The following is a 144,179-nucleotide window of genomic DNA, read 5'->3' as shown; positions in this document are numbered from 1 at the left end:
GCTACTCCCTCCCTTCCTCATGCTACTCCCTCCCTTCCTCATGCTACTCCCTCCCTGTCTCTCCTTCTGTCCATCATGCTACTCCCTCCCTTCATCATGCTACTCCCTCCCTTCCTCAGGCTACTCCCTCCCTGTCTCTCCTTCTGTCCATCATGCTACTCCCTCCCTTCCTCATGCTACTCCCTCCCTTCCTCATGCTACTCCCTCCCTTCCTCATGCTACTCCCTCCCTTCCTCATGCTACTCCCTCCCTGTCTGTCCTTCTGTCCGTCATGCTACTCCCTCCCTTCCTCATGCTACTCCCTCCCTGTCTCTCCTTCTGTCCATCATGCTACTCCCTCCCTTCATCATGCTACTCCCTCCCTTCCTCATGCTACTCCCTCCCTTCATCATGCTACAACCCTCCTTTCCTCATGCTACTCCCTCCCTGTCTCTCCTTCTGTCCATCATGCTACTCCCTCCCTTCCTCATGCTACTCCCTCCCTTCCTCATGCTACTCCCTCCCTTCATCATGCTACTCCCTCCCTTCCTCATGCTACTCCCTCCCTTCCTCATGCTACTCCCTCCCTGTCTCTCCTTCTGTCCATCAGGCTACTCCCTCCCTTCCTCATGCTACTCCCTCCCTGTCTCTCCTTCTGTCCATCATGATACTCCCTCCCTTCCTCATGCTACTCCCTCCCTGTCTCTCCTTCTGTCCGTCATGCTACCCTCTCCCTTCCTCATGCTACTCCATCCCTGTCTCTCCTTCTGTCCGTCATGCTACTCCCTCCCTGTCTCTCCTTCTGTCCATCATGCTACTCCCTCCCTTCCTCATGCTACTCCCTCCCTGTCTCTCCTTCTGTCCGTCATGCTACTCCCTCCCTTCCTCATGCTACTCCCTCCCTGTCTCTCCTTCTGTCCATCATGCTACTCCCTCCCTTGCTCATGCTACTCCCTCCCTGTCACTCCTCCTGTCCATCATTATCCTCCCTCCCTGTCTCCCCTTCTGTCCATCATGCTACTCCCTCCTTTCCTCAGGCTACTCCCTCCCTGTCTCTCCTTCTGTCCATCATGCTACTCCCTCCCTTCCTCATGCTACTCCCTCCCTTCCTCATGCTACTCCCTCCCTTCCTCATGCTACTCCCTCCCTTCCTCATGCTACTCCCTCCCTGTCTGTCCTTCTGTCCGTCATGCTACTCCCTCCCTTCCTCATGCTACTCCCTCCCTGTCTCTCCTTCTGTCCATCATGCTACTCCCTCCCTTCATCATGCTACTCCCTCCCTTCCTCAGGCTACTCCCTCCCTGTCTCTCCTTCTGTCCATCATGCTACTCCCTCCCTTCCTCATGCTACTCCCTCCCTTCCTCATGCTACTCCCTCCCTTCCTCATGCTACTCCCTCCCTTCCTCATGCTACTCCCTCCCTGTCTGTCCTTCTGTCCATCATGCTACTCCCTCCCTTCCTCATGCTACTCCCTCCCTGTCTCTCCTTCTGTCCATCATGCTACTCCCTCCCTTCATCATGCTACTCCCTCCCTTCCTCATGCTACTCCCTCCCTTCATCATGCTACAACCCTCCTTTCCTCATGCTACTCCCTCCCTGTCTCTCCTTCTGTCCATCATGCTACTCCCTCCCTTCCTCATGCTACTCCCTCCCTTCCTCATGCTACTCCCTCCCTTCATCATGCTACTCCCTCCCTTCCTCATGCTACTCCCTCCCTTCCTCATGCTTCTCCCTCCCTGTCTCTCCTTCTGTCCATCAGGCTACTCCCTCCCTTCCTCATGCTACTCCCTCCCTGTCTCTCCTTCTGTCCATCATGATACTCCCTCCCTTCCTCATGCTACTCCCTCCCTGTCTCTCCTTCTGTCCGTCATGCTACCCTCTCCCTTCCTCATGCTACTCCATCCCTGTCTCTCCTTCTGTCCGTCATGCTACTCCATCCCTGTCTCTCCTTCTGTCCATCATGCTACTCCCTCCCTTCCTCATGCTACTCCCTCCCTGTCTCTCCTTCTGTCCGTCATGCTACTCCCTCCCTTCCTCATGCTACTCCCTCCCTGTCTCTCCTTCTGTCCATCATGCTACTCCCTCCCTTGCTCATGCTACTCCCTCCCTGTCACTCCTCCTGTCCATCATTATCCTCCCTCCCTGTCTCCCCTTCTGTCCATCATGCTTCTCCCTCCTTTCCTCATGCTACTCCCTCCCTGTCTCTCCTTCTGTCCGTCATGCTAGTCCCTCCCTTCCTCATGCTACTCCTTCCCTGTCTCTCCTTCTGTCCGTCATGCTACTCCCTCCCTTCCTCATGCTACTCCCACCCTGTCGCTCCTTCTGTCCATCATGCTACTCCCTCCCTTCCTCATGCTACTCCCACCCTGTCTCTCCTTCTGTCCGTCATGCTAGTCCCTCCCTTCCTCATGCTACTCCTTCCCTGTCTCTCCTTCTGTCCATCATGCTACTCCCTCCCTTCCTCATGCTACTCCCACCCTGTCGCTCCTTCTGTCCTTCATGCTACTCCCTCCCTTCCTCATGCTACTCCCTCCCTGTCTCTCCTTCTGTCAATCATGCTACTCCCTCCCTGTCTCTCCTTCTATCCGTCATGCTACTCCCTCCCTTCCTCATGCTACTCCCTCCCCGTCTCTTTCTGTCCGTCATGCTACTCCCTCCCTTCCTCATGCAACTCCCTCCCTTCCTCATGCTACTCCCTCCCTTTCTCATGCTACTCCCTCCCTGTCTCTCCTTCTGTCCATCATGCTACTCCCTCCCTTCCTCATGCTACTCCCTCCCTTCCTCATGCTACTCCCTCCCTTCCTCATGCTACTCCCTCCCTTCCTCATGCTACTCCCTCCCTTCCTCATGCAACTCCCTCCCTTCCTCATGCTACTCCCTCCCTTTCTCATGCTACTCCCTCCCTGTCTCTCCTTCTGTCCGTCATGGTTCTCCCTCCCTGTCTCTCCTTCTGTCCACCATGCTACTCCCTCCCTTCTTCTTGCTACTCCCTCCCTGTCTCTCCTTCTGTCCATCATGCTACTCCCTCCCTGTCTCTCCTTCTGTCCGTCATGCTACTCTCTCCCTTCCTCATGCTACTCCCTCACTTCCTCATGCTACTCCCTACCTGTCTCTCCTTCTGTCCATCATGCTACTCCCTCCCTTCCTCATGCTACTCCCTCCCTGTCTCTCCTTCTGTCCATCATGCTACTCCCTCCCTTCCTCATGCTACTCCCTCCCTGTCTCTCCTTCTGTCCGTCATGCAACGCCCTCCCTTCCTCATGCTACTCCCTCCCTGTCTCTCCTTCTGTCCGTCATGCTACTCACTCCCTGTCTCTCCTTCTGTCCATCATGCTACTCCCTCCCGTCCTCATGCTACTCCCTCCCTGTCTCTCCTTCTGTCCGTCATGCTACTCCCTCCCTTCCTCATGCTACTCCCTCCCTTCCTCATGGTACTCCCTCCCTGTCTCTCCTTCTGTCCGTCATGCTACACCCTCCCTTCCTCATGCTACTCCCTCCCTGTCTCTCCTTCTGTCCACCATGCTACTCCCTCCCTGTCTCTCCTTCTGTCCGTCATGCTACTCCCTCCCTGTTCCTCATGCTACTCCCTGCCTGTCTCTCCTTCTGTCCGTCATGCTACTCCCTCCCTTCCTCAGGCTACTCCCTCCCCGTCTCTTTCTGTCCGTCATGCTACTCCCTCCCTTCCTCATGCTACTCCCTCCCTTCCTCATGCTACTCCCTCCCTTCCTCATGCTACTCCTTCCCTGTCTCTCCGTCTGTCCGTCATGCTACTCCCTCCCTTCCTTTTGCTAATCCCTCCCTTCTTCATGCTACTCCCTCCCTGTCTCTCCTTCTGTCCATCATGCTACACCCTCCCTGTCTCTCCTTCTGTCCATCATGCCCTCCCTTCCTCATGCTACTCCCTCCCTGTCTCTCCTTCTGTCCGTCATGCTACTCCCTCCCTGTCTCTCCTTCTGTCCGTCTTCCTACTCCCTCCCTTCTTCATGCTACTCCCTCCCTTCCTCATGCTACTCCCTCCCTGTCTCTCCTTCTGTCCATCATGCTACTCCCTCCCTTCCTCATGCTACTCCCTCCCTTCCTCATGCTACTCCCTCCCTTCCTCATGCTACTCCCTCCCTTCCTCATGCTACTCCCTCCCTGTCTGTCCTTCTGTCCGTCATGCTACTCCCTCCCTTCCTCATGCTACTCCCTCCCTTCCTCATGCTACTCCCTCCCTTCATCATGCTACTCCCTCCCTTCCTCATGCTACTCCCTCCCTTCCTCATGCTACTCCCTCCCTGTCTCTCCTTCTGTCCATCAGGCTACTCCCTCCCTTCCTCATGCTACTCCCTCCCTGTCTCTCCTTCTGTCCATCATGATACTCCCTCCCTTCCTCATGCTACTCCCTCCCTGTCTCTCCTTCTGTCCGTCATGCTACCCTCTCCCTTCCTCATGCTACTCCATCCCTGTCTCTCCTTCTGTCCGTCATGCTACTCCCTCCCTGTCTCTCCTTCTGTCCATCATGCTACTCCCTCCCTTCCTCATGCTACTCCCTCCCTGTCTCTCCTTCTGTCCGTCATGCTACTCCCTCCCTTCCTCATGCTACTCCCTCCCTGTCTCTCCTTCTGTCCATCATGCTACTCCCTCCCTTGCTCATGCTACTCCCTCCCTGTCACTCCTCCTGTCCATCATTATCCTCCCTCCCTGTCTCCCCTTCTGTCCATCATGCTACTCCCTCCTTTCCTCATGCTACTCCCTCCCTGTCTCTCCTTCTGTCCGTCATGCTAGTCCCTCCCTTCCTCATGCTACTCCTTCCCTGTCTCTCCTTCTGTCCGTCATGCTACTCCCTCCCTGTCTCTCCTTCTGTCCATCATGCTACTCCCTCCCTTCCTCATGCTACTCCCACCCTGTCGCTCCTTCTGTCCTTCATGCTACTCCCTCCCTTCCTCATGCTACTCCCTCCCTGTCTCTCCTTCTGTCAATCATGCTACTCCCTCCCTGTCTCTCCTTCTATCCGTCATGCTACTCCCTCCCTTCCTCATGCTACTCCCTCCCCGTCTCTTTCTGTCCGTCATGCTACTCCCTCCCTTCCTCATGCAACTCCCTCCCTTCCTCATGCTACTCCCTCCCTTTCTCATGCTACTCCCTCCCTGTCTCTCCTTCTGTCCGTCATGGTTCTCCCTCCCTGTCTCTCCTTCTGTCCACCATGCTACTCCCTCCCTTCTTCTTGCTACTCCCTCCCTGTCTCTCCTTCTGTCCATCATGCTACTCCCTCCCTGTCTCTCCTTCTGTCCGTCATGCTACTCTCTCCCTTCCTCATGCTACTCCCTCACTTCCTCATGCTACTCCCTACCTGTCTCTCCTTCTGTCCATCATGCTACTCCCTCCCTTCCTCATGCTACTCCCTCCCTGTCTCTCCTTCTGTCCATCATGCTACTCCCTCCCTTCCTCATGCTACTCCCTCCCTGTCTCTCCTTCTGTCCGTCATGCAACGCCCTCCCTTCCTCATGCTACTCCCTCCCTGTCTCTCCTTCTGTCCGTCATGCTACTCACTCCCTGTCTCTCCTTCTGTCCATCATGCTACTCCCTCCCGTCCTCATGCTACTCCCTCCCTGTCTCTCCTTCTGTCCGTCATGCTACTCCCTCCCTTCCTCATGCTACTCCCTCCCTTCCTCATGGTACTCCCTCCCTGTCTCTCCTTCTGTCCGTCATGCTACACCCTCCCTTCCTCATGCTACTCCCTCCCTGTCTCTCCTTCTGTCCACCATGCTACTCCCTCCCTGTCTCTCCTTCTGTCCGTCATGCTACTCCCTCCCTGTTCCTCATGCTACTCCCTGCCTGTCTCTCCTTCTGTCCGTCATGCTACTCCCTCCCTTCCTCAGGCTACTCCCTCCCCGTCTCTTTCTGTCCGTCATGCTACTCCCTCCCTTCCTCATGCTACTCCCTCCCTTCCTCATGCTACTCCCTCCCTTCCTCATGCTACTCCTTCCCTGTCTCTCCGTCTGTCCGTCATGCTACTCCCTCCCTTCCTTTTGCTAATCCCTCCCTTCTTCATGCTACTCCCTCCCTGTCTCTCCTTCTGTCCATCATGCTACACCCTCCCTGTCTCTCCTTCTGTCCATCATGCCCTCCCTTCCTCATGCTACTCCCTCCCTGTCTCTCCTTCTGTCCGTCATGCTACTCCCTCCCTGTCTCTCCTTCTGTCCGTCATCCTACTCCCTCCCTTCCTCATGCTACTCCCTCCCTTCCTCATGCTACACCCTCCCTTCCTCATGCTACTCCCTCCCTTCCTCATGCTACTCCCTCCCTTCCTCATGCTACTCCCTCCCTGTCTGTCCTTCTGTCCGTCATGCTACTCCCTCCCTTCCTCATGCTACTCCCTCCCTGTCTCTCCTTCTGTCCATCATGCTACTCCCTCCCTTCCTCATGCTACTCCCTCCCTTCCTCATGCTACTCCCTCCCTGTCTCTCCTTCTGTCCATCATGCTACTCCCTCCCTTCCTCATGCTACTCCCTCCCTGTCTCTCCTTCTGTCCGTCATGCAACGCCCTCCCTTCCTCATGCTACTCCCTCCCTGTCTCTCCTTCTGTCCGTCATGCTACTCACTCCCTGTCTCTCCTTCTGTCCATCATGCTACTCCCTCCCGTCCTCATGCTACTCCCTCCCTGTCTCTCCTTCTGTCCGTCATGCTACTCCCTCCCTTCCTCATGCTACTCCCTCCCTTCCTCATGGTACTCCCTCCCTGTCTCTCCTTCTGTCCGTCATGCTACACCCTCCCTTCCTCATGCTACTCCCTCCCTGTCTCTCCTTCTGTCCACCATGCTACTCCCTCCCTGTCTCTCCTTCTGTCCGTCATGCTACTCCCTCCCTGTTCCTCATGCTACTCCCTGCCTGTCTCTCCTTCTGTCCGTCATGCTACTCCCTCCCTTCCTCAGGCTACTCCCTCCCCGTCTCTTTCTGTCCGTCATGCTACTCCCTCCCTTCCTCATGCTACTCCCTCCCTTCCTCATGCTACTCCCTCCCTTCCTCATGCTAATCCTTCCCTGTCTCTCCGTCTGTCCGTCATGCTACTCCCTCCCTTCCTTTTGCTAATCCCTCCCTTCTTCATGCTACTCCCTCCCTGTCTCTCCTTCTGTCCATCATGCTACACCCTCCCTGTCTCTCCTTCTGTCCATCATGCCCTCCCTTCCTCATGCTACTCCCTCCCTGTCTCTCCTTCTGTCCACCATGCATCTCCCTCCCTTCCTCATGCTACTCCCTCCCTGTCTCTCCTTCTGTCCGTCATGCTACTCCCTCCCTGTCTCTCCTTCTTTCCGTCATCCTACTCCCTCCCTTCCTCATGCTACTCCCTCCCTTCCTCATGCTACTCCCTCCCTGTCTCTCCTTCTGTCCATCATGCTACTCCCTCCCTTCCTCATGCTACTCCCTCCCTTCCTCATGCTACTCCCTCCCTTCCTCATGCTACTCCCTCCCTGTCTGTCCTACTGTCCGTCATGCTACTCCCTCCCTTCCTCATGCTACTCCCTCCCTGTCTCTCCTTCTGTCCATCATGCTACTCCCTCCCTTCCTCATGCTACTCCCTCCCTTCATCATGCTACAACCCTCCTTTCCTCATGCTACTCCCTCCCTGTCTCTCCTTCTGTCCATCATGCTACTCCCTCCCTGTCTCTCCTTCTGTCCATCATGCTACTCCCTCCCTTCCTCATGCTACTCCCTCCCTTCCTCATGCTACTCCCTCCCTTCATCATGCTACTCCCTCCCTTCCTCATGCTACTCCCTCCCTGTCTCTCCTTCTGTCCATCATGCTACTCCCTCCCTTCCTCATGCTACTCCCTCCCTGTCTCTCCTTCTGTCCATCATGATACTCCCTCCCTTCCTCATGCTACTCCCTCCCTGTCTCTCCTTCTGTCCGTCATGCTACCCCCTCCCTTCCTCATGCTACTCCATCCCTGTCTCTCCTTCTGTCCGTCATGCTACTCCCTCCCTGTCTCTCCTTCTGTCCATCATGCTACTCCCTCCCTTCCTCATGCTACTCCCTCCCTGTCTCTCCTTCTGTCCGTCTTGCTACTCCCTCCTTTCCTCATGCTACTCCCTCCCTGTCTCTCCTTCTGTCCGTCATGCTACTCCCTCCCTTCCTCATGCTACTCCTTCCCTGTCTCTCCTTCTGTCCGTCATGCTACTCCCTCCCTGTCTCTCCTTCTGTCCATCATGCTACTCCCTCCCTTCCTCATGCTACTCCCACCCTGTCTCTCCTTCTGTCCTTCATGCTACTCCCTCCCTTCCTCATGCTACTCCCTCCCTGTCTCTCCTTCTGTCAATCATGCTACTCCCTCCCTGTCTCTCCTTCTATCCGTCATGCTACTCCCTCCCTTCCTCATGCTACTCCCTCCCCGTCTCTTTCTGTCCGTCATGCTACTCCCTCCCTTCCTCATGCAACTCCCTCCCTTCCTCATGCTACTCCCTCCCTTTCTCATGCTACTCCCTCCCTGTCTCTCCTTCTGTCCGTCATGGTTCTCCCTCCCTGTCTCTCCTTCTGTCCACCATGCTACTCCCTCCCTTCCTCATGCTACTCCCTCCCTGTCTCTCCTTCTGTCCATCATGCTACTCCTTCCCTGTCTCTCCTTCTGTCCATCATGCCCTCCCTTCCTCATGCTACTCCCTCCCTGTCTCTCCTTCTGTCCGTCATGCTACTCCCTCCCTGTCTCTCCTTCTGTCCGTCATCCTACTCCCTCCCTTCCTCATGCTACTCCCTCCCTTCCTCATGCTACTCCCTCCCTGTCTCTCCTTCTGTCCATCATGCTACTCCCTCCCTTCCTCATGCTACTCCCTCCCTTCCTCATGCTACTCCCTCCCTTCCTCATGCTACTCCCTCCCTGTCTCTCCTTCTGTCCATCATGCTACTCCCTCCCTTCCTCATGCTACTCCCTCCCTTCCTCATGCTACTCCCTCCCTGTCTCTCCTTCTGTCCATCATGCTACTCCCTCCCTTCCTCATGCTACTCCCTCCCTGTCTCTCCTTCTGTCCGTCATGCAACGCCCTCCCTTCCTCATGCTACTCCCTCCCTGTCTCTCCTTCTGTCCGTCATGCTACTCACTCCCTGTCTCTCCTTCTGTCCATCATGCTACTCCCTCCCGTCCTCATGCTACTCCCTCCCTGTCTCTCCTTCTGTCCGTCATGCTACTCCCTCCCTTCCTCATGCTACTCCCTCCCTTCCTCATGGTACTCCCTCCCTGTCTCTCCTTCTGTCCGTCATGCTACACCCTCCCTTCCTCATGCTACTCCCTCCCTGTCTCTCCTTCTGTCCACCATGCTACTCCCTCCCTGTCTCTCCTTCTGTCCGTCATGCTACTCCCTCCCTTCCTCATGCTACTCCCTCCCTGTCTCTCATTCTGTCCATCATGCTACTCCCTCCCTCATGCTACTCCCTCCCTGTCTCTCCTTCTGTCCGTCATGTTACTCCCTCCCTTCCTCATGCTACTCCCTCCCTGTCTCTCCTTCTGTCCGTCATGCTACTCCCTCCCTTCCTCATGCTACTCCCTCCCTATCTCTCCTTCTGTCCGTCATGCTACCCCCTCCCTTCCTCATGCTACTCCCTCCCTGTCTCTCCTTCTGTCCATCATGCTACTCCCTCCCTTCCTCATGCTACTCCATGCCTGTCTCTCCTTCTGTCCGTCATGCTACTCCCTCCCTTCCTCATGCTACTCCCTCCCTGTCTCTCCTTCTGTCTATCATGCTACTCCCTCCCTTCCTCATGCTACTCCCTCCCTTCCTCATGCTACTCCCTCCCTTCCTCATGCTACTCCTTCCCTGTCTCTCCGTCTGTCCGTCATGCTACTCCCTCCCTGTCTCTCCTTCTGTCCATCATGCTACTCCTTCCCTCATGCTACTCCCTCCCTGTCTCTCCTTCTGTCCATCATGCTACTCCCTCCCTTCCTCATGCTACTCCCTCCCTTCCTCATGCTACTCCCTCCCTGTCTCTCCTTCTGTCCATCATGCTACTCCCTCCCTTCCTCATGCTACTCCCTCCCTGTCTCTCCTTCTGTCCGTCATGCTACTCCCTCCCTTCCTCATGCTACTCCCTCCCTTCCTCATGCTCCTTCCTCCCTAAGATGCAATCCGTAATTTCGATTAATATATTGATGAGCAAGCTAGGACGGAACGTAGTCAATATAACTATTTGTTCAGCACTTTTGAAATGTACAGCGACAGAATTCAGAACATGGGCCGTTCTTACAGTATTCTCTCTGTACACCATGTCAGAACTGTGGGATAAATAAAGGGTGCATATAAACAGACTATAAATATTTGAATATTTGAGGACATTTCTCTAAAACAGGCTATAGGCTACATGTACACCACCAAGTCAGAACAGTAGGCTAAGTTATGAGGGAAAAGGGACCAAATTATTAGGGTGAGGTAGATGGGCTACTACACTACTAACTTATTACACAACATACACGTGGTATTACTTTCTTAACTACAATATACATATCTCCCTGGCATATTACATAATTTATGCAGCAGCATACAATACATTTTTTGACTCAACTTGTTGTGCTATGTTCACTTGAACAGGAAGGTGGCGTGGGGGTCCTTCGTGGGCAAATTTTCTGGCATTCTCTGGGAACTCAGAAAAAACAAGGTCGAATCATTTCGTCAGTGATCTTCAGGTCGGAGCTCTGGAAAGAAGCCCGAGTTCCCAACTTGAAATTCTTAGTTAGATGACCGTTCAAAACTTATTTTCCCAGTCCGAGCTCATTTATTTCAAAGTTCCCCGTTGTCTTGAATTCACTGAAGTCTGAGATTTCCCAGTTCCGAGTTTCCAATTGTTTTGAACGGGGCAGAAGTCATTCTGGATAGACAGCTTGGCCAATGTTGAATGTTTATAATTTTAAGCTTGGAAAAGAGACCTTTAAACCCAGACTTGGACCACACACCCACTCCACTGAGTAGCAGGCTAGTGATTGATTTGCAATGCTTGTAGTTAATCACGGATTCCTTCCAAACACTCATTGTTGAATATGCGATTTCCAACTTGTTGTGTAATGTATAATCTATAATTTTTCTTCATCATTTCTCTTCATATGACAAAGATTGAAAAGGATTTGCCAGTAGATTGTCACGCCCTGACCTTAGAGAGACGTTTTATGTCTCTATTTGGTTAGGTCGGGGTGTGATGTGGGGTGGGCATCCTATTTTTTGTTTTCTAGGTTTCTTTATTTCTATGTTTTGGCCGGGTATGGTTCTCAATCAGGGACAGCTGTCTATCGTTGTCTCTGATTTAGAATCATACTTAGGTAGCCCTTTTTCCCTCCTTTCAGTGTGGGTAGTTAACTTTGTTTGTGGCACCTAGCCCTGTAAGCTTCACGGTAGTTTCTGTCGTTTGTTGTTTTGTTGGCGACATTTTTAAATAAAAGTAAATGTACGCTCACCACGCTGCACTTTGGTCTACTTCCAACGACACCCGTGACATAGATTGTTGACTTGATTCATGATGATGACTTCTAGCTTGCTAGCTAAGATTTTGATAGTATGATGTTGACATGATCATTCCAATCAAAACTACGGTAGATATAACGTGATTTGACTTAATTTTATCTGTGGCCAATGACCTTGAGCCTTCTTGGATGGGCACTTCATATGTAACTATGGCAGCACCCAAGGCGCTTGAATTTTCGAGCTCTCCCAGTAGATTGTGTCCCCATGAGTGACACAATACTGAGACAATCACGGCACTAGAGAACATTACCAAACCTTTCCAGACATATTCAATCTCTCCCTATCCCAGTCTGCTGTCCCCACATGCTTTAAGATGGCTTCCAGTGTTACTGTACCAAAGAATGCAAAGGTAACTGAACTAAATGACTATTGCCCCGTAGCACTCACCTCTGTCATCATGAAGTGCTTTGAGAGACTAGTCAAGAATCATATCACCTTCATCTTACCTGTCACCCTAGACCCAATTCAATTTGCTTACCGCCCCAATAGGTCCACAGACGATGCAATCGCCCCCTCCTGTACTCCCTGTTCACCCATGACTGTGTGGCCATGCACACCACCAACTCAATCATCAAGTTTTCAAATGACAGTAGTAGGCTTGATTACCAACAATGATGAGACAGCCTACAGGGAGGAGGTGAGGGCTCTGGGAGTGTGGTGCCAGGAAAATAACCTCTCACGCCACGTCAACAAAACAAAGGAGATGATTGTGAATTTCAGGAAACAGCAGAGGGAGCACCCCCCCATCAACATCGACAGGACAGCAGTGGAGAAGGTGAAAAGTTTTAAGTTCCTCGACATACCCATCACTGACAAACTGAAATGGTCCACCCACACAGACTACGTGGTGAAGAAGGCGCAACAGTCCCTCTTCAACCTCAAGAGGCTAAATCAATTTGACTTGTCACCTAAAACCCTCACAAACTTTTAAAGATGCACAATCTAGAGCATCCTGTCGGGCTGTTTCACCGCCTGGCATGGCAACTGCAGCGCCCACAATCGCAGAGCAAACTACCTGCCCTCCAAGATACATACAGCACCAGATGTCACAGGAAAGCCAAAAAGATCATCATCCAGAAGGCGAGGTCAGTACAGGTGCATCAATGCTGGGACCGAACAACTGAAAAACATCTTCTATCTCAAAGCCATTGGACTGTTAAATAGCCATCACTAGCACAAAGAGGCTACTGCCTATATACACAAACTTGAAATCATTGGTTACTTTAATATATGGAACACTAGTCACTTTAATAATGTCACTTTAATAATGTTTACATATCTTGCATTACTCATCTCATATGTATATACAGTGCCTTGCGAAAGTATTCGGCCCCCTTGAACTTTGCGACCTTTTGCCATATTTCAGGCTTCAAACATAAAGATATAAAACTGTATTTTTTGTGAAGAATCAACAACAAGTGGGACACAATCATGAAGTGGAACGACATTTATTGGATATTTCAAACTTTTTTAACAAATCAAAAACGGAAAAATTGGGCGTGCAAAATTATTCAGCCCCCTTAAGTTAATACTTTGTAGCGCCACCTTTTGCTGCGATTACAGCTGTAAGTCGCTTGGGGTATGTCTCTATCAGTTTTGCACATCGAGAGACTGAAATCTTTTCCCATTCCTCCTTGCAAAACAGCTCGAGCTCAGTGAGGTTGGATGGAGAGCATTTGTGAACAGCAGTTTTCAGTTCTTTCCACAGATTCTCGATTGGATTCAGGTCTGGACTTTGACTTGGCCATTCTAACACCTGGATATGTTTATTTTTGAACCATTCCATTGTAGATTTTGCTTTATGTTTTGGATCATTGTCTTGTTGGAAGACAAATCTCCGTCCCAGTCTCAGGTCTTTTGCAGACTCCATCAGGTTTTCTTCCAGAATGGTCCTGTATTTGGCTCCATCCATCTTCCCATCAATTTTAACCATCTTCCCTATCCCTGCTGAAGAAAAGCAGGCCCAAACCATGATGCTGCCACCACCATGTTTGACAGTGGGGATGGTGTGTTCAGCTGTGTTGCTTTTACGCCAAACATAACATTTTGCATTGTTGCCAAAAAGTTCAATTTTGGTTTCATCTGACCAGAGCACCTTCTTCCACATGTTTGGTGTGTCTCCCAGGTGGCTTGTGGCAAACTTTAAACAACACTTTTTATGGATATCTTTAAGAAATGGCTTTCTTCTTGCCACTCTTCCATAAAGGCCAGATTTGTGCAATATACGACTTATTGTTGCCCTATGGACAGAGTCTCCCACCTCAGCTGTAGATCTCTGCAGTTCATCCAGAGTGATCATGGGCCTCTTGGCTGCATCTCTGATCAGTCTTCTCCTTGTATGAGCTGAAAGTTTAGAGGGACGGCCAGGTCTTGGTAGATTTGCAGTGGTCTGGTACTCCTTCCATTTCAATATTATCGCTTGCACAGTGCTTCTTGGGATGTTTAAAGCTTGGGAAATCTTTTTGTATCCAAATCCGGCTTTAAACTTCTTCACAACAGTATCTCGGACCTGCCTGGTGTGTTCCTTGTTCTTCATGATGCTCTCTGCGCTTTTAACGGACCTCTGAGACTATCACAGTGCAGGTGCATTTATACGGAGACCTGATTACACACAGGTGGATTGTATTTATCATCATTAGTCATTTAGGTCAACATTGGATCATTCAGAGATCCTCACTGAACTTCTGGAGAGAGTTTGCTGCACTGAAAGTAAAGGGGCTGAATAATTTTGCACGCCCAATTTTTCAGTTTTTGATTTGTTAAAAAAGTTTGAAATATCCAATAAATGTTGTTTCACTTCATGATTGTGTCCCACTTGTTGTTGATTCTTCACAAAAAAAATACAGTTTTATATCTTTATGTTTGAAGCCTGAAATGTCGCAAAGTTCAAGGGGGCCGAATACTTTCGCAAGGCACTGTATTGTAATCTATACTATTCTTCTGTATCGTAGTCCATGCCACTCTGACATTACTCCTCCGTATATTTATATATTCTTAATTCCATTCCATACTTATACACTGCTCAAAAAAGATAAAGGGAACACTAAAATAACACATACTAGATCTGAAGGAATGAAATATTCTTATTAAATACTTTTTACATAGTTGAATGTGCTGACAACAAAATCACAGAAAAATTATCAATGGAAATCAAATTTATCAACCCATGGAGGTCTGGATTTGGAGTCACACTCAACATGAAAGTGGAAAACCACACTACAGGCTGATCCAACTTTGATGTAATGTCCTTAAAACAAGTCAAAATGAGGCTCAGTAGTGTGTGTGGCCTCCACGTGCCTGTATGACCTCCCTACAATGCCTGGGCATGCTCCCGATGAGGTGGCGGATGATCTCCTCAGGGATCTCCTCCCAGACATGGACTAAAGCATCCGCCAACTCCTGGACAGTCTGTGGTGCAACGTGGCGTTGGTGGATGGAGCGAGACATGATGTCCCAGATGTGCTCAATTGGATTCAGGTCTGGGGAACGGGCGGTCCAGTCCATAGCATCAATGTATTCCTCTTGCAGGAACTGCTGACACACTCCAGCCACATGAGGTCTAGCATTGTCTTGCATTAGGAGGAACCCAGGGCCAACCGCACCAGCATATGGTCTCACAAGGGGTCTGAGGATCTCATCTCGGTACCTAATGGCAGTCAGGCTACCTCTGGCGAGCACATGGAGGGCTGTGTGGTCCCCCAAAGAAATGCTACCCCACACCATGACTGACCCACCGCCAAACCGGTCATGCTGGAGGATGTTGCAGGCAGCAGAACGTTCTCCACGGCGTCTCCAGACTCTGTCACGTCTGTCATGTGCTCAGTGTGAACTTGCTTTCATCTGTGAAGAGCACAGGGCGCCAGTGGCGAATTTGCCAATCTTGGTGTTCTCTGGCAAATGCCAAGCGTCCTGCACGGTGTTGGGCTGTGGACGCCGGGCCCTCATACCACCCTCATGGAGTTTGTTTCTGACCGTTTGAGCAGACACATTCACATTTGTGGTCTGCTGGAGGTCATTTTGCAGGGCTCTGGCAGTGCTCCTCCTGCTCCTCCTTGCACAAAGGCGGAGGTAGCGGTCCTGCTGCTGGGTTGTTGCCCTCCTACGGCCTCCTCCACATCTCCTGATGTACTGGCCTGTCTCCTGGTAGCGCCTCCATGCTCTGGACATTACGCTGACAGACACAGCAAACCTTCTGGTCAGACTCCGGAGACGGGCACACCGTGCACCACTCCCTAGCATTCTTCTTGCCAATGTCCAGTCTCTTGACAACAAGGTTGATGAAATCCGAGCAAGGGTAGCATTCCAGAGGGACATCAGAGACTGTAACGTTCTGTGCTTCACGGAAACGTGGCTCACTGGAGAGACGCTATCCGAGGCAGTGCAGCCAACGGGTTTCTCCACGCATCGCGCAGACAAAAACAAACATCTTTCTGGTAAGAAGAGGGGCGGGGGCTAGCCTTATGGCTAACGTGACATGGTGTGATGAAAGAAACATACAGGAACTCAAATCCTTCTGTTCACCTGATTTAGAATTCCTCACAATCAAATGTAGACCGCATTATCTACCAAGAGAATTCTCTTCGATTATAATCACAGCCGTATATATCCCCCCCAAGCAGACACATCGATGGCTCTGAATGAACTTTATTTGACTCTTTGCAAACTGGAAACCATTTATCCGGAGGCTGCATTCATTGTAGCTGGGGATTTTAACAAGGCTAATCTGAAAACAAGACTCCCTAAATTTTATCAGCATATCGATTGCGCAACCAGGGGTGGAAAGACCTTGGATCATTGTTACTCTAACTTCCGCGACGCATATAAGGCCCTGCCCCGCCCCCCTTTCGGAAAAGCTGACCACGACTCCATTTTGTTGATCCCTGCCTACAGACAGAAACTAAAACAAGAGGCTCCCACGCTGAGGTCTGTCCAACGCTGGTCCGACCATCACGTGGACTGGGACATGTTTCGTATTGCGTCAGACAACAACATTGACGAATACGCTGATTCGGTGTGCGAGTTCATTAGAACGTGCGTTGAAGATGTCGTTCCCATAGCAACAATTAAAACATTCCCTAACCAGAAACCGTGGATTGATGGCAGCATTCGCGTGAAACTGAAAGCGCGAACCACTGCTTTTAATCAGGGCAAGGTGTCTGGTAACATGACCGAATACAAACAGTGCAGCTATTCCCTCCGCAAGGCTATCAAACAAGCTAAGAGTCAGTACAGAGACAAAGTAGAATCTCAATTCAACGGCTCAGACACAAGAGGCATGTGGCAGGGTCTACAGTCAATCACGGACTACAGGAAGAAATCCAGCCCAGTCACGGACCAGGATGTCCTGCTCCCAGGAAGACTAAATAACTTTTTTGCCCGCTTTGAGGACAATACAGTGCCACTGACACGGCCTGCAACGAAAACATGCGGCCTCTCATTCGCTGCAGCCGAGGTGAGTAAGACATTTAAACGTGTTAACCCTCGCAAGGCTGCAGGCCCAGACGGCATCCCCAGCCTCGCCCTCAGAGCATGCGCAGACCAGCTGGCCGGTGTGTTTACGGACATATTCAATCAATCCCTATACCAGTCTGCTGATCCCACATGCTTCAAGAGGGCCACCATTGTTCCTGTTCCCAAGAAAGCTAAGGTAACTGAGCTAAACGACTACCGCCCCGTAGCACTCACTTCCGTCATCATGAAGTGCTTTGAGAGACTAGTCAAGGACCATATCACCTCCACCCTACCTGACACCCTAGACCCACTCCAATTTGCTTACCGCCCAAATAGGTCCACAGACGATGCAATCTCAACCACACTGCAAACTGCCCTAACCCATCTGGACAAGAGGAATACCTATGTGAGAATGCTGTTCATCGACTACAGCTCGGCATTCAACACCATAGTACCCTCCAAGCTCGTCATCAAGCTCGAGACCCTGGGTCTCGACCCCGCCCTGTGCAACTGGGTACTGGACTTCCTGATGGGCCGCCCCCAGGTGGTGAGGGTAGGCAACAACATCTCCTCCCCGCTGATCCTCAACACTGGGGCCCCACAAGGGTGCGTTCTGAGCCCTCTCCTGTACTCCCTGTTCACCCACGACTGCGTGGCCACGCACGCCTCCAACTCAATCATCAAGTTTGCGGACGACACAACAGAGGTAGGCTTGATTACCAACAACGACGAGACGGCCTACAGGGAGGAGGTGAGGGCCCTCGGAGTGTGGTGTCAGGAAAATAACCTCACACTCAACGTCAACAAAACTAAGGAGATGATTGTGGACTTCAGGAAACAGCAGAGGGAACACCCCCCTATCCACATCGATGGAACAGTAGTGGAGAGGGTAGCAAGTTTTAAGTTCCTCGGCATACACATCACAGACAAACTGAATTGGTCCACTCACACAGACAGCATTGTGAAGAAGGCGCAGCAGCGCCTCTTCAACCTCAGGAGGCTGAAGAAATTCGGCTTGTCACCAAAAGCACTCACAAACTTCTACAGATGCACAATCGAGAGCATCCTGGCGGGCTGTATCACCGCCTGGTACGGCAACTGCTCCGCCCTCAACCGTAAGGCTCTCCAGAGGGTAGTGAGGTCTGCACAACGCATCACCGGGGGCAAACTACCTGCCCTCCAGGACACCTACACCACCTGATGTCACAGGAAGGCCATAAAGATCATCAAGGACATCAAGCACCCGAGCCACTGCCTGTTCACCCCGCTATCATCCAGAAGGCGAGGTCAGTACAGGTGCATCAAAGCTGGGACCGAGAGACTGAAAAACAGCTTCTATCTCAAGGCCATCAGACTGTTAAACAGCCACCACTAACATTGAGTGGCTGCTGCCAACACACTGACACTGACTCAACTCCAGCCACTTTAATAATGGGAATTGATGGGAAATGATGTAAAATATATCACTAGCCACTTTAAACAATGCTACCTTATATAATGTTACTTACCCTACATTATTCATCTCATATGCATACGTATATACTGTACTCTATATCATCGACTGTATCCTTATGTAATACATGTATCACTAGCCACTTTAACTATGCCACTTTGTTTACATACTCATCTCATTTGTATATACTGTACTCGATACCATCTACTGTATCTTGCCTATGCTGCTCTGTACCATCACTCATTCATATATCCTTATGTACATATTCTTTATCCCCTTACACTGTGTACAAGACAGTAGTTTTGGAATTGTTAGTTAGATTACTTGTTATTACTGCATTGTTGGAACTAGAAGCACAAGCATTTCGCTACACTCGCATTAACATCTGCTAACCATGAGTATGTGACAAATAAAATTTGATTTGATTTGATTTGATTTGATTTGCCATAGCTCGCATTGATGTGCCATCCTGGATGAGCTGCACTACCTGAGCCACTTGTGTGGGTTGTAGACTCTGTCTCATGCTACCACTAGAGTGAAAGCACTGCCAGCATTCAAAAGTGACCAAAACATCAGCCAGGAAGCATAGGAACTGAGAAGTGGTCTGTGGTCACCACCTGCAGAACCACTCCTTTATTGGGGGTGTCTTGCTAATTGCCTATAATTTCCACCTGTTGTCTATTCCATTTGCACAACAGCATGTGAAATGTATTGTCAATCAGTGTTGCTTCCTAAGTGGACAGTTTGATTTCACAGAAGTGTGATTGACTTGGAGTTACATTGTGTTGTTTAAGTGTTCCCTTTATTTTTTTGAGCAGTGTATTTGTTTGTATTGGATATTTGTTGTGAAATTGTTAGATATTACTTATTAGATATTACTTATTAGATATTGCTCCACTGTCGGAATTAGAAACTCAAGCATTTCACTACATCCGCAATAACATATGCTAAACACGTGTATGTAACCAATACAATTGGATTTGATTTGATTTTATCATGCTGACATCAATGCAAATGCAATCGAAAATTCAATTGAACACTCAATGAGAGCTCATGTTGCGCAACATTTCTATAGGTTGTACAATGGAGTAAGTTTTCACGGCCTCTGTTAAAAATAGGATCCCATCAGCTTTCTACAGACTAGGCCTACTATATTTATTTCTAACCTTTCCTAATATTTAGCACACATTGCTTCACTTCACAACCAGAGTAGCCTACCTGCCATGAAAATAAACAGAAGAAAAAGCATTCTCCATTCGCTATTTAATTGCCTATGGATTACATATGTTTTTCCCCTGCCCCTGTTCCAACAGGGGCATGATAATGGCCCATTCTAAATAAAACACGCATTTTATGCATATATTATTTAGTATATCGTATGTAAAGACAATATTAAATTGTAGAATAGTCTGATCGGTGACAATATTATCACCTGTGAATGATGTATTATCACTTTTGAATGACGCCCAGCATGGGTAGTGTGACTTTTTCAAATTATAGTCGCAAACATCATGTAGCCTAACCCATAAGCTTATATGTTTTGATAAGGTTTGTATCACAACTAAAGTGTCCAAAAAACTCCAAAAGTAGTATTTATGGCCTAGCACCCCTGGAACACGGTTGGATAGCACATAGCCAACAGAGTGTAGTGAAACATGTGTTCTAATAAGCCCAGTCATATGAAAACAGTTTTGACTGGCCATTATTTCTAAGATGATCCCAGCTTTCTCGTGCTGCTATATTTAGTAGGCGGCGCATGAGTTTCAAGTTTGGGAAAGCTAATTTTCACCTTTATAATAAATTGTTCCATGCATTTGCAGACTTATGTGAGACAGCCTATTATTTGTAATGTGATGAGTAGATTGGATAGTCATAATTTAGGCCAATAATGTAACTGAATTACTGTTTGCAAAAAAGACAGTTCAATGCATGGCTGAGTGTGTATAGTGTAGAGTAGCCAGCCTATGCGCATAGGCATTGGCAGATTTAAGTATAGGCCATAAAGTATAGATTTAAGTATAGGCCATATAATAGGCCTAAGAGAAGGGGGGACTCAAATACAATATGACTTCCATCTAAACTGGACGAGAAAATGATTGTCTATTATAACACATTTTTTAGTAGCACTCACCCAACAATGATAAATAGTGAATGTGAACAGTGCTCACTCACCGGGGATATTGCATGGAGATATTGCAGATGCTCTCCGCTGATGTCAATAAAATAGGCTATACTGTTGAGCACTCAATTTAGTTGAGAATTTTGATAACAAAAATGCATTTTTTTCATTGTATTTTCTTTATAGCAATAACTATTTGCTTTCCAAACTATGTTTCCTGCTATTGTATTTTGAAATATTGTGATATGCCTGGTTTGGCATCTTTACTTTTCACAGACAGTTGCAACTCAACAATAATCTGCCCAAATTGCACGTTTTGCATTTCCTTCCACTGTAGGCAATGCATATAAAAAGTGTTTAAAAGTGTTTAAAAGCTAATGACCCTCTATGGCCAAATTATGCTTTAGTAGACTATTTTGAATGATTTTAGGTATTTCTATACAGACAGGAGTAGGCTTATTTGGCTATATCATTTTGCCACTTTAATTGAATTTACTTTAGGGAAAGCTTCCTCTAGCCTTATAGGCATGCCACACATAACCTCCATTCGGTATTTGAGTGCAGGCTACAGATTACGTTTCATTTTGCGGGCCATTCTAAATAAAAAATAATGCCACACATATATTACCAGGCTATACTGCATTTGTAGGCTATATTAAATAGATTTATTCTAATGTTTAAAATGTGGATATTCTAAAGGTCTGTATCAGTGGCTTGTAGGCTGTTGGAGGAAGTCAGGAGAAGCTAAACATGTTTATGTTAATTCATTGTTAATTACCTTAAGACCGGCAGTTATTTGCATGACAATCACCTGCTGACAAATTTAATGATGCCATAGCCCTAGGTGTCACTGGTGCCACTAACTATTGGTGGCACCATCCAATCATGTGGTCAGATCCAAATCATGAGTAATCATTTTGTAAAATAGCCTAATTCCCAGTTTAATAAATAGACTGCTGAGGTATTCAAGAAATAAGTTGTTTAATTTAACATCCAAGCAGGAATGAATGCATGATTCAGGATATTTTGATGTGCATCCTAATCCAGTGATTGTCATGAATTTTGGGTTGACTATATAGCATCTGAAACGTTTGGGCTACAAACAGTGGTGAGAAGGTGACAACGGTTGGTGTGATTATTCGCAAATGGAAGAAACACAAAAGAACTGTCAATCTCCCTCTGCCTGGGGCTCCATGCAAGATCTCACCTCGTGGAGTTGCAATGATCATGAGAATGGTGAGGAATCAGCCCAGAACTACACGGGAGGATCTTGTCAATAATCTCAAGGCAGCTGGGACCATAGTCACCAAGAAAACAATTGGTAACACACTAAGCTGTGAGGGACTGAAATCCTGCAGTGCCCACAAGGTCCCCCTGCTCAGGAAAGCACATATACAGTGTGGCAAAAAAGTATTTAGAGAGGCCTCTCTCATCTTTTTAAGTGGGAGAACTTGCACAATTGGTGGCTGACTAAATACTTTTTTGCCCCACTGTACATGCCCGTCTGAAGTTTGCCAATGAACATCTGAAGGATTCAGAGGACAACTGGGTGAAAGTGTTATGGTCAGATGAGACCAAAATTGAGCTCTTTGGCATCAACTCAACTCGCCGTGTTTGGAGGAGAAGGAATGCTGCCTATGACCCAAGAACACTATTCCCACCGTCAAACATGGAGGTGGAAACATTATGCTTTGGGGGTGTTTTTCTGCTAAGGGGACAGGACAACTTCACCTCATCAAAGGGACGATGGACGAGGCCATGTACCATCAAATCTTGGGTGAGAACCTCCCCTCAGCCAGGGCATTGAAAATGGGTCGTGGATGGATATTCCAGCATGACAATGACCCAAAACACACGGCCAAGGCAAAAAAGGAGTGGCTCAAGAAAAAGCACATTAAGGTCCTGGAGTGGCCTAGCATTGGCAAACATTATATTAAGTAGCATTGTTTAAAGTGGCTAGTGTTATATTTTACATCGATTCCCATTATTAAAGTGGCTGGAGTTGAGTCAGTGTGTTGGCAGCAGCCACTCAATGTTAGTGGTGGCTGTTAAACAGTCTGATGGCCTTGAGATAGAAGCTGTTTTTCAGTCTCTCGGTCCCAGCTTTGATGCACCTGTACTGACCTCGCCTTCTGGATGATAGCGGGGTGAACAGGCAGTGGCTCGGGTGGTTGTTGTCCTTGATGATCTTTATGGCCTTCCTGTGACATCAGGTGGTGTAGGTGTCCTGGAGGGCAGGTAGTTTGCCTCCGGTGATGCGTTGTGCAGACTTTACTACCCTTTGGAGAGCCTTACGGTTGTGGGCGGAGCAGTTGCCGTACCAGGCGGTGATACAGCCCGCCAGGATGCTCTCGATTGTGCATCTGTAGAAGTTTGTGAGTGCTTTTGGTGACAAGCCAAATTTCTTCAGCCTCCTGAGGTTCAAGAGGCGCTGCTGCGCCTTCTTCACGATGCTGTCTGTGTGGATAGACCAATTCAGTTTGTCTGTGATGTGTACGCCGAGGAACTTAAAACTTACTACCCTCTCCACTACTGTTCCATAGATGTGGATAGGGGGGTGTTCCCTCTGCTGTTTCCTGAAGTCCACAATCATCTCCTTAGTTTTGCTGACGTTGAGTGTGAGGTTATTTTCCTGACACCACACTCCGAGGGCCCTCACCTCCTCCCTGTAGGCCGTCTCGTCGTTGTTGGTAATCAAGCCTACCTCTGTTGTGTCGTCCGCAAACTTGATGATTGAGATGGAGGCGTGCGTGGCCACGCAGTCGTGGGTGAACAGGGAGTACAGGAGAGGGCTCAGAACGCACCCTTGTGGGGCCCCAGTGTTGAGGATCAGCGGGGTGGAGATGTTGTTACCTACCCTCACCACCTGGGGGCGGCCCGTCAGGAAGTCCAGTACCCAGCTGCACAGGGCGGGGTCGAGACCCAGGGTCTCGAGCTAGATGACGAGTTTGGAGGGTACTATGGTGTTAAATGCTGAGCTGTAGTCGATGAACAGCATTCTCACATAGGTATTCCTCTTGTCCAGATGGGTTAGGGCAGTGTGCAGTGTGGTTGAGATTGCATCGTCTGTGGACCTATTTGGGCGGTAAGCAAATTGGAGTGGGTCTAGGGTGTCAGGTAGGGTGAAGGTGATATGGTCCTTGACTAGTCTCTCAAAGCACTTCATGATGATGGAAGTGAGTGCTACGGGGCGGTAGTCGTTTAGCTCAGTTACCTTAGCTTTCTTGGGAACAGGAACAATGGTGGCCCTCTTGAAGCATGTGGGAACAGCAGACTGGGATAGGGATTGATTGAATATGTCCGTAAACACACCAGCCAGCTGGTCTGCGCATGCTCTGAGGGCGCGGCTGGGGATGCCGAGGAGAGTCCGCGTGGCACTGTATTGTCCTCAAAGCGGGCAAAAAAGTTATTTAGTCTGCCTGGGAGCAAGGCATCCTGGCATCCTGACTGGGCTGGTTTTCTTTTTGTAATCCGTGATTGACTGTAGACCCTGCCACATACCTCTTCTGTCTGAGCCGTTGAATTGCGATTCTACTTTGTCTCTATATTGACGCTTAGCTTGTTTGATTGCCTTGCGGAGGGAATAGCTACACTGTTTGTATTCGGTCATGTTTCCGGTCACCTTGCCCTGATTAAAAGCAGTGGTTCGAGCTTTCAGTTTCACGTGAATGCTGCCATCAATCCACGGTTTCTGGTGTGGGAATGTTTTAATCGTTGCTATGGGAACGACATCAACGCATGTTCTAATGAACTCCCAGTCCACGTGATGGAAGCAGTCTTGGAGTATGGAATCAGATTGGTCGGACCAGCGTTGAACAGACCTCAGCGTGGGAGCTTCTTGTTTTAGTTTCTGTTTGTAGGCAGGGAGCAACAAAATTGAGTAAAATACGCAATGAAAAAAAAAACAGTAAACATTACACTCACAAAAGTTCTAGAAAAAGACATTTCAAATGTCATATGATGTCTATATACAGTGTTATAAGGATGTGCAAATAGTTATAAATAAATAAACAGAAATATAGGATGTGTCACGTTCTGACCATCGTTCGTGTGTGTTTTCCTTGTTTTAGTGTTGGTCAGGACGTGAGCTGGGTGGGCATTCTATGTTGTGTGTCTGGTTTGTCTATTTCTATGTTTGGCCTGATATGGTTCTCAATCAGAGGCAGGTGTTAGTCATTGTCTCTGATTGGGAACCATATTTGGTAGCTCCCCACATCAGGCTTCCTGTACGTGTCCTCGGCCCAGTACCACCAGTGCCAACACCTCGCATCAGGCCTACAGTGCGCCCCGCCTGTCCAGCGCTGCCGGAGCTTTCCTCCTCTCCAGCGCTGCCGGAGTCTCCCGCCTGTCCGGCACTGTCAGAGCTTCAGCCCCTCATTCCAGAGGCGCCAGAGCCCCTCATTCCAGAGGCGCCAGAGCCCCTCATTCCAGAGGCGCCAGAGCCCCTCATTCAAGAGGCGCCAGAGCCCCTCAGTCCAGCGCTGCCAGAGCCTTCCTCTCCAGCGTTGCCGGAGCTACCTGTCTGCACAGCGCCCCCTGAGCTACCCGTCTGCCCAGCGCCGCCTGAACTACCCGTCTGCCCAGCGCCATGTCTGCCCAGCGCCGCCAGTACCGCCAGTCTGCCCAGCGCCGCCAGTGCCGCCAGTCTGCCCAGCGCCGCCAGTGCCGCCAGTCTGCCCAGCGCCGCCAGTGCCGCCAGTCTGCCCAGCGCCGCCTGAACTACCCGTCTGCCCAGCGCCATGTCTGCCCAGCGCCGCCATTACCGCCAGTCTGCCCAGCGCCGCCAGTGCCGCCAGTCTGCCCAGCGCCGCCAGTGCCGCCAGTCTGCCCAGCGCCGCCAGTGCCGCCAGTCTGCCCAGCGCCGCCAGTGCCGCCAGTCTGCCCAGCGCCGCCAGTCTGCCTAGCGCCGCCAGTGCCGGCAGCCTGCCCAGCGCCGCCAGTGCCGCCAGTCTGCCCAGCGCCGCCAGTGCCGCCAGTCTGCAAGGAGCCGCCAGTGCCGCCAGTCAGCCAGGAGCCGCCAGTCAGCCAGGAGCCGCCAGTGCCGCCAGTCAGCCAGGAGCCGCCAGTGCCGCCAGTCTGCAAGGAGCCGCCAGTCAGCCAGGATCCGCCAGAGCCGCCAGTCTGCCAGGATCAGTTCGATCTGCCAGTCAGCCAGGATCCGCCAGTCTGCCAGGATCCGCCAGTCAGCCAGGATCCGCCAGTCTGCCAGGATCCGTCAGTCTGCCAGGATCCGCCATTCAGCCAGGATCCGCCATTCAGCCAGGATCCGCCACAGCTGTCAGTCAGCCAGGATCCGCCAGTCTGCCAGGATCTGCCGGAACCACCAGCCAGCCAGGATCTGCTAGATCCATCAACCTGCCTGAGCTTCCTCTCAGTCCCGAGCTTCCTCTCAGTCCCGAGCTTCCCCTCAGTCCCGAGCTTCCCCTCAGGCCCGAGCTACCCCTCAGTCCCGAGCTACCCCTCAGTCCCGAGCTACCCCTCAGCCCTGCACAGCGCCCCCTGAGCTACCCGTCTGCCCAGCGCTATCAGAGTCGCCAGTCTGCCCAGCGCCGCCTGAACTACCCGTCTGCCCAGCGCCATGTCTGCCCAGCGCCGCCAGTACCGCCAGTCTGCCCAGCGCCGCCAGTGCCGCCAGTCTGCCCAGCGCCGCCAGTGCCGCCAGTCTGCCCAGCGCCGCCAGTGCCGCCAGTCTGCCCAGCGCCGCCTGAACTACCCGTCTGCCCAGCGCCATGTCTGCCCAGCGCCGCCAGTACCGCCAGTCTGCCCAGCGCCGCCAGTGCCGCCAGTCTGCCCAGCGCCGCCAGTGCCGCCAGTCTGCCCAGCGCCGCCAGTGCCGCCAGTCTGCCCAGCGCCGCCAGTGCCGGCAGTCTGCCCAGCGCCGCCAGTCTGCCCAGCGCCGCCAGTGCCGCCAGTCTGCAAGGAGCCGCCAGTGCCGCCAGTCAGCCAGGAGCCGCCAGTCAGCCAGGAGCCGCCAGTGCCACCAGTCAGCCAGGAGCCGCCAGTGCCGCCAGTCTGCAAGGAGCCGCCAGTCAGCCAGGATCCGCCAGAGCCGCCAGTCTGCCAGGATCAGTTCGATCTGCCAGTCAGCCAGGATCCGCCAGTCTGCCAGGATCCGCCAGTCAGCCAGGATCCGCCAGTCTGCCAGGATCCGTCAGTCTGCCAGGATCCGCCATTCAGCCAGGATCCGCCATTCAGCCAGGATCCACCAGAGCCGTCAGTCAGCCAGGATCCGCCAGTCTGCCAGGATCTGCCGGAACCACCAGCCAGCCAGGATCTGCTAGATCCATCAACCTGCCTGAGCTTCCTCTCAGTCCCGAGCTTCCTCTCAGTCCCGAGCTTCCCCTCAGTCCCGAGCTTCCCCTCAGGCCCGAGCTACCCCTCAGTCCCGAGCTACCCCTCAGTCCCGAGCTACCCCTCAGTCCGGAGCTGCCCCTCAGTCCAGTGGGGCCCGTTGTTAGGTTTCCTAGGCCAAGGTTAGCGGTGAGGGTCGCCACTCAAGGGACGCTAAGGAGGTGGACTAAGACAATTATGGAGTGGGGTCCACGTCCAGCGCCAGAGCCGCCACCGCGGAGAGATGCCCACCCAGACCCTCCCCTATAGGTTTAGGTTGTGCGTTCGGAGTCCGCACCTTGGGGGGGGGGGGGTGGGGGGGGTACTGTCACGTTCTGACCATCGTTCATGTGTGTTTTCCTTGTTTTAGTGTTGGTCAGGACGTGAGCTGGGTGGGCATTCTATGTTGTGTGTCTGGTTTGTCTATTTCTATGTTTGGCCTGATATGGTTCTCAATCAGAGGCAGGTGTTAGTCATTGTCTCTGATTGGGAACCATATTTAGGTAGCCTGTTTTGTGTTGGGTTTTGTGGGTGATTGTTCCTGTCTCTGTGTTTGCACCAGAAAGGACTGTTTAGGTTTTCGCACATTTATTGTTTTGTTAGTTATTTAATGTATTAAAGAACATGAATAACCACCACGCTGCATTTTGGGCCGCCTCTCTTTCCCCAGAAGAAAACCGTTACAGGATGTATTTACAATGGTGTTTGTTCTTCACTGGTTGTCCTTTTTTATTTATTTTTTTTTTTTTTTTTTTACAATTTAACAATCAGCAAAATATGACACAGATATTGCCCCGTTATTCCTTCCACCTACACAAAACACCATGCTACATGGCAGCACATCGTACAAAACGCTTCCCCCCAACACATGAACACCCCCCTCCCTCCCCTCTACGGGTATTAGCTTCACTTATTATCAACAAAAAAAGAACAGAATGACCTTCACATGCAATGCTAGAAAATAAATTATTCAATATAGAAAAAATAATAATTATAATAAATTAATAAAGAAAGTAATAATGAGGCTGCTAAGGTGACCACTCTAGAAACTACTGAAAGTCACATCAGTAAATTCAAAGGGCTTTGTAAATTGTACATTTTTTCAGATGGAATATAGGAAGATAGTTCTTTTAGCCACATCTGCTTGCTTGGCGGAGTGTCACTCTTCCATATAATAGCTGTGCATTTATTGCAATGACTGCCAATTTAATGAATCTGGTTTTGCTACCAATGTTAACAGATTTTCTTTTATTTTTAATTAATTTCATTTTATTTCACCTTTATTTAACCAGGTAGGCTAGTTGAGAACAAGTTCTCATTTACAACTGCGCCCTGGCCAAGATAAAGCATAGCAGTGTGAACAGACAACACAGAGTTACAAATGGAGTAAACAATTAACAAGTCAATAACACAGTAGAAAAAAGGAGAGTCTATATACATTGTGTGCAAAAGGCATGAGGAGGTAGGCGAATAATTACAATTTTGCAGATTAACACTGGAGTGATAAATGATCAGATGGTCATGTACAGGTAGAGATATTGGTGTGCAAAAGAGCAGAAAAGTAAATAAATATAAACAGTATGGGAATGAGGTAGGTGAAAATGGGTGGGCTATTTACCAATAGACTATGTACAGCTGCAGCGATCGGTTAGCTGCTCAGATAGCAGATGTTTGAAGTTGGTGAGGGAGATAAAAGTCTCCAACTTCAGTGATTTTTGCAATTCGTTCCAGTCACAGGCAGCAGAGAACTGGAACGAAAGGCGGCCAAATGAGGTGTTGGCTTTAGGGATGATCAGTGAGATACACCTGCTGGAGCGCGTGTTACGGGTGGGTGTTGCCATCGTGACCAGTGGACTGAGATAAGGTGGAGCTTTACCTAGCATGGACTTGTAGATGACCTGGAGCCAGTGGGTCTGGCGACGAATATGTAGCGAGGGCCAGCCGACTAGAGCATACAGGTCGCAGTGGTGGGTGGTATAAGGTGCTTTAGTGACAAAACGGGTGGCACTGTGATAAACTGCATCCAGTTTGCTGAGTAGAGTGTTGGAAGCAATTTTGTAGATGACATCGCCGAAGTCGAGGATCGGTAGGATAGTCAGTTTTACTAGGGTAAGTTTGGCGGCGTGAGTGAAGGAGGCTTTGTTGCGGAATAGAAAGCCGACTCTAGATTTAGATTTTCGATTGGAGATGTTTGATATGAGTCTGGAAGGAGAATTTACAGTCTAGCCAGACACCTAGGTACTTATAGATGTCCACATATTCAAGGTCAGAACCATCCAGGGTGGTGATGCTAGTCAGGCGTGCGGGTGCAGGCAGCGAACGGTTGAAAAGCATGCATTTGGTTTTACTAGCGTTTAAGAGCAGTTGGAGGCCACGGAAGGAGTGTTGTATGGCATTGAAGCTTGTTTGGAGGTTAGATAGCACACGGGCCGGAAGTATATAGAATGGTGTCGTCTGCGTAGAGGTGGATCAGGGCATCGCCCGCAGCAAGAGCAACATCATTGATATATACAGAGAAAAGAGTCGGCCCGAGAATTGAACCCTGTGGCACCCCCATAGAGACTGCCAGAGGACCGGACAGCATGCCCTCCGATTTGACACACTGAACTCTGTCTGCAAAGTAGTTGGTGAACCAGGCAAGGCAGTCATCAGAAAAACCGAGGCTACTGAGTCTGCCGATAAGAATATGGTGATTGACAGAGTCGAAAGCCTTGGCAAGGTCGATGAAGACGGCTGCACAGTACTGTCTTTTATCGATGGCGGTTATGATATCGTTTAGTACCTTGAGCGTGGCTGAGGTGCACCCGTGACCGGCTCGGAAACCAGATTGCACAGCGGAGAAGGTACGGTTGTTGACTTGTCTTTTGAAGACCTTAGATAGGCAGGGCAGGATGGATATAGGTCTGTAACAGTTTGGGTCCAGGGTGTCTCCCCCTTTGAAGAGGGGATCCTTGGGGATCTCAGACGATATGAAAGAGAGGTTGAACAAGCTGGTAATAAGGGTTGCGACAATGGCGGCGGATAGTTTCAGAAATAGAGGGTCCAGATTGTCAAGCCCAGCTGATTTGTACAGGTCCAGGTTTTGCAGCTCTTTCAGAACATCTGCTATCTGGATTTGGGTAAAGGAGAACCTGGAGAGGCTTGGGCGAGTAGCTGCGGGGGGGGCGGAGCTGTTGGCCGAGGTTGGAGTAGCCAGGCGGAAGGCATGGCCAGCCGTTGAGAAATGCTTGTTGAAGTTTTCGATAATCATGGATTTATCAGTGGTGACCGTGTTACCTAGCCTCAGTGCAGTGGGCAGCTGGGAGGAGGTGCTCTTGTTCTCCATGGACTTCACAGTGTCCCAGAACTTTTTGGAGTTGGAGCTACAGGATGCAAATTTCTGCCTGAAGAAGCTGGCCTTAGCTTTCCTGACTGACTGCGTGTATTGGTTCCTGACTTCCCTGAACAGTTGCATATCGCGGGGACTATTTGATGCTATTGCAGTCCGCCACAGGATGTTTTTGTGCTGGTCGAGGGCAGTCAGGTCTGGAGTGAACCAAGGGCTATATCTGTTCTTAGTTCTGCATTTTTTGAACGGAGCATACTTATCTAAAATGGTGAGGAAGTTACTTTTAAAGAATGACCAGGCATCCTCAACTGACGGGATGAGGTCAATGTCCTTCCAGGATACCCGGGCCAGGTCGATTAGAAAGGCCTGCTCACAGAAGTGTTTTAGGGAGCGTTTGACAGTGATGAGGGGTGGTCGTTTGACTGCGGCTCCGTAGCGGATACAGGCAATGAAGCAGTGATCGCTGAGATCCTGGTTGAAGACAGCGGAGGTGTATTTGGAGGGCCAGTTGGTCAGGATGACGTCTATGAGGGTTCCCTTGTTTACAGATTTAGGGTTGTACCTGGTGGGTTCCTTGATGATTTGTGTGAGATTGAGGGCATCTATCTTAGATTGTAGGACTGCCGGGGTGTTAAGCATATCCCAGTTTAGGTCATCTAACAGAACAAACTCTGAAGCTAGATGGGGGGCGATCAATTCACAAATGATGTCCAGGGCACAGCTGGGAGCTGAGGGGGGTCGGTAGCAGGCGGCAACAGTGAGAGACTTATTTCTGGAGAGAGTAATTTTTAAAATTAGTAGTTCGAACTGTTTGGGTATGGACCTGGAAAGTATGACATTACTTTGCAGGCTATCTCTGCAGTAGACTGCAACTCCTCCCCCTTTGGCAGTTCTATCTTGACGGAAAATGTTATAGTTGGGTATGGAAATCTCAGAATTTTTGGTGGCCTTCCTGAGCCAGGATTCAGACACGGCAAGGACATCAGGGTTAGCAGAGTGTGCTAAAGCAGTGAGTAAAACAAACTTAGGGAGGAGGCTTCTGATGTTGACATGCATGAAACCAAGGCTTTTTCGATCACAGAAGTCAACAAATGAGGGTGCCTGGGGACATGCAGGGCCTGGGTTTACCTCCACATCACCAGCGGAACAGAGGAGGAGTAGTATGAGGGTGCGGCTAAAGGCTATCAAAACTGGTCGCCTAGAGCGTTGGGGACAGAGAATAAAAGGAGCAGATTTCTGGGCATGGTAGAATATATTCAGGGCATAATGCGCAGACAGGGGTATGGTGGCGTGCGGGTACAGCGGAGGTAAGCCCAGGCACTGGGTGATGATGAGAGAGGTTGTATCTCTGGACATGCTGGTTGTAATGGGTGAGGTCACCGCATGTGTGGGAGGTGGGACAAAGGAGGTATCAGGGGTATGAAGAGTGGAACTAGGGGCTTCATTGTAAACTAAAACAATGATAACTAACCTGAACAACAGTATACACGGCATATTGACATTTGAGAGAGACATACAGCGAGGCATACAGTAATCACAGGTGCTGAATTGGGAGAGCTAGCTAAACAGTAGGTGAGACAACAACAGCTAATCAGCTAGCACAACAACAGCAGGTAAAATGGCGTTGAATAGGCAGGGAGGGTCGGATTAACTACACACAGAGCCTGAGTGCGGCTGGGGCCGACAGATGAAACATAAACAAGCAGAATGGAGTACCGTGATTAATGGACAGTCCAGCATGCATCAGCTATGTAGCCAAGTGATCAGTGTCCAGGGGGCAGCGGTGGATGGGGCAGGGAAGCTAGACTGGCGAGTATTATCCAAGTTAAAAAAACTGGCTGGCTGTGCAGAAGGTAAAGCCGCTAGCAGTGGCTAACAATGACTAAATAGCTTGTAGCTAGTTAGCTGGTTAGCTTCTGGAGGTTCTTGAATGTGTTCTAAAAATTAAAAATAATAGCGATTCCGTATCACATTGGGTGAGGCAGGTTACCAGAAGGTATAATCGAATTAAAAATCGAAAAGAGATTGAAAGTAAATATGGGTCCAGTGAGTGGTTGGGACGCTGCGATTCAGACGGTTAGCAGGCCTGTGCTAACAAGCTAACAGTTAGTAGGCCGGGCTAAACAAGGTAGCAGTTAGCGGACCGGGGCTAAACAAGCTAGCAGTGAGCAGGCCGAATTAGCAAGCAAGCAGATAGCAAGGGCTAGAAAGTTAGTCTTTGGGGGACGTCGTGATGGGGTGAGTCTGTTTATGCCTCTTCATGCGGTGACATCGATAGACCGGTCGTGGGTCCGGATATTGTAGCCCAGGAGTATGCTTCGGTGGTAGCACAGGAGCTCTGGCCGGGCTAGCTTCAAGCTAAGTGGATGGAAACGCTAGCCAGGAGTAATCATCCGGGGTTGCAGTTAGCTAGTTAGCTAGTTGTGAAGATCCAGCTGAAAATGTTCCGTTTGCGGTGGGAATCCGGTGGGAATCCGGTGGGAATCCGGTGGGAATCCGGGGATAAAAATAATAGGTCCGTTATGCTCTGGTTAGAGTCGCGTTGTTCGAACTGGCGAGAGCTTTCCGAGCTAAAGGTTAGCTGATGGGTTGCTGACTGATAGCTGGTAGTTAGCTGGCTAGCTTCAGTTGAGGGGTTCCGGATCCGAAGTAAATATAAATACTTTAGAGAAAAAAAAGCAGATCCACGCTACATTGGGTGAGGCGGGTTGCAGGAGAGTATTTAGAAGTTGAGGTTTAGCAAAATGTTTTAAAATATATGCGAAGAAAAATATGTAAAAAAACGATATATACGATAAAACTATATATACAAGGGACACGACACGACAAGACGTCTGACTGCTACGCCATCTTGGATTCAATCTCCAATAAGTATAAGGGAAGGATCTAGTGGTACCGTCATATTAGTGACCTGTGATAAAAATCTGAATAATGTCTTTCCAATAATTGCTTAGTTTAGGGCAGGACAAAAACGTATGCATAAGTGTGCACCCCCTTTTACACCTTGGGCAGAATTTGGAATATTTAGAATTGATCTTATTAAATTGCATCAACTTGTGCCTTGTGTTAAATAAAATACGCTGAGCATCTAAAAAGAGCTTTCCACATTTCTCATCCTCAAAAACTAAGGGTCATCATGCCACTTCATGCAAGCCTCCACTGCTTCATCGTTCCCCAACAGAGCTTGAAGACTAGAGTACATGTACCCACCCCTTTCCTCTCCAGCCACAGTTTATCAGTTATAGGTTTACTCATGGGCTGAATCCTACCTCCCTACTGAGTGGCCATATAGTGCCTAACCTGTAGGTACTTGAAGAAATGAGTTTGAGGTAACTGAAAATGAGATGCCAGTTGTTGAAAGGATAGTAGTTCACCTTCTCTATACAAATGACCAAATGTTTTAATTCCTTTGTTGAACCAAGAAAATTTAATACAATCTCTCAGGGCTTTGGGTAAGACGGGGTTATTTTAGAAAAGTGTTTGTTCATATATAGATCTATGCCCTTCTGTTTGTTTAAGGACTTCAATCCATATATTTAAAGTGTTTTTAAGGGTTGTTTATGAGACCAAGCAAAGTTATAGGTGAGCTAATATAAGGTTAGATGCCAATGTAGCAGTGGTCAGACACTCTTCCTCTGTCTGTCTCCATGAGGGTGAACTTGTTGTTGTATTTTGCCAAACCCCCACTGCCATTAAACTGAGATGACCAGAAATAGAACTGGAAGTCAGGTAGAGTGAGTCCTCCTTCTGAGTATGGTTTACATAAAGTTGTGAGTTTCACTCTCGGGGGGTTCCCTTTCCACAGAAATGAAGAAACCTTCCTATTAAGTTGTTTGAAAAAAACTTTGGGAACAGGAAAGGGCAAGGTTTGAAAAAGGTACAGGAATTTTGGTAATATATTCCTCTTTACAAAATTGACCAGCCCAATAAGAGAAATTGGTAAATCCCGCCATCTATCCAATTCTTCCCCAACCATTTTGAGAAGTGGAGTATAGTTCAGTTGATATGCCTTAATAATTTCAGAAGGAATTTGCAATCCAAGATATGTCATTTTCTGAAGTCTCAAATAAAACTGCTGGTCTAAGATTGGGTTCTGCTTAGCTTCCCTGTTAAAAGGCATAATTCTACTCTTCAATAGGTTTATTGTATATCCTGAAAAGGTCACATATTCTTTCAGGATGTCAACTAATGCTCGGAGTGGGATTTCTGGTTTAGTGCGGTAAAGCAAAATGTCATCAGCATATAGCGAGACCAGATGTTCACGCCCACCTATACGAACACCATGGATGGATGAGATCTAAAAGCTTCTGCCAGTGGTTCTGTAGCCAAAAAAAGGAGAGGACAACGGGACAACCCTGTCTCGTGCCACGTGATAGCGAGAACTGTGAGGAAACATTTCCATTAGTCGGGGTCAGAGCTACTGGACATTGGTACAGTAATCTAATCAGACCTACATACTTAGGTCCAATATTCATCCTCTATAAAACCTCAAACAGGTAGTTCCATTCTATGCGGTAAAAAGCTTTTTCCGGAATCTAATGAAGCCGCCACTACAGGTTCTTGGTCATTCTCTACATAACGCATAATATTAAATAATCTTCTGATATTATCAGGTTTCTTACAAAGCCTGTTTGGTCCATATCAACCAAGTCAGGAGGAACCTTATCTGGTCTAAGAGCTATGAGTTTTGCAAGAATGTAAGTGTTCAATAGAGATAAACAAAGCAGAGGATCTTTTCCAGGTTTTAACAAAACTGTGATCAGTGCCTTTTCAAGTGTGTCTGGGAGCTTTTCTGTCTCTATGGCATAATTAAACATACTGCAAAGAGGCTCAATTAGTTTGGGTAAAGAGGATCGAAAGAATTCAATAGGGAATCCGTCTAACCCTGGTGATTTTCCCCCAGCAGTGTTGAAAATGGATTCCCTAATTTCCTCGGAAGTAATCTCTTTCTCCAAGTGCTCTCTATCCTCATCAGTTAAAGTTTGTAAATGGAGTTCAAAAACTCATACATTGTGGCAGGGGCATCCCCTTCAGACTTGTACAATGTTTCATAAAACTCCCTAAAGACTAGATTAATTTCCTCAGGACTGTGAACAACTGTATTATTGGGTAGCTTAATAGAGCTAATAACTCTACTAGCTTCCTCTCGTCTTATCTGCCAAGCAAGAAACTTTCCTGCTTCATCTCCATGTTCATTGTAGTTTTGCTTTGTTCTCCTGAGAGCATTTTCCACTTTGTGGGTCGTCAGGGTGTTAAATTCCAATCGCTTTGAGTCTAATTTCTGTAGAATTGAGTAGTCAAATGTTATGCTATGTTCATTTTCGAGATCTCTAATTTCTTCTCCAATGAACCTACTTGAGCCTTATACATCTTACGAGCACCTGAACTAGGGTATATTATTTTCCCCCTCGGATATGCAAGGAGAGCCTCCCATAATATTAGGGGGGAGGCAGAGTTGTTATTGGTGCTAAAAAAAAATGTTGATATGAGTGTTAAGAAATGTTAAAAATGTGGGATTCATTAGTAAGTATGTGCCAAACTTCCATCTTCTTGAGGGAGGTTGTGTTTTACTGACGGGCAGTGAAGCCAGCAGGGCAGAATGATCTGATATACAGTGCCTTGCGAAAGTATTCGCCCCCCTTGAACTTTGCGACCTTTTGCCACATTTCAGGCTTCAAACATAAAGATATAAAACTGTATTTTTTTGTGAAGAATCAACAACAAGTGGGACACAATCATGAAGTGGAACGACATTTATTGGATATTTCAAACTTTTTTAACAAATCAAAAACTGAAAAATTGGGCATGCAAAATTATTCAGCCCCCTTAAGTTAATACTTTGTAGCGCCACCTTTTGCTGCGATTACAGCTGTAAGTCGCTTGGGGTATGTCTCTGTCAGTTTTGCACATCGAGAGACTGAAATTTTTTCCCATTCCTCCTTGCAAAACAGCTCGAGCTCAGTGAGGTTGGATGGAGAGCATTTGTGAACAGTAGTTTTCAGTTCTTTCCACAGATTCTCGATTGGATTCAGGTCTGGACTTTGACTTGGCCATTCTAACACCTGGATATGTTTATTTTTGAACCATTCCATTGTAGATTTTGCTTTATGTTTTGGATCATTGTCTTATTGGAAGACAAATCTCCGTCCCAGTCTCAGGTCTTTTGCAGACTCCATCAGGTTTTCTTCCAGAATGGTCCTGTATTTGGCTCCATCCATCTTCCCATCAATTTTAACCATCTTCCCTGTCCCTGCTGAAGAAAAGCAGGCCCAAACCATGATGCTGCCACCACCATGTTTGACAGTGGGGATGGTGTGTTCAGCTGTGTTGCTTTTACGCCAAACATGACGTTTTGCATTGTTGCCAAAAAGTTCAATTTTGGTTTCATCTGACCAGAGCACCTTCTTCCACATGTTTGGTGTGTCTCCCAGGTGTCTTGTGGCAAACTTTAAACAACACTTTTTATGGATATCTTTAAGAAATGGCTTTCTTCTTGCCACTCTTCCATAAAGGCCAGATTTGTGCAATATACGACTGATTGTTGTCCTATGGACAGAGTCTCCCACCTCAGCTGTAGATCTCTGCAGTTCATCCAGAGTGATCATGGGCCTCTTGGCTGCATCTCTGATCAGTCTTCTCCTTGTATGAGCTGAAAGTTTAGAGGGACGGCCAGGTCTTGGTAGATTTGCAGTGATCTGATACTCCTTCCATTTCAATATTATCGCTTGCACAGTGCTTCTTGGGATGTTTAAAGCTTGGGAAATATTTTTGTATCCAAATCCGGCTTTAAACTTCTTCACAACAGTATCTCGGACTTGCCTGGTGTGTTCCTTGTTCTTCATGATGCTCTCTGCGCTTTTAACGGACCTCTGAGACTATCACAGTGCAGGTGCATTTATACGGAGACTTGATTACACACAGGTGGATTGTATTTATCATCATTAGTCATTTAGGTCAACATTGGATCATTCAGAGATCCTCACTGAACTTCTGGAGAGAGTTTGCTGCACTGAAAGTAAAGGGGCTGAATAATTTTGCACGCCCAATTTTTCAGTTTTTGATTTGTTAAAAAAGTTTGAAATATCCAATAAATGTCGTTCCACTTCATGATTGTGTCCCACTTGTTGGTGATTCTTCACAAAAAAGTACAGTTTTATATCTTTATGTTTGAAGCCTGAAATGTGGCAAAAGGTCGCAAAGTTCAAGGGGGCCGAATACTTTCGCAATGCACTGTATGTTGAAGAGGGTGGGGCGTAAGCTGCATCCCTGTCTCACCCACTGGGCCTGTGGAAAGAAATGTGTGTTTTCTGCCTATTTTAACCGCACATTTGTTGTTTGTGTACAGGGATTTTATAATGTTGTATGTTTTCCACCCAACACTACTTTCCATCAATTTGTACAGCAGGCCCTCATGCCAAATTGAGTCCCCAAAAAATATTTGTTGTTTGTTTACCGTTTTCCAATTTTCCCAGAAGTGGTTAGATGCTAAGGATTCTTCAATTACATTGAGCTGATTTCTGTTGTGCAAATCCTTCTTTTTCCCCTAGTGTATATTTCTGTATTGTTTTAGTTATTCACCGTAGTGAAGGCTCAGGTTTTCTGGGTCTCTATGTTTTTGTTTGGATAGGTTTACAAATGTCCTTAGGTTTTTACATTCTTCCTCAAACCATTTGTCATTGTTAATTGTCTTAAGTTGTCTGCTTGACATTTTCAAATTTGATAGGGAAGTTGAGAGGTTAAATATACTGTTTAGGTTTTCTACTGCCAAGTCTACACCATCACTATTACAGTGAAACCTTTTGTCCAGGAAATTGTCTAGAAGGTATTGAGTTTGTTGTTGCCTAATTGTTTTTCCTAACATTACTTTCCTTTCATCTTTAGGATTTCTTAATATTATTCAGTTCCTTTGGCTTTGATGCCTCATGACTGAGCATAGCTCTGTTCAAGTAGAGTGGGATCTTGCTGTGATCTGATAAGGGTGTCAGTGGACTGACTGTGAACGCTCTGAGAGACTCTGGGTTGAGGTCAGTGGACTGACTGTGAACGCTCTGAGAGACTCTGGGTTGAGGTCAGTGGACTGGCTGTGAACGCTCTGAGAGACTCTGGGTTGAGGTCAGTGGGCTGACTGTGAATGCTCTGAGAGACTCTGGGTTGAGGTCAGTGGACTGACTGTGAATGCTCTGAGAGACTCTGGGTTGAGGTCAGTGGACTGACTGTGAACGCTCTGAGAGACTCTGGGTTGAGGTCAGTGGGCTGACTGTGAATGCTCTGAGAGACTCTGGGTTGAGGTCAGTGGACTGACTGTGAATGCTCTGAGAGACTCTGGGTTGAGGTCAGTGGACTGGCTGTGAATGCTCTAAGAGACTCTGGGTGGAGGTCAGTGGGCTGACTGTGAATGCTCTGAGAGACTCTGGGTGGAGGTCAGTGGGCTGACTGTGAATGCTCTGAGAGACTCTGGGTTGAGGTCAGTGGACTGACTGTGAATGCTCTGAGAGACTCTGGGTTGAGGTCAGTGGACTGACTGTGCATGCTCTGAGAGACTCTGGGTTGAGGTCAGTGGACTGACTGTGAACGCTCTAAGAGACTCTGGGTTGAGGTCAGTGGGCTGACTGTGAACGCTCTAAGAGACTCTGGGTTGAGGTCAGTGGGCTGACTGTGAATGCTCTGAGAGACTCTGGGTGGAGGTCAGTGGACTGGCTGTGAACGCTCTAAGAGACTCTGGGTGGAGGTCAGTGGGCTGACTGTGAATGCTCTGAGAGACTCTGGGTGGAGGTCAGTGGACTGACTGTGAATGCTCTGAGAGACTCTGGGTTGAGGTCAGTGGACTGACTGTGAATGCTCTGAGAGACTCTGGGTTGAGGTCAGTGGGCTGACTGTGAATGCTCTGAGAGACTCTGGGTTGAGGTCAGTGGACTGACTGTGAATGCTCTGAGAGACTCTGGGTTGAGGTCAGTGGGCTGACTGTGAATGCTCTGAGAGACTCTGGGTTGAGGTCAGTGATAAAGTAGTTACAGTACTACTGCCAAGAGATGAGCTATAGGTCTACCTGCAGTAGGAATCCCCTCGAAGCCTACCATTGACTATGTTCATACCCAGTGTCCGACAGACCTGCAGGAGTTGTGACCCGTTTTTGTTGGTTATGTTGTTGCAGTGTCTAGGGGGCATGTGGGGGCCCTCTAATTTGTGGACAGTCTGCACATAGCCTGTCTTTTCTTGGGAGCCAAGTCTTGTCTACGGCGGCCTCTCAATAGCAAGGCTATGCTCACTGAGTCTGTACATAGTCAAAGCTGTTTAAGGCCAAATAGCATTCTAGTTTGCTGTGATGTCTTGTTAATTCTTTCCAATGTGTCAAGATTCTATCTCAAATCATATCAAATCAATATTTGTCACATGCGCCGAATACAATAGGTTACCGTGAAATGCTTACTTACAAGCCCAATAGTGCACTTCAAGAAAGAGTTAAGAAAATGTTTACCAAATAAACGAAAGTAAAAAATAATAAAAAGTAACATAACAATAACGAGGCTATATACACGAGGCTATATACACGAGGCTATATACACGAGGCTATATACACGAGGCTATATACACGAGGCTATATACACGAGGCTATATACACGAGGCTATATACAGGTGGTACCGGTACCGAGTCAATGTGTACATGTAGGTAGGGGTGAAGTGACGACAGATAATAGACAGCGAGTAGCAGCATTGGAGGGGGGGGGGTTGTCAAAGTAAATAGTCCGGTGGCCATTTAATGAATTGTTCAGCAGTCTTATGGCTTGGGGGTAGAAGCTGTTAAGGAGCCTTTTGGTCCTAGTGCGGTAGCAGAGAGAACAGTCAATGATTAGGGTGACTGGAGTCTGACCATTTTTTGGGGCTTTCCTCTGACACTGCCTAGTAATTCAAGTCCTGGATGGCAGGAATCTGGGCCGCACGCACTACCCTCTGTAGCGCCTTACGGTCAGATGCCGAGCAGTTGCCATACCAGGCGAGGATGCAAACGGTCAGGATGCTCTCGATGGTGCAGCTGTAAAACTTTTTGAGGATCTGGGGACCCCTGACAAATATTTTCAGTCTCCTGAGAGGGGAAAGGTGTTGTCGTGCCCTCTTCACGACTGTCTTGGTGTGTTTGGACCATGATAGATCGTTGGTGATGTGGACACCAAGGAACTTAACTCTCTACCCGCTCCACTACAGCCCTGTCGATGTTGATGGGAGCCTGTTCGGCCTGTCTTTTTGTTTTCTCAATATTTGTTGGGTTTAATTGTGTTGCTGTCCTGAGGCTCTCTGTAGGTGATGGCTTTATTGGTTGGTTGTATAATTTAACATCTCTTTTCTGGATTTTGATAATTAGCAGGTATCGACCTAATTCTGCTCTGCATACATTATTTGGTGTTTGACGTTGTACACCAAGGATATTTTTTGCAGAATTCTGCATGCATGGTGCTGCATGCATGGTGTTTGTCCCATTTTGTGAATTCTTGGTTGACCTCACAACCATAAAGGGCAATGGGTGCTATAATTGATTCAAGTATTTTTAGCCAGATCCTAATTGGTATGTCAAATTTGATTTCCTTTTGATGGCGTAGAAGGCCCTTCTTGCCTTGTCTCTCAGATCGTACACAGCTTTGTGGAAGTTACCTGTGGCACTGATGTTTAGGGTGAGGTATGTATAGTTTTTTGTGTTCTCTCTCTCTCTCTCTCTCTCTCTCTCTCTCTCTCTCACTCTCACACACACACACACACACACACACACACACACACACACACACACACACACACACACACACACACACACACACACACACACACACACACACACACACTTATCCCGTGCTTGAAGAAGAGAAGGTGTGTGTGCGACGTTGGGGGGGAAGGGAGGTTGACGTCAAGGTTGTCTGTGAGGAACAGAGGGGGTCAGTCAGGACAGAAATTGTAGTAGGACAGTAGGATGACGTTGCCCCTAGACACTGATCTAAGGTCAGTGTTACGGTCCCCTATAATTATTAAGTGCAGGATTTGGGGAGGGTAAGCTGATCCTAGATCTGTGCCCAGGGGACAACTTATAATGCAAAACTGCCCATAGATTTGTTTCTAAGGGCAAATCCTCCTCTCAGTTTAGAGAGACGGAAGTCAAATTTGTCACAGGGGGAATCTGATTAGTGGAGAGCCCAGCAGCCCATTGGCCCTTTCTTCTATGTGTGAGAGCTGCTTCCTGTCGATCTGTCCACACACTGACACATGGTATATGGAGCTAACCCCCCACTCTTCCCTCCTTCTTCCTCCTCCTCCCTCTCACACCCCCCCCCCCCCCCCCCCTCCACCCCACCCTCCTTTGTTTGCTAATAAGGGCATGTTTGTGTGGGTAGGGGGGGGCTAGGAGCAATTTGGACATAAAACTGACCTCCTAAGTGACAATGGGGAACTTTATCCTAGGCCGTATCATAGCTTACACAGCCTAAAGTAACGGAGATACTGACCCATACTGCACAGCAGGGAGGTGGTAGTAGTAGAACACGTTATCATCCTGAACAGGGAAAGTGTTTTTCCAGAATCATCCACAACCCTCTCTCTCTCTCTCTCTCTCTCTCACACACACACACCAGAGTCGTGTGATTAATGACAAACTCAGTGAGCCAGTTAACTTCCCTGCTCTGCTTCACAGAAACAGTTTGACAGAGGACAGGAGAAGAGAGAGGAAGAGGAGGGGAGAAAAGGGTGCAAGAGAGGAGGGGAGGTGTCCCGACAGCTATGTGCGTGCTGTGTCACTCTTTCAGTTGATTCACAGGCCAAACGCTGCCTTCTCTGATTAGGCTCTATCTACCCAGCCTGCCTGGGGAAAAACACACGTACTACCAACACACACACACACCATCAACTCTCTCAGTGACTCACCAACTGCTACACAACCAACACACACCACACAATACAATACACCAGAGCACTAACAGCTGGTAGAGCAGGCAGGCCTTGCAGTTGCCCATGTTGAACTTCTCTCCTCTAACCATCACATCTGCTTAGACCAGACAGAAAGGTTCATATAAATAACCTGTCTAGTAGGATGACTTGGGGTGAGGTATACAGCGCTCTGTGTGTGTGTGTGTGTGTGTGTGTGTGTGTGTGTGTGTGTGTGTGTGTGTGTGTGTGTGTGTGTGTGTGTGTGTGTGTGTGTGTGTGTGTGTGTGTGTGTGTGTGTGTGTTCACACACTCTGAGACACTGAGCATCTGTTCCGGTCCTGTTCAGCCAGGCTCCTTCTCTCTGAATGTCTGTCGTTCGTCTGTAATTGGGATTGTGTGAGCAGGCTTTGACACAATCAAACCCTTGTGAGGAAGTGTGCGTTAGAGAATGTGAGGGAGTGTGTGTGTGTGTGTGTGTGCGTGAGGCCATATGTGTGTGATTATGTATGTATCGTGCACGTGTGCGTCAGGCACTCAGGATCTAATGGCACAGCTGATTCCTAGGCAGGACGAGAGGAATGTTTGTCTGTCCAGGCCTCCCACGTTAAAATAGCACCCGCTGCCCTGTCAGCACACACACAGACCTGCACAGATGCTCCAACAGCTGCCCTCACTCCAGATTTACAAACAGAGAAAGAGAGAGAGATAGAGAAGGGAAAGAAGCAGTGTGAGAAAGAAGGAAGAAAAAGAAGCAAATGCATGTGTGAGAGAGAGTAAAGAGATGGATAAAGAGGGCGCGAGACATGATAGGCCCAGAGAACAGAGGAAGAGACCAATGCAGTGGAGGGGGAGTCAGGTTACCCCTACTATAGACTTCCTCCTGCTTCACGTGACAGAGCTCACCCTCCTCTCCTAAGCCGACATGGCACATACTTTCACCAAATATCTAGGTCAAATAGGGGAGAGGCATTGTGCTGTGAGGTGTTGCTTGATCTGTTTTTTTTAAAACCAGGTTTGCTGGTCATTTGAGCAATATGAGATGGAAGGGAATAGCTCTATATAATGCTACACTCTGATCCGAGACCTGTGGTTAAGCATGTCATCCCTAGTTTAATTGGATCTGATGGAGGTCTGATGGTTCATAGATTATACAAATCTACAGATACTTTGCTGTTGATAATGATCCTATCATCAGTGCAGACCTATCTCAAACACACATTTATTTAGACATGCATTCTAATTCCTATTTCTACATTTACCTTGTGTTGTGTTGAGGTGAATGTTTAGGCTGGAGATGTGAGTCTGTTTTCCTAAGAGCTCTTTCATTGACTGATGAAAAGATGGTATTGATATGGTACAACAGCTGAGTACACGTCTACAACAGCTGCTGTGTCACGACTGAGATTCTGCTGGGGAGAAGACTGGAGACCACATCTTCACTAAATTGGCTGTGAGACTAATACATACCATTGTGTTTGGTATCTCAAAGTGCAACAACAAAAAAGTGGCAAAGAATCCACACACACATTCTTAGCATCGTAAAGCAATTGGATTACTAGGTACGTTAAATGCCTAACTCAATTGAGCCAGTACTTTTTTATTTATTTTTATTTAACTAGGCAAGTCAGTTCAAAACAACTTCTTATTTACAATAACGGCCTACCCCAGCCAAACCCTGGGCCAATTGCACACCACCCTATGGGACTCCCAATCACGGCCGAATGTGATACAGCCTGGATACGAACCAGGGACTGTAGGGATGGATGCCTCTTGCACTGAGATGCAGTGCCTTAGACCGCTGTGCCAATCGGGACCCCCAGTTTGCTTTTCCATGTACTTACAGTACACTATTTAGTAGTCTTTCCCAAGTACAAAAATAAAACCTAATTGCCTTGATGACAACAGGCAACATAATTAATGGCACAAGTTAAACTGAAGGCAACTTCAAGCTCAGAGTTTAGAATGTGTCATATGAAGGCTCCTACACGTCTATCCAACTAGTCCACAGCCAACAAACTACCGGTGATGCGTTGGGCAGTCCCCCCCCATCTCAGACCAATTGCCCTTGGCCGGTTCCACATGTTAAATGGGGAACAACTATGAGAAACGGAGACCGACTGGGACTACACACTGTGCCAATTATTCCAACTGGCTGTAGTTTGATAGATGTGTAGGAGCCTAATAACTAATACTTAAAGGAACACTTGGGAGGATGAAGTGTCTGCCCGTTTCAACCTAAGAGTAAGTGAAAATGGAGAACTATGTACTCCCTTTCAGCAGGTACTGGTTGTGTTGGAGTGGGGAGTGGGGAGGAGGGAGTGGGGAGGAGGGAAGAGGGAGAGAAAGAGGTTTTTTAAAAGTATACAATCACAATATCTGTTGCATTAATATATTTTTTTAATCACAGAAGTGTTATTTATTTCACTCTCTGGGAGAAAATCAACAAATGAAAGTGAGAATAAACAAAGAAAAAAACATGGACAATTCGGTCGCGTCCCAGCTATGTTTCATAAGCCTGCGTTATACTTCTATAGTTCATATTCTTCTCCTTTTCTTTAAGGTAAAAAATATTGTAAGTAAATATTGTATTTTTATCATCTCACTTATAAGCACCATTTTCTTTCAATATAGTTATCTTTGTAAACCATTCATCCTGTTGTTACTGTCCAGAGGCGTAGTGTGACGTCGGTGGTGTGGCAGTGCTGATGCCTGGGCTGAGACAGAGTGTTGGCACCTTATCATTGATGCCCTACACACTCTTGGCTGGCTGGGTGACAGTAGTAGTAGCAGCTCCTCTGGATTTCACCCAGTGATCAATTCCAATGGCCATATCAGAAGGCTCCCGTGGTGTGTGGGTAAAGGCGTCCGTCCGCATGCTTTCCACCCAAAACAGTTTGCGCATATATTATGATGAAATTGATGTTTTTGTTCATTTTGGCCTATGGCAAGGGTTTTTCAGCTGTTCGTGCACAGTATGTCATTAATTTAGATGTTTTTGCAGAGATGTTTTTACATCTAAGACATCTGGTGCAGTATTTCCCCCCCAAAAAATTGGCATTAAAACGATTAGTCTTTCGTTGAATGAAAACAATCACTTAATTGAAAAATCCCTACTGTTGTCCAATCTGTCAAAAATGTCAACATTTTGGCATAATATATGTGCAAACTGTTCTGAAGTGGGAAGCAGGCTCCTGAGGGATGGGACGCACACAGTAGGAAGAGACTGTCCTTTCTGGTTGCCAATTGGTTAATAGGCCTGCCACTCTCTTGATACCAGGCCACATTGTTGTGGGAGGTGACACACTGCTCTGCTCCCATCTGACAAGATAAAATTAAGTTACTTTCAAATAAAATAAGTCCCAGGAAACAGACCATGTAAATAATGCCAGGCATTTATATGTAAAAACAACAAAAGCATTCACTCATCTGCCATGTTTAGGCCTACAGTATTTGTATGGAGGGTGACATGACACTGTGAGCTAACTACGTTAGCACAAGTCTCCAATTTAGTCTCAGAGGCCTTCAGATAAGCCTGCAGATACAGTTATTCTCTCCGTAACGTTTCTCATCATAATTGTCTGTTAAAGGCCCTGCTATGGCACAGCCAATGTGATATAGCTTCCCCCCATCGATTAACACACCAAATATTAACCTACAGAAAAATGACAATTGTTCTAGACATTCCTTTCTACTACTTTCACTAAAAGGTACTTGTAAGGTAACACACACTGCCACATAGGAGAGAGCTAGAACAGGGATACAATGGATGCTGGTTCTCTCCTTACAAGGAGCAATGGAAATAATAGCTGCATTAATGGATTCAACTCCTTACTCTTAAATATATATCTATATTTTAAAGGAAACATTATAAAGATTTAATTGGCTTCTTATATTGTTATGAAAACCAAGTTGCTGGTTTTGGGGATATTTCTTTATTTTTTTACAAAACATAATTTCATTTCTTTTTTTTTAACCCATGAGAAAGGTCTCATTTTAGACACTCTTTGCCCCATAACTTTCATTAAACTCCAGGTTTTAATAATACATCAATAATGGTTCCAATGTCAAACGTACTTTTTATGCCACGATATTTTTTTGTATTAAAGTTCGATTCCTCATGCACTTAAATCTGTCATTTCTGCCACATATAATATTTCAAATCTCACTGTGTGAACTGAACTCTATCAGCTGTTTCAACTCATCAGTCATCATCCACCTCTCCCTCCGACTCCTCTTTCCTCTCATACATTTTATCCCGCTGTCGCTCCTGGATCTCTTTCATTTCCTCGGCGTACCGGCTGAAAGCACCTCCGAACTTTCCCCATGCTTTGAACGGGATGGTGATAGAGTTCCTGTAGCTCGGTTTGACCTCGCTCACTCGCAGGAACACGCCGTATTTGTTTGACCCGACGTCAAAAAAGAACCGTTTAGAGTCCACCATGATGGATGTGCCCTCAGGAAGCTCCCCATAGCCCCCAACCGCCGTTCCACAGGCCAATTCCTCGTCGTCTCCACCATAATCATCTATAAGCTTTGCAAGGGCGTCTCTAAACTCTATTAAGCCTTGGGCCGGAAGGGCTATGGTCTGACCAGCCTGCATACCTCCTCCCGGCCCACCTACTCCGTACCCGGGCCCTCGGTTGACCGTCTGTCGGATCCGCAAGAACCTCCCCCGCTGGTTCTCCTTCAGATCAAGGTAGTATTTACGGTTCTCCCGGACCAAGAACTCGCTCTTCAAGGCTCGCCTGGGCCCACCGTCCTCTCCGACCGAGGACTGTGCGATCTGCTCCGGGCTGCTAGGCCCCAGTTGGGCGTAGTGCTCTATGAAATCCCCCAGGTGATCGCGAAACTCCGCCGCAACTGACATGGACAGGGTCAGGCGACTTTTGGAGCCCCCGGCCCCCACCTCGGCAATTTTGATGAACCTGCCCTTGTTGTTCTGCTTGACATCCAGGTAGAAGCGCTTGTTCTGGATGTCCAGGCGCTTGGACGCCAGCTCCTGCGTCTCCTGCTCTCTCTGGAAGGGCTGGTGCCCGCTCCCACCTCCCCCTCCGCGGCTGCTGCCACCGCGCTCGCTCCCACTGTCACCATCCGCCATCTTCAGCACCGCCAGCCAGCTTCTCCCGCTTGTGAGTATCGCCCTCTCCGCGTGCACACCCCCTTCATGGTCACCACCAAAACCCTCCCCGAGCGCTCCCACATTGGCCTTGGGTCTGTCAATCACGCCAGGTTCAACGAGTTTGTTTTCTCATTGGTCGTTTTCCGCTGGCTATCACGCCTACGTCTTAACATTCATACATGTCATTGGTTTAGATGTAGGTTCTGTTGACGTAAATATCGTGGACCACATCACCGTCCAATCAACGGGCCACAATATTGTTACAACAATTTTTACTATGGAGTACCAATACATTGTAGGAGATCCTTTTCTCTGCAGTTGCTATATCATTTAAGGCAAACTGGGCAAGCGTTAAATTCTAGACTGGGGAATACTACATACATAAAAGTAGTAATAAAAGCAACTCCTTATGTCATAACAATGTCACAAAAGAGCACTCATTTACACTGAGATTAATACATTTAACCTTGCACCTTTTCATGAACCTAATTTCCTCAAGTAGGCTACTATGGTTCTAAAATACTTAGCCATGTGACTCCTAATATTTTCCCTGTCACCCAGATATGAATGTGAATATTTGATGTTGCTATTAATTCCACCACAGTGGTGCCCATCACACCAATCATCCCATCAATCAGTCAGACAGTGTCGTAGCAAATTCAGAGGGGTTCTGATTCAGAGGCAAGCATCTTACCAAGATCGCTACACTATATACCACTCCTTCACTATCTCACTTCTGACACCAGTGGAGCGAATTCAGTGATGGGTTGGTTGAGACTCGAACCCAGGGCCCAGTTTTAAAAAATTAATTTAGTCCAGTTTTTTAAAATCCTGTGCTGTGTTAAATTCTGTTCCCCCTTCAGATGTTGTCTGCCTCGTCTTTTATGCAGTTTAAGAATCATAGGGGTGCTCAAACCAAATTGACATTTCATTTCCTACGGAGGTGCCCTGATTTGTTATGCCCACCAATCCAGTTCCAACCCATTTCAAATCACAGCTCACCAAAGCTGCACCGAAAGCAGGGGGAGATTCGTTCCACCACTGAGGTGTCCTGACTGGTTTGTTGGAACATTGCTGTGGGGACTTGCTTCCATTCAGCCACAAGGGCATTAGTGAGGTTGGGCACTGATGTTGGGCGATTAGGCGTTCCAATTCATCCCAAAGGTGTTCGATGGGGTTGAGGTCAGGGCTCTGTGCAGGCCAGTCAAGTTCATCAATCTCGAAAAAACATTTCTGTATGGACCTCGATTTGTGCACGGGGGCATTGTCATGCTGAAACAGGAAAGAGCCTTCCCCAAACTGTTAACTCAAAGTTGAAGCACATAATTGTCTAAAATGATTTCCCTATCTGGAACTAAGGGGCCTAGCCCGAACTGTGAAAAACAGCCCCAGACCATTATTCCTCCTCCACCAAACTTTACAGTTGGCACTGTGCGTTCGGGCAGGTAGCATTCTCCTGGCATCCGCCAAACCCAGATTCGTCCGTCTGACTGCCAGATGGTGAAGTGTGATTCATCACTCCAGAGAACTCGTTTCCACTGCTCCAGGGTCCAATGGCAGCAAGCTTTACACCACTCCAGCTGACTCTTGGTATTTGCGCATGGTGATCTTAGCCTTGTGTGCAGTTTTGAACTCAGTAGTGAGTGTTGCAACCAAGGATAGAAGATTTTTCACTAGCTATGCGCTTCAGCACTTGGTGGTCCCACTTTGCAGATGAGCCGCTGTTGCTCCTAGACGATTCCACTTGACAATAACAGCACTTACAGTTGACCAGGACAGCTCTAGCAGGGCAGAAATTTGACAAACTGACTTGTGGGAAAGGTGACATGCCAAGACGGTACCATTGCATGGCTGTGTGCTCGAATCTATACACCTGTCAGCAACGGGTTTGGCTGAAATAGTCGAATCCACAAAATTGAAGGGGTGTCCACATACTTTTGTATATATAGTGCATATTATTATATTATGAACAGTAGGGACGCCCTAAGCATCACGAATAGCACGGACCGCAGTAGTATTTCTCTGGCATTTATACTATCACAAAGCGTCCAATCCAGTTGCAGAGACTACCTACACTGTACAAACACTATTGCAATTGGTTGAAAAGACTGTTCGAACCAATAAACAGAGACGCTATTGGTTGGCTCTGAAAGCTCTCCCCATTCATTCGCTTGCCTTTTTTGCTCTTCGGGTTTATTGGTTTTCTCGGTTTGGAAATACAACAGGGAAAACTCAACGGCGACATGGTAACGAGTTTTAAAAAAATATGTATTTTATGTACGTTGTCTGTATTATAGGACAGATGATCGTAAATGTCATTACATTTTAGCACTGATATGCTAAACTGGCTAGTAAGAGTAACTAGGATTCACGACTGCAGCTTGTTCCGTGCGAAATAGGACGTCGACGAACACTCGAAAACTAACGAAAGAGTGCCATCTAGCTACATCTACGCCACCTGGCTTACGACCGACTTGCTTGTCATGCTTTTTCAAACATAACGTATATTAGATAAATATAAGTCCCGTCTCTTTCTGATGTAATATTCCAACATATTCGTAAAGTTTGGATTGTTAATTGAAGTACCTAGCTACGGTAACTAACGTTAGTTGCCATCTCCTTACCTTAGCACTGTTAGCTAACTACAGTAACGTTAATACTACCTGCTGTGGTAGCAAGCTACAAATGTACCAATATGTATTTCAGTTTTAGCGAGATACCTAAACCATTCTTCCTTCGTATTTGTATTGTAGTTAGCTATAGAAAGGCATATTTAGGCTTTTTTAGTTTTCTAAATTGTAGTGAATTGTCTTAGCGAGAACTCAAATGACAGTTTGCCAGTTACATAGCAAACGTTATGAATCGGAAATTGTCCTTTATCTTTCAGTTGGTGGAGAGACGTGTGTGTGATGAATCAGATTATTGTAATGACCAGCTGCATGTGCCTTCGGTTTGCTTGAAGTTACATTTACATTTTAGCTAGTCATTTGGCAGACGCTCTTATCCAGAGCGACTTACAGGAACAATTTTTAAGTGCCTTGCTCAAGGGGATTCGAACCAGGGACCTTCCGGTTACTGGTCCAATGCTCTTAACCACTAGGCAACAAAAATAAATTGGAGATTTTTAGTGTACTAATCATTTTTCTTTTGTACACCTACACCATCTTGCATCTCCTTCAGCTTGGTCACAGTTATACATCGCTTTGAGAAGAAAAAAGTGAAAGAAAACACATTTAATCACATTCATGCATCAGCCATTTAACTGAATCTCGTTGTCACTTTCCAGGCAGGAGGAAAAGCTGGAAAGGACAGTGGCAAAGCCAAGGCGAAGGCTGTGTCTCGCTCCCAAAGGGCTGGACTCCAGGCATGTACCTACATCTCTTTTCCCCAGGGTTTCTCTGTTGTATCAGTCACAAGTGAATCCTGCAACACAGATAAATGGGCAACTTCTACCTATAGCATTTATGACTGTGTGTTGTAGTTCCCGGTGGGTCGTATCCACAGACACCTGAAGACCCGAACCACCAGCCACGGCAGAGTGGGAGCCACCGCAGCAGTATACAGCGCCGCCATCTTGGAGTACCTCACGGCTGAGGTGAAAAGTTTTTATGTAACCATTTATTTATATATTTTTAAGGAGGCTCATTGAGGGCTCTGATGGAGGTCAATCAAGCAGGTTTTTACTCCAACCCTACCCTAATGGGCAAAGACTGAGACTATTGTTGTGTCACTCTCAGGTGTTGGAGTTGGCAGGGAATGCCTCCAAGGATCTGAAGGTGAAGCGTATCACTCCGCGTCACTTACAGTTGGCCATCCGCGGAGACGAGGAATTGGACTCACTCATCAAGGCCACCATCGCTGGAGGAGGTGAGTTTTAAACTCTTAGATTGGATTCATGTATTGGTCTTCCAGGAACTGTGTTTTACATTACAAACACCTCTTCACCTACCAATGTGTAGCAATAGCATCACACATTCATAATGTTCCTTTCACTCCCTCCTGCAGGTGTAATTCCTCACATCCACAAGTCTCTGATTGGAAAGAAGGGCCAGCAGAAGACTGCATAGAGGAAGTGACCTCACACCACCAGGAATTGTATTTTATTTATTTAACTAGGCAAGTCCAGAAGGAAAGGGGAGCCATATTGATTTTGTTTTGCATATTTGTTTGGGTAATTTTGTAACCGTAGTTGTAGTCTTTGAGGTATGTGTTGGTTTGTACTGTTTTAAAGGTGAAAGGTGGGGTGTTTAGGGAAGTTTTAAGATTTTTTTTCTGACAAGAAACTTGTACATTTTGTACATAGACCAACAAATGCTGAAGTTCTTGTCATGTTCTGAAAAAGTTTGAGTTGATTGGATATAGCTCCAAAAGTGTTTTATACTTACAAAGTTTAAAAATCTTTTAAACAACCTGTGTCTGTTATTTTAGTCATAAAGTGATTTCTTATTTAGCTTTGACCTTGCTTATCTTCAGAGATACAGTAGTTCTGAGATGATTTCATTGTATTCCATGGAGACAGAAGGTTGTCATTTTGTGGAGGGAAAGGAAAATTGGACAGAATTGTTTGATTTTATTTAACTAGGCAAGCCTGTTAAGAACAAACTCTTATTTACAATGATGGCCAAAGCTGGGCCAATTCTGCACCGCCCTATGGGACTCTCAATCACAGCCGGATGTGATACAGCCTGGTTTCAAACCATTGACTGTAGTGGATGCTCTTTGCACTGAGATGCAGTGCCTTAGACTGCTGCGCCACTCAGGAGCCCAATGAAGTCCATTTGGGTGTATCGCTTGTTCTGAAAAATCGATTACATTTTTCACCACAAGTTCATGTGTGAACCATCTTTCTCTCTTTTACGGATTGTGTGAGTTAGCTGCGTACTGACTCATCCACACAGTATGACCAAGTTCTTTGTCGGGCACTAGGTGGCCATTTGTAAACTGGTCGGAGCTATTGAGGTGTTTGAAATGACTACAACAAAAACAGTCCATATTCTGGCAATGGGATTGTTTTTCATTTTATTTTCACACAATACTTACAAATATATAAATCAAGTGGAAGAACTGAGATTATCTGATTTATAATGTAATTGGGGGAAAAAAACCTTCATTTTATCCACACTTTTATACAGCTGCCACATGACTTGAAACCGATCCAATAAAACTAACAATTTTATACTTAAATAGAAATTACAGTATGACAAAAGGAGAGCAGAAACACATTCATTATTGCTCTCTACCCTGAGTGGATAACTTTCTCTATAGTCAATACATTAGATGATAAGTGGAAGCCAGTGAAAATGTATTGGGATGTGTCTCACTAGTCTAAAGTAGTTTCCTTAAAACCACTTTAGACTATTGAGATATCATCCAAAAGTTTTAATACTGGTGAGTGTACGGCTGGTAGGACCCAGTAGTGGGCATCACCAGGCCTGGGAGGCTGGAGTACTGGTAGAAAGAGTCCAGGGGGAGGCTGGGTAGGGCTGGACTGGCTGTGGATGAGCTGTAGTGTGGGTGGAGGTATGGGGTGGCAGCGCCCCCCTCTGCTGCATGATGGGGTTGGTAGGCATGTAGCTCGGGGTAGTGCAGGAGGTGAGAGGCTACTTTAGCCTGGCACGCTTGGGCAAGAGCGTCCTGGACCATCCTCTTCATCCTCATACGCCTGTTCTGGAACCAGTTACGGATCTGAGGAGAAACAGACAGGCGTTTTAGACACAGCGATCAAAGAAACCTTTGATAACCATTGCAATAGAGTCCCTATATGTATTTTTGTCTGCATTGCCTACCTGTTTGTCTGAGAGGTTGAGTTTCTTGCAGAGCTCAACCTTGTCCCGAGTTCCCAGGTAAGCGTTCCTCTTGAAGGCCCTCTCCAGACTGTTGATCTGCTCCGCTGTGTAGGCTGTACGTGGCCGCCTCCCCGTAGGGGGCGAAGAGGAGACATCCAGGGGGGTGGTTGGGGAGAGGGATCGCCCGCCCTCACTCTCGTACCCTGACGTTTCCCCCTCTGTTCCACTAATGAAGCCAGTCTCAGCCACTACTGAAGAAAGAGGGAGAAGTGATTCCAAATCCATCCATATGCTACATCGTAGTGGTTTCCAAGACTTTTGTGTTCTCTGAACCTTTCAAACACAACCATGTCTCCAGACATCGACTCAGTCTGAAGTGAGTCCTAACTATAGAGCTTTCAGCACTATAAGAGCAAAATCAGATGTAGCTATTTCTAAAGAATTCTGTTAATTCAATCAACACATAGCTCAAAACACACCCACAAACAACAGACACACTATTTAAATGAATGTATGGTTCCCATGTAAACTCAGATCCTGAGTTGATTTGAGGGAGAGTGAACCTACCTTGGTGCTTGTGGTGGAGGGGGCTACTCCTCTTAGCGGTCTCAGTGCCTGCCAGGCTGGGATTGCTGCGTAGGATCAGCCCATGTCCTCTCCTCACCTTGTTCTCTGTCTGGTTCTCTTTATTCTTAGGTTTCGGTCGGCAGTAGAACCCAGGCAAACTCTCGGGGTGGGTCCCAGAGGTGCTGGTGGGTCCAGCCGCAACGGATGTCCAGGAAGAGGAGGGAGGTGAGGGGCTCGTGCTGCCCGATGCCCGACTACTCTGGGCCAGCCACTCAATGGAGAAATGTCCCCTCATGTTTGGATGATGGAAATATCCAACAAAATTAACCAAAATCCTGTTGTTGGGGTGGAGAAACTTGTCCTTTGGATGGATAGAATCTAATGCATCTTATCCTTCAGGTTCCAGAAATGCAGACAAAGTTCTCAGAGCTGGGTAAGTTTAGGTAAGAGTGTGTGTGAGTGTGTTCTTCTCTCTCAGTGGGTCATTGTCCTGATAAATGGAGTAATGATCTGAGTCTCAGCAGTAGAGGCAGTATTTATGCAGGGCATACCTCCTCATTTTACAACTCACTCAGCCCAGGATCAAAGAACACATCCTTCCCTCCCTTCTTCCCTCCCTCCTTCAGTTTTCACAACTGCAGAAATTAAGACGTCTCAATCGGCCTGAATGAGGCCATTACCCGCTGGCTCCAGTGAGTCTGGAGAGCCTCTCCCCCACACACAGTCACATCCTTGCTGTCCTCACCTCCTCTCTCAATCAGGGTTGTGCTCAATTCGAATGTAATTAAGTGATTTGAATTTGAAATTCAGAAATGTAAAAATGTTTTAAATAGCTTCCACTTTACAGTTTATTGAGAAGTCAATGAAAATAAATTCCCTTTTTTCAATTATAGATTTGTAACTGTTAGTTTACTTCCCAATTGAACCCGCTGCTCTCAATATAGCCCTGTGTGCGCGTGTGTGTGTGTGAGAGAGCTCATTACTTCATCCTATTCATGTATTCTCAAATAGCATTGCGTATTCACTTCCTTTAACATTACATATTTTCCTCCTGCTCCTCGGCTCTACCCATGGAATGAAAACAATATGAATATCATTAACTCTTCCAATAACACCTATTCTTGTGTATTTCGTAATATAAAATTACAGGATAATTTCATACATTCCATGATCTGTCCTGTTGATGCTACCCACATGAAAAAAATATTGTAGTGTATACACTATGGTAGGAATAGCATAGTAGTATTTTTTGCAGACTTTACTGTAGTATTTACATTATACTATAGTATAAATACTGTAGTGAAATTGTTTTTGCATATACTATAGTAATTACTGTAGCGTTTTTGCAGATTGTAATATACTTTAGTATTTACTGTAGTGTTTTTGGGGACATTACTAAAGTGTTTTTGTTTTATTATCTTTAACTTAGAAGTGGAGGGCTTTCTCCTTGAGGAAACCTACTGGAGAAATACTAAAATAGCAAATGTTCCATAATCTGTAGGTAGGTAGGTGACACTGGGTTCTGAATGGAGAGTTCAGCCGTCTGCTCTTTTCTATAACCATAGGGAACACAATACGGTCTATACTTAGCATGTAGGTTTCTCACTTATGGGTGGCACAAATTGGGATATAATGAAGGGTGGTATGGGCAGAGTATACAGTATTTTCTACATTGTGTAAATAATAGTGAAGACATCAAAACTATGAAATAACACATGGAATCATGTAGTAACCAAAAAGTGTTAAACAAATCAAAATATATTTTATATTTAGGTTCTTCAAAGTAGCCACCCTTTGCCAAATCAAAATATATTTTATATTTGAGGTTCTTCAAAGTAGCCACCCTTTGCCTTGATGACAGCTTTGCACACTCTTGGTATTCTCTCAACAAGATTCATGAGGAATGCTTTTCCAACAGTCTTGAAGGAGGTCCCACAAAGACACAGCGGTTGGAAACAACAATCTCAAATTTGGACTCATCAGAGCAAAGGACAGATTTCCACCATTTTAGTAGTCAATTGCTCATGTTTCTTGATCCAAGCAAGTGTCTTCTTCTTATTGGTGTAGTTTAGTAGCTGATTCTTTTCAGCAATTCGACCATGAAGGCCTGATTCACTCAGTCTCCTCTGAACAGTTGATGTTGAGATGTATCTGTTACTTGAACTCAGTGAAGCATTTATTTGGGCTGCAATCTGAGGTGCAGTTAACTATAAGGAACGTATCTTCTGCAGCAGAGGTAAATCTGGACTTTTACTAAATAGGCATATCTTCTGTATACCCCCCTACCTTGTCACAACTCAACTGATATGCTCAAATGCATTACGATGGAAAGAAATTCCACAAAATAACTTTTAACAAGGCACACCTGTTAATTTAAATGCATTCCAGGTTGAGAGAATGTCAAGAGTGTGGAAAGTAAAGGGTGGCTACTTTGAAGAATATCAAATATATTTAGATTTGTTTAACACTTTTTGGGTTACTACTTGATTCCACATGTGTTATTTCATAGTTTTGATGTCTTCACTATTATTCTACAATGTAGAAAATAGTGAAAATAAAGAAAAACCCTTGAATGAGTTGGTGTATCTAAACTTTTGACTGGTATTGTATGCAAATTAAATACTGTAGTATTTACTATAGTTATCAAAAAATGTTTTTGTTGTTTTTTGTGTGGATAATACTGTAATATATACTAAAGTATTCTACAGTATACACTCTAAAAAATAAAAAGGTTCCTGAAGTATCCTTTAGGGGTTATTCAAATTAAAACTGTGGGGGAACCCCTATAAGTTCTTCAACGAACCCCATTTAATGGATCCTCAAAGAACCTTTTGAAGAACCGTTGGGGGTTTATTTTTGAACTAATAATAATAATGAACTATAATTCTATAGTAAGTACTGTAGTATTATATAGTAAACTGTAGTCTTTTTTATGTGGGTATAGGCCATATTCAACCAGTTGGATGGTGACCAGGCTTGATTGGTTTAACATAATGCAATGATGGCTGATCTGCCTGGTGATTGTTGTCTAATAATTATCATTCTCATTGGATCTGTCTCTACTGATGAGAGAGATAGGACTGACAACTCTGATGATTGGGTTTTTGTCGATTTGTTTGCGCAAAAATGTGAAGATCCCCTTGGACTACGATATACACTACCGGTCAAGTTTTAGAACACCTACTCATTAAAGGGTTTTTCTTTATGATGGACTGTCGTTTCTCTTTGCTTATTTGAGCTGTTCTTGCCATAATATGGACTTGGTCTTTTACCAAATAGGGCTATCTTCTGTATACCCCCTCTAGCTTGTCACAACACAACTGATAGGCTCAAACACATTAAGAAGGAAAGAAATTCCACAAATTAACTTTTAACAAAGCATACCAGTTTATTGAAATGCATTACTACCTAATGAAGCTGGTTGAGAGAATGCCAAGAGTGTGCAAAGCTGTCATCAAACCAACTGGTGGCTCTCAAATATAAAATATATTTTGATTTGTTTAACACTTTTTTGGTTACTACATGATTCCATTTGTGTTAATTCATAGTTTTGATGACTTCACTATTATTATACAATGTAGAAAATAGTTTTAAAAATTAAGAAAAAAACTCTTGAATGAGTAGGTGCCTAAAACTTTTGACCGGTAGTGTAGGCTTCTATTGGCCTAGTGTTAAAATGTAAATTACAGTCACAAATATTAGGCTACTGAACTGCGGTATCGCTAAAAACCTGGAATTATAAAACTGTCCTTCAATCAACCACATCACTGTTTTACATTATAGAAACTATTTCCCATTTAATAGTGTCCCATTATGGAGTTGTGAGAGGCTACTAAACGCGATTTCTGTCTCTTAAGACGGTCGCCTCGAGACTTCCCTGTCAATCGGGAATGTGAGTATCAAAGAACCGCGGCCCTCTGAAGTGACCAGTCCACGTTAATGACCAATTAGCAAGACTACACCGAGCGCCATGGCGCGCGGAGACAGCCGTCTGGCGGTGGAGAAGTGGAGAGATAGAGCGCAGCAGCCCCCGGATCCATTCCACCCACCGGTCCGAATAACAGCCCGTCATTATCTTATCAATGGGTCGGTTTGTGATTGAGCCGATTAATCCCTAACACAATGTATCACTCACTCAGTCACCCTGCATATTATCCACATGCCACCCACTCCCTCCCCCACCCCTGGCTTCCAAGACGCAGTGGAGGAGATAGACCAAAGCTGTGAAGTAGGCTAGCCTTTCAGAAAAGACAGGACCGTTTAGTCTGTTATCCGCCATAAAGGCGAACGATTGACTTGATCCCCTGATCCTTATTGTAACACTGAAAGAAAGACCATGAGGCTGGCAGAAACCCAACTGAAGCACGAATCCACAGCAGCGCGTCACCGCTCCTGTCTCCAAACCCATCTACACTGCATAGTGCGCATTTGGCCAAGTTCGCTCCCTGCCTGGCAGAAAGTGGGGTTTTTGTAAAGTAACCTAATACTGTTTGGAAATAGGTGTGTAATATATACTGGTTCTTACATTTTAAATATATAGTTTTTTAATTAAATGGTATCAGATATTTGACTGCTTTAAATGGATAGATGGCCGTAGGCCTATCCATAGGCAGGCAAGGCCACTATAGGCTTGTTCACCACATGAACATTCTCGAAAACCTCATTCCAAAATCAAAGGCTTTAATATAGAGTTGGTCCCCCCTTTGCTGCTATAACAGTCTCCACTCTTCTGGAAGGCTTTCCCCTAGATGTTGGAACATTGCTTGGGGAATTGCATCTATTTAGCATTAGTGAGGTCAGGCACTGCTCTTGAACGATTCGGCCTGGCTCGCAGTCAGCGTTACAATTCATTCCAAAAGTGTTCGATGGGGTTGACGTCAAGGTTCTGTGCAGGCCAGTCAAGTTCTTCCACATCTCCGAAACAGGAAAGGGCCTTCCACAAACTGTTGCCAAAAGTTGGAAGCACAGAATCGTCTACAATGTCATTGTCTGCTGTAGCATTAAGATTTCCCTTCACTGAAACAAAGGGTCACAGTCCGAACCATGAAAAACAGCCCCAGACCATTATTCCTTCTCCACCAAACTTTACAGTTGGCACTATGCATTGGGACCGGTATATGCTCCTGGCATCCGCCAAACCCAGATTTGTCCGTCGGACTGCAAGATGGTGAATCGGAATTTGTCCCTGCTCCAGAGTCAAATGGCGGTGAGCTTTACACCACTCCAGCCGACGCTTGGCATTGCGCATGGTGATCTTAGGCTTGTGTGCGGCTGCTCGGCCACGGAAACCGATTTCATGAAGCTCCTGATGAGCAGTTCTTGTGCTGAAGTTGCTTCCAGAGGCAATTTGGAACTCGGTAGTGAGTGTTGCAACCGAGGACAGATGATTTTTTACGTGCTTCAGCACTCGGCGATCCCGTTCTATGAGCTTGTGTGGCCTACCAATTCACTGCTGAGCCGTTGTTGCTCCTAGACGTTTCCACTTACAGTTGACCACAGCAGCTCTAGCAGGGGAGACATTTTATGAACTGACTTGTTTGAAAGGTTGCATCCTATGAAGGTGCCACATTGAAAGACACTGAGGTCTTTAGTAAAGCCAATCTACTGCCAATGTTAGTCTATGAAGATTACATGACTGTCTGCTCAATTTTATTCACCTATCAGCAACAAGTGTGGCTGAAATAGAAATAGAGAAAATAGAAATAGAGTTCAGAAAATATTTACTAAATAAACTAGAGTACCTCGTCTCCTCTTCATGGATCACTCACACACACAGGCACACACACAAACTATGTGAGCTAATACAGTTGAAGACACACACACACACACACACACACACACACACACACACACACACACACACACACACACACACACACACACACTGTTGCAATCAGGGTCTTTGATGGTATCTGTATGGCAGTGGTATGGGAGATGGCCGTTCTGTCTGTTGCAGTACATCTCCCGCCTGTTTAAAACTCCTGTCTCTCTCTTTTCCCTATCTTTTTCTCCCTCTACCCCCCCCTCTCTTTCTCGCTCAACAGGTCGACATCAAAGCACAGCACCCAGCCCACTATCACTGATCAGGATGAGAGAGGGGAGACAGATAGGTGGGCTAGGCTGATACCCATCCCGCTCTAGAGAGACTGAGGGCCTAGCAGTGAAAGAGAGGGAGAGAGAGAAAGGGATGGAGATATGGAAGGAGAAAGTAAACAAAAAGATCAGGATCTTTGGAAGTCATAACTGTAATCAATGAGTCTGTGTGTAAGTTCCTCAGTGTCTGTGTGGATGACAGATCACTTGAGGAAATTAATCCTAGTAATGCGTCTCTGCACTACTACTTAATGTACTTTATTTTATTTACTTCATTTATTGAATTACTATTTTATTCATACAGTCCTTGTGCAGAGTATGGAGGGAGGGGGGGGGGGGTGCTTTTGGGAACCACTGCTGTCTGTGCAAGATGGAACTTAAGAATTAGGTTTTATTCTATTGATGGAAGCTCTCGGAACATTCTAATCTACAAAACAAATGATAACATTTTATTCATGACGACGCCCTACTTCCAGAGTCATAAAAATCGTGTATGTGATGATAGCACATTGCATTGAGTTAGTCTATCCAACACCACTCATAAATACAGTGTTCAGGCATCTTCCTGGTTCTCATGATTGTTTGTTTTTCGCCTGTTTGCCTTGTTTAAAGGCCCATTCCATTAGGACTCTGTTAGTTTAGTCAGTGATTGGTATTTTGTAGTGTCTGTCTTCAACTGTATTAGCTAGCTCACATATTTTGTTTGCTTTGCCATTACAGTTATCTATGAACCACACTGTTTTGAACTGGGTCAAACCCTACTACAATGTGTGTTAGTTTGTGTGTATGTGTCTGTTGGGCCCATAACTAGGCCCAACCTTCGTGTTAAATTAAACTCCCAATTTGAGATTTACCCAGTTGTCTCCACTTTCGACAAAATTAAATCGACCAACACTCTGCTGTATGTGTGTGTGTGTGTTTGTGTGTGTGTCTTCAACTGTATTAGCTCACATAGTTTGTGTGTGTGCCTGTGTGTGTGAGTGATCCATGAAGAGGAGACGAGGTCATTCCATCGGGCCCCAGGCCAGGCCAGTCTGTCTGTGGGCTGACGGTCTCCAGCCGTGCCCCTCTTTGATTGGCTCAATTCACAGCCTTTCAACTCTAATAGCCCTGTTTGCTACTCTGTTATGGACACAAACTTTGCCCGCGCCCCCCTCAGGACACATACACGCATGCAGAGGTGCACGCACATACGCACGCACCCACAGCCGTGGACGAAACACACGCATGCATGCACACACACACACAAACAGAAGTTGCTACTAGTCACTGATCCAGTGGCTGTGTGTGGGTAAAATCACAGAGGAAGCCAAGCCAAGCTAGTTAAAAAGCCATTTCACAACCTATGTTATGATAATTGCATTGTTTGCTCTATAACCCATTCATTCATATGCCACCGTGATATACAATAAGGCCGTGACAACAAAAAGACAATAGTCACACAGAGGCGGAATAAATTCAACAACACATACATTTGTTTCATCACAAAACCTGTGTTTAGCAGATGTTATTGCGGGTGTAGTGAAATGCTTGTGCTTCTAGTTCCTACAGTGCAGCAATATCTAACAAGTAATGTCTAACAATTTTACAACAAATACCTAAAACACACTAATCTAAGTAAAGGAACTAATACTATATAAATATATTGCTCACCCATACATTTAAATATTCTTAATTCCATTCCTTAACTATGTGTATTAGGTATTTGTTGTGAAATTGTTAGATATTACTTGTTAGATATTGCTGCACTGTCGGAACTAGAATCACAAGCATTTCGCGACAGCCGCAATAACATCTGCTAAACACATGTAAGTGACCAGTAAAATGTTATTTGATTTGAAACCGGACAACAACATCTGTCTGGTGAGGTCCACAAAGCAAAAATTGCATGTAACGTACAGTTACATAACCTACAGCATGGTCTAGCAAGTTAATGTTTCTGAAAGTTCACTAAACAACTACTGATATAAAACCGCATGTCAGCACAAAGACAAGAGGAGAACTACCTCAACTTAAACATTTAAAACACCATTAAATCAACAAGGCTATATATGCTTAGTATAATTCACTGAAAACAAACAAAGATACCAAAAACATGTGGCTGTCCATGACGTAAGAAGTGCCCATCAAACCAATCCAACTTGTGGGAGGTGCTTCAGGAAGCATGGGGTGAAATCTCTTCAGATTACCTCAACAAATTGACAACCAGAATGCCAAAGGTCTGCGAGGCTGTAATTGCTGCAAATTGAGGATTCTTTGACGAAAGGACACAATTATTATTCCAATTAAAATCATTATTTATAACCTTGTCAACGTCTTGACTATATTTCCAATTGATTTTTGCAACTAATTTCATGTATGTTTTCATGGAAAACTAGAACAATTCTAAGTGACCCCAAACTTTTGAACGGTAGTGTATGTCAAAATATCTCACATACAGTGGTGCCTTTTATTTCAATACTTCAAAAACCAAACAGACCAATCAGAAGAAAGGAAACACTGCTGATATAAACCCTCCGATTGAAGTTTTACATCAGTGAATCTGTCAGTCATGCCCTGTTTGTTAATGTTAGTTTGTCTGTGATGTAATGATTATTCAACTGTTTGGCTCCTGTTGTCCACTAGTGTCCCGCCCCGTCTGGCCTATGACAGTCAGTCAGTCAGGCAGTCAGACAGTCAGACTTCTTCTCCTTGTCTTAGTGATCCCTATCAGATCTTTCAAAGCCTCTTGGGGCTTTGATGAACTGGTCGTGGAGGATAAGCAGGCACCGTGGCTCCCATGATCGAATGGAGAAGGAGAGGAAGCGAGGAGAAGGAGGAATAGGAGGAGGGTGGGGGAGCAAGCCTTTGGTTGTGAAATCCCCCCTTACGAAACCATTATTATCTACAGTGGGTAGGCCCCAGTCTCCTTTACCGTATCTGTAGAGGTGAGGCATTGGAGACGTACACTTTCTCTTACATACACACGCACAAGTACATGCATACCTGAACCCACACACCAGTAGGCATGTGTTTAGTAGGCAACAAAAGGAAAGAATTCTAGGTTTAGATACAGTATGCCCTGATGAACACGACCCAGTCCCATAAACCTCCAGTCACCGCTGCTCCCCTAAGAACAGGAAGGTGTTGTTGCTGTGTTCCCCTCCCTCCCAGTCATTAACTTTTGTTTCACACATGGTGACACTGGCGTGGGAACAGGTGACGTGCCAATGGGAAGCAGGTGTCGTGGTGGAAAACTGGAGCTCCGTCTCCCAATTCAATTTCAATTTCAATTCAATTTAAGGGCTTTATTGGTATGGGAAACATATGTTAACATTGCAGAAGCAAGTGAAGTAAATAATAAACAAAAGTGAAATAAACCATACAAACAGTAAACATTACACTCACAAAATAACTTTTGGAACTCTCTCTCTCACAAACAGACACGCACACAGGAACACACACACACACATTCTGAGATTAACAAACACCTTTACATGCTTATTTAAATACATGATTATTTTAAAATGTATTCATGATAACTAGTTTGACAAACAGTCAGAAACGCCTTTAGGAGGGGTATAGCCTAGGGGTCTTTCACTCTGTTCCGTTGAGTTTGTTGTGGCAGAGAGGTCTGAGGTGAGGTGTTTATATATACGTGTGTGTGTGTGTGTGTGTGTGTGTGTGTGTGTGTGTGTGAGTGAGAGAGAGAGAGAGAGAGAGAGAGAGGGGGGGGGGGGGGTGTAACAGAGGTGTGAGCAGTGACACTGCCTTTGAAGTTAAACCGGCTTTTAGAAGTTAATGAGGCTGTTAGGAAGAGGTGCTGGAATGCCTGTGAACACACACACACACACACACACACACAGAGAGAGGTTAAATTTGACAAATGACCCTATGTTTCCTATAAACCTTTAAAATCCCATAGGAAGAGGTGGTGGTTGTGTAAACAATAGACATTATAGATGTTATAGATATTAGGTAGGGTTGCAAAGAGTAAGGAGATTTCAGTTATTTGACCCCTGTGCTAATACAGTGCCTTGCGAAAGTATTCGGCCCCCTTGAGCTTTGCGACCTTTTGCCACATTTCAGGCTTCAAACATAAAGATATAAAACTGTATTTTTTTGTGAAGAATCAACAACAAGTGGGACACAATCATGAAGTGGAACGACATTTATTGGATATTTCAAACTTTTTTAACAAATCAAAAACTGAAAAATTGGGCGTGCAAAATTATTCAGCCCCCTTAAGTTAATACTTTGTAGCGCCACCTTTTGCTGCGATTACAGCTGTAAGTCGCTTGTGGTATGTCTATCAGTTTTGCACATCGAGAGACTGACATTGTTTCCCATTCCTCCTTGCAAAACAGCTCGAGCTCAGTGAGGTTGGATGGAGAGCATTTGTGAACAGCAGTTTTCAGTTCTTTCCACAGATTCTCGATTGGATTCAGGTCTGGACTTTGACTTGGCCATTCTAACACCTGGATATGTTTATTTTTGAACCATTCCAGTGTAGATTTTGCTTTATGTTTTGGATCATTGTCTTGTTGGAAGACAAATCTCCGTCCCAGTCTCAGGTCTTTTGCAGACTCCATCAGGTTTTCTTCCAGAATGGTCCTGTATTTGGCTCCATCCATCTTCCCATCAATTTGAACCATCTTCCCTGTCCCTGCTGAAGAAAAGCAGGCCCAAACCATGATGCTGCCACCACCATGTTTGACAGTGGGGATGGTGTGTTCAGGGTGATGAGCTGTGTTGCTTTTACGCCAAACATAACGTTTTGCATTGTTGCCAAAAAGTTCAATTTTGGTTTCATCTGACCAGAGCACCTTCTTCCACATGTTTGGTGTGTCTCCCAGGTGGCTTGTGGCAAACTTTAAACAACACTTTTTATGGATATCTTTAAGAAATGGCTTTCTTCTTGCCACTCTTCCATAAAGGCCAGATTTGTGCAATATACGACTGATTGTTGTCCTATGGACAGAGTCTCCCACCTCAGCTGTAGATCTCTGCAGTTCATCCAGAGTGATCATGGGCCTCTTGGCTGCATCTCTGATCAGTCTTCTCCTTGTATGAGCTGAAAGTTTAGAGGGACGGCCATGTCTTGGTAGATTTGCAGTGGTCTGATACTCCTTCCATTTCAATATTATCGCTTGCACAGTGCTCCTTGGGATGTTTAAAGCTTGGGAAATATTTTTGTATCCAAATCCGGCTTTAAACTTCTTCACAACAGTATCTCGGACCTGCCTGGTGTGTTCCTTGTTCTTCATGATGCTCTCTGCGCTTTTGACGGACCTCTGAGACTATCACAGTGCAGGTGCATTTATACGGAGACTTGATTACACACAGGTGGATTGTATTTATCATCATTAGTCATTTAGGTCAACATTGGATCATTCAGAGATCCTCACTGAACTTCTGGAGAGAGTTTGCTGCACTGAAAGTAAAGGGGCTTAATAATTTTGCACGCCCAATTTTTCAGTTTTTGATATGTTAAAAAAGTTTGAAATATCCAATAAATGTCGTTCCACTTCATGATTGTGTCCCACTTGTTGTTGATTCTTCACAAAAAAATACAGTTTTATATCTTTATGTTTGAAGCCTGAAATGTGGCAAAAGGTCGCAAAGTTCAAGGGGGCCGAATACTTTCGCAAGGCACTGTAGTTTTCTCTCTCTCAAAATAACAGAATATTCACTTGTATTTCAGCCGGTTTTGTATCTTGGGTAAATTTGTGTCATATTTAGTTTTGGTAGTTCAGCTAAGAAAGTAGCATATACACTACTGGTCAAAAGTTTTAGAACACCTGCTCATTCAAGGGTTTTTCTTTATTTGTACTATTTTCTACATTGTAGAATAATAGTGAAGACATCAAAATTATAAAATAACACACATGGAATTATGTAGTAACCAAATAAGTGTTAAACAAATCATAATATATTTGAGATTCTTCAAATAGCCAACATTTGCCTAGCCAACATTTGCCTTCCAGCTTTACCTGTAATGCTTTTATAACAGTCTTGAAGGAGTTCCCACATATGCTGAGCATTTGTTGGCTGCTTTTCCTTCACCCTGCGGCCCGACTCATAAAAGCATTCCAAGTGAAGCTGGTTGAGAGAATGCCAAGAGTGTGCAAAGCTGTCATCAATGCAAAGGGTGGCTACTTTGAAGAATCTCAAATATAAAATACATGATTCCATATGTGTTATATCATACTTTTGATGTCTTCAATGTTATTCTACAATGTAGAAAACAGTGAAAATATTAGAGAAAAACCCTTGAATGAGCAGGTGTGTCCAAAGTTGACTGGTACTGTATTTTGTTTATTTGTTCACATTTTTACTCAGTTTTTCACAAATCCTGACATTTAAGTACAAATTCCCTGTCTTAGGTCAGTTGGGATCACCACTTTATTTTAAGAATGTGAAATGTCAGAATAATAGTAGAGAGAATGATTTATTTCAGCATTTATTTATTTCATCACATACCCAGTGGGTCAGAAGTTTACATACACTCAATTCGTTTTTGGTGGCATTGCCTTCAAATTGTTTAACTTGGGTCAAACGTATCGGGTAGCCTTCCATAAGCTTCCCAGAATAAGTTGGGCAAATCTTGGCTCATTCCTCCTGACAGAGCTGGTGTAACTGGTCAGGTTTATAGGCCTCCTTGCTCGCGCACGCTTTTCAGTTCTGCCCACAAATTTTCTATAGGATTGAGGTCAGGGCTTTGTGATGGCCACTCCAGTACCTTGACTTTGTTGTCCTTAAGTCTTTTTGCCACAACTTTGGAAGTATGCTTGGGGTCATTGTCCATTTGGAAAACCAATTTGGGACCAAGCTTTAACTTACTGACTGATGCCTTGATATGTTGCTTCAATATATCCACATAATTGTCCTGCCTCATGATGCCATCTATTTTGTGAAGTGCACCAGTCCCTCCTGCAGCAAAGCACCCCTGCCACCCCCGTGCTTCACGGTTGGGATGGTGTTCTTCGGCTTGCAAGCCTCCCCCTTTTTCCTCCAAACAGAACAATGGTCATTATGGCCAAACAGTTCTATTTTTGTTTTATCAGACCAGAGGACCTTTCTCCAAAAAGTCTGGATTTTTTATGTGGTTTTGGAGCAGTGACTTCTTCCTTGCTGAGAGGCCTTTTAGGTTATGTCGATATAGGACTCATTTTTACTGTGGATATAGATACTTTTGTACCTGTTTCCTCCAGCATCTTCACAAGGTCCTTTGCTGTTGTTCTGGGATTGATTTGCACTTTTCGCACCAAAGTACATTAATCTCTAGGAGACAGAACGCGTCTCCTTCCTGAGCTGTATGACGGCTGCGTGGTCCCATGGTGTTTATACTTGCGTACTATTGTTTGTACAGGTGAACATGATAACTACAGGCATTTGGAATTTGTGCAAAAGAATGAAAGAGACTTGTGGAGGTCTACAATTTTTTTTCTGAGGTCTTGGCTGATTTCTTTTGATTTTCCCATGCCAAGCAAAGAGGCACTGAGTTTGAAGGTAGGCCTTGAAATACATCCACAGGTTTTTTTTCACCTTTATTTAACCAGGTAGGCAAGTTGAGAACAAGTTCTCATTTACAATTGCGACCTGGCCAAGATAAAGCAAAGCAGTTCGACACATACAACGACACAGAGTTACACATGGAGTAAAACAAACATACAGTCAATAATACAGTATAAACAAGTCTATATACGATGTGAGCAAATGAGGTGAGATAAGAGAGGTAAAGGCAAAAAGGCCATGGTGGCAAAGTAAATACAATATAGCAAGTAAAACACTGGAATGGTAGATTTGCAATGGGAGAATGTGCAAAGTAGAAATAAAAATAATGGGGTGCAAAGGAGCAAAATAAATAAATTAATTAAATACAGTAGGGAAAGAGGTAGTTGTTTGGGCTAAATTATAGGTGGGCTATGTACAGGTGCAGTAATCTGTGAGCTGCTCTGACAGTTGGTGCTTAAAGCTAGTGAGGGAGATAAGTGTTTCCAGTTTCAGAGATTTTTGTAGTTCGTTCCAGTCATTGGCAGCAGAGAACTGGAAGGAGAGGCGGCCAAAGAAAGAATTGGTTTTGGGGGTGACTAGAGAGATATACCTGCTGGAGCGTGTGCTACAGGTGGGAGATGCAATGGTGACCAGCGAGCTGAGATAAGGGGGGACTTTACCTAGCAGGGTCTTGTAGATGACATGGAGCCAGTGGGTTTGGCGACGAGTATGAAGCGAGGGCCAGCCAACGAGAGCGTACAGGTCGCAATGGTGGGTAGTATATGGGGCTTTGGTGACAAAACGGATTGCACTGTGATAGACTGCATCCAATTTGTTGAGTAGGGTATTGGAGGCTATTTTGTAAATGACATCGCCAAAGTCGAGGATTGGTAGGATGGTCAGTTTTACAAGGGTATGTTTGGCAGCATGAGTGAAGGATGCTTTGTTGCGAAATAGGAAGCCAATTCTAGATTTAACTTTGGATTGGAGATGTTTGATATGGGTCTGGAAGGAGAGTTTACAGTCTAACCAGACACCTAAGTATTTGTAGTTGTCCACGTATTCTAAGTCAGAGCCGTCCAGAGTAGTAATGTTGGACAGGCGGGTAGGTACAGGTAGCGATCGGTTGAAGAGCATGCATTTAGTTTTACTTGTATTTAAGAGCAATTGGAGGCCACGGAAGGAGAGTTGTATGGCATTGAAGCTTGCCTGGAGGGTTGTTAACACAGTGTCCAAAGAAGGGCCAGAAGTATACAGAATGGTGTCGTCTGCGTAGAGGTGGATCAGAGACTCACCAGCAGCAAGAGCGACCTCATTGATGTATACAGAGAAGAGAGTCGGTCCAAGAATTGAACCCTGTGGCACCCCCAGAGAGACTGCCAGAGGTCCGGACAGCAGACCCTCCGATTTGACACACTGAACTCTATCAGAGAAGTAGTTGGTGAACCAGGCGAGGCAATCATTTGAGAAACCAAGGCTGTCGAGTCTGCCGATGAGGATGTGGTGATTGACAGAGTCGAAAGCCTTGGCCAGATCAATGAATACGGCTGCACAGTAATGTTTCTTATCGATGGCGGTTAAGATATCATTTAGGACCTTGAGCGTGGCTGAGGTGCACCCATGACCAGCTCTGAAACCAGATTGCATAGCAGAGAAGGTATGGTGAGATTCGAAATGGTCGGTAATCTGTTTGTTGACTTGGCTTTCGAAGACCTTAGAAAGGCATGGTAGGATAGATATAGGTCTGTAGCAGTTTGGGTCAAGAGTGTCACCCCCTTTGAAGAGGGGGATGACCGCAGCTGCTTTCCAATCTTTGGGAATCTCAGACGACACGAAAGAGAGTTTGAACAGGCTAGTAATAGGGGTGGCAACAATTTTGGCAGATAATTTTAGAAAGAAAGGGTCCAGATTGTCTAGCCCGGCTGATTTGTAGGGGTCCAGATTTTGCAGCTCATTCAGAACATCAGCTGAGCAGATTTGGGAGAAGGAGAAATGGGGAAGGCTTGGGCGAGTTGTTGTGGGGGGTGCAGTGCTGTTGACCGGGGTAGGAGTAGCCAGGTGGAAAGCATGGCCAGCCGTAGAAAAATGCTTATTGAAATTCTCAATTATGGTGGATTTATCAGTGGTGACAGTGTTTCCTATCTTCAGTGCAGTGGGCAGCTGGGAGGAGGTGTTCTTATTCTCCATGGACTTTACAGTGTCCCAGAACTTTTTTTGAGTTAGTGTTGCAGGAAGCAAATTTCTGCTTGAAAAAGCTAGCCTTTGCTTTTCTAACTGCCTGTGTATAATGGTTTCTAGCTTCCCTGAACAGCTGCATATCACGGGGGCTGTTCGATGCTAATGCAGAACGCCATAGGATGTTTTTGTGTTGGTTAAGGGCAGTCAGGTCTGGGGAGAACCAAGGGCTATATCTGTTCCTGGTTCTAAATTTCTTGAATGGGGCATGTTTATTTAAGATGGTTAGGAAGGCATTTTTATAAAATATCCAGGCATCCTCTACTGACGGGATGAGATCAATATCCTTCCAGGATACCCCGGCCAGGTCGATTAGAAAGGCCTGCTCGCTGAAGTGTTTCAGGGAGCGTTTTACAGTGATGAGTGGAGGTCGTTTGACCGCTGACCCATTACGGATGCAGGCAATGAGGCAGTGATCGCTGAGATCTTGGTTGAAAACAGCAGAGGTGTATTTAGAGGGCAAGTTGGTTAGGATGATATCTATGAGGGTGCCCGTGTTTAAGGCTTTGGGGAGGTACCTGGTAGGTTCATTGATAATTTGTGTGAGATTGAGGGCATCAAGTTTAGATTGTAGGATGGCTGGGGTGTTAAGCATGTTCCAGTTTAGGTCGCCTAGCAGCACAAGCTCTGAAGATAGATGGGGGGCAATCAGTTCACATATGGTGTCCAGAGCACAGCTGGGGGCAGAGGGTGGTCTATAGCAGGCGGCAACGGTGAGAGACTTGTTTTTAGAGAGGTGGATTTTTAAAAGTAGAAGTTCAAATTGTTTGGGTACAGACCTGGATAGTAGGACAGAACTCTGCAGGCTATCTTTGCAGTAGATTGCAACACCGCCCCCTTTGGCAGTTCTATCTTGTCTGAAAATGTTGTAGTTTGGAATTAAAATGTCTGAATTTTTGGTGGTCTTCCTAAGCCAGGATTCAGACACAGCTAGAACATCCGGGTTGGCAGAGTGTGCTAAAGCAGTGAATAGAACAAACGTAGGGAGGAGGCTTCTAATGTTAACATGCATGAAACCAAGGCTATTACGGTTACAGAAGTCGTCAAAAGAGAGCGCCTGGGGAATAGGAGTGGAGCTAGGCACTGCAGGGCCTGGATTCACCTCTACATCGCCAGAGGAACAGAGTAGGAGTAGAATAAGGGTGCGGCTAAAAGCAATAAGAATTGGTCGTTTAGAACGTCTGGAACAGAGAGTAAAAGGAGGTTTCTGGGGGCGATAAAATAGCATCAAGGTATAATGTACAGACAAAGGTAAGGTAGGATGTGAATACAGTGGAGGTAAACCTAGGTATTGAGTGATGAAGAGAGAGATATTGTCTCTAGAAACATCATTGAAACCAGGAGATGTCATTGCATGTGTGGGTGGTGGAACTAATAGGTTGGATAAGGTATAATGAGCAGGACTAGAGGCTCTACAGTGAAATAAGCCAATAAACACTAACCAGAACAGCAATGGACAAGGCATATTGACATTAAGGAGAGGCATGCTCAGTCGAGTGATCAAAAGGGTCCAGTGAGTGGAGAGGTTGGTTGGGGGTCACGGCGATTTAGACAGCTAAATCGGTAGCAAGCTAGCATAGGAGCAAGCTAGCATAGGATGGAGGTCTGTTATTAGCCACCTCTTGCGTTCCGTCAGTAGATTAGTGGGGTTCCGTGTGGTAGAGGGGATTAATCCAAATCACACAACAACAACAAAAATAAAAACAATAGATATAGTTATAGAGGCCCAAGAAGAAAAATAAAGAAAAATAAAATAAAATTGTCCGATTGTCTATTCAGATAGCAGCCGATAAGATAGCCAACGGCTAGCAGGCCGCAGATGGGCGCCCAGGCAACGTTGCGCCGGAGGAGCCAGCAGGACAATTCCCTCGGGTAGACAACGTCGGCAGTCCAGCTGTGAAGGCCCGGTGGCGCTCCGTGTAGGAATCAAAACGGGTCCGGATAGGTGACTGCAGCCCAGGAGTGATTGATGGAACTCTTCAGCTGGCTAGCTCCGGAACAATTGATGTTAGCTCCGGCGGCCGAAATCCGGTATGTTCCGTTCCGAGCCGCGCTGCGCTGCACCGCGCCGTACAAAACTGCCGATAGATTCTCGAGCCAAAGGACAGCCGATGACCACAAACCGTGGTTAGCTGAGTACTAACGATTAGCCAGTAAATAAGCTAACTAGCTTCTGAACCAGCTTCAGAGTAGCTTCTGGACCAGCTTCTGGGTAGCTCCCGGCTAGCTTCTAATGGCTAATTTCTGGCTAGCCTCTCAGATCTGAGGTAAATAATACTTTTTTATATAAATATAAATTGGTGAAGCGGATTGCAGGAGAGTGTTCTGAAGATGAGTTTTTGGAAAATTAAAAATGTATGTGAAAAAAAAGTTATAAATATATCTATATACGGGACACGACAGGACGAGGACAAAAATACGTCTGAACTGCTATGCCATCTTGGGAAGGTACACCTCCAATTGACTCAAATGATTGTTAATTAGCCTATCAGAAGCTTCTAAAGCCATGACATCATTTTCTGGAAATTTTCAAGCTGTTTAAAGGCACAGTCAACTTAGTGTATGTAAACTTCTGACCCACTGGAATTGTGATACAGTGAATTATGAGTGAAATAATCTGTCTGTAAACAATTGTTGGAATAATTACTTGTGTCATGCACAACGTAGATGTCCTAACATACTTGCCAAAACTATAGTTTGCTAACAAGAAATTTGTGGAGTGGTTGAAAAACGAGTTTTAATGACTCCAACCTTTGATAAAACTAGGCAGGCTAGCTAACGTTAGCTAGTGTGTAAACTTCCGACTTCAACTGTATATACTGTATCTTATACCATCTATTGCATAATGCCTATGCAGCTTGATCATTGCTCATCCATATATTTATTTGTACATATTCTTATTCCATTCCTTTAGATTTGTGTGTATCAGGTAATTGTTGTGGAATTGTTAGATTACTTGTTAGATATTACTGCACTGTCGGAACTAGAAGCACTTGCATTTCGCTGCACTAGCATTAACATCTGCTAACCATGTGTATGTGACCAATAACATTTGATTTGATTTAACCTAAAACATGGCCGAGTTACAGTTTTGACTTGAATCTACTTGAAAATCTATGGCAAGACCTGAAAATGGTTGTCTAGCAATGATCAACAACAAATTTGACAGAGCTTGAAGAATTTTGAAAAGAATAATGGGAAAATGTGGGGTATTATGTGTAGATGGGTGCTGAAAAAAATAGATTTAAACCGTTTTGAATTCAGGCTCTAGCACAACAAAATGTGGAACAAGTCAAGTGGTATGAATACTTTCTGAAGGCACTGTAACGTTACATCTCTTCATGTAGGTAGCAGTATTTTGATAAAACTCGGCAGGCTAGCTAATGTTAGCTAGTGTCAGTGATGCAGACTAGCTAGCGTTTTAGCGAACGTTAGCGTAGCTAGATAACTAGCTTGCTAGCTACCTCATTACAATTTTAGTTAATTCATAGCTCATACAGGGTAGCATAGTGGTTAGAGCGTTGGACTAGTAACCGGAAGGACTAGTAACCCCCGAGCTGACAAGGTAAAAATCTGTTGTTCTGCCCCTGAACAACCCACTGTTCCTAGGCCGTCATTGAAAATAAGAATTTGTTCTTAACTGACTTGCCTAGTTAAATAAAGGTAAAATAAATACAAGTTGATTTTGTATTGTTTAAATACTGCTGGTTAAGTAACGTTATCATTTGATAATGTTAGCAGTCTGTATTGCCTAGGGCAAAACTAAATAATGGATTCAGCTATCGTGGTAGCTAACTCATGTCTGAGTCTGACTAATACAGTGAACTATTAGAAACACACCGTAACGCCCGTCACCTGCCTGAATCTAAACCCAATCTGGAGCTACAGTCAGGAAAGCATAGAATTAGGGTTTCCACTAGTTACCATAACCACAAAATCTAGATTGGCTATATCATAAAAATTAAAGAAAACAAAAATTTGCTTTTTGGTATTAATTTAAGGTTAATATTTGGTACACGGTTAGCAGTGTAGTTAAGGTTAGGTTTAAAATAACATTTTAAGAAAATAAATTGTAGAAATAGGTGGGCTTTATGACTTTGGTAACTAGTGACGACCTAGAATTAGCTTGATTCGTTTATTGTCCTAATGACATAGACTGCTTCATTAACAACGGTAATGTGTGTTACGCCGATGTGAATTTTTTAAATATAAAATACTCGGTTTGATATAAAATGAAATGGATGACCTACGATCAAGATTACACTACCAACAGTGTCACGTTGTTCGTAATAATGGTCGGACCAAGGCGCAGCATACATAGAGTTCCACATATTTGATTAGAAAGTGAAACTTAGAAAAACCAAAACAATAAAGAATAAATTAACCGTGACAACAATGTAGTGCTAACAGGCAACTAAACATAAACAATATCCCATAACCCACAGGTGGGAAAAAAATGCTACTTAAGTATGATCCCCAATTAGAGACAACAATAACCAGCTGCCTCTAATTGGGAATCATACAAATCACCAACATATAAATTCAAACCAAGAACCCCACATAGAAAACATAAACTAGAACAACACCCCAGTCACGCCCTGACCTACTCTACCATAGAAAATAAAAGCTTCTATGGTCAGGACGTGACAAACAGGATATTATAAACTGTAATATCTTATGTTTCACCGAGTCATGGCTGAAAGACGACACGGATAATATAGAGCTGGCGGGATTTTCCATGCACCGGCAGGACAGAGAAGCCACCTCTGGTAAGACGAGGGGTGGGGGTGTGTGTCTATTTGTCAATAAGTTGACAAATATAACAGCGATGTCTAATTTGAAAGAAGACTCAAGGTATTGCTCGCCTGAGGTAGAGTACCTTATGATAAGCTGTAGACCACGCTTTCTACCAAGAGAGTTCTCATCTATATTATTCTTAGCCATCTATTTACCACCACAAACCGATGCTGGCACTAAGACTGCACTCAACCAGCCGTATAAGGCCATAAGCAAACATAAGCAAACATAAGGCCATAAGCAAACAAGAAAATGCTCATCTAGAAGTGGCGCTCCGAGTGGCCGAGGACTTTAATACAGGCAAACTTAAATCCATGTTACCTAATTTCTACCAGCATGTCACATGTGCAACCAGAGGGGAAAAAACTCTAGACCACCTTTACGCCACACACAGAGATGCATACAAAGCTCTCTCCGCCCTCCAAATCTGACCATAATTCTATCTTCCTGATTCCTGCTTACTAGCAAAAACTAAAGCAGGAAGTACCAGTGACTTGCTCAATACAGAAGTGGTCAGATGACGTGGGTGCTACGCTACAGGACTGTTTTGGAAGCACAGACTGGAATATATTCCGGGATTCATCAAATGGCATTGGCTTCATAAATAAGTGCATCGACGACGTCGTCCTCACAGTGACCGTACGTACATAGCCAAACCAGATGCAATGTATTACAGGCAACATCCGCATCGAGCTAAAGGCTAGAGCTGCTGCTTTCAAGGAGCGGGACACTAATCCGGACGCTTATAAGAAATCCTGCTATGCCCCCAGACGAACCATCAAACAAGCAAAGCGTCAATAAAGGATTCAAATTGAATCCTACTACATTGGCTCTGACGCTCGTCGGAAGTGGCAGGGCATGAAAACTATTACGGATTGCAAAGGGAAACCCATCTGCAAGCTGCCCAGTGACTGGAACCTACCAGATGAGCTAAATGCCTTTTATGCTCACTTCGAGGCAAACAACACTGCAGCATGCATGAGAGCATCAGCTGTTCTGGACAACTGTGTGATAACGCTCTCGGTAGCTAATGTGAGCAAGACCTTTAAACAGGTCAACATTCACAAAGCCGGACTGATTACTAGGATGTGTACTCAAAGCATGTGCGGACCAACTGGCAAGTGTCATCACTGACATTTTCATCCTCTCCCCGATCGAGTCCAGACTGACAAAAGGGTTTGATATTGATGTCTCTAAATGGAGAGAGATGTGGCACTTGGCATAACATTTTTACTTGTGTTGTCTTTTTTTATTATTGAATTGAATGGTATCAGTAAATATGAGGAAGAAACCCAGTGTATTCTGCACCTGGATCAGGGAACTCCTGTTGTATACTAGACACCACACAGGAAGGCATAGCCACGGGAAGTAGGGTTGCTGAGGGTGCTGGCGCACCCCCTGAAAAGTCTGAATAATAAAACAAGTTTCATTAAAAATGAAACATTTGTGAGAACCTTTTTTCCTCATAAAAGTAATGCACTACTGGGCCTTTACTAATCCTGTATTAGCGGACCTATATAGCCCTCTACATGCAATATTTCTGCCACTACCCCTGTTTTACTTATGTAAATGAGATATTTCTGTATTTAATTTTGAATCAATTTGCAAAAAATTCAAAATATATATTTTTACTTTGTCATTATGGCATATTGTGTGTAGATGGGTGAGGGGGGGAAATAAATGTAATCTATTTTGAATTCATGCTGTAACACAACAAAAATGTGGATTAAATTAAGCTGGATGGCTAGCTAGCTAGCTAGCTATTAGACTGGATCTAGCTAATGGTCATTATACATACAGGCTTTGTCTCTTAGTGGCTATGTCTAGATATTTTTGACAAATGCAATTAAAATTCAACGGACATCTCCATTTGTGTGAATGTGTCTGAAGACTGGGGTAAATTCCTTAGTGAAGACCATAGTCAACCGTAGCTAAATGTTTTGCAAGGTAAACCAGATTATTCTCTCACTGTTTCAATCCACTTGCACTGTGGCATTGGAGAGAAAATGTTGCCATATTCAAGCTAATATCCTGTAATTTTGCATTTTTTTTCATGAAGTGGAGAGATGTTATTGTTGTTGCAGCTTTCAAGCTAATATCCTGCAATTCTACACATTTCCCCACGAGGCAGAGAAAAAACACTGCATTTATGTAAATCAAACAGTATTGAGTTGATATAAAAAAAAAATGGTGCAGTACTGTGGATACCAATATCCCTGTGAGACTCGCAGTCCCATGTTGCCCAGGGCTAAGAACATAAATTGTAGATACATAATATGACTCTCTAAATATATTCCATGGATCTCTTGGTCAAAATTATTTTAAAGATATGTACCTTTGCAGTACCTCTGACCCCACTTTGAGAACACCCGAATAGGCTTTCGAGAGGTGTGGCGGGTGCACTCAGTAGCAACACTGCACGCCCGACATCGACGGAGCTCTCAAACAAACAGGTATTACATGGATGAAATTCGCAAAGTAAGGCACTCTTTTATAAACTGAAATAGTAATTGAGTCCGTATTGCCGCTAATAGCACAAACGAATGGTGTACACCTGCATTTCATGCAACAGCAGTAATGGAGTTGTAGAAATGGACATGTTTGTACTTGGCGCATGTGGGGAATTGAGAACGGTAGTTTGAAGTGTTCGTTAGAACAGTAGACGTGAGCTCGCAATCGCATCGTGACATACACCGCAGTGTCTCATCAGTAGACTACTGAGTTCAGAGAGGACATTATTCTATGTTTTCGGAAAAATATTCTGTAGTAGTCTGATTAATCAGGCTGTACACAATTCATTGATATAGGCGCCAACCGGAAACCTATGCCTGCAAAAATGGTGTAAGTGTTCCTCCAACGTTTACCGGTTGTCCTCTAGCTGCTTAGTTTAATATGGATTCGCTCTGAAAAATACTTTTTTGACCTGAATGACAAAATATTCAAGAAATGAAGGTGCTCAAAGTTTTTTTTTGCATTTTTTTGCATTTTTTTGCATGAGACATTCATGTCAAATCAAGTTTTATTTGTCACATGCGCCAAATGCAACAGGTGTAGACTTTAAGTGAAAGGCTTACCTACAAGCCTAACAATGCTTTAAGACGTTTTGAGAAAAAATAAGTGTTAAGTAAAATTAGAAAATAAAAGTAACAAATAATTAAACAGCAGCAGTAAAATAACAATAGCTGGTTATGTACAGGGGGTACTAGTACAGAGTCAATTTGTGGGTTAGTTGAGGTAATATGTAATTTTTTGGGGTATTTTTTGTTTAACCTTTCGGTTACTGGCCCAACGCTTTAACCACTAGGCTACCTGCCACTCCCTCTACATGTAGGTAGAGTTAAATTGACTATGCATAGATAATAAACAGAGTAGCAGCATTGTAAAAGAGGTGTCTGGGTAGCCCTTTGATTAGCTGTTCGGGAGTCTTATGGGGTAGAAGGGGTAGAAGCTGTTAAGAAGCCTTTTGGCACGTGGCAGCAGAGAGAACTAGGGTGACAAGGGTGGCTGGAGTCTTTGATTATTTTTAGGGCCTTCCTCTGACACCGCCTGGTGTAGAGGTCCTGGATGGCAGGAAGCTTGGCCCCGGTGATGTCCTGGGCCGTACACACTACCCTCTGTAGTGCCTTGCGGTCGGAGGCCGAGCAGTTGCCATACCAGCAGGCAACCCCCCCAGGATGCTCTCGACGGTGCAGCTGAAGAATCTTTTGAGGATCTGAGGACCCATGTTGAATCTTTTCAGTCTCCTGAGGGGGAATAGGTTTTGTTGTGCCCTCTTCACGACTGTCTTGGTGTGTTTAGACCATGATTGTGTGTTGGTGATGTGGATACCAAGGAACTTGAAGCTCTCAACCTGCTCCACTACAGCCTCGTCGATGAGAATGGGGGCGTGCTCGGTCCTCCTTTTCCTGTAGTCAACAATTATCTCCTTTGTTTTGATCACATTGAGGGAGAGGTTGTTTCCTGGCACCCCATGGCCTTGTCTCTGACCACCTCCCTATAGACTGTCTCATCGTTGTTGGTGATCAGGCCTACCACTGACATGATAATTGTGTTGGAGTCGTGCCTCGCCTTGCAGTCATGATTGAACAGGGAGTACAGGAAGGGACTGAGCACACATCCTTGAGGGGCCCTTGTGTTGAAGATCAGCGTGGCGGATGTGTTGTTAACTACCCTTACCACCTGGTGGCGGCCTGTCAGGAAGTCCAGGATCCAGTTGCAGAGGGGAGGTGTTTAGTCCCCATATTGACGTGGTTCTGAGTGATGTTTTACGACACTCTTTTACAACACCTGTGGTGTATGTGTGGCAATGGCGGAATAAAATTTAAACTCGTTCATCTATGATCGATGGTGCGGGTTGTCCTTGCTCGCTGTAACTAACAAAGAAGGATATGGTTCCAGAAGTGGAAATCATGTTTTTTTTCTGTGGATGTTGGAGTTTATGGAAGTGCAATGGATGTATTCAAGCCACCAGAGGCTTTGTGCCTGGATGGGAATTCTGACACGAATTGGAAAACATTTCGGCAGAGGTTTTTGTTGTATATGTCTGCCATTGGCGTTACAAAGGAGCCCGGAAGAATGTAAAGTTGCTCTCAATATATTCAATTCCTTCAAGTTTGCAAATATGGAGGATAAAGACGAGTTTGCGGAGGTACTGGTTCAGTTTGATGCATGTTGTTTGCCAAAGAAGAACGGGACATATGAACGTCGTGTTTGATGTTGTGTTTGACGTCTTTTCTACTGATTTGAAATGAAAAGCACAGACGTGTCATTTTGACACCTAATCTCATCTACGCTTCGAGATCAGATTGTGTTTGGTATAAATGATTCCAGAGTTAGAGAAAGATTGCTGTGGGAAAGTGAGTTACATTTGGACACTGCAGTAGAAATATGTCAGGTGAATAAGCGGGCTCAATTGCATATTAAAACCTTTAGCTCCACACCAGCAAGCACTGCTATGGAGGTGGAAAGCGCAGCAGTGGCTTTTGTACATAAGGACACAAGGGGGCGCTATGAGCAAAGGATTTACAAGCAATGTGATTGTAACAGGTGTGGCACCAGACAAGGAAATGTCCTGTCTTTAGGAAAAGTGCAAGGGGAAAAATGTTATTGGACAAATATGTTTTGCAAAGGACAAGTATGGGAGACAAAATGTTCACACCATTGAGATGGAGGAGAATGAACAAAGATGTGTTCACAGGATTTGGTGCAATGCTTCTCATTCACTCTATAACCCTCACAGAGAATGCCAAGCCAGTGATTTATGCACCACGCAGAGTTCCGGTGCCACTATGGAAGGATCTAAAGAATGAGTTGGGAAGAATGGCAAAACTCGATGTGCTTGTGAAAACAGACGAGCCAACAGACTGACACCAATTCCATGGTGTGTGTTCGCAAAAGGAATGGAGATCTGAGAGTCTGTATGGACCTCCAAGGACCTTAAATATATCAAAAGGGAGACTGTTCAGATTTCTAAGAGGGAGGAGATGGCGTGTGAAATGGCTGGCGCACATTATTTCTCCAAGTCGGATGCTTCAAATGGATTCTGGCAGGTGAGGTTGGATGCAGCCAGCACCAAGCTTTGTACAGTCAATACCTCCTTTGGAAGATATTCCTTTAAGAGGTTACCATTTGGCATACGTTCTGCCCCTGAGCTCTTTCACAAGGCCATGGAAAGTGTCCACTGAGGGGTTAGAGGGAGTTTGAGTGTATGTGGATCATTCTGTGGTCTGTGGGTCCACTTCAGGAACACAATGAGCAGTTGGAAAAGACTGCAGATGGTTCAGAAGCATGGTTTGAAGCTAAATCGGGCTAAATGACAGTTCTGTGTGAAGGAAATCACATTTCTTGGATAGGCTATCCTCGTAGGGTGTGCAGCCTGATCATGCCAAGGTCAATGTGGTGAGGGAGATGGCAAATCACACACATCGGAAAGGCATTCAGCGTGTTTTGCGTGTGGTCAATTATTTGGGGAAGTCTACCAAATCTGTCAGCTAAAACAGTGAACTTAATAACACTCCTTCAGGACAAGAGAGTTCTCGTGGAACCGAGAACACGAAAGAGAGTGGGACAATGTAAAGAACATTTTGGCTGAAGAGCCAGTGCTAACTTTTTTTTAACCTGACAGGCCTACTAAGGTGTCCACGGACGCCTCTAAAGATGGCATTGGAGCAGTGCTGCTTCAGGAGCATCAAGGTGTGTGGAAGCCTGTGGCTTATGAACCCATTCTTTGACTGATGCTGAGAAGCGTTATACCTAAATAGAAAAGTAGTGCCCAGGGTTGGTTGTGAAGTTTCACTGTTACATTTATGGTTTTGTTCTAACCTATGTGCCTGGGTAAACTTTAGTGGTAGCAGATGCCCTCTCAAGGACTCCACCAGTAGTGGCCCAAATCATCCTCAATCAGGAGTCTATTGCGGAGGAGGTTGCCTTACATGTGGATATGGTCATGGAGTCACTTCCTGTTTCTGAGCAACAACTAAGGAGAATAGCTGAAGAGACCACAATAGATCCCAATCTTCCAATCTTTGCAAGGTGATTCATAATATGGAAAATGGCTGGCAAAAAGGCTCTTGTAAGCAGCACTTCCCACTAAGCGCAGAGCTGTCAATGGTGTGCTGTTGAAGAATAACAGAATGGTAATACCTCCTTCAATGCGTCAGGAGATCCTAAAGAGCGTACATGAAGGACATCTGGGAGCTGAGAAATGTAAGCGAAGGGCCAGAGTCCCTTTAAATATAAATTCTGACATAGAGCAAATGGTGGGAAATTGTGACATGTCTCAAATTTCAGTATAGACAGCCCAAGGAACCCATGGTTATGGGAGAGGTACCCACCTCAGCCTGGGAGAAGATTGGAGTCGATAGTTTCTGATTATGCACCATAGTTTGCTTGCAGTGAGTTTAAGATGTTTGCAGCACATTAGGAGTTCAGACATATAACCTCTAGTCCGCTATATCCTAAAAGTAACCGAAGGCTGAAAAAAGTGTGCAAATCGTGAAGAGACTCTTAATTAAGTAAAAGCAGCACACTGATCCATACTTGGCTTTGTTGTCATACAGAGCAGCTCCCTTGGAATGTGGATGGTCACCTGCAGAGATCTTAATGGGATGCAAGTTGTGTTCCTGGTTTCCTAGTTTCTACCTGAATGTCTGCCCATTAGCTGTAAAGCACATATGTCAGAGTCAAGGCCCGCGGGCCACATCCGGCCCGCAAGAAGGTTTTTTACGGCCCCTGGGATGATCTTGATTTATTATTAGAACCGGCCCGCAGCAAGCCGGCAGCCCGCAGATCTTTTACACGCACCAATACTACATTTCCCACAATGCAAAGGTGACGCACCGAGCAGTAGGCTGCTTCATTTCAATATTTATTGGCACAGCAGTCGTCAGCATCACAGTAAAATTAACTTTCAGATACCCATCAAAAATGGCAAAACGGAAGGTGGATACTGAGAACCGGGGGTTTCAAACAAGGTGGGAGTCGGAGTATATGTTCACGAAGGTAGCTGGAAAACCTGTGTGTCTTCTGTGTGGAGAAAGTGTGGCGGTACTGAAAGAGTATAATCTGAGACGACATTATGAAACGAAACACGCGGACAAAAACAAGAATATGGACATGGAACAAAGGCTACAAAAGGCAGAGGAATTAAAACGAGGCCTCAAATCTCGACAGGCTCTGTTCAAAAAAGCCAAATCACAAGGCCAGGCTGCTGTCAAGGCCAGTTTTATTTTGGCAGAAGAGATCGCTAAATCAGCCCGGCCATTTACGGAGGGGGATTTCATCAAAAACTGCATGATTAAAGTTTGTGACGAAGTTTGCCCAGAAAAAAGGCAACTCTTTTTAAATGTGAGTCTGAGCAGAAACACCATTGCCGAGAGAGTAGACCAGTTGTCCATCAATCTAAAAGAGCAGCTTGTGAAAAAGGGAAAAGATTTTATTGCATATTCCTTGGCTGTGGATGAGAGCACCGACATTTCTGACATTGCCCAGTTGTCAATTTTCATCCGCGGAGTGGACTCCAACCTAAGCGTGACAGAGGAGTTTTTGGCTTTACGTCCTATGCATGGCACAACTACGGGGCATGATTTGTATGAAGAGGTGTCAAGATGTGTAAATGAGATGGAGCTGCCTTGGGAAAAACTCGTGGGTTTGACAACCGACGGAGCACCTGCGATGTGTGGACACAGGAGCGGACTGGTGGCGAAGATACGGGAAAAGATGCAAGAGGAAAACGCGACAGGTGAGCTGACAGCTTATCATTGTATCATACACCAGGAAGCGTTGTGCGGTAAAGCCTTGAAAATGGAGCATGTAATGAGCATCATCACGCGCACAGTTAACTTTATCAGAGCCAAAGGTTTGAATCACCGCCAGTTCAAGGCATTTCTGACGGAGTTAGAAACGGAGCATGGTGATTTGCCTTATCACACAGAGGTGCGATGGCTAAGCCAGGGAAAGGTGCTTCAAAGATGTTTCGAGCTTCGTGAGGAGATTTGTCTGTTCTTGGACAGCAAAGGGAAAGACACAACACAACTCCGAGATGAAATGTTTCTGTGTGAAATGGCTTTTCTGTGTGACATTACGAGTCATCTGAATGCAATAAACTTGCAGCTGCAGGGTCGGGATCGTGTCATCTCTGATATGTACAGTACAGTGAAGGCATTTAAAACCAAACTGACTCTGTGGGAGACGCAGATGCGGAAAGAAAATTTGAGCCACTTTCCCAGCTGCCAGACCATGAAAGAGAAGCTCTCTACCAGTGCGTTCCCGAGCACACAGTTGGCTGATAAAATAGGTATGCTTGCCGCTGACTTTCGACGCCGATTTGCTGACTTTGAAGCACAAAAAAGCAGGTTGGAACTGCTCGGTAACCCATTTGCTGTTGACGTGGAAAGCTCACCACCAAACCTCCAAATGGAGTTGATTGACCTCCAATGCAATGATGCACTGAGGGCAAAATATGCGGCAGTGGGTGCTGCGGAGTTCGCCAGTTTCCTCCCCGGCACAATGCCCCAGCTGCGCATCCAGGCTGCTCAAACGTTGTCTATGTTTGGCAGCACATACCTGTGTGAACAACTGTTTTCTTTGATGAACCTGAACAAAACATCACACAGAAGTCGACTTACTGCTGAACACCTCCACTCAATTCTGAGGATTTCTTCAGCTCAGAGCCTTACCCCGAACATTGATGAACTTGTGGAAAAGATGGGACACCACCAAGTATCACCCTCAACCTCAAACAAGTGAACATTACTGTGCAATCACATATTTAGAGTTTTTACTCAGTTCAAGTTTAAAAGTTAAAATTTAATATTTGTTTTCACTGCATGTTACTTCTCCTTAAACAAAGTGTTGTTTTTGATTAATAGATTTTTGCACTTTATTTTTTTGTATTTCAATCCAATTATATTTTAAAAATATTTCAGTTGAGTGGATGATAGAACATTGCTATTATTGTTTTTTCTTTGAAGTAAATTTAGCCCACTTTTGCTAAAATAGAAAATATAGTCTACTGATGGTGCCTTGAATACCGGTTTCTTTCATTTAATGTTCATGTTATGGGGATATTTATATAAAGGAAATTTGTCTTTTGTGTCTGTTGAAAATTAAAGATTACTGACAGAGCCATAAGAAAATATTGCTTTATTTATCTGATCATATTGTAATATATTTGTTAGGTTTTCAGTAGGTTCAATTAGGTTCACTAGACTATATGCGTCATTTAAAAAATTTTCAATGAACATTCGAACAGTCCGGCCCTCGTCTTGTAGCTGATTTTTTTATTTGGCCCTCCGTCCATTTGACTTTGACACCCCTGCTGTAAAGGATAGGGCCCTACAGCTGAAGGCTAGACAAAAATGATGCTACGACAAAACCGCTAGAGTTGCTGTTGGCAGCTCAGGATGTGGTTAGAATTCTAGGTCCGGATTCATGGGAAAGAAAGACTGCTGTATTAGAGGAGGTTGAGCCTCAGCCATATACAGTCAGGACAGAAGATGGGGCTGTGTATCGGCGCAATAGACAAAACCTTTTGAGAACACAGGAGACGTTTGGGGACACTCAGGACACCGGCATACTGACACTGGATGCACAGAAAAAAAGAAAGGAGAACAAGTGGGGATGTGACAGAAGGTACTGGGAGTGGGACAGAAGCTTCGGACACAGTGCCTCAGACCCTGCGCAGGTCTGAGAGGGCCAGCGGGTCTCCAGAAAGATTGAATATTTAGTGGTGATGTTTGATGGACCAAAGACTGAGTTGTTGTGGTTTGTTTCGATATGTTCATGATTTGACTATTTGAAAACAGATGAATTGGTATTTGTGAATTGACATTGCTTGTTAATGAAATGTGTATGTTTGAGAAAAAAAAATATATATATAATTTTAAAAAAGGAAGATGTATTGATGGGGTTCTGAGTGATGATTTACGACACACTTTTACGACACTTGTGGTATGTGTGGCAATGGGTTGTCCTTGCTCGCTGTAACTAACAAAGTAATACAGTGCCAGGGTCCTTAATTTAGTGATTAGCTTTGAGAGCACTATGGTGTTGAGCTGTAGTCAATGAACAGCATTCAAACATAGAAGTCATTTACCTTGTCTGGTAGGCTTGTGTCACATGGCAGCTCGTGGCTGTGCTTCCCTTTGTTGTCTGTAATAGTTTGCAAGCCCTGCCACATCCGACGAGTGTCGATGTGGTCAGATTCGATTATGCTGAGCACCAGGGGCACAATTAGGAGGAACGGGCAAAAGTGATGAGGGAGGAGTGCCCTTTTCAAATATTATAGTAAACTGTGCTGCTTGGTGATGTTGTCAAAAGCAATCACTTTTGCATGCAAACACAGACTCCTATTCATTACTCTTCATGCTTAATTACCTTTTTGTTTTGAGCTGACTTCACCGTGGGCTTTGAACAGGGCACCTGGGAGGCAGCCCGGTTCCAAAACGAATGCAATCAACTTTCACCCGGCGCAAAACACCCAGGCAGGCTCCCGGGCGGTATTAATCTAATCCCCTCATTGTGGAGAACAACCTAACATCCGTGTCCATAGCGCTTGGCCGGAGCTAGGAGTCTAGGTAGGCAGGCAAATATGTTCTAGCTTAGACCCTATTTCACATAAACTGAGGTTTTTGTGTTGTGCCTGCCATCGGTTGAGACAAGATGCCCTTTGAATGCAGGGTGGGTGTAATTTCAATCATAGAAATATAATTCATAGAATGGATCTATCCTGCAATTGAGCTGTTACACCATTGAAGCTTAAATTGAATTGACTTCTAACTTCTAATTACTACCACAAAGATGTCCACCCGCGGTTGAATGTCAGCTTAAATGGTCATGTATATTCTATTGTCTGTATTTCTATGATTTCAATAGTTCTCCTATGGAGGATGACAGTATAATTTTAAACAGATATTCCCAATTCAAGTCAACATTCTCTGATGTGTGGACCTCCAACCATGTTACCATTTTGAAAGTAGAAATACAATTTTTATTCCCATTTTAGTACATTTTATCAGCAAAAAAATTACACCTACCCTGTATTCAAGAGCATGTTGTCTCAACCGATGGCGGACACAACACAAAAACCTCAGTTTATGTGAAATAGGGTCTAAGTTACAATACATGCGAATTTGAATAAAATAAGTTAGTGTTTTTAGATAATGTTTATGGTTAAAAAATGACCAAAAATAAAAACATTTCCCCATTAATTATAAAATAGTTTGCCAACCCTGTTTGTAAGCTTTTCAATTATATCAATCTCAACCGTTTATCTTTTCCACTAATGAAGACATGGTTGTCTCAAGGTATGGTGCGGTATGTAAAATGATTCAACTTTGAGCACCTTTATAACTTTAATGATTTGGCAATCAGGTCCAAAAAGTCACTTTCTGAGCACTTCTAAAATGGACAAATGTGTAAAGAATGTTTCGTAAAAATGGAAAGGGGTGCTGTCAAAAAGTGATTAAATTCAAATGGATTAACCCCATGTAATAAAGTTAAATAAATATTAGGCTATGCAATCTTCTTACCATCGGCAAAGGCATCTGTTTTATCATTAGGCCTATGTTTTAATGTTATTAGCCTACCATTATTTCAATTCCTGTGCATCAAACACCAACAATTCCTACAAAGTAACAATATTTGCTTGGAATACAGTTGATCAACCACTAGAAGTTGTGCGGAAGCATAACTTGGAGATTTGCGAGGAGATGCACAACACTTTCCCGTCAAGTTCAAAATTGACAATTGCCAACCTTTGTGGGAAAACTGATGCACACAAGGTTTAGTCTTTCTAATAAAGGTTTAGTCTTTTTGATAAATGAGGCCCCTGGCGAGGCACAGTATATTATTCCCCACCAGACACTGGGGTTCAATCCCTGCTTCCACCCTTCCTAAGTGCATAACAATATAGGGCTACCTATTTTTTAAATATATTTTTTACTGTTTATGTTTTTAAAGTAGACTAAATGTATACTTCATAGTAATCTCTTGTGACAGATTGAATGCCAAATCGAGTGCTGGCCAGTGATAGTGCTATTGGGTTCTTGGTTCTGAAATGAACTTTACAGAAAGAGGAATGGAGACTAAATAAATAAATAAATAAATACATATATATATATATATATATATATACACACACACACACACACAGTACCAGTCAAAAGTTTGGACACACCTACTTATTCAAGGGTTTTTCTTTATTTTTACTATTTTTCTACATTGTAGAATAATAGTGAAGATATCATAAATATAAAATAAAAATAAGTGTTAAACAAATCAAAATATATATTTGTGATTCTTCAAAGTAGCCACCCTTTGCCTTGATGACAGATTTGCACACTCTTGGCATTCTCTCAACCAGCTTCATGAGGAATGCTTTTCCAACCGTCTTGAAGGAGTTCCCACATATGCTGAGCACTTGTTGGCTGCTTTTCCTTCACTCTGCAGTCCAACCCCCAAACTATCTCAATTGGGTTGAGGTCGGGTGATTTTGGAGGCCAGGTCATCTGATGCGGCACTCCATCAATCAATCAATCAATCAATCAAATTTATTTTATATAGCCCTTCGTACATCAGCTGATATCTCAAAGTGCTGTACAGAAACCCAGCCTAAAACCCCAAACAGCAAGCAATGCAGGTGAAGAAGCACGGTGGAGAGAGAGAAAGAAAGAGAGAATTAGAGAGAGCATATGTGGGATGGCCAGTCCTCTTCTGGCTGTGCCGGGTGGAGATTATAACAGAACATGGCCAAGATGTTCAAATGTTCATAAATGATCAGCATGGTCGAATAATAATAAGGCAGAACAGTTGAAACTGGAGCAGCAGCACAGCCAGGTGGACTGGGGACAGCAAGGAGTCATCATGTCAGGTATTCCTGGGGCATGGTCCTAGGGCTCAGGTCCTCCGAGAGAGAGAAAGAAAGAGAGAATTAGAGAGAGCATATGTGGGATGGCCAGTCCTCTTCTGGCTGTGCCGGGTGGAGATTATAACAGAACATGGCCAAGATGTTCAAATGTTCATAAATGATCAGCATGGTCGAATAATAATAAGGCAGAACAGTTGAAACTGGAGCAGCAGCACAGCCAGGTGGACTGGGGACAGCAAGGAGTCATCATGTCAGGTAGTCCTGGGGCATGGTCCTAGGGCTCAGGTCCTCCGAGAGAGAGAAAGAGAGAAGGAGAGAATTAGAGAACGCACACTTAGATTCACACAGGACACCGAATAGGACAGGAGAAGTACTCCAGATATAACAAACTGACCCTAGCCCCCCGACACATAAACTACTGCAGCATAAATACTGGAGGCTGAGACAGGAGGGGTCAGGAGACACTGTGGCCCACTCCGAGGACACCCCCGGACAGGGCCAAACAGGAAGGATATAACCCCACCCACTTTGCCAAAGCACAGCCCCCACACCACTAGAGGGATATCTTCAACCACCAACTTACCATCCTGAGACAAGGCTGAGTATAGCCCACAAAGACCTCCGCCACGGCACAACTTAAGGGGGGGGGGGGGGGGGGCGCCAACCCAGACAGGATGACCACATCAGTGACTCAACCCACTCAGGTGACGCACCTCCTCCAGGGACGGCATGAGAGAGCCCCAGTAAAGCCAGTGACTCAGCCCCTGTAATAGGGTTAGAGGCAGAGAATCCCAGTGGAAAGAGGGGAACCGGCCAGGCAGAGACAGCAAGGGTGGTTCGTTGCTCCAGAGCCTTTCCGTTCACCCTCCCACTCCTGGGCCAGACTACACTCAATCATATGACCCACTGAAGAGATGAGTCTTCAGTAGAGACTTAAAGGTTGAGACCGAGTTTGCGTCTCTGACATGGGTAGGCAGACCGTTCCATAAAAATGGAGCTCTATAGGAGAAAGCCCTGCCTCCAGCTGTTTGCTTAAAAATTCTAGGGACAATTAGGAGGCCTGCGTCTTGTGACCGTAGCGTACGTGTAGGTATGTACGGCAGGACCAAATCAGAGAGATAGATAGGAGCAAGCCCATGTAATGCTTTGTAGGTTAGCAGTAAAACCTTGAAATCAGCCCTTGCTTTGACAGGAAGCCAGTGTAGAGAGGCTAGCACTGGAGTAATATGATCAAATTTTTTGGTTCTAGTCAGGATTCTAGCAGCCGTATTTAGCACTAACTGAAGTTTATTTAGTGCTTTATCCGGGTAGCCGGAAAGTAGAGCATTGCAGTAGTCTAACCTGGAAGTGACAAAAGCATGGATTAATTTTTCTGCATCATTTTTGGACAGAAAGTTCCTGATTTTTGCAATGTTACGTAGATGGAAAAAAGCTGTCCTTGAAATGGTCTTGATATGTTCTTCAAAAGAGAGATCAGGGTCCAGAGTAACGCCGAGGTCCTTCACAGTTTTATTTGAGACGACTGTACAACCATTAAGATTAATTGTCAGATTCAACAGAAGATCTCTTTGTTTCTTGGGACCTAGAACAAGCATCTCTGTTTTGTCCGAGTTTAAAAGTAGAAAGTTTGCAGCCATCCACTTCCTTATGTCTGAAACACATTCTTCTAGCAAGGGCAATTTTGGGGCTTCACCATGTTTAATTGAAATGTACAGCTGTGTGTCATCTGCATAGCAGTGAAAGTTAACATTATGTTTTCGAATAACATCCCCAAGAGGTAAAATATATAGTGAAAACAATAGTGGTCCTAAAACGGAACCTTGAGGAACACCGAAATTTACAGTTGATTTGTCAGAGGACAGACCATTCACAGAGACAAACTGATATCTTTCCGACAGATAAGATCTAAACCAGGCCAGAACTTGTCCGTGTAGACCAATTTGGGTTTCCAATCTCTCCAAAAGAATGTGGTGATCGATGGTATCAAAAGCAGCACTAAGGTCTAGGAGCACGAGGACAGATGCAGAGCCTCGGTCCGATGCCATTAAAATGTCATTTACCACCTTCACAAGTACCGTCTCAGTGCTATGATGGGGTCTAAAACCAGACTGAAGCATTTCGTATACATTGTTTGTCTTCAGGAAGGCAGTGAGTTGTTGCGCAACAGCCTTTTCTAAAATTTTTGAGAGGAATGGAAGATTCGATATAGGCCGATAGTTTTTTATATTTTCTGGGTCAAGGTTTGGCTTTTTCAAGAGAGGCTTTATTACTGCCACTTTTAGTGAGTTTGGTACACATCCGGTGGATAGAGAGCCGTTTATTATGTTCAACATAGTAGGGCCAAGCACAGGAAGCAGCTCTTTCAGGAGTTTAGTTGGAATAGGGTCCAGTATGCAGCTTGAAGGTTTAGAGGCCATGATTATTTTCATCATTGTGTCAAGAGATATAGTACTAAAACACTTGAGTGTCTCTCTTGATCCTAGGTCCTGGCAGAGTTGTGCAGACTCAGGACAACTGAGCTTTGAAGGAATACGCAGATTTAAGGAAGAGTCCGTAATTTGCTTTCTAATAATCATAATCTTTTCCTCAAAGAAGTTCATGAATTTATCACTGCTAAAGTGAAAGTCATCCTCTCTTGGGGAATGCTGCTTTTTAGTTAGCTTTGCGACAGTATCAAAAAGGAATTTCGGATTGTTCTTATTTTCCTCAATTAAGTTAGAAAAATAGGATGATCGAGCAGCAGTAAGGGCTCTTCGGTACTGCACAGTACTGTCTTTCCAAGCTAGTCGGAAGACTTCCAGTTTGGTGTGGCGCCATTTCCGTTCCAATTTTCTGGAAGCTTGCTTCAGAGCTCGGGTATTTTCTGTGTACCAGGGAGCTAGTTTCTTATGAGAAATGTTTTTAGTTTTTAGGGGTGCAACTGCATCTAGGGTATTGCGCAAGGTTAAGTTGAGTTCCTCAGTTAGGTGATTAACTGATTTTTGTCCTCTGGCGTCCTTGGGTAGGCAGAAGGAGTCTGGAAGGACATCAAGGAATCTTTGTGTTGTCTGTGAATTTATAGCACGACTTTTGATGATCCTTGGTTGGGGTCTGAGCAGATTATTTGTTGCAATTGCAAACGTAATAAAATGGTGGTCCGATAGTCCAGGATTATGAGGAAAAACATTAAGATCCACAACATTTATTCCATGGGACAAAACTAGGTCCAGCGTATGACTGTGACAGTGAGTGGGTCCAGAGACATGTTGGACAAAACCCACTGAGTCGATGATGGCTCCGAAAGCCTTTTGGAGTGGGTCTGTGGACTTTTCCATGTGAATATTAAAGTCACCAAAGATTAGAATATTATCCGCTATGACTACAAGGTCCGATAGGAATTCAGGGAACTCAGTGAGGAACGCTGTATATGGCCCAGGAGGCCTGTAAACAGTAGCTATAAAAAGTGATTGAGTAGGCTGCATAGATTTCATGACTAGAAGCTCAAAAGACGAAAACGTCATTTTTTTTTTTGTAAATTGAAATTTGCTATCGTAAATGTTAGCAACACCTCCGCCTTTGCGGGATGCACGGGGGATATGGTCACTAGTGTAGCCAGGAGGTGAGGCCTCATTTAACACAGTAAATTCATCAGGCTTAAGCCATGTTTCAGTCAGGCCAATCACATCAAGATTATGATCAGTGATTAGTTCATTGACTATAATTGCCTTTGAAGTAAGGGATCTAACATTAAGTAGCCCTATTTTGAGATGTGAGGTATCATGATCTCTTTCAATAATGACAGGAATGGAGGTGGTCTTTATCCTAGTGAGATTGCTAAGGCGAACACCGCCATGTTTAGTTTTGCCCAACCTAGGTCGAGGCACAGACACGGTCTCAATGGTGATAGCTGAGCTGACTACACTGACTGTGCTAGTGGCAGACTCCACTATGCTGGCAGGCTGGCTAACAGCCTGCTGCCTGGCCTGCACCCTATTTCATTGTGGAGCTAGAGGAGTTAGAGCCCTGTCTATGTTGGTAGATAAAATGAGAGCACCCCTCCAGCTAGGATGGAGTCCGTCACTCCTCAGCAGGTCAGGCTTGGTCCTGTTTGTGGGCGAGTCCCAGAAAGAGGGCCAATTATCTACAAATTCTATCTTTTGGGAGGGGCAGAAAACAGTTTTCAACCAGCGATTGAGTTGTGAGACTCTGCTGTAGAGCTCATCACTCCCCCTAACTGGGAGGGGGCCAGAGACAATTACTCGATGCCGACACATCTTTCTAGCTGATTTACACGCAGAAGCTATGTTGCGCTTGGTGATCTCTGACTGTTTCATCCTAACATCGTTGGTGCCGACGTGGATAACAATATCTCTATACTCTCTACACTCGCCAGTTTTAGCTTTAGCCAGCACCATCTTCAGATTAGCCTTAACGTCGGTAGCCCTGCCCCCCGGTAAACAGTGTATGATCGCTGGATGATTCTCAAGTCTAATACTGCGGGTAATGGAGTCGCCAATGACTAGAGTTTTCAATTTGTCAGAGCTAATGGTGGGAAGCTTCGGCGTCTCAGACCCCGTAACGGGAGGAGTAGAGACCAGAGAAGACTCGGCCTCTGACTCCGACCCGCTGCTTAATGGGGAAAACCGGTTGAAAGTTTCTGTCGGCTGAATGAGCGACACCGGTTGAGCGTTCCTACAGCATTTCCTTCCAGAAACCGTGAGAAAGTTGTCCGGCTGCGGGGACTGTGCCAGGGGATTTATACTACTATCTGTACTTACTGGTGGCACAGACGCTGTTTCATCCTTTCCTACACTGAAATTACCCTTGCCTAGCGATTGCGTCTGAAGCTGGGCTTGTAGCACAGCTATCCTCGCCGTAAGGCGAGTACAGCGACTACAATTAGAAGGCATCATGTTAATGTTACTACTTAGCTTCGGCTGTTGGAGGTCCTGACGAATCGTGTCCAGATAAAGCGTCCGGAGTGAAAAAGTTGAGTAGGAAAAAACAAAAATATAAACGGTAATTAAAAAGTGAAAACCGTAAATTTGTCAGGTAGCAAAACAGGTTGGCAACAAAACGCACAGCAACTCAAAAACAAGTCTGCAAGTCGTGACCGGAAATGACGTCCGTAGGAGGTGTTCAAAGAATTAGAATACTAATAGGATCTCTATGGAGGAAATACTGTCACACACATACTGTCACACATCACACACCTTCTTGGTAAAATAGCCCTTTACACAGCCTGGTTGTGTGTTGGGTCATTGTCCTGTTGAAAATCAAATGATAGTCCCACTAAGCGCAAACCAGATGGGATGGCATATTGCTGCAGAATGCTGTGGTAGACATGCTTACTAAGTGTGCCTTGTATTCTAAATAAATCACTGACAGTGTCACCAGCAAAGCACTACCACACCATCACAACTCCACCTCCATGCTTCATGGTGTGAACCACATGCAGAGATCACCTACTCTGCGTCGCAAAGACACAGTGGTTGGAACCAAAAATCTTTCATTTGGAGATTTTCACCGGTCTAATGTCCATTGCTCATGTTTCTTGGCCTAATCAAGTCTCTTCTTCTTATCGGTGTCCTTTAGTAGTGGTTTCTTTGCAGCAATTTGACCATGAAGGCCTGATTCTCACGCAGTCTCCTCTGAACAGTTGATGTGTCTGTTACTTGATCTCTGAAGCACTTATTTGGGCTGCAATTTGAGGCTGGTAACTCTAATGAACTTATCCTCTGCAGCAGAGGTAACTCTGGGTCTTCCTTTCCTGTGGCGGTCCTTATGAGAGTCAGTTTCATCATAGCGCCTGATGGGTTTTGCGACTGCAGTTGAAGAAACTTTCATAGTCCTTGAAATGTTCCGGCTTGACTGACCATGTCTTAAAGTAATGATGGACTGCCATTTCTCTTTTCTTATTTGACCTGTTCTTGCCATAATATGGACTTAGCCCTATTTGGTAAAATACCATCTTCTGTATACCACCCCTACCATAACACAACTGATTGGCTCAAATGCATTAAGAAGGGAAGAAATTCCACAAATGTACTTTTAACAAGGCACACATGTTAATTGAACTGCATTCCAGGTGAAGGTGGGTGAGAGAATGACGTGTATGTTAAGCTGTCATCAAGGCAAACGGTGGCTACTTTGAAGAATGTCAAATATATTTTGATTTAACTTTTTTGCTTACTACATGATTCCATATGTGTTATTTCATAGTTTTGATGTCTTTACTATTATTCTACAGAAGAAATGTAGAAAATAGTAAAAATAAAGAAAAATGAGTGTAATGAGTAGGTGTGTCCAAACTTTTGACTGGTGGTATATGTGTGTGCATATAAACTCAGCAAAAAAAGAACCATCCCTTTTTCAGGACCCTGCCTTTCAAAGATAATTCGTAAAAATCCAAATAACTTCACAGATCTTCGTAGGAAAGGGTTTAAAAACAGTTTCCCATGCTTGTTCAATGAACCATAAACAATTAATGAACATGCACCTGTGGAATGGTCTTAGGACACTTCTACTGACTCTGAAAAAACACCAAAGGAAAGATGCCCGGGGTCCCTGTTCATCTGCGTGAAAGTGCCTTAGGCATTCTGCAAAGAGGCACGAGGACTGCAGATGTGGCCAGGGCAGTAAATGGCAATGTCTGTAATGTGAGACGCCTAAGGGAGACAGGACGGACAGCTGATCATCCTCGCAGTGGCAGATCACGTGTAACAACACCTGCACAGGATCGGTACATCCGAACATCACACCAGTGGGACAGGTCCAGGATGGCAACAACAACTGCCCGAGTTACACCAGGAACGCACAATTCCACCATCAGTGCTCACTGTCCACAATAGTCTGAGAGAGGTTTGACTGAGGGCTTGTAGGCTTGTTGTAAGGTCCTCACCAGACATCACCGGCAACAACGTCACCTATGGGCACAAACCCACCGTCGCTGGACCAGACAGGACGTGCAAAAAGTGCTCTTCTCTGACGAGTCGCTGTTTTGTCTCACCAGGGGTGATGGTCGGATTCGCATTTATCGTCGAAGGAATGAGCGTTACACCGAGGCCTGTATTCTGGAGCGGCATCGCTTTTTGGAGTTGGATGGTCCGTCATGGTCTGGGGCGGTGTGTCACAGCATCATCAGACTCAGCTTGTTGTCATTGACTACAATCTCAATGCAGTGCGTTACAGGGAAGACATCCTCCCTCATGCGGTACCCTTCCTGCAGGCTCATCCTGACCCTCCAGCATGACAATGCTACCAGCCATACTGCTCGTTCTGTGCATGATTTCCTGCAAGACAGGAATGTCAGTGTTCTGCCATGGCCAGCGAAGAGCCTGGATCTCAATCCAATTGAGCACGTCTGGGACCTGTTGGATCGGAGGGTGAGGGCTTGGGTCACCCCCCCACCCAGAAATGTCTGGGAACTTGCAGGTTCCTTGTTGGAAGAGTGGGGTAACATCTCATAGCAAGAACTGGCAAATCTGGTGCAGTCCATAAGGAGGAGATGCACTGCAGCACTTAATGCAGCTGGTGGCCACACCAGATACTGACTGTTACTTTTGATTTTGACCCCCCCCCCCCCCCCCCCCCCCTTTGTTCAGGGACAAATTATTCCATTAATAATAAATGCAGTTGACAGTGAGAGGACGTTTCTTTTTTTGCTGAGTTTATATTTCAAACCAAATACTTAGTCTTTTACTACTTTTTCCACCACTGAACCTTACAATTATTTGTATGTGTGGGGTACAGAGATGAGGTAGTCATTAAAAAATAATGTTAAACACTATTGTTGCACACAAAGTCCAAGCAATTTATAACTGTATGACTTGTTAAGCACATTTTTACTCCTGATCTTATGTAGGCTTGCCATAACAAAGGAGTTGACTCAAAACACAGCTTTAAATGTTTTATTAATTAGTCAAATGTAAAAAAAAAAACAATCGCACTTTAACATTATGGGTTATTGTGTGTAGGCCAGTGACAAACAATCTCAATTTAATCAATTATAAATTCAGGCTGTAACATAACAAAATGTGTAGAAAGTCAAGGGATGTGAATACTTTCTGAATGCACTGCATACCTGTATATATTTCAGAAGGGGATACAGGCCGGTAGGAGAAACGGTGGGAAGAGTGGATGCAGGGATTGAACCCTGGTCTCCGATGGGGAGATCTGAATATGTGATGTGCCATAAAGGTTCAAATCCACCACGGCTCTGCACGAATGGAGGCCCTCTTCACTGTTTCTGTAGCATTTTTGATGTCATCCCATCCACTATTCTTTCTTTGACACGTGTTTCCACAGGTTGGCTTCCAGAAGGCATCCAGCTTCTCAGTTCCCTGGGCAAGAGGATGGTGCTGGCTGGTGTGCTGCTTTCCTCTGCCCTCGCCCTGTTCGGATGTACCTTCACACTAGGCATGCGCTACAACAAAGGTGAGAGGCCTGTGGTTACACGCATGCATGCATTCAGTTGACCATTAATTGTTCCTAGCTAGACTCAGTAACACTGGTCTCAGTGAAGGGGCAGTAAATTGGTTTAGGAACTATCTTTCTGACAGAACACAATGTGTATATAGTGACAATCACAAGTCTAGCTTTCTTGAGATTAATATAGGTGTGCATCAGGGTTCAATTTTAGCTCCTGTGTTGTTCTCAATTTTTATTAATGATTTGGGAAATGGGATGCAACCAGCAAAGTTACATCTATATGCAGATGATACAGTCATATATTCATGTGCTCCTTCTCTGGTTCAGGCTGTTGAAGAGATCCAGACTGCTTTTCAGTCACTGCAGGCCTCCCTTCATGGTCTCACACTGGTCTTGAATGTACATAAAACTAAATTCATGACCTTTAAGAGAGCTAGAACTCTGCCAGAGAACGTTAGCATTGTCACATCTGGTGGCTTGCTTATCCATTGAAAAAGTGTCATCCTACAAATACCTAGGTATTTGGTTGGATGACAAGTTGTCCTTTAAAGTTCATGTGGATAATCTTGTGACACAACTTAAATTGAGATTGGGTTTTTATTTTTGTAATAAGGCTTGCTTTCTGCTTATGGCTTGAAAAAAGCTTGTTCAGACACTTTTCTCTCTGTAATTGATTATGGTGACTTGTTGTATATCAATGAAACCTCCTCCGTCTTACAGAGACAGGACTCTATTTATCATGCATCCTTGCGCTTTATTACAAATGTCAAGTCACTCACCCACAATTGCACATTGTACCAAATGGTAAACTCCCTCTTTACCTCTGTAGTCTGGTCTCCTTCACCACCAGCAGTTACCATACATGGTCTGCTAGGTGGTTGCTACTTAAAGTCCCCAGGACATTCACTGTATTAGGCAAGACTGCCTTCTATACTTGTGCACCAGAGACATGGAATAATCTACAATCCATGTTTCATCTCGATATGTTAGTGCCACTGAATGAATTTAAAATATTGATGGGAGACTCTGTTACAGAGGAGTGTAAATGCTTTTTTTAGGCTGGATCATGTTGTATGTTTTGATTATGTAATGTATTGATTGTTGTTGCCTTGGCCAGGTCTCCCTTGAAAAAGAGACTCTGGGTCTCAATGGGCTTTTTCCTGTTTAAACAAAATAAAAATATAATGGGATCATACAAAAGTCTTGTGACAATCCATTATAACCACACCATTAAGCATTATATGCGCAGGCTTTAAGTAGAGCGTTACAGAATGCTGTTTTTCTACCTTCACACAAGACCAAGCACAGAGCCCGTGTCTGACCAAGGCCTGTTTCACGGTGGCCAGTAAGATCGTAGAGGGCCTGGACCGCAGCGCTGACCCCTGCCAGGACTTCTACCAGTACGCCTGCGGGGGTTGGGTCCGCAAGAACCCTCTCCCCGACGGACGCTCTGGTTGGAGCACCTTCAACAGCGTCTGGGACCAGAACCAGGCTGTCCTCAAACACCTGCTGGGTGAGTTGGAACCAAAGACATGTACACACACTCACGCACACACGCAAGCATACACATTAAATGTTATTTGCAGAATGTGTAGACCTTACCCTGAAATGCTCACTTACAAGCCCTTAACCAACAATGCACTTTTAAGAAAATATTTACTAAATATACTAAAGTAAACAACTTATTTGTTTAACTATGTGGGTGTTAATTGAAATAGTCAGAGTGGCCATTTGATACATTTTTCAGTGTTAGCAGTTGATGTTAACACAGACCACAAAGCAAATCAGGGGGAGGAAATAGGTTTATTCATAGAGAACAAATCATGAGGGGAGGTAAATGTTCATGCTCCCCTGTCCTCAGTGATTCTCTCCACGGAACAAAGGGACAGGATGTAGTTTTATAACCCAGCCCTAGCCTGTGGTTGACCAATTTAGAATTCCTTGAAATAAAACTGGGCCAATGGCCAAATAACAAGTATCCTATTTCAGGTTCAATGTATAAACAATTTGGACCAATGAGAACTTTCTATGGGTCCCGGACTGAAATTCTCTGACCCATTGATATTACAGAAAAAACACTATTTCCATTGATTGTTAGTTCTCTATTGACCTCTCATCCTCTGCATTGTGTATTTAATAAAGAAATATTCTTACAGCAGTTTTATGTCTTGAGGAAGCTGGAGCCTTTTGGACCTAGACTTGGCGTTCCGGTACCACTTGCTGTGCGGTAGCAGAGAAAACAGTCTGACTTGGGTGACTGGAGTCTCTGACAATTTTATGGGCTTTCCTCTGACACTGCCTATTATATATGTCCTGGATGGTAGGAAGCTTGGACCCAGTGATGTACTGAGCCGTTCGCACTACCCTCTGTAGCGCCTTACGGTCAGATGCCGAGCAGTTGCCACACCAGGTGCAGTGATGCAACTGGTCAGGATGCTCTCGATATTGCAGCTGTAGTACTGTTGAGGATCTGAGGACCCATGCCAAATCCTTTCACTTTCCTGAGGGGGAAAAGGCGTTGTCGTGCCCTCTTCACGGCTTTCTTGGTGTGTTTGGACCATGATAGTTTGATGTGGACACCAAGGAACTTAACTCTCGAAACATGCACGCACACACACACGTACACACAGGCATGCATACTGTCAACATTCTGTAAACATAGACACTTGTCATATACCATTTCTCCTGCTTTTCTTGCTACCCAAATAAAACACCAACCCATGACTGCAGTGACAGAATTACGCCATAGCTTGACGTTTTAATTACGCCATGAGGTGCCGTGTCTTAGCTGTCATTCAAACTCTGCAAAAGGGAATTTTAAAACGTAAGTTTAGCCATTACTCCCGAATGCTCAGGGTTTGAGAAAGGGTGGTTGACGATATTTCTGACCTTCCTGTGAAATCGTGGGGTGTAGGTGTCCTGGAGGGCAGGTATTTTGCTCCCGGTGAAGCGTTGGGCAGACCGCACCACCCTCTGGAGAGCCCTGCGGTTGTGGGCGGTGCAGTTGCCGTACCAGTCCGACAGGATGCTCTCAATTGTGCATCTGTAAAAGTTAGGGGCCAAGATGGATTTCTTCAGCCTCCTGCGGTTAAAGAGGTCGCTGTTGAGCTTCACCACACTGTCTGTGTGGGTGAACCATTTCAGATTTTCAGATTTTCATTCAGCCACAATAGTATTAGTGTTTTGGTGCTGATGTTGGGCAATTAGGCCTGGTTCGCAGTTGATGTTCCAATTTCATCCCAAAGGTGTTCGATGGAGTTGAGGTCAGGGCTCTGTGCAGGCCAGTCAAGTTCTTCCACACCGATCTCGACAAACCATTTCTGTATGGACCTCGCTTTGTGCACAGGAAAAGGCCTTCCCCAAACTGTTACCACCAAGTTGGAAGCACAGAATCGTTTATAATGTCATTGTACTGTTGTGTTAACAATGAAAAACGTCCCCAGACCCTTTATTCCTCCTCCGCCAAACTTTACAGTTGGCACTATGCATTGGGGAAGGTAGTGTTCTCCTGGCATCTGCCAAACCCAGAGTTGTCTGTCGGACTGACAGATGGTGAAGTGTGATTCATCACTTCCACTGCTCCAGAGTCCAATGACGGTGAGCTTTACACTTCTCCAGCCGACACTTGGCATTGTGCATGGTGATCTTAGGCTTGTGTGCGGCTGCCATGGAAACCCCTTTCATGAAGCTCCCGACGAGTGTTCTTGTGCTGACGTTGCTTGGCTGTGTGCTCGATTTGTAATACACCTGTCAGCAACGGATGTGGCTGAAATAGCCGAATCCACTAAATTGAAGGGGTGTCCACATACCTTTGTATATAGTGTGTGTGTATATATGCGTCAGCCTACTAATTATACAGATTAAAATCAAATTCTCTAGCCTATAGCTTACTTGTAACTTTATAGGCCACATGCTGCACCAGAATCACATGTTCTCTTAGCTTTAGCATGGTTTGAACGAGGTGTGTAATTCCAGTCAATTCATTTACCCATTTACTGGGCTTTTGTATTTCTGTCGTGTGTAATGCGCAGTAGCCTACTGGCTCTATCTGATTCAGTGTGGTTAGGTTAAATGCGGAAGACACATTTCAGTTGCATACATTGTTGGACAACTGACTTAGGTATCTCCCTTTCCTTTATATCATACAGTATATATCTTGAATAAAGACACAATCATTTGGGCTTTGATTACAAAATGTATTTTTAATGTAGGGCTCAATGTATTTAATGTATGGCTCATCAGGCTCGGGTAGCATCAGTTTCGAATTTTCGGTCATTGCTCCTAATCAAAACCTACTCCTCTTTTCCTCTTTTCTCTCCTCCTTCAGAGAACGTCACTTTCAACTCCAGAAGCGCGGCGGAGAGGAAGACGCAGTTCTACTATCTGTCCTGTCTCAATGAGCAGCACATTGAGGAGCTGGGAGCCACGCCCCTTATTGACCTCATCACAAAGGTCAGTTTTGCTTCAGACCCCGCCCTCTTCACACGTGCACGCAAATACACTCGGTTACGTCCTAATGATCTCCGCTTTCTGCCAAAGTGTGTACCCTTCACGGATTTGAAAGGAAATGGTAAATATAAACTCCCTCTTTTATGCCTACACCAATCAAGTGCACACTTCATGAGAAAGGAGATATTCTTGGGAGACAACCACGCACTCCATGACTCAATGTCATTAACACATTATGCTCGTGACCACATGGGTTTGAATCTAGGAGCCCCTCCTACCCCTCCTACTCCTACTTTGTCACAAACCCTCTTATTGATTAATCAGCTGTGTTTGTTAGGGATGGAGAAAAAGTGGCCACCAATCAGGCCCTCGGACTGGAGTTGCCCACCCATGATGTTAGCTTAGCTGACACCCATCTCTTTTCGAAACAATATTTAATTTCTCCCTTATGCTCACCAGAGATGTCATACATTGTAAACAAGTCTAGCTGTTAGATTGGTAACTTTTATGTTTGCTTTGTCAGTGTAACCTGGTATTTAGACTGGTTTATGGAATGAGTAGCTGTGGATGTGTTCCGTGTTATGTTTGGATTAGAGGTCGACCGATTATGATTTTTCAACGCCGATACCGATTATTGGAGGACCAAAAAAAGCCGATACCAATTAATCGGCCGATTTAAAAAAAAAAAAAAAAAAAAAAAATAATAATAATAATATATATATATTTTTAAAACATTTTATTTATTTGTAATAATGACAATTACAACAATACTGAATGAACACTTATTTTAACTTAATAAAATACATCAAAATCAATTTTAGCCTCAAATAAATAATGAAACATGTTTAATTTGGTTTAAATAATGCAAAAACAAAGTGTTGGAGAAGAAAGTAAAAGTGCAATATGTGCCATGTAAGAAAGCTAACGTTTAAGTTCCTTGCTCAGAACATGAGAACATATGAAAGCTGGTGGTTCCTTTTAACATGAGTCTTCAATATTCCCAGGTTTTTAGGTTATAGTTATTTTAGGACTATTTCTCTCTATACCATTAGAATTTCATATACCTTTGACTATTGGATGTTCTTATAGGCACTTTAGTATTGCCAGTGTAACAGTATAGCTTCCGTCCCTCTCCTCACTCCTACCTGGGCTCGAACCAGGAACACAATGACAACAGCCACCCTCGAAGCAGCGTTACCCATGCAGAGCAAGGGGAACATCTACTCCAAGTCTCAGAGCGAGTGATGTTTGAAACGCTATTAGCAAGCACCCCGCTAACTAGCTAGCCATTTCACATTGGTTACACCAGCCTAATCTCGGGAGTTGATAGGCTTGAAGTCATAAACAGAGCAATGCTTGAAGCACAGCGACAAGCTGCTGGCAAAACGCACGAAAGTGCTGTTTGAATGAATGCTTACGAGCCTGCTAGTGCCTACCATCGCTCAGTCAGACTGCTCTATCAAATCTTAGACTTAATTATTTATTTTATTTTTATTTTACCTTTATTTAACCAGGCAAGTCAGTTAAGAACAAATTCTTATTTTCAATGACGGCCTGGGAACAGTGGGTTAACTGCCTGTTCAGGGGCAGAACGACAGATTTGTACCTTGTCAGCTCGGGGGTTTGAACTCGCAACCTTCCGGTTACTAGTCCAACGCTCTAACCACTAGGCTACCCTGCCGCCCCCGGGTAGCCAGAAATACGAGCCTTAGGTCATTAATGGGCGGCAGGGTAGCCTAGTGGTTAGAGCGTTGGACTAGTAACCGGAAGGTTGCAAGTTCAAACCACCGAGCTGAACGACATCTGTCGTTCTGCCCCTGAACAGGCAGTTAACCCACTATTCCTAGGCCGTCATTGAAAATAAGAATGTGTTCTTAACTGACTTGCCTTGTTAAATAAAGGTAAAATTAAAAAATAATATGGTTGAATCCGGAAACTATCATCTCAAACAAAACGTTTATTCTTTCAGTGAAATACGAAACCGTTTCGTGTTTTATCTAACGGTGGCATCCATAAGTCTAAATATTCCTGTTAGATTGCACAACCTTCAATGTTATGTCATAATAACTGGCAAATTAGTTCGCAACGAGCCAGGCGGCCCAAACTGTTGCATATACCCTGACTCTGGTTGCAATGAACGCAAGAGAAGTGACACAATTTCACCTGGTTAATATTGCCTGCTAACCTGGATTTCTTTTAACTAAATATACAGTTTTAAAATATACATACTTCTGTGTATTGATTTTAAGAAAGGCGTTGATGTTTATGGTTAGGTACAGTCGTGCAACAATTGTGCTTTTTTCGCAAATGCGCATTTGTTAAATCATCCCCTGTTTGGCGAAGTTGGCTGTCTTTGTTAGGAAGAAATAGTCTTCACACAGTTCGCAACGAGCCAGGCGGCCCAAACTGCTGCATATACCCTGACACAGAGAAGTGACACAATTTTCCTAGTTAAAAGAAATTCATGTTAGCAGGCAATATTAACTAAATATGCAGGTTTAAAAATATTTACTTGTGTATTGATTTTAAGAAAGGCATTGATGTTTATGGTTAGGTACACATTGGAGCAAAGACAGTCCTTTTTCGCAAATGCGCACCGCATCAATTATATGCAACGCAGGACACGCTAGATAAACTAGTAATATCATCAACCATGTGTAGTTAGTTAACTAGTGATTATGATTGTTTTTTATAAGATATGTTTGATGCTAGCTAGCAACTTACCTTAGCTTAAATAAAGGTGTAAAAAAAAAAATCGGTGTCCAAAAATACAGATTTCCGATTGTTATGAAAACTTGAAAGGGGGGGGGTGATGTTTTTATATCATAGTTTCACATCTCATGTAGCCTAGCCCATGGACCTATATGTTCTGATAAGGATTGTATCAAATCAAAATTTGTTTGTCACGTGCACCGAATACAACACGAATACAGTGAAATACTTAGGTGTATTAGGTGAACAATGGGTAAGTAAAGAAATAAAACAACAGTAAAAAGACAGGCTATATACAGAAGCGAGGCTATAAAAGTAGCAAGGCTACATACAGACACCTGTTAGTCAGGCTTATTGAGGTAGTATGTACATGTAGGAATCGTTAAAGTGACTATGCATATATGATGAACAGAAAGTAGCAGAAGCGGAAAAAGAGGGGTTGGCGGGTGGTGGGACACAATGCAGATAGCCCGGTTAGCCAATGTGCGGGAGCACTGGTTGGTCGGCCCAATTGAGGTAGTATGTACATGAGTGTATAGTTAAAATAACTATGCATATACGATAGAGAGTAGCAGCAGCAGCATATCACAACTATAACAACTAAAGTGGCCAAATAACTGCTTAAAATGAATCACCTTAATCCACTTTACAAGGGGTGTAGAGCCTAACTGGAATACATAAGCAGCGCATGAGTTTCAAGTTTGGGGAAGATAATTGTCACTATAAAAATGCACCTTTTATAATAAAAGCATTACATGCATAAATGTATTTGTGGTCACTTTTGAGAATGGTGTTTTCCTGCTAATGGAACAGTTGAGCTTATATCCTACTACCATGTGCGCATTGCTGCGCTTATAATGTGAAGTGCTAGCCTAATAGTTTATCAACATTTAAAGCTAAACATTTTGATCTGTTGTGTCAAGGTTTTTTGATATTAGTGGTTGTATTAATTTGGGATCTATTGTATCCCACAACTGTCCCAGACTATGTTTGGAATATTTATTTCTCACACAGAATAGGTCAACCTTTGTATTATGGGGGATAGTAGATTGGCATGGGCTAGTGCTTTTGCTGTTTGTTAGGCCTACTCATCTTGTTGGCTGACGAAATGTAAAAGTTGACAGTTCTTTCAATATGCACCTTGGAATTGGATAAGGACGCGCGCAGTTGTGTCCCCGACGTGTCTGTCTTCACTTATAGCCTGTGAGAGAGCCATGTGAGTGCTGCTGGCATCCCCATTTAGCTCAACGTTTGTATCACAACTAAAGTTACATTACTAACTCTAAATTAAGCATATAGAACTACCTATTTCTTTGTTAACTGCTCAATACAGAATAACTGCATGTGTGCACTCCCTCAAACCGTTTGGAGAAAATATCCTTTCTATTTTTATTCAAATGTATTCTTCATACTATAAAATGCCACGGAATTCTAAGCAAATCTTGTCTGCTAAATGAACTACGGCCATTTAAAATAGCCAGATCGGGACCGAACAGACTACATTTTCTTCATATCATGCTTCTTTTGACCTGTCTAAAATAATGGAATTTTTGTGAAGGCGTAGGCTATAGTACTTGGATTTATTAGGCTGTAGATGTTCCAAAGGTCTGCATCAGTGACTTGTATGCCATGTGTAGAAGCCAGGAGATACTAAATGTGTTTGTTAATTAATGGTCAATTACCGTGAGGCAGTTACTTACTTGACAGTTACTTACAGTTACTTACTTGACAATCACCGGCTGACTACATTTTGTTACCACCACAGCCCGTGGCAAGATTAACCTGCCATCTTTGTAAATTGAAATATTCTACCCAACTGCCATACTTCCACTCTACTAAGATGCTTCTCAGAATAATGTGTAGGCTTATTTCTCATGTTACTCGCCCAGTGTCTTCGCTAAGGCAAGATGAACTTGCCATCTTGATAAATGAAAATCTACACTCCGCCGTAATCACGCCACTGAGATAGCTTCTAATATTGGACTGCACCCCAACATTTTAAAATCCAAATAAGGAGGATGAAGTTGGGCACAATGGGAACATGATAGCTTTGAAGTTGTATTTAGAACATTGTGAATACAAGTCATATCAGAGATGATGCCTGCTTATTCATGTAACACACTAAAACAATGTTATACTAGCATACATAGCATAGCATATGAATGGGATTATGCTGTTGCTACAGTAATTACTACTGGTAGAACTAACAACTGAGGGACTAGGACTACCTATGTAAAATGCATGAAACATGAGTAAAAAATGGATAAAAGACCTAAAACTATTGATGCAGATAATTAAGTACTTTTGAACCTTTTGGCTTTCCGTAATGCAGTACCATTAGCTACATAATGTTGCTGCACTGAAAGAATACAAAGCCACAGAGACCGAAGTACTATCGAATTGCAGTAATCAGCACAATATCCTTGCTCTTGTCATCAAGAAACATTGACACTTTGTATCGACACAGTCAAAGAACACGGCGAAACCCGCAGCCGCCAAACATTGCAACATAAAGCACATGCACAACCCAGGCGAGTTTCAAACACCACTGTGGAACAGAAGCAAACAATTACAACTAGCAGAACACAGACATGCATGCTACAGCATTAGCATATCACCAAGAACACCAGCTCCTAGCAGCTCCTAACGAGCACCCAACAGCAGTGGAGGCAGCAGAGAATAAGTGAGGAAAACTGATCAGCTAAATATAGACAACCATATTAAGGCAGGAGTGTTTGTAGAATATGATTGGTGCGACGTCAGCTGATGCATCGCTAAAGCCAGTACTCGGGATCCCTGTATGAACTAGCTCTGCACTTGATTTACAGGCAAAGCCATGTATTTAGAGTTGGGCCAGTTTCTGCATTACAATATGATGCATTTTACAGTACATAACACTTCAATGTTCTATGGCAGCCACGTTAGCTCCTCATTAACATTACATGGGGAATATTTAAACAGTGACCGAATGTCTAGAATTAGAACAATATTCAAAAAGTTACACTAAATATATGGCTCTGGTTACAGGTAATAATAGTTACTGGCTACCTGGTTTATTGGTGAAAGTAGTAGATTGTGTAGCTTATCTTTGATCATTCAATTCCGTTGCAGAAGAGGGAGGAGGAGAGTGGATGGTCCTCTCTTGTCGTAGCTAGCTGTGCTCTGTAGCGATTAGCGAAGCTACCATGACCCTGGCTTTTTTGTTTTGTTTACTCATGAAGTGTGGGCTGTGCCATAGACTGTATGGGCTGTGCACACAGAGGAAGGTGGAGATGTGCATGCCCGATTTAATCAATATTTGTAAGTAGCCATATGTTGTTTGGAGGGTGGAACTAAACGAGCATTTCCACACTGGACAGGAATAGTGGCGGCAACTCTGTAGGAGTCCTTTATTGTGCGATTAATGGAAGCCATTAATCGGAAGATAATGCTCTGACTATACTGTAGAGAAATCAATGCTCCGAGGAGAATTTGTCCCTAGGTACAGCTCAGTGGAGGCTGGTGGGAGGGAGCTATAGGAGGACAGGATCATTGTAATAGCTGGAATGGAATAAATGGAACGGAGTCAAACGATGTTCCCATATGTTTGATGTATTTTGATCCCGTTCCATTTATTCTAGTCCAGCCATTACAATGAGCCCATCCTCCTATAGCTCCTCCCACCAGCCTCCACGGGTACAGATCTAGGAATCAGTTCCCCTCGCCTTAGTGGGGGAAAATGCAAAACTGACCAAAGGTAATAGATTTATCTGTGCCTCTGAACTTGTTGTCCCTCTGTTTGGTCTGTGTGTGTTCAGACAGGGGGCTGGAGCATCACTGGGCCCTGGGAGAAGGACAACTTCATGGAGGTGCTGAAGACCGTGTCGGGCCCCTACCGCGCCCAGCCCTTCTTCACAGTCAGAGTCCGTGTGGACCCCAAGAATTCCAATAGCAACGTCATCCAGGTCAGTTGCTCTGGCTGACCTGGACCTGACACACACACAAACACATAGGCATGCATGCATAAGGCTGTTACAATGACCGTATTACTGCCACACTGGCAGTCACAAGTCATAACTATAGTCAAATTCCAAATAGGCTTCTCCAAGCTCTGATGCTGCTGGTGGTCATTAGTAGCTTACCAAACTTGCTAACTGCCTGGTCCTCAGCATTCTATTGTAGCTCTAATCAGTCTGACATCAATGAAAATCTAATCAATCACTTCATGACCTCATGTTACGCTACATTTCTATTGGCTATGCAATTGCCTGAGAAAACAGAGTGATGGCCTTTTAAAAGGAGGATCCCATCAGCCTTCTATAGGCTAGGCCTACTATATTTATTTCTCATCTTTCCTAATATTAAGCACATTGTTTATTTTTACAACAGGAGTGTAGCCTATCTGGCTGGCATGAAAATGAACCATGGGGAAAGCATCCTCCATTTGTATTTTTTCCCCCTCTCCCTGTTTCGAGACAGGTGCATTCTAAATCAAAACAAATTTCAGACAAATATGTTATTTAGTAAATGTAAAACCCAGATTAAATCAAGAATAGTCTGATGGGTGACAATATTAGCCCATCTCCTATTTTATTTTACCTTTATTTAACAAGGCAAGTCAGTTAAGAACAAATTCTTATTTTCAATGACGGCCTAGGAACAGTGGGTTAACTGCCTGTTCAGGGGCAGAACGACAGATTTGTACCTTGTCAGCTTTGTGATTTGAACTTGCAACCTTTCGGTTACTAGCCCAACGTTCTAACCACTATGCTACCCCACCGCCCCTATGAATATATTATCTCTTGTGAATGATGCCCAGCTTTAAGGCAAGAAAATTACTTTTTTTTGTGACTTTTTCAGATCATAGTCGCACACCTCATGGAGCCAACCAATAGGCCTATATGTTTTTATATGGTTTGTATCACAACTGACGTGGCCAAATAACTTCTTAAAATGAAGCACATTAATCCACTTTACAACAGGTGTAGAGCCTACCTGGCCTACATATGCAGTGCGTGAGTTTCAAGTTTGAGGAAGATAATTTTCACCATAAGTGTGGTCACTTTTGAGAATGGTGTTGTCCTGCTAATGGAACATTTGCGCTAATAGCATGTGTGCATTGCTGCGCTTATAATTTGAAGAAATGGCCTAATTGTTTAGCTTAATGTCGATAAACTTTCTGATCTGTTGCGTCATTCATTACTTTAAAATGTTTTTTTTATATGCTAATGGTTGTATTAATTTGAGATCTATTGCATCCCACAACTGTCCCAGACTGTTTGGAATATTTATTTCACGCACAGAATAGGTCAACCTTTGTACTATGGGGGATAGTAGATTGACATATGCTTTTGCTGTTCGTTTGGCCTGCTCATCTTGTTGGCTGACATGAAGTAAATGTGTACAGTTCTTCCAATATCTTCAATATGCACCTTGAAATTGGTTTTAAGGGCACGCGCAGTTGCATCCCCGGTGTATTGGTCTTCACTTGTAGCCTGTTAGAAAGACCTGTCATATGATGGAGAGCAATATGAGTGAGAGGTGCTTCGGAGCGCCCAGCCGGGAGAAGGGAATTATAATTATTATATTCAGCCCAAGGGCACAATGGCCACTTTCCCGCAAAAGGCATGGATTTTTTTAGTGGGCATTACAGCCACATAAAGGGGATGCCGCTGGGAAATGTGATTATTATCAAGTGCTTTTAAATTTGTGAATGAGAGTGATAAAGTGTGACAGCCTTTGAAAAAACAAAGCAGAGCTCATGCCTTTCATGCGACTTTCTTCAAATCATAATTAGTCGGATCATGCAGCCTTATAATGTATTAAAAATCAGAACATATACTCTGTTGGAATTGCAGCTAAAGTTACATTGTTATAGACCTACATCCATCCTGCCCTACCTTTCTAAAATCTGCAAAAGCCAAGTTAACAGATCACCGACCATTTTGAATCCCACCGTTACCTTTTCCACTATGCAATCTGGTTTCGGAGCTGGTCATGGGTGCACCTCAACCACGCTCAAGGTCCTAAATTATTTCATAACCGCCATCGATAAAAGAAAGTACTGTGCAGCCGTCTTCATCAACTTGGCCAAGGCTTTTGACTCCGTCAATCACTGCATTCTTATCGGCAGACTCAAATGACTGCCTCGCCTGGTTCACCAACTACTTCTCAGATAGAGTTCAGTGTGTCAAATCGGAGGGCCTGTTGTCCGGACCTCTGGCAGTCTCTATGGGGGTGCCGCAGGGTTCAATTCTCGGTCCGGCTCTTTTCTCTGTATAGATCAATGATGTTGCTCTTGCTGCTGGTGATTCTCTGATCCACCTCTATGCAGACGACGCCATTCTATATACATCTGGCCGTTCTTTGAAGACTGTGTTAACAAACCTCCGAACGGGCTTTAATGCCATACAACACTTCTTCCTTGGCCTCCAAATGCTTTAAAAAGCTAGTAAAACTGAATGTATGCTTTTCAACCGATCGATGCCCGCACCCGACTGCCCGAGTAGCATCACTACTCTGGACGGTTCTGACTTAGAATATGTGGACAACTACAAATACCTAGGTGTCTGGTTAGACTGTAAACTCTCCCTCGACTTACATTAAGCATCTCCAGTCCAAAAATGAAATCTAGAATCAGCTTCCTATTTCGCAACAAAGCCTCCTTCACTCATGCTGCCAAACATACCCTCGTAAAACTGACTATCCTACCGATCATTGACTTCGGTGATGTCATTTACAAAATAGCCTCCAACACTCTACTCAGCAAATTGGATGCAGTCTATCACAGTGCCATCTGTTTTGTCACCAAAGCTCCATATACTACCTGCCACTGCGACCTGTACGCTCTCGTTGGCTGTCCCTCGCTGGCTCCGGGTCATCTATAAGTCTTTGCTAGGTAAAGCCCTGCCTTATCTCAGCTCACTGGTCACCATGGCAACACCCACCCGTAGCACGCGCTTCAGCAAGTATATCTCGCTGGTCATCCCCAAAGCCAACACTTCCATTGGTTGCCTTTCCTTCCAGTTCTCTGCTGCCAATGACTGGAACGAAATGCAAAAATCACTGAAGCTGGAGACTTATAACTAACTTTAAGCATCAGCTGTCTGAGCTGCTTACCGATCACTGTACCTGTACACAGCCAATCTGTAAATAGCACTACCCAACTACCTCATCCCCATATTGTTATTTATCTTCTTGCTCTTATGCACCCCAGTATCTCTACTTGCACATCATCATCTGCAAATCTATCACTCCAGTGTTAATGCTAAATTGTAATTATTTCACCTCTATGGCGTGTTTATTGACTTCCTAATCTTCTACATTTGCACACGCTATACATAGATTTTTCTATTGTGTTATTGACTCTACGTTTGTTTGTAACTCTGTTGTTTTTGTTGCACTGGTTTGCTTTATCTTGGCCAGGTCGCAGTCTAAATGAGAACTTGTTCTCAACTGGCTTACCTGGTTAAATAAAGGTGAAATGAAGTAAAAAAGCGATTTGTGTTGAACGATTTGTTAATCGCTCAACACAGAATAGCCACGTGCGCACTCCCTCATAATTTTTGAGAAAATACCCTTTCTATGTTATTCAGCTATGTTCAATTATATTCTTCATACTAAAAAATTCTAAGCAAATCTTGCCAGCTACATGAACTCGTGTAGCCCACAGCCAGATCAGGGCCTAACATAAGGACAACTCAGAGTATGCTGTTCTGTTCTTCTGAAATAGACTACATTTTCTTTATATCATGTTTCTTTAGACCTGTCTAAAATAAATATATAATGGATTTATTGTGATGGAGCAGGCTATATTATATAGATTTATGAGACTTTGAAATGTAGATGTTCCAAAGTCCTACATTAGTGACTTGTAGGCTGTGTGTGGAAGCCAGAAGATGCTGAATGTGTTTGTTCATTAATGGTCCATTACCTTGAGACCGGAAGTTAATTGCTTGACGGTCACCGGCTGCAGACGCGGTTCTCTGAGCTAGCCACCTGTAAGCCTATAGGTATGTGTACTTGATTTACTCTCTGGGCCCGCGGGGTCTGGCACATGTTTCCAGGCTATACAGTGTGGGTCCAATCTTGCAAACTTGTGCTTAGACTGGAGGTTTAGACCTTTGGTCTAAAGTGGCTAGCTCCTAGGTTTTCTCATAGGAAATCCTGGCACAAATAGCCACCCTGCTACCACGAGTCATTTTATGTCCAGTAACAAAATAAGAAATCAACCTATCGGAGATGTTAAACGGTAGAGCCACCATTAAGTCACATTTAACAGGTCAACTTGGCCAACTTCAAGGTTGACTTTGTTACCCTTGGTCTGTAACAAGAGGGTAAGTGTGCCAATATACATGTATCTGCCAAAATAAAGGAACTCTTTTTTTTATTTTTATAAAGCCCTTCTTACATCAGCTGATATCTCAAAGTGCTGTACAGAAACCCAGCCTAAAACCCCAAACATCAAGCAATGCAGGTGTAGAAGCACGGTGGCTAGGAAAAAGTTCCTAGAAAGCCCGGAACCTAGGAAGAAACTAAGAGAGGAACCAGGCTCTGAGGGGTGGCCAGTCTTCTTCTGTCTGTGCTGGGTGGAGATTAACAGACCATGGCCAAAATGTTCAAATGTTCATAGATGACCAGCAGGGTCAAATAATAATAATCACAGTGGTTGTAGAGGGTGCAACAGGTCAGCATCTCCAGAAGTAATTGTCAGTTGGCTTTTCATAGCTGATCATTCAGAGTATCTCTACAGATCCTGCTGTCTCTAGAGAGTTGAAAACAGCAGGTCTGGGACAGGTAGCACGTCCGGTGAACATGTCAGGGTTCCATAGTCGCAGGCAGAACAGTAGCACGACCAGGTGGACTGGGGACAGCAAGGACTCATCAGGCCAGGAGAGCGAGAGAGATTCACACAGGAGAAATACTCCAGATATAACAGACTGATCCTAGCCCCCCGACACAAACTACTGCAGCATAAATACTGGAGGCTGAGAGGGGAGGGGTCGGGAGACACTGTGGCCCCATCTGACGATACCCCCGGACTGGGCCAAACAGGCACAATGTAACCCCACCCACGTTGCCAAAGCACAGCCCCTAGACCACTAGAGGGATATCTTCAACCACCAACTTATCATCCTGAGACAAGGCCGAGTATAGCCCACGAACATCTCCCCCATGGCACAAACCCAAGGGGGGGGGCGCCAAACCGGACAGGAAGATCATGTCAGTGACTCAACCCACTCAAGTGATGCACCCCTCCTAGGGCCGGCATGGAATTTCATGAATTTATCACTGCTGAAGTGAAAGCCATCCTTTCTTAGGGAATGCTGCTTTTTAGTTAGCTTTGTGACAGTATCAAAAATACATTTTGGATTGTTCTTATTTTCCTCAATTAAGTTGGAAAAATAGGATGATCGAGCAGCAGTGAGGGCTCTTCGCTACTGCACGTTACTGTCTTTCCAAGCTAGTCAGGAGACTTCCGTTCCAATTTTCTGGAAGCTTGCTTCAAAGCTCGGGTATTTTCTATATACCAGGGAGCTAATTTCTTATGACAAATGTTTTTTTGTTTTTAGGGTTGCGGCTGCATCTAGGATATTACGTAAGGTTCAATTGAGTTCCTCAGTTAGGTGGTTAACTGATTTTTGTACTCTGATGTCCTTGGGTAGGTGTAGGGGGTCTGGAAGGGCATCTAGGAATCTTTGGGTTGTCTGAGAATTTATAGCATGGCTTTTGATGATCCTTCATTGGGGTCTGAGCAGATTATTTGTTGCGATTGCAAAAGTAATGAAATGGTGGTCTGATAGTCCACGATTATGAGGAAAAACATTAAGATCCACAACATTTATTCCACGGGACAAAACTAGGTCCAGAGTATGACTGTGGCAGTGAGTAGGTCCAGAGACATATTGGACAAAACTCACCGAGTCGATTATGACTCCGAAAGCCTTTTGGAGTGGGTCTGTGGACTTTTCCATGTGAATATTAAAGTTACCAAAAATATGAATATTATCTGCCATGACTACAAGGTCCGATAGGAACGCTGTATATGGCCCAGGAGGCCTGTAAACAGTAACTATAGAAAGTGATTGAATAGGCTGCATAGATTTCATGACTAGAAGCTCAAAAGATGAAAACGCAGTCGTTTTTGTGTGTAAATATACATTTGCTATCGTAAATGTTAGCAACACCTCCACCTTTGCGGGATGCGCGGGGGGATATGGTCACTAGTGTGACCAGGAGGTGAGGCCTCATTTAACACAGTAAATTCATCAGGCTTAAGCCATGTTTCAGTTAGGCCAATCGCATCATGATCAGTTAATTGACTATAGCTGCCTTGGAAGTGAGGGCTCTAACATTAAGTAGCCCTATTTTGAGATGTGAGAGATCACAATCTCTTTCAATAATGACAGGAATGGAGGAATTCTTTATTCCAGTGAGATAGCTAAGGCGAACACCGCCATGTTTAGTTTTGCCCAACCTAGAACGAGGCACAGACACGGTCTCAATGGGGATAGCTGAGCTGACTACACTGACTGTGCTAGTGGCAGACCTCTAAGCTGGCAGGCTTGCTATCTCATTGTGGAGCTAGGGGAGTTAGAGCCCTGTCTATGTTCGTAGATAAGATGAGAGCACCCCTCCAGCTGGGATGGAGTCCGTCACTCCTCAGCAGGCCAGGCTTGATGCTGTTTGTGGGTGAGTCCCAGAAAGAGGGCCAATTATCTACAAATTCTATCTTTTGGAAGCGGCAGAAAACAATTTTCAACCAGCGATTGAGTTGTGAGACTGCTGTAGAGCTCATCACTGCCCCTAACTGGGAGGGGGCCAGACACAATTACTCGATGCCGACACATTTCTAGCTGATTTACACGCTGAATCTATGTTGCGCTTGGTGACCTATGACCGTTTCTTCCTAACATTGTTGGTGCCAACGTGGATAACAATATCCCTATACTCTTGCCAGTTTTAGCCAGCACCATCTTCAGATTAGCCTTAACGTCGGTAGCCCTGCCCCCTGGTAAACAGTGTATGATTGCTGGATGATTCATTTTAAGTCTAATACTGAGGGTAATGGTGTCGCCAGTGACTAGAGTTTTGAATTTGTCAGAGCTAATGGTGGGAGGCTTCAGCGTCTCAGACCCCGTAACGGGAGGAGGAGAGACCAGAGAAGGCTCACTTGAGTAAATGAAGGATGCAAAGTATTTTGAAAGCAGGTGCTTCTACACAGGTGTGGTTCCTGAGTTAATTAAGCAATTAAAACATCCCATGTTTAGGGTCATGTATAAAAATGCCCAGTTGCTCATTATTATGGCTAGAAGAAAGATCTGTGACTTTGAAAAAGGGGTCTAAAAGGAGCATAGGGGTTTAAAGTGTGTGTGTGTGTCACCAGATCTTAACCCAGTTGAACACTTATGGGATATTCTTGAGCGGTGCCTGAGACGGCATTCTCCACCACCTACAAAACACCAAGTTATGGAATTTCTCTTGTAAGAATGGTGTCGCGTCCCCCAATAGAGTTCCAGACACATGTAGAATCTATACCACGGCGCATTGAAGCTGTTCTGGCAGCTCTTGGTGGCCAAACGCTAGTGCTGAGCGATTAACCAACATTTTTGTTATTGTTCGGTTTTTAAACAACTAATTGGTATACATTTGTTTAAATTATTTACATTTAATTTAATTCCTTTTTCTTCTGTGAGCTCAATGCACATTTTCTTGCAGTAGTTTCTCCATAGATAAATCAGGTCAAGCCTGAACTGTGCGATGTAGTAGGAATTTGTAGTTTCCAACAGGCCAATATTCTACATAGTTTAGTGCAGAAAATGTGGTAATTAACAACAATGACCATAATCCATTGCGTGTCTAATTGTCTGGAGACGGAGAGAAGAGAATGCACGATCAAGAAGGATAAAGAAGAGTTGCTTTGCAAGGTCTCTCTACCTGAAAACCCATGATCTACAGTGCCTTCAGAAAGTACTCACACCCCTGGACTTCTTCCACATTTTGTTGTTACAGCCTGAATTGAAAATATATAAAATGTAGATTTTATTTTTTGTCAGTGGCCTACACACAATACCCTAGAATGTCAAAGTGGAATTATGTTTTTTAAAATGTTGACAAATGAATAGAAAATGTCAAGCTGAACTGTCTTGAGTCAATAAGTGTTAATCCCTTCGTTATGGCAAGCCTAAATACGTTTCCTTAACTTAAATTTACTTAACCAGTCGCATAAGTTGCATGGACTCATCTCTCATCTCTGTACCCCACACATAGAATTATCTTTAAGGTCCCTCAGCCGATCAGTACATTTCAAACGGATTCAACCACAAAGACCTGGGAGGTTTTCCAATGCCTTGCAAAGAAGGGCACCTATTAGTAGATGGGTAAAAAGCAGACATTGAATATCCATTTGAGCATGGTGAAGTTATAAATGACACTTTTGGGATGGTGTATCAATACACTCAGTCACTACAAAGATACAGGCATTATTCCTAACTCAGTTGCCGGTGAGGAAGGAAACGGCTCAGGGATTTCACCACGAGGCCAATGGTGACTTTAAAACAGAGAACTCTAGATGGTTCAACAACATTGTATTTTACTCCAAAATACTAACCTAATTGAGAGTGAAAAGAAGGAAGCCTGTACAAAACATGCGTCCTGTTTGCAACAAGGCACTAAAGTAATACTTTAAAAATGTCCTGAAAACAAAGTGTTATGTTTGGGGCAAATACAACACATTACTGAATACCACTCCATATTCTCAAATATAGTGGTGGCTACATCCATGTTATGGGTTTTCTTGTAATCGTTAAGGATTGGGGAGTTTTTCCTGATAAAAAATAAACGGGATGGAGCTAAGCACAGACAAAACCCTAGAGGAATACTAATCTAATCAAGATAAACTTTGCAAAAAAGAAACTTCCTCTCACTGTCAACTGTGTTTATTTTCAGCAAACTTAACATGTGTAAATATTTGTATGAACATAAGATTCAACAACTGAGACATAAACTGAACAAGTTCCACAGATATGTGATTAACAGAAATTGAATAATTTGTCCCTGAACAAAGGGGGGGTCAAAATCAAAAGTAACAGTCAGTATCTGGTGTGGCCACCAGTTGCATTACGTACTGCAGTGCATCTCCTCCTCATGGACTGCACCAGATTTGCCAGTTCTTGCTGTGAGATGTTACCTCACTCTTCCACCAAGGCACCTGCAAGTTCCCAGACATTTCTGGGGGGAATGGCCCTAGCCCTCACCCTCTGATCCAACAGCTCCCAAACGTGTTCAATGGGATTGAGATCCGGGCTCTTCGCTGGCCATGGCAGAACAATGACATTCCTGTCTTGCAGGAAATCACGAACAGAACGAGCAGTATGGCTGGTGGCATTGTCATGCTGGAGGGTCGTGTCAGGATGAGCCTGCAGGAAGGGTACCGCGTGAGGCAGGAGGATGTTTCAACCCGTTGCCTGCAATGACAACAAGCTCAGACCGATGATGCTGTGACACACCGCCGCAGACCATGATGGACCCTCCACCTCCAAATCGATCCCCCTCCAGAGCACAGGCCTCGGTGTAACGGTCATTCCTTCGATGATAAATGCAAATCCGACCATCACCCCTGGTGAGAAAAAACTGCGACTTGTCAGAGAAGGGCACTTTTTGCCAGTCCTGTCTGGTCCAGCGACGGTGGGTTTGTGCCTTTAGGCGACGTTGTTGCCAGTGATGTCTAGTGAGGACCTGCCTTACAACAGGCCTACCTACAATCCCTCAGTCCGGCCTCTCTCATTCTATTGCAGACAGTCTGAGCACTGATGGAGGGATTGTGCGTTCTTGGTGTAACTCGGACCGTTGTTGTTGCCGTCCTGTACCTGTCCCGCAGTTGTGATGTTCAGATGTACCGATCCTGTGCAGGTGTTACACGTGATCTGCCACTGCGAGTACGATCAGCTGTCCGTCCTGTCTCCCTGTAGCGCTGTCTTAGGCGTCTCACAGTACGGACATTGCAATTTATTGCCCTGGCCACATCCTCAGTCCTCATGCCTCCTTGCAGCATGCCTAAGGCACGTTCAAGCAGATGAGCAGGGACCCTGGGCCCTCATTTTGTGTTTTACAGAGTCAGTAGAAAGCCCTCTTTACTGTCCTAAGTTTTCATAACTGTGACCTTAATTGCCTACCATCTGTAAGCTGTTAGGGTCTTAACGACGGTTACACAGGTGCATGTTTATTAATTGTTTATGGTTCAGTGAACAAGCATGGGAAATCGTTCTTAAACCCTTTACAATGAAGTTCTCTGAAGTTATTTGGATTTTTACAAATGATCTTTGAAAGACAGGGTCCTGAAAAAGGGATGTTTCTATTTGTTTTATTTTTCATGAATGTTAGAATTTTTCTTCCACTTTGACAGAATATTTTATGTAGAACATTGACCAAAATTGACAAATAATTTTTAATCCTACTTTGTAACACAACAAAATGTGGAATAAGTCCAGGGGTATGAACACTTTCTGAAGGCGCTATGTGATTGATAGTTGGCATTCAGCTTTCATAAAAGTATGCCTTATTCTCTGAAGAACTATTAAAATAGTGATTTTGTCAGTCAGCATAGGCAGCAGCTCTATAGTGATGAGATGATGACTTGGAATGAAATAATGTAGTGCCTTCAGAAAGTATTCACACCCCTTGACATTTTTTCACATTTTGTTGTAGGCCTACATTTAGGTATAATGTAGCCTATGCAGTAGTGCACAGAGATAGACCCACGTATGCTCGCCCTCACGCGCAACACAGTGTCATTTTGTGGTGCTGGGAACCCAAATAATGCATAGTACCTTTTTAATGTCTAAAACAATTCTCAAAAACAGACCTCTAAAAGTGCTAGAACCCAACGCCCTATTTAAGACAACACTTTGTTGGTGTTTCCTCTATTTTGGACCTTACTTGTATATTGCATCATGCATCCTTGAGTTGCCTAGGCTACTAGCGTTACACACATTTCAAAATATGCATTTTCTCATGTGACCAAAATCATGGCTTTTGCCTATCCGTTCCCGACACATCCATGTGCTTTCACAGGAATAAAGATGTAGGAGGATTATACAACGAGAAGTTTATATTTTAACATTTTAAATGGCTGTAATTTCCCCGTTACTGCTATAACTGACTGGTGTGATCCACTAAGGTGGTAAGCCTGGAGATGACGAGGTACAAGAACTGTGAGTTTGAATCCCACTTGGGGCAAAGCTTTTCTTTGTGGACAAAATGCCCCACTGCTGGTCCTCGAGTCAAATAACGCATATGTAACGAAGAAGATGATTATACAGTGCCTTGCGAAAGTATTCGGCCCCCTTGAACTTTGCGACCTTTTGCCACATTTCAGGCTTCAAACATAAAGATATAAAACTGTATTTTTTTGTGAAGAATCAACAACAAGTGGGACACAATCATGAAGTGGAACGACATTTATTGGATATTTCAAACTTTTTTAACAAATCAAAAACTGAAAAATTGGGCGTGCAAAATTATTCAGCCCCTTTACTTTCAGTGCAGCAAACTCTCTCCAGAAGTTCAGTGAGGATCTCTGAATGATCCAATGTTGACCTAAATGACTAATGATGATAAATACAATCCACCTGTGTGTAATCAAGTCTCCGTATAAATGCACCTGCACTGTGATAGTCTCAGAGGTCCGTCAAAAGCGCAGAGAGCACCATGAAGAACAAGGAACACACCAGGCAGGTCCGAGATACTGTTGTGAAGAAGTTTAAAACCGGATTTGGATACAAAAAGATTTCTCAAGCTTTAAACATCCCAAGGAGCACTGTGCAAGAGATAATATTGAAATGGAAGGAGTATCAGACCACTGCAAATCTACCAAGACCTGGCCGTCCCTCTAAACTTTCAGCTCATACAAGGAGAAGACTGATCAGAGATGCAGCCAAGAGGCCCATGATCACTCTGGATGAACTGCAGAGATCTACAGCTGAGGTGGGAGACTCTGTCCATAGGACAACAATCAGTAGTATATTGCACAAATCTGGCCTTTATGGAAGAGTGGCAAGAAGAAAGCCATTTCTTAAAGATATCCATAAAAAGTGTTGTTTAAAGTTTGCCACAAAACACCTGGGAGACACACCAAACATGTGGAAGAAGGTGCTCTGGTCAGATGAAACCAAAATTGAACTTTTTGGCAACAATGCAAAACGTTATGTTTGGCGTAAAAGCAACACAGCTCATCACCCTGAACACATCATCCCCACTGTCAAACATGGTGGTGGCAGCATCATGGTTTGGGCCTGCTTTTTTTCAGCAGGGACAGAGAAGATGGTTCAAATTGATGGGAAGATGGATGGAGCCAAATACAGGACCATTCTGGAAGAAAACCTGATGGAGTCTGCAAAAGACCTGAGACTGGGACGGAGATTTGTCTTCCAACAAGACAATGATCCAAAACATAAAGCAAAATCTACAATGGAATGGTTCAAAAATAAACATATCCAGGTGTTAGAATGGCCAAGTCAAAGTCCAGACCTGAATCCAATCGAGAATCTGTGGAAAGAACTGAAAACTGCTGTTCACAAATGCTCTCCATCCAACCTCACTGAGCTCGAGCTGTTTTGCAAGGAGGAATGGGAAAAAATGTCAGTCTCTCGATGTGCAAAACTGATAGAGACACCCCAAGCGACTTACAGCTGTAATCGCAGCAAAAGGTGGCGCTACAAAGTATTAACTTAAGGGGGCTGGATAATTTTGCACGCCCAATTTTTCAGTTTTTGATTTGTTAAAAAAGTTTGAAATATCCAATAAATGTCGTTCCACTTCATGATTGTGTCCCACTTGTTGTTGATTCTTCACAAAAAATACAGTTTTATATCTTTATGTTTGAAGCCTGAAATGTGGCAAAGGGTCGCAAAGTTCAAGGGGGCCGAACACTTTCGCAAGGCACTGTAAAAATGCAGATAAAATGCTGTAGGCCTACATTTAGGTATAATGTAGCCTGTGCATGTGCACAGAGACACATGCACGCTTGCACAACACACTGTCACTTTGTGGTGCTGGGAATAACAGTCTGGTAACACTTTAATGAAGCCAGTTCCTTATGTAAGAACAAAACCATATATTGACCATAACGTTACCAGTCTGGTAACACTTTAACGAAGCCAGTTCCTTATGTAAGAACAAAACCATATATTGACCATAACGTTACCAGTCTGGTAACACTTTAACGAAGCCAGTTCTTATGTAAGAACAAAACCATATATTGACCATAACGTTACCAGTCTGGTAACACTTTAACGAAGCCAGTTCCTTATGTAAGAACAAAACCATATATTGACCATAACGTTACCAGTCTGGTAACACTTTAACGAAGCCAGTTCCTTATGTAAGAACAAAACCATATATTGACCATAACGTTACCAGTCTGGTAACACTTTAACGAAGCCAGTTCCTTATGTAAGAACAAAACCATATATTGACCATAACGTTACCAGTCTGGTAACACTTTAATGAAGCCAGTTCCTTATGTAAGAACAAAACCATATATTGACCATAAAGTTACCCAAATCAGCAGTTCAGAGGTATGTGCAGGAGTATTTTTTTTAATAAGGTGTTATGTTTCCCCTGAGGTCGGGATTCATTTGTTTGAGAATAAATATCCAATGGCTTTTAACAGGTGCCAAATGTGAAAGTGAATGGACTCTGCACACTTCAATTCATTCTCCCTTATGATTAGTGTGTTGGCTCACCTGTTGATGTATTTCGGCCAGGTGGGCCAATCAGGGTTGTTCCTCCCCCCGTGGGACTATGACAGCAATACAGCCAATGAAAAGGTGAGTAAAGTTTGGGTGGCTAGAGGGGTGGGTGGTGGCCAGTAAGGGTTGGGTCTTTGCCTATCCATGGCTGTCAAAATTAGGTACTGTAACAAATTAGATTGCAAACGTGATCAATCATATCGCGTGACACAATGCACACAAACGCTGTCAGGGTGGAATAGTCCATTATTATGAACCAGTCTGTGGGTGGTTAATGACACTTGTTTCTACTTGTATGAGGAAAAACGTGGATTATATCCCCTCCCATGCGCTGAAGGCATATCTGGATTACATGGTGGAGCTGGGCCTGCTGTTGGGAGGGGATAAGAACTCCACGCAGAGCCAGATGCAGCAGATCCTGGACTTTGAGACAACGCTTGCCAACATCACCATATCGCAGGACAAATGCTGCGACAAGGAGAAGATCTACCACAAGATCACCATCGCCGAGCTGCAGGTGTGTGTGCATCTGTCAGGTGGGGGTTACAGAGAGAGAGAGGGAGAGAACATGTGAGCTTCCATGTGTGTGGGAGAGCGAGAAGGAGGTACATAAAGTGAGGTGGATTTGAGTGGACACATGCCATCGGATCAGACTGGAAAACCTTTACTCTTTAATCAATTATAGTCTGTTCTCACTTTTCCTCTTGTCTCCATTTGTCAAAACATGCATGGGTTTTTCACACATCCCATCCCCGACCAAATCACCACCACCATCTGAAACCTGTGGCCTCTTCACAACCTTTGTCTGTTTTTTTCCTCCTCTGAGGACTATTCTTCTCTGCTTCTCCTGCGGTCCTCTTCTTTGTTTATGAACACTGTCTAGGTCGCCAAGGTGCCTCTTGCCAAGAGCTGTTGCTAGACCTGTTGGGGAGGTTTATGACCCTCATAAATACCTTTCCCCAATTTTCTCTCTCAACTCTACATTTGACTCTTGGAAAGCCCTTTGTTAACATAGAGAGAGTCTGGTAACATCAAAAGGTTGGGAACGGAACCATATTTTGGTAATCCAACCAGTTGAAAATATCTGTTGGTACTTAAAGAATATGTCAGATCAGTTGTCGCCTGAGACATTATTACTGATGACAGGATGACATAAACTGTATCTTGGAAAGTCTACACATTGTAGTTATCAGATTCACATGGAATTGTTGTGCAATTTAAATGTTTAAATATGAAACTATTTGTGAACAGATGAAATGTAATTTTAGCTTCTAAATGAGAGAATTGTTTTCATAAAGTAAACTCTGCTCACTCAGTGTCCCCGCACAAGTGAACAGACATTGGTTGTGAACTATGAAACACGCCCTTCTCTCCACTACAAAAGCCCATTGACGAAAGTCAACCTGGTGTTTCCGATGACGTGAGGACTTTTGACCATATGTTTAAAAGGGCTAATATCAACTACAGAACTAAGCCAACCTCGGCGTGAGCTCTGGTTGCGACTGGTTGAATGACTACAACCTAATTAGCATTGTGTTCCCGGTGACGTGAGGACTGATGTCCATACGTTTAGAAGGGCGAATTTCAATGTGGAGGTGACGATCGACACGCTGGAAGGATGAATTTCAACTATACCAGCCAGAATATAGCATGAGCTTATAGTAATGGCAACTTGGTATGAACTTTGAACTCTTATTCACTAAAGAAGTGATACATCCTAGATGTCGAGCTAGCAGCAGCAAACACAGAAGCAGCTGTAAACGTGGGCTAGGAAAGGACGGACAATCTCTTCAGAAAGACAGGGTACTACAACATATCCGTTCTACCGCACAGCGACGGTACTACAACATATACTTTCTACCACAAGACATATTCTTCAAAGGACAAGAGAGATCTCTGCTGGGCAACCCTGCCTTCCACCTACGACCAATTTATCGAAGCACAGCTCAGAGTAAATATTTATTGCATTTTCCTTTTCCAAATGGGCGGTTATTTAGAATTCATACGATTCTGTATTTATGATAGCATAGCTTCATAAGGTCCGATGGATTTGGCCTCTCTTTGTTCCTCAGTCTTCCCGCGCTTTCATTCAAACCCAACCCCCTTTCTTTGTGTAACCAGCCGTCATATCGGTTCCGTCCGCCAGGGACATTTTCTTGTATGACATAATTAGTAATCAATGTATGATCCATCCTGTGTATATTTAGTAAATAAATAATTAAACCACATTTTCTATTGCTGATTCAACTTGTTAGCCAGGGTTCGTGAAGATAAGACTGAATAAGGTGACGATAAATAATTGACTGCTATTGATATAAAAGATATTACCAGGTCTTTTAAGAGTTTATTCGGAAGACAACAGATCTATACACATTCTTCCATGCTGACTTTCTAGTTAATTACATTTACATGATTAGGTAATCAGGTAATATTAATGACAGAGAAATTATTTTATAAAATAGCATGTCATATCACTTAATCCGGCATAGCAAAGACACAACAACAGAGATGGCGAAGGGTAGGAGGAAAAGGAGGATCCTTTGTCAACAGAAAGAACGAATGGACAGGCCGTTTGAGAGTCAGGAATTGAAATTCAGCATTTGTAGGATGGGTTGACTCATTAAAATGGGTGGTAATGGGTAGATTGTGTATACCACTGCCATTTTTATGTGTTGTTCCACCTCAAAAAGCACTAGGTGGGTGTGTCAATCCTCTTCCATCTCAGATTGTTCTGAAAATCGTTTGTTAGAAACCGATAAGATTAGCACTCCTGCAACAATACTATACTACAATACTACAATACAATACTGAAATATACACTGAACAAACGTATAAACGCAACATGCAACAATTTCAAATACAGTTCGTATAAGGAAATCAGTCAATTAATTTGGTACTAATCTATGCATTTCACACACACCTTTAGAAAAAGGTAGGGGCATGGATCAGAACACTAGTCAGTATCTGATGTGACCACAATTTTCCCCATGCAGCGCGACATATCTCAAGCATTCCAAACCTGCTCAATGGGTGACATGTCTGGTGAGTATGCAGGCCATGGAAGAACTGGGACATTTTCGTCTTCCAGGAATTGTGTACAGATCCTTGCGACATGGAGCTGTGCATTATCATGCTGAAACATGAGGTGATGGTGGTGGATGAATGGCATGATAATGGGCCTCAGGATCTCGTCCCGGTATCTCTGTGCATTCAAATTGCCATCTATAAAATGCAATTGTGTTTGTTGTCTGTAGCTTATGTCTGCCCATACCATAACCCCACCACCACCATAGGGCACTCTGTTCACAACGTTGACATCCGCAAACCGCTCGCCCACACGATGCCATCTGCCTGGTACAGTTGAAACCGGGATTCATCTGTGAAGAGTACACTTCTCCACTGTGCCAGTGGCCATAGAAGGTGAGCATTCGCCCACTGAAGTCTGTTATGATGCCGAACTACAATCGGGTCAAGAGGACGAGCACATAGATGAGCTTCCCTGAGAATGTTTCTGACAGTTTTTGCAGAAATTCTTCATCTGTGCAAACCCACAGTGTCATCAGCTGTCCGGGTGGCTGGTCTCTAACGATCCCACAGGTGATTTAAGCCTGATGTGGAGGTCCTGGGCTGGTGTGGTTACACGTGGTCTGTGGTCACGTGGACGTACTAGGAAATTCTCTAAAATTACATTGGACTCGGCTTATGGTAGAGAAATTAACATTACATTCTCTGGCAACAGCTTTGTTGGACATACCAATACATCCATACTCTATACATCCTCAAAAAATGCAGTTTTTTAAACCGATTTCATTAACTTCTTATTCTTACAGAGCATAGTATTCAATTTCGCAAACTGGTTATTTAAATCTACCTTTACAAATATTGAATAGGGTGGTTTTTTTCTTATAAAAATAGTTAGGTCGATGTGATATTTAGCAATAATTTAATTAAATTCATCACATACTTTTCGTTAATGGAGAATCTTGGACTATCAAAAACAAAAAGAACACCACAAGCTTGCAGATGGATGTCCTTACCAAGTCCTTTACCCAAGTCAAGCCTAAGATCCACCCAGAACATAGTCACATACACACATTGGAAAGACAAATGCTCAAGTGATTGTGTCCCAAATCGACAAAATTGATATTTCTCAATTTGAGGCATGAAACCTTTAACCCTGGCAATTTGACTGGTACACTCCCCAATGGCTGCCTGGTATCGTGATGCAATCATTTCCATGGTAATGTAGAATGCTCATTCAAAAGATGTCAACTGATGTAGCTCATGCAATGGAATGTATTTTTTAAAGTCAGTTGTGTTGAATCAACAAATCACAGCACATATTTTAGCACATACTTTACTTCCTGCTTTGCTCTGTGGGTACACTTGCAATGGCAGCTAGTCCATCCATTATGCCATCATTGACTTGGGGGGTTGCCTGTTCTATTCATTCTATTTCTATGGCAGCACTTAGTCAAGAGCGGAGTAGAAGATTATGGTAAACTTTTTTTTGTTGCTATTCGACAGTTATTACAGTGACCCTGGTCATTTGGCTGGCCATTTACTGTCATCCAACCATGGCTGAAGGCAGTTTCCACCATATTCCTCACACCAGTCCATTCCTTTTACACTCCCCCTCATGGATTTAAGCGTGCACGTTAATGGAAGAGGGTAGGGATTCGGAATTGTTGCCAAAACCACCCAAAAAATCTACGTTCAGACTGTTTCACACTGCTTAAAAAAACTATGTTGAGCTGTCTAATCATATAAAATTACTAGAGGGGCTATATCATGAAACCCACAAAGTTAGAAAATGGTAGCTATTGTGTCCGGGAGAAATCCAAACCATTTTAATTGGAATTGAATGGCAGAGGATTAGGGGACGCATTTCCTGCTTTTACTTATGCAGGAAAATAAAAGTAAGGCATGTGATATGTTTAATAAAATTAATATCAACCTAAAACATTGTCATATACAGTGCCGATTTTAGAATGTAATTCTTGGTGGGCCAAAAAAATGAATAAATGTGGGATGCAAGCCAGCAAAGCCACTACACAACACTTAACAATACATTAATTGCACTATAACGGTGACAAACAGTGCCCAGAAACAGTTAGTGCCTACATAAAGCTGTCCCAACAGCTGAGTCCCAACACCCCCTACACCTGGCTATCAGCGGAGCCTTGTATGGCAGTCAAACATTTAATTCAGACTCATTTACCTCCTTTAAAAAAAACATGTCTGATATGGCTGACTTGCTTAAACAAATGTTGTTTCTGCTGACAATTGAGATGTACAAACTACGGCATAAGGGGACAGCAAGCGGATAAGAGGCAATCTGTAATTTCAATTAAGACATTAATGAGCGAGCTAGGACGGACGTAGTCTATATAACTATTTGTTCAGCACTTTTGAAATGTACAGCAACAGAATTCAGAACATGGGCTGTTCTTACAGGATTCTTCCTGTACACCAAGTCAGAACGGTAGGATGAATAAAGGGGTCATATAAGCAGACAATGAAAGCTCTTTACAAAATTAGATGATTACATTTCTCAAAACTGGTTATAGGCTACATGTGCACCACCAAGTCAGAACAGTAGGTGAAATTCAGAGGTGTAAATAAACCATTTTAGGGTGAGGCACATGGGCTACTAACAGCTTACAGTACAACATACACTTAGTATTACATCATGTATGCAGCGGCATACAGTACATTTTTGAACTCAGCTTGTTATGCTGTGCTCACTTGAACAGGAAGGTGGCACGGCAATCCTTTGTGGGCAAATTTTGTCATGAAACTGTCATCAAAGTCTGCCATTCTCTGGATTGATAGTGCTTACAAGAAACCCAAGTTCCAGATTTACAATTTCGAGTTGGATGAAAGTTCAAACGTATTTTCCCAGTCGTACCTCGTTTCCCCCCGTGTTCTCAGTAGTTTTGAACTCACTAAAGTCAGTTTTCACAGTTGCGAGTTAAGTTGTTATGAGCGTGGCACGGATCATGCTTCATTGACAGCATGGCCAATGTTGAATGTTTATAATTTTAAACTAGGAAAAGAGACCCTTAGACTTGGGACCACACAGCGACTCCACTGAATAGCAGTCTGATTGCTTTTCAATGCTTGCAGTTAGCCACTGATTCTTTCCAAACCACTCGTTGTTGAATTTGCGATTTCCAACTTGTTGTGTAATGTTTATGTCCAATGGCCGTTGAACACTGATACGTTTATGTGTAATTTCTCTTAATTATTTCTCTTCATATGACAAGGATTAAAAAGGATTTGCCAGTAGATTGTCGATGATGACGGCTAGCTAAGATTTTGAAAGTATCAGTCCAATCAAAGCTACTGTAGATATAACATGATTTGACGTAATTGTATTTGTGGCCAATGACCTTAAGCCTTCTTGGATGGGCACTTCTAATGTAACTCAATGGCAGCACCCAAGTGGCTTGAATTTTCGAGCTCTACCTTTAGCCTTGGTGGTGACGTACTGTCCCAATGAGTGACAGAACACTGAGCCAATCACGGCGCAATGCTCTGGATTTTCTGCTGGCTTGCCCCACCACAGAAAGCACTGAGCTAGGCTGAACCACCTGCATTCTGGAGCTGGCTTACTCAAGGAAACAAAGAGAGGCCGTGTTTGTATGCAGCTTTATTAACTCCCTTATTCTTTATTTTTTTTACATCGTTTGCAAACTGATATGTGACACGTATTAATGCAAATCAGGCAAACCCCCCAAGTTTTTTTATTTTTATTAAATTCTTTGCAAAAATGTGGGGCAGCCCCACCTTCCCTGAATGACTGGTCTCCACTGGTCATATAATAAATAGTTTATGCATCTTGTATACCAATTTGCTGTATAAATAGCCTCTAAAATAATATGTAAACATGCCATAAATGTATGGATTGACTGCATCGTTTGACTGGAATATTGGTCTATTGGTAGTTAATTTGATAAATTAATGGAATAATTTCTCTAAAACTGCCTGGCTTGCTAGCTAAAAAACATACAATGCAGATAGTTTAAAACAATGAATTTGAATATTATCTTAACACAGCACTGGCAAACCATGATTGACCAACTGCCTTACCAAAATGGCTGACCTTAAGGTTAATGTCCATTCTAGTATTCTAATTCCTAATTCTGTCTGCCACCTGTTGTGCTTATCCAACAATATGCCTCATGCATTGGATCGATTGACACAATTTTGTGTGTGAAATCATGAAGCTATGTGGGACACAGACTCGACGTGAGGCCACTTTTGGATTCTGAACATGTCTGAAAATGTTTTTGTGGTCAACTTTCCTTTTCACAAAAGTGACCTCTGACCTTTAACCTCTCTCGCCATCAGCTGCTGGCTCCGGCGGTGGACTGGCTGGACTACCTGTCCTTGGTCCTGTTCCCTCTGGACCTGAATGACACGGAGCCCGTGGTGCTCTATGCCAAGGAGTTCCTGCAGCAGGTGTCTGACCTGATCAACAAGACTGATCGCAGGTAAGGACCTGGACGGGAGCCAACCTAGTCGTCCTTATCCCCCTGCAGCCAAAGGTGCCGTAACAGGTCACGTGGTTATGAAGTACTACAGGGCCTTCCATAGCTGCAGGAAATAGGGATGCTGGAGGTGCTGCAGCACCCCCTGATAAGTAAAAATAATTTAAAAAAAACCATAAAGATATATTTCAAAAATGATTTAACTCTTGTCTGAACAGACATAGAAATAAAATAATTCAAAATACTACACCAGCGAGACTTTAGCCGCAGAGGATCAATAGCTGTGGAAGGCCACAATCTGGGCAGCATGCAGGCCAAACAGCTTGTTGCCTTGTGGCCATAGACATATAATCCATAGAAGGATTTTGGAACCTCGAACCCTGGCAATTTGACCAATGAACTGATGGGTACACTATCAATGGCTGCCGGTTACACATATACATACATACATACATACATATATATATATATATATATATATATATATATATATATATATATATATATATATATATATATATAATATATATATATATATATATATATAAATAATATATATATATATATAATATATATATATATATATATATATATATATATATAATATATATATATAATATATATATATATATATATATGGTTGGTTACGGCTGTCAGTTTGTCTTTGGCAAATTTCAAAATGCAAAAATGTTTTGGGGGAAAGCAAATGCCTACTGCTGAAAAGAGATGACTAATCTGTCTGTAGAACCTAAAATAATAATAATTGAGTTTTCAGCGATTCAGAACAAACAACACTGTTTAAAAGTAGCTTATCTTCGGATAGGCTATTGTCACTAGAGCATTTGCCATCACTGAGTATGCTAGGTTTCATAATTGGGTGAGTCAGTGCCACTGGTGAGTTTATTTAGTAGCCTACTGTAGCCTATACAGTGCATTCAGAAAGTATTCAGACCTGTTGACTTTTTCCACATTTTGTTCTAAAAGTGATTCCAAAAAAATATTCTCATCAAATCTACACACAATGCACCTTAATGACAATACATAACTATTCAGACCCTTTCCTATAAGACTTGAAATTGAGCTCAGGTGCGTCCTTCCATTGATCATCCTTGAGATGTTTCAACAACTTGATTGGAGTCCTGTGGTAAATTCAATTGATTGGACATGATTTGGAAAGGCACACACCTGTCTATATAAGGTCCCACAGTTGACAGTGCATTTCAAAGCAAAACCCAAGCCATGAGGTTAAAGGAATTGTCTGTAGAGCTCCTAGACAGGATTGTGTCGAGGCACAGATCTGGGGAAGGGTACCAAAACATTTCTGCAGCATCGAAGGTCCCCAAGAACACAGTGGCCTCAATCCTTCTTAAATGGAAGAAGTTTGGATCCACCAAGACTCTTCCAAGAGCTAGCCGCCCGGCCAAACTGAGCAATCGGGGGGCAAGGGCCTTGGTCAAGGAGGTGACCAATAAGCCGATGGTCACTTTGACAGAGCTCCAATGTTCATCTAAATTGGAGTTGCTTACCAAGGAGACATTGGATGTTTGCTGAGTTACAGTTTTGACTTAAATCTATTTGAAAATCTCTGCCAAGACTTGAAAATGGCTTTCTAGCAATTATCAACAAACAACTTGACTGAGCTTGAAAAATGTTAATAAGAATAATGGGCAAATATTGTACAGTCCAGGTGTGGAAAGAGAGACTAACCAAAAAAAGACTCACAGCTGTAATCACCGCCAAAGGTGTTTCTACATGTTCTTTCTCAGGGGGGGGGACAAGATATTGTTTTATTTTTAATACATTTTTATTAAATGTTAGATCTTTTCTTCCACTTCAACAGACGATTTTGTGTAGATTGTTGACCAAAAATGACAAATCTATTTTAATCCCATTTTTTAAAACCACATTTTTAAGGCTGTGATACTTTCTGAAGGCACAGTACAACCAATACACAATCTGACCATAATGTAATGGAAAAACGTCATAATAACATCCTTGCAACCAGTTTTGCACTGTGGGAAAACAGTCATTGGATTGTCCTCCTGTTTCCTCTTCCTCCTCATCTCTCCCCGTCTCTTCTGTCTCTCAGCCTGCTCAACAACTACATGATCTGGAACCTGGTGCAGAAGGGAGCGTCCAGTCTGGACCAGCGCTTTGAGAACGCCCAGGACAAGCTGCTAGAGAGCCTGTATGGAACCAAGAAGGTGTGTTTTTTTTAAAGGCTGAATCCTAAATGGCACCCTAATCCCTATGTAGTGCACTACCCTAGACTACGGCCCTTAGAGCCTGGTTAAAAGTAGTGCACTAGGGAATATGGTGTCATTTGGGACGCAGACATAGTCTTACTTATGCCATTGATTAACCCTGCTTTGTGAAATACCTGGTTAGGTCTGGTTTCCCGGACACATATTAAGCCTAGTCGAGGACTAAAGAGCTATTTCAATGGAGATCCTCTGTTGAGCTGCTTTTTTGTACTGGACAAGGCTTGATCTGTGTCTGGGAGACCAGCACTTGCAATTTGTATGTGAGACTTTTTGGGCTCCTAGCAAGCAATGTGTGCTACCTCCACAAACTTGCAATACACACACTTTTCACAACCAAAATGATTGAGTAAATAGCTGGTGTGAGACTTGTCTGTCTGTCTCTGCGTGTGTTCGCTCAGTCCCGCACACCTCGATGGCAGACCTGCATTGGGAACACAGATGACACGCTCGGCTTCGCCCTGGGAGCGCTCTTTGTAAAAGCGACGTTTGATAAACACAGCAAAAAGATTGTGAGTTTGATAGGCGTACAACTGCATTTATGTCTATTCAAGCCTGTGGTGTTTTTTAAAAACCAGATGAACGATGTATGACTGCCTCCTAGTGGTTTCCATGTGTAGTGAAATGTCATGGGGTCTCACTGTAAACACAGCCATCAAAAAATAACCCTATTTGCTAGCACTTTATTATAATAAGCTATTTTAAATTCTTATCAATGTTTATGAATGCCTATAAATGCTTATGAATTGTACCATTAATAACGCTGATCGATTATGCTAATTTCTTATAAATATACAATTAATGAAATACTAATTTAGTAATAGTTACCTGTCCTGTAGAGGGGAGGGAGATGTATAGAGTGATAAAGAAGAGAAAGAGTGGACTATTAAAAGGAGAGATTGTTATTGGGTAGAGAAAAGAGGGGCAAGTAGAAGAGGGAGACATGGAAGCGGAGAGGCACAGTGTGAGGACTGGCAAGGGGGTTATAGACTGTCACTCACAATTGTTCATATTTATAGTGGTTACATATTTCTATCAAAATGTCCTTATGTTTGAGGGATGGGCTGGTTCGGATTGCCGTGGGTATTTCCTTACATATCAGAGTCTAATTGTAGAAGAATGATCTATTCCATCTTTCTTCCTTCTTCCATTTAATGTATGTCTCTCACCCCACTATCAGGTAGAGGGGATGATCAATGAGATCCGTACTGCGTTCAAAGATGCTCTGGATCACATCAAGTGGATGGACAAACAGACGCGGACGGCAGCCAAAGACAAGGTCAGGGATGGATGGATACTGGATAGGCTATGCATGGTTGCCACAGGGTATCATGTGTGTCTGCGTTTCTGCGTGTGTGTAAGAGGACAGGGAGGGATGGATACTGGATAGGCTATGCATGGTTGCCACAGGGTATCATGTGTGTCTGCGTTTCTGCGTGTGTGTAAGAGGACAGGGAGGGATGGATACTGGATAGGCTATGCATGGTTGCCACAGGGTATCATGTGTGTCTGCGTTTCTGCGTGTGTGTAAGAGGACAGGGATGGATGGATACTGGATAGGCTATGCATGGTTGCCACAGGGTATCATGTGTGTCTGCGTTTCTGCGTGTGTGTAAGAGGACAGGGAGGGAGTATTATAGGGTTACAGGTTATAATACAGTAGTTTGAATAGATAGCCCTCTTTGTTTAGATCTCCAGATAATGGAACTAGGAGGTTTTCCGGCCCCATTCCTCCATCTTGCCCTCTCTCTTATCCACTTTGTCCCCCTGATCTTTAGGCGGACACCATCTACAACATGATTGGATTCCCTGACTTTATCCTGGACCCCAAAGAACTGGATGATGTTTACGACGGGGTGAGTGGGAGCCTTTTTGTTCAGTTGTCATGATTGACGAGTTGAAGGTCAAATAACAAGGGCCCCGTAGATCAGTGAGTAATTATTTCTCTCTCTCTCTGTCTGTCTTTGTTTGTATATCCATCTCTGTCCACAGTATGACGTCTCAGAAGACAACTTTTTCCAGAACACGCTCAACTTCTACAACTTCTCCGCCAGGGTGATGGCCGATCATCTCCGCAAGCCACCCAGCAGTGACCAGTGAGTCTTCATCAGCTACACACATCATCACCACCACCATCACTATACCTCAGTGCATATTTGTACTGTAAATGAACTTGATTCTTGACCTTAACCACGATTGGGTAGGTTACTTTCTAAATGTAATCCGTTAGTTACTAGTTACCTGTCAAGTTGTAATCAGTATTGTTACTTTCAGTTACTTTTGGATTACTTTCCCCTTAAGCTTCATTAGAAGAAGACAAATAGGATCCATCAAACGCATTTGGTGTGTCATCATAATGGTCTCTGACTTTTGGTCAGACCTGCTAAGGTGTAACGAATTTAAACTTGCGCCTTTTTTCAATACTGAATTGAATGTCAGTAGCTAGGTTTCCATCCAATTTGACAGATTTTCATGTGAATATTCTAAAAACCACATGAAAACAATATGCACATTTTCCCACCAGAGATGTTTCCATCAAATTGACTTGTTGCAGGTAAAAGGCGAGATGACGTAGGGCACATGAAAAACTTTTGCAGTTAAATTCCCATATACAATACACACTTACATTTTTAACTCTACTGAAGGGTTTTCTAACAAACATTTTTGCGTTATATAGCGAGTGTGCACACTCTGGGATTGGCACGTGCACTGTAGCCAATAGCTCTGATTACTATTATGGAAAATAGACAGGCAAGCATAGATTATCATGTCACCAGAATAAGACCATCGATATTTATTGGAATGGTGCATCAAGCTCATCTTGAACATTCACCACCCTGTGAAGTTCATAATTTAAAGGTGCGCTATGCAGGAATCGCTCCGCAATTTCCTGGTTTCTAAAACTCTTAATTGTTCGCCTAGTTTCAGTTTGTGACTAGATAAGCTAGTATAGTGTAGAGAATCATTGTACCATCTAAACCACGTTGAAATATATTTTCTATGACCAATTATATTGTTGTTTCAGCTGTTTTGACGCTGGTGTACAAAACATCAAGTAAAAGACACAAAAACAAAATGTAAGAATGGGAAGCATAGAAATGGCCCCCCAAGAACAGATCTACCTCATTTTAGACTTGCTTTCAAGTAGAATGATAGATCTAAATCTCCCATTTCTATGTGAATTTGGTCAAATCGCCCAAAAAGGTACATATTGCTACTTTAATCCTAATAAGTTGTAGTGGGAGGAGTTTACTTCGATATGATGGTTAATTATATCAATATTTGCGCATAAAAGCTTTTCCACTGAAATTTGAGTAATTCATTTTACCAACACATAAAGATCCCACCTTGTCTGGTGTATTTTTTCCCCCATCAGGCCTGTCATTTTTTATCCAACATGTACTTTACTACCATCAAAAACTAAACCTCCCTCGAGAGAACTGAAAGGTGTCCTAATGTATTTTTTTCTCTCGCTAACATCCTTTCTAAATGCAAAAGTAATTTAAAAAAGTAATCATCCAGTTTATCAAAAGTTATTTGTAATCTGATTACATTTAAAAATATATATATATTGTTTGATATTCTCATGGAGCATATCCAAATAGCACTCTATTCGCTATAAAAAACAAACACATACTATACCACTCCATACATTCCATTCCAGAAATGACTATGAGCTGTCCTCTCAAGAGCCTCAACTGGTCTGCTCTCTTACACTGGTCTCCACCACCTCCCCCTAGATGGAGTATGACCCCTCCCACAGTCAACGCCTACTACATGCCCAACAAGAATGGAATTGTCTTCCCAGCTGGAATCCTTCAGGCACCCTTTTACGCCCAGCATCACCCCAAGTGAGTGTGTGCATATGAGTGTGTGCATGTGAGTGTGTGCATGTGTGCTTGCATGTGTGCTTGCATTTCTGACCCCATGTGAATTCTCTGCAGAGCACTGAACTTCGGGGGGATCGGAGTGGTGATGGGACACGAACTCACTCATGCCTTTGGTGTCCAGGGTTAGTGTCCACCTTTAACTTACACTTCACAGAACTCATAAACACACCCACTGACCAACACACACCGGCATGTATACATATACTGTACATGATCACCATGTGTGCTTTTTAAAAATATATATATTTGTATTCCTTAATCAGGCAGGGAATACGACAGAGATGGGAACCTTCGGCCATGGTGGCAAAATTCCTCTGTGGACGCATTTAAGAATCGCACGGAATGCATGGTTGAGCAGTACAATGGGTTTACCATCAATGGGACGCATATAAATGGCAAGCAGACGCTGGAAGAGAACATTGCTGACAACGGCGGCCTAAAGGCAGCCTATAATGTGAGTGGGTCTCCCTACTTGATAACACATTACATTTAGTTGCTCACATGTCTGTCTAGTAACTCCGTAATCACTGTAGTGAATCTGAACTGTAGTAATGGACAGTGATGGGCTTGAGTGGTTATTGCCCAAATCCATTGCTATGTAATTCTAAAGCAATTTTTTTTACATTTTATAAAATTTTTATTTCACCTTTATTTAACCAGGTAGGCTAGTTGAGAACAAGTTCTCATTTACAACTGCGACCTGACCAAGATAAGGCATAGCAGTGTGAACAGACAACACAGAGTTACACATGGAGTAAACAATTAACAAGTCAATAACACAGTAGAAAAAAGGGGAGTCTATATATACATTGCGTGCAAAAGGCATGAGAAGGTAGGCAAATAATTACAATTATGCAGATTAACACTGGAGTGATAAATGATCAGATGGTTATGTACAGGTAGAGATATTGGTGTGCAAAAGAGCAGAAAAGTAAATAAATAAAAACAGTATGGGAATGAGGTAGGTGAAAATAGGTGGGCTATTTACCAATAGACTATGTACAGCTGCAGCGATCGGTTAGCTGCTCAGATAGCAGATGTTTGAAGTTGGTGAGGGAGATAAAAGTCTCCAACTTCAGCGATTTTTGCAATTCGTTCCAGTCACAGGCAGCAGAGAACTGGAACGAAAGGCGGCCAAATGAGGTGTTGGCTTTAGGGATGATCAGTGAGATACACCTGCTGGAGCGCGTGCTACGGATGGGTGTTGCCATCGTAACCAGTGAACTGAGATAAGGCGGAGCTTTACCTAGCAAGGACTTGTAGATGACCTGGAGCCAGTGGGTCTGGCGACGAATATGTAGCGAGGGCCAGCCGACTAGAGCATACAAGTCGCAGTGGTGGGTGGTATAAGGTGCTTTAGTGATGGCACTGTGATAAACTGCATCCAGTTTGCTGAGTAGAGTGTTGGAAGCAATTTTGTAGATGACATCGCCGAAGTCGAGGATCGGTAGGATAGTCAGTTTTACTAGGGTAAGTTTGGCGGCGTGAGTGAAGGAGGCTTTGTTGCGGAATAGAAAGCCGACTCTTGATTTGATTTTCGATTGGAGATGTTTGATATGGGTCTGGAAGGAGAGTTTAGAGTCTAGCCAGACACCTAGGTACTTATAGATGTCCACATATTCAAGGTCGGAACCATCCAGGGTGGTGATGCTGGTCAGGCGTGCGGGTGCAAGCAGCGAACGGTTGAAAAGCATGCATTTGGTTTTACTAGCGTTTAAGAGCAGTTGGAGGCCACGGAAGGAGTGCTGTATGGCATTGAAGCTCGTTTGGAGGTTAGATAGCACATGACATAGTTACTGCTATGTAACATGTTACTTATATGTTACCACACAGGACTCTTATTATATTATTACTATACTTCACCTCAGGGCCGGCAGAGTGGTAGTTAATGTTTCTATAGTATCACATTTATTTATATAGCCCTTCTTACATCAGCTGATATCTAAAAGTGCTGTACAGAAACCCAGCCTAAAACCCCAAACAGCAAGCAATGCAGGTGTAGAAGCACGGTGGCTAGGAAGAACTCCCTAGAAAGGCCAAAACCTAGGAAGAAACCTACATAGGAACCAGGCTATGAGGGGTGGAGATTATAACAGAACATGACCAAGTTCATAGATGACCAGCATGGTCAAATAATGATAATCACAGTAGTTGTCGAGGGTGATAACACATTACAGCACCTCAGGAGTAAATGTCAGTTGGCTTTTCATAGCCGATCATTGAGAGTATATCTACTGCTCCTACTGTCTCTAGAGAGCTGAAAACAGCAGGTCTGGGACAGGTCAGGATTCCATAGCCGCTGGCAAAACAGTTGAAACTGGAGCAGCAGCACAACCAGGTGGACTGGGGACAGCAAGGAGTCATCATGCCAGGTAGTCCTGAGGCATGGTCCTAGGGCTCATGTCCTCAGAGAGAGAGAAAGAAAGAGAGAGAGAATTAGAGAGAGCATACTTAAATTCACACAGGACACCGGATAAGACAGGAGAAGTACTCCAGATATAACAGACTGACCCTAGCCCCCCAACACAAACTACTGCAGCATAAATACTGGAGGCTGAGACAGGAGGGGTCAGGAGACACTGTGGCCCCCATCCGATGATACCCCCGGACAGGGCCAAACGGGCAGGATATAACCCCACCCACTTTGCCAACGCACAGCCCCCACACCACTAGAGGGATATCTTCAACCACCAACTTACCATCCTGAGACAAGGACAAGTATAGCCCACAAAGATCTCCGCCACGGCACAACCCGTGGGGGAGCGCCAAACCCAGACAGGAAGATCACGTCCTTGACTCAACCCACTCAAGTGACGCACCCCTCCTAGGGACGGCATGGAAGAGCATCAGTAAGCCAGTGACTCAGCCCCTGTAATGGGGTTTGAGGCAGAGAATCCCAGTGGAGAGAGGGAACTGGCCAGGCAGAGACAGCAAGGGCAGTTCGTTGCTCCAGAGCCTTTCTGTTCACCTTCACACTCCTGGGCCAGACTACACTGAATCATATGACCTACTGAAGAGATGAGTCTTCAGTAAAGACTTAAAGATTCTCTCACATGGGTAGGCAGACCATTCCATAAAAATGGAGCTCTATAGGAGAAAGCCCTGCCTCCAGCTGTTTGCTTAGAAATTCTAGGGACAATTAGGAGGCCTGCGTCTTGTGACCGTAGCGTACGTATGTACGGCAGGACCAAATCAGAGAGATAGGTAGGAGCAAGCCCATGTAATGCTTTGTGGGTTAGCAGTAAAACTTTGAAATCAGCCCTTGCCTTAACAAGAAGCCAGTGTAGGGAGGCTAGCACTGGAGTAATATGATCACATTTCTTGGTTCTAGTCAGGATTCTAGCAGCCGTATTTAGCACTAACTAAAGTTTATTTAGTGCTTTATCCGGGTAGCCGGAAAGTAGAGCATTGCAGTAGTCTAACCTAGATGTGGATTAATTTTTCTGCATCATCTTTGGACAGAAAGTTTCTGATTTTTGCAATGTTAGGTAGATGGAAAAAAGCTGTCCTTGAAACAGTCTTGATATGTTCTTCAAAAGAGAGATCAGGGTCCAGAGTAACGCCAAGGTCCTTCAGTTTTATTTGAGACGACTGTACAACCATCAAGATGAATTGTCAGATTCAACAGAAGATCTCTTTGTTTCTTGGGACCTAGAACAAGCATCTCTGTTTTGTCCGAGTTTAAAAGTAGAAAGTTTGCAGCCATATACTCCGTTATGTCTGAAACACAGGCTTCTAGCGATAGCAATTTTGGGGCTTCACCATGTTTCATTGAAATGTACAGCTGTGTGTCATCCGCATAGCAGTGAAAGTTAACATTATGTTTTCAAATGACATACCCAAGAGGCAAAATATATAGTGAAAACAATAGTGGTCCTAAAACGGAACCTTGAGGAACACCGAAATTAGCAGTTGATTTGTCAGAGGACAAACCATTCACAGAGACAAACTGATATCTTTCTGACAGATAAGATCTAAACCAGGCCAGAACTTGTCCGTGTAGACCAATTTGGGTTTCCAATCTCTCCAAAAGAATGTGGTGATCGATGGTATCAAAAGCAGCACTAAGGTCTAGGAGCACGAGGACAGATGCAGAGCCTTGGTCTGACGCCATTTAAAGGTAATTTACCATCTTCACAAGTGCAGTCTCAGTGCTATGATGGGGTCTAAAACCAGACTGAAGCATTTCGTATACATCGTTTGTCTTCAGGAAGGCAGTGAGTTGCTGCACAACAGCTTTTTCTAAAATTTTTGAGAGGAATGGAAGATTCGATATATTTTCTGGGTCAATGTTTGGCTATTTCAAGAGGCTTTATTACTGCCACTTTTAGTGAGTTTGGTACACATCCGGTGGATAGAGAGCCATTTATTATGTTCAACATAGGAGGGCCAAGCACAGGAAGCAGCTCTTTCAGTAGTTTAGTTGGAATAGGGTCCAGTATGCAGCTTGACGGTTTAGAGGCCATGATTATTTTCATCATTGTATCAAGAGATATAGTACTAAAACACTGGAGTGTCTCTCTTGATCCTAGGTCCTGGCAGAGTTGTGCAGACTCAGGAAATCTGAAATTTGGAGGAATACGCAGATTTAAAGAGGAGTCCGTAATTGGCTTTCTCATGATCATGATCCTTTCCTCAAAGAAGTTCATGAATTTATTACTGCTGAAGTGAAAGCCATCCTTTCTTGGGGAATGCTGCTTTTTAGTTAGCTTTGTGACAGTATCAAAAATACATTTTGGATTGTTCTTATTTTCCTTAATTAAGTTGGAAAAATAGAATGATCGAGCAGCAGTGAGGTAATGGTGTTTTCTGTTCTGTTCAGGCATACCAGTCATGGGTGCAGGAGAACGGTGAGGAGAAGAGGCTGCCGGCGGTCAACCTGACCAATGACCAACTGTTCTTTGTGGGATTCGCCCAGGTGGGTCATGGGATTGTCAACAGAATACATTACACGCATCCTGTTAGAGTTCAAGTCAAATACACTACATGACCAAAAATATGTGGACACCTGTTCGTCGAACATCTCACTCCAAAATCATGGGCATTAATATGGCGTTGGACCCTCCTTTGCTGCTATAACAGCCTCCACTCTTCTGGGACGGCTTTTCACTAGATGTTGGAACACTGCTGCGGGGACTTGCTTCCATTCAGCCACGAGCATTAGTGAGGTTGGCCACTGATGTTGGGCGATTAGGCTTTGCTTGCAGTAGGTGCTCCAATTCATATCAATGGTGTTTGAAGGGGTTGAGCAGGTCAGTCAAGTTCTTCCACACTGATCTCGACAAACCATTTCTGTATGGACCTCGCTTTGCATGGGAGCGTTGTCATGCTGAAACAGTATCTTCCCCAAACTGTTGCCACAAAGTTGGAAGCACAGAATTGTCTAGAATGTCATTGTCTGCTGTAGCATTAAGATTTCCCTTCACTGGAACTAAGGGGCATAGCCAGAACCATGAAAAACAGTCCCAGCCCATTATTATTCATCCACCAAACTTTACAGTTGGCACTATGCATTCAGGTATGTAGAGTTCTCTTGGCATCTACCAAACCCAGATTCGTCCGTCAAATTGCCAGATGGTGCTCCATAGTCCACTGTTCCATAGTCCAATGGCAGCGAGCTTTACACCACTCCAGCCAACGTTTGGCATTGCGCATGGTGATCTTAAACTTGTGTGTGGCTGCTCGTCCACTAAAACCCATTTTCATGAAGCGCCAGACGAACAATTCTTGTTCTGACATTGATCCAGAGACGGTTTGGAACTCTGTGGTAAAGACAGACTATTTGTACCCACTTCAGCACTCGGCGGTCACGTTCTGTGAGCTTGTATGGCCTACCTCTTCGCGGCTGAGCCGTTGTTCCTCCGAGACGTTTCCACTTCACAATAACAGCACTTACAGTTGACCGGGACAGCTCTAGCAGGGTAGAAATTTCACAAACTGACTTGTTGGAAAGGTGGCATCCTAAGACAGTCACTGAGCTCTTCAGCAAGGCCATTCTACTGCCAATGTTTGTCTATTGAGATTGCATAGCTGTGTGCTCGATTTTATACACCTGTCAGCAATAGGTGTGGCTGAAATAGTCTAATCCGTTCATTTGAAGGCGTGTCCACATACGTGTATGCATGCATATACATGTATATAATGTACTTGCAAGGATTTTGCCTGACCACATCATAGCTTGTAAATGTTTTTTCCTAGTCAGGTCCTGCTCAGGATGAATTTCTGGCCCTGCTTCATGGAATAAGACACGGGGGTGAATGTGTTCTGGGGTGGTAGTAAGAGTGGACTATTACAACTACTGTTTGAGAGAAGTGTCAACCAAACTGAGTCCAAGTGAATGAATTACACACAACAGTTGGAAGTCCAGAGAGGAGAACACTAGCTACGGTCTGACTTATTGGGGGACCCTCTCTTCTCTCAGGTGTGGTGTTCCGTGCGAACCCCAGAGCGTGCCCACCAGGGACTCATGACAGACCGCCACAGCCCCCCAAAGTACCGCGTCATCGGCACCCTCTCCAACTTGCCAGCCTTTGCAGAGCACTTCCAGTGCCCCACTGGCTCCCCGATGAACCCTGGTCACCGCTGCACAGTGTAGTAGGGCCTGGGAAAACCACAGGGGGGTGCTGTCTGTGGAGTCTGCATGGAGAACCAAGAGGAGGAGTTGATCTCTGCATTGGACCTTTTTTCTATTTTTATTCTTTGTACATAATGATGGACTACTAGTGGTGAGTAGAGCAGCACAGACTCCAGGTTAGCGAGAGGGAGGCGTGTTGAGAGAAAAGTTGTCGTCTGCTGATGCATGTGTAATTCCAGTGTTAGGGGATGGTATTTTTCCTCCTTTTCCACACCCCAGTTTGTGTGGTGCACAAAGACACGTTTTATTTAGTGTTTGCTGGACTTAGTAGGGGGCCGGGGAGGAGGAGCCATTAGGGGATGTCTGTCCACACCCCTTTCTCTATGCTTCCGGGTCATAGCTGTCCTCACTGTGTGCCCTGTTTACAATTGAAACCGGAGCCCTCTTTTGACTGAGGGATCTCCCTGAAACCACTATGACCTCACAGGAAGTGGTCATCACCCTCTGACCTCGCAGGAAGTGCAGGAACTTCACTCTGACATCGCATGATGGAGGTTCAGGTGCCTTTGTGACCTCACAGGAAAGTATCGTCCCAGCCCTATGCAGTATATGTGTGGCTCTGGTAAATGGTAGTTCCCTGTATGGGGTGTCATTTAAATAGGGTGTAATTTGAGATGGAGCCATATAGACTCGCTTCTCCTTTTTCTGTTGCATCACAAGGTGCACTGGCTTCAGTGACATCACAATGAATCCCCCAGCAGTGGTGGGGGATCCTAATACTTTAAAATGGCCTCCCCTCCTATTTACCATGTTCTACTACTGGACAGATGAAAGCACTATGAAGCCTACTGATAACCCTTGCCAACATATTGCTTTTAGTTATCTCATTTCTTAAAGATTGTTGGCGAGCATTTTGAGTACATAGGAAAGGGTACTTAGAAAAGCCACTTAACAGTGTTGACCCAACCAGGAGCAGGGTGCCAATGCCCCTAGACGCCGATCTTGGTTCAGTTTTGTATTTTCAGCACTAATGGTTAAGGTTAGGATTGGGGGAGGGTTTGCTGATCGTATATTTGTACTTAAGGGAAACTTCATCCAGGAGCAAGCAACCACAAGATCGGCAGAGCTCCCTCTGGGACCTATAGTGTGCTGGACAATCTGGGACTCTGGTTGTAGGGACCATCACCACTTGCTTATCTGTGTGTTATAGTTGTTATTGGCATATTATGAAGTTGACAAAGTTGAAATGAGATGCACATCTTTAAATCTGCCTTTTGTCAAAGATTTTTTTGTTTGTCCCTTGTGTCCAGTTGATTCTTTGTTTCTCTGTATGCTAAGGGAGTGTATTTCAATATGTGTGTGTGTGTGTGTGTGTGTGTGTGTGTGTGCATGAGCAGCCTTAGAAGCTTGTTTGATATTTACTGTGTTTAATCTGTCAGCTTCATTGTGAAAGGATAGTTTGTGTATGAGTGTGTGAGCGAGGTATGTATGTATGTATGTATGTATGCATGTATGCACGTACGTATGTGTGCAGATTGCTTTGATACACCATCCCTACTTACATTGAACTATCAACAATGTCGAGTCTGCTGCAGTGATTTTACCTCGCATTCCCCCCCAAAATACTAATTTGAAATGAATGGATATGTTGAAGGGATATGTTCTTAAATAACTTCTTGTTTGTACACACTCCACTCCGAAGTACTGCAGACTGTCTTTTCACGAGGCTGGGTGTGTACAGGATTCCTAATCGGGTTACTGCTGGACTCTCGTTCAATTCAACATTGTTACTGTTTTATCTCCCGTTAGGATCTTTATGTACTAGTCCCACATAGTGCTTTCCACTCCTATCTGCACCTTGCACATTTGTTTCACTACAAGACATGGAGATGTGTCATGACTCATGACCATAGGAGTCCTGCACCTCACCACACTGTACCCCATACAGGACCATCCCATTGTCTTCCGACAGGTGGCACCACTCAAACTCAACACTAGTCCTTCAATGCAGATGGAGTTGCGCCATCTAACGTAAGACGAGGATCAGGGTCAGTTGCTATTGGCTGCTTTTATATTTCAATGCTGCAATCCGATAACCTCCTGTGCCAGTCTGCAGAGCCATAGAAAGAGAACATTTCGGAAAAATCAGCTGTTCAATTTCACAACAATAACGAACACCATGATGCATCCATCTAGTTCATTATAACGGTCTCGTTCGGCACATTTTGTGAAATCAAATATCTAACAGAGTTATAAATGTGTTGTGTACAATAGACATAGCTAACTATCTGAGCGTTGTGCCCATAGAAATGCGGTGAGCTCCAAAACAGTGAAATAGTTTTGGTTGTTTTGGCTCTGTACTTTAGCACTTTGGATTTGAACACAATGACTGTGACACAATGACTGTGACACAATGACTGTGACACAATGACTGTGCCTTACGTGCAGTCTGTCAGCTTTAATTTGAGGGTGTTTTCATCCATGTCGGATGAACCGTTTAGAAATTACAACACTTTTTGTACGTAGTCCCTCAATTTTAGGAGACCAAAGGTATTGGGACAAATTCTCTTGTGTATTAAAGTAGAAAAAAAATGAAGTATTTGGTCTCTCATTCATAGCATACGATGACTACATCAAGCTTGTGACTCCAAACTCTTTTTTGTGTGTTTCAGATTATTTTGTGCTCAATAGAAATTAATGGAAATTTGTTCCTCTAACTTTCTCACAAATCATTCAGGACTATCTGTATTCTGTAATCATGGTAGCACCCACATTAATGTAGAATTGTTTAGAAACATATATTCTTATTTACAGTAAAAGTGATTCCAAAATGACACAAAATACATTATTTACCGTAAATTTCTATTGGGCACAAAATAATCTGAAATGCAACAAAAACAAACAGCAAATGCATCCAACAAGTTTGTAGAGTAACAAGCTTGATGTAGTCAATGTGTGCTGTGAATATGGGACCAAATACTTCTCCCAATACTTTTGGTCTCCTAAAATTGGGGTACAATAAGTGCTGTAATTTCTAAACGGTTCACCCGATATGGTTGACAATACCCTCAAATTAAAGCTGAGGGTCTGCACTTTAACCTCATTAAACCCAAAGTGCTGGCATAGAGACAAAACAACAAAGAAGGTGTCACTGTCCCAATACTTTTGGAGCTCGCTGTAGA

General features: G+C 44.3%; 4 protein-coding genes and 1 non-coding gene across 6 annotated transcripts; 2 read left to right on the top strand and 3 right to left on the bottom strand.

Moving 5' to 3' along the window:
* Positions 1-44,417: 44,417 nt before the first annotated feature.
* On the bottom strand, positions 44,418-49,175 carry LOC110509306 (transcriptional regulator protein Pur-beta). The gene has a single exon (XM_090227269.1). It carries the CDS (start codon positions 47,134-47,136, stop codon positions 46,240-46,242), a length of 897 nt encoding a protein of 298 aa, XP_090083395.1. The 5' UTR covers positions 47,137-49,175; the 3' UTR covers positions 44,418-46,239.
* LOC110509554 (histone H2A.V) lies at positions 49,145-51,566 on the top strand. Of its 2 annotated transcripts, none has more exons than XM_021590494.3 (5): positions 49,145-49,403; positions 50,444-50,521; positions 50,639-50,752; positions 50,895-51,024; positions 51,163-51,566. In XM_021590494.3, exons 1-5 carry the CDS (start codon positions 49,401-49,403, stop codon positions 51,222-51,224), a joined length of 387 nt encoding a protein of 128 aa, XP_021446169.1. In that variant the 5' UTR covers positions 49,145-49,400; the 3' UTR covers positions 51,225-51,566. The 2 variants fall into 2 exon arrangements, with proteins under 2 accessions (XP_021446169.1, XP_036823252.1); XM_036967357.2 differs by having other exon boundaries at positions 50,639-50,767.
* Positions 51,567-52,536: 970 nt separating this feature from the next.
* Positions 52,537-53,805, bottom strand: LOC110509556 (uncharacterized). The gene is made up of 4 exons (XM_090226265.1): positions 53,511-53,805; positions 53,332-53,347; positions 52,944-53,235; positions 52,537-52,842 (listed from the first exon to the last, which is right to left on the bottom strand). The coding sequence occupies exons 1-4, from the start codon at positions 53,803-53,805 to the stop codon at positions 52,537-52,539; spliced, it is 909 nt and encodes a 302-aa protein (XP_090082391.1).
* Positions 53,806-54,944: 1,139 nt separating this feature from the next.
* On the bottom strand, positions 54,945-54,999 carry LOC118945681 (U7 small nuclear RNA). Its single transcript, XR_005040796.1, has one exon. It is a non-coding gene; the product is annotated as a U7 small nuclear RNA (small nuclear RNA).
* Positions 55,000-76,479: 21,480 nt separating this feature from the next.
* Positions 76,480-142,279, top strand: LOC110509553 (endothelin-converting enzyme 2-like). The gene is made up of 18 exons (XM_021590491.3): positions 76,480-76,564; positions 95,764-95,892; positions 97,184-97,399; positions 100,214-100,338; positions 106,845-106,991; positions 120,792-120,854; positions 121,114-121,293; positions 128,133-128,275; positions 130,362-130,476; positions 130,935-131,045; positions 131,714-131,812; positions 132,312-132,389; positions 132,526-132,629; positions 134,274-134,384; positions 134,478-134,545; positions 134,687-134,877; positions 139,246-139,341; positions 140,845-142,279. Exons 2-18 carry the CDS (start codon positions 95,811-95,813, stop codon positions 141,016-141,018), a joined length of 2,103 nt encoding a protein of 700 aa, XP_021446166.3. The 5' UTR covers positions 76,480-76,564; positions 95,764-95,810; the 3' UTR covers positions 141,019-142,279.
* The last annotated feature ends 1,900 nt before the right edge of the window (positions 142,280-144,179 follow it).

The sequence above is a fragment of the Oncorhynchus mykiss genome, chromosome 29 (genome assembly GCF_057628025.1).
Source record: "Oncorhynchus mykiss isolate SJ-2025 chromosome 29, ASM5762802v1, whole genome shotgun sequence".
Taxonomy (NCBI): Eukaryota; Metazoa; Chordata; class Actinopteri; order Salmoniformes; family Salmonidae; genus Oncorhynchus; species Oncorhynchus mykiss.
This window is presented reverse-complemented; position numbering and strand designations above follow the sequence as displayed.

What these genes read in the sequence shown, in the direction of transcription:
- LOC110509553 (XM_021590491.3), top strand. Translation starts at nt 95,811, where the DNA reads ATGGTGCTGGCTGGTGTGCTGCTTTCCTCTGCCCTCGCCCTGTTCGGA. An exon ending in CCAATAGCAACGTCATCCAG is followed by an intron (nt 106,992 to 120,791) that starts GTCAGTTGCTCT and finishes TATTTCGGCCAG; the next exon opens with GTGGGCCAATCAGGGTTGTT. An exon ending in GGACGGCAGCCAAAGACAAG is followed by an intron (nt 131,813 to 132,311) that starts GTCAGGGATGGA and finishes CCTGATCTTTAG; the next exon opens with GCGGACACCATCTACAACAT.
- LOC110509556 (XM_090226265.1), bottom strand. Translation starts at nt 53,805, where the DNA reads ATGAGGGGACATTTCTCCATTGAGTGGCTGGCCCAGAGTAGTCGGGCA. An exon ending in TCAACCTCTCAGACAAACAG is followed by an intron (nt 52,843 to 52,943) that starts GTAGGCAATGCA and finishes GTTTCTCCTCAG; the next exon opens with ATCCGTAACTGGTTCCAGAA.
- LOC110509554 (XM_036967357.2), top strand. An exon ending in CCCAAAGGGCTGGACTCCAG is followed by an intron (nt 50,522 to 50,638) that starts GCATGTACCTAC and finishes TGTGTGTTGTAG; the next exon opens with TTCCCGGTGGGTCGTATCCA. An exon ending in GGCCACCATCGCTGGAGGAG is followed by an intron (nt 51,025 to 51,162) that starts GTGAGTTTTAAA and finishes TCCCTCCTGCAG; the next exon opens with GTGTAATTCCTCACATCCAC.
- LOC110509306 (XM_090227269.1), bottom strand. Translation starts at nt 47,136, where the DNA reads ATGGCGGATGGTGACAGTGGGAGCGAGCGCGGTGGCAGCAGCCGCGGA.